Source organism: Abrus precatorius, unplaced genomic scaffold (assembly GCF_003935025.1).
Source record: "Abrus precatorius isolate BTA unplaced genomic scaffold, Abrus_2018 Scaffold8, whole genome shotgun sequence".
Lineage (NCBI taxonomy): Eukaryota > Viridiplantae > Streptophyta > Magnoliopsida > Fabales > Fabaceae > Abrus > Abrus precatorius.
Window position 1 is genome coordinate 28,597,426 of NW_020874428.1, and position 118,703 is coordinate 28,716,128.

At 32.1% G+C, this 118,703-nt stretch overlaps 17 protein-coding genes and 1 non-coding gene across 29 annotated transcripts; 6 read left to right on the forward strand and 12 right to left on the reverse strand.

The window, feature by feature from the left end:
• Positions 1–5,955: 5,955 nt before the first annotated feature.
• LOC113848340 (C2 and GRAM domain-containing protein At1g03370-like) lies at positions 5,956–11,633 on the reverse strand. The gene is made up of 9 exons (XM_027477804.1): positions 11,288–11,633; positions 9,756–11,018; positions 8,371–8,553; positions 7,949–8,232; positions 7,729–7,875; positions 7,384–7,646; positions 6,619–6,825; positions 6,284–6,548; positions 5,956–6,147 (listed from the first exon to the last, which is right to left on the reverse strand). Exons 1-9 carry the CDS (start codon positions 11,631–11,633, stop codon positions 5,956–5,958), a joined length of 3,150 nt encoding a protein of 1,049 aa, XP_027333605.1.
• A 2,323-nt stretch (positions 11,634–13,956) lies between these two features.
• On the reverse strand, positions 13,957–17,726 carry LOC113846074 (DEAD-box ATP-dependent RNA helicase 21). 2 transcript variants are annotated; one of them, XM_027473929.1, is made up of 2 exons: positions 16,151–17,696; positions 15,202–16,099 (listed from the first exon to the last, which is right to left on the reverse strand). In XM_027473929.1, exons 1-2 carry the CDS (start codon positions 17,576–17,578, stop codon positions 15,407–15,409), a joined length of 2,121 nt encoding a protein of 706 aa, XP_027329730.1. In that variant the 5' UTR covers positions 17,579–17,696; the 3' UTR covers positions 15,202–15,406. The 2 variants fall into 2 exon arrangements, with proteins under 2 accessions (XP_027329729.1, XP_027329730.1); XM_027473928.1 differs by having other exon boundaries at positions 13,957–17,726.
• A 4,165-nt stretch (positions 17,727–21,891) lies between these two features.
• On the forward strand, positions 21,892–26,314 carry LOC113845830 (serine/threonine-protein kinase D6PKL2-like). Of its 3 annotated transcripts, none has more exons than XM_027473458.1 (3): positions 21,892–22,118; positions 23,024–24,060; positions 24,995–26,314. In XM_027473458.1, the coding sequence occupies exons 2-3, from the start codon at positions 23,108–23,110 to the stop codon at positions 25,872–25,874; spliced, it is 1,833 nt and encodes a 610-aa protein (XP_027329259.1). In that variant the 5' UTR covers positions 21,892–22,118; positions 23,024–23,107; the 3' UTR covers positions 25,875–26,314. The 3 variants fall into 3 exon arrangements, with proteins under 3 accessions (XP_027329259.1, XP_027329260.1, XP_027329258.1); XM_027473459.1 differs by having other exon boundaries at positions 21,931–22,321; XM_027473457.1 differs by having other exon boundaries at positions 21,931–22,118; positions 22,980–24,060.
• Positions 26,315–27,144: 830 nt separating this feature from the next.
• Positions 27,145–28,618, reverse strand: LOC113874624 (U-box domain-containing protein 35-like). The gene is made up of 4 exons (XM_027512840.1): positions 28,177–28,618; positions 27,653–27,771; positions 27,451–27,554; positions 27,145–27,367 (listed from the first exon to the last, which is right to left on the reverse strand). Exons 1-4 carry the CDS (start codon positions 28,616–28,618, stop codon positions 27,145–27,147), a joined length of 888 nt encoding a protein of 295 aa, XP_027368641.1.
• Positions 28,619–31,254: 2,636 nt separating this feature from the next.
• LOC113848361 (U-box domain-containing protein 35-like) lies at positions 31,255–32,436 on the reverse strand. Its single transcript, XM_027477835.1, has 4 exons — positions 32,291–32,436; positions 31,767–31,891; positions 31,557–31,672; positions 31,255–31,480 (listed from the first exon to the last, which is right to left on the reverse strand). The coding sequence occupies exons 1-4, from the start codon at positions 32,388–32,390 to the stop codon at positions 31,255–31,257; spliced, it is 567 nt and encodes a 188-aa protein (XP_027333636.1). The 5' UTR covers positions 32,391–32,436.
• Positions 32,437–36,952: 4,516 nt separating this feature from the next.
• Positions 36,953–41,646, forward strand: LOC113846801 (phosphatidylinositol/phosphatidylcholine transfer protein SFH9-like). Its single transcript, XM_027475447.1, has 11 exons — positions 36,953–37,082; positions 37,175–37,203; positions 37,828–37,911; positions 37,995–38,048; positions 38,290–38,367; positions 38,603–38,656; positions 38,781–38,840; positions 38,918–39,013; positions 39,383–39,484; positions 39,627–39,707; positions 41,171–41,646. The coding sequence occupies exons 1-11, from the start codon at positions 37,028–37,030 to the stop codon at positions 41,450–41,452; spliced, it is 975 nt and encodes a 324-aa protein (XP_027331248.1). The 5' UTR covers positions 36,953–37,027; the 3' UTR covers positions 41,453–41,646.
• A 762-nt stretch (positions 41,647–42,408) lies between these two features.
• On the reverse strand, positions 42,409–44,421 carry LOC113874625 (WEB family protein At1g12150-like). The gene is made up of 2 exons (XM_027512841.1): positions 44,269–44,421; positions 42,409–44,085 (listed from the first exon to the last, which is right to left on the reverse strand). Exons 1-2 carry the CDS (start codon positions 44,419–44,421, stop codon positions 42,409–42,411), a joined length of 1,830 nt encoding a protein of 609 aa, XP_027368642.1.
• A 2,942-nt stretch (positions 44,422–47,363) lies between these two features.
• On the reverse strand, positions 47,364–52,069 carry LOC113845984 (acetyl-CoA acetyltransferase, cytosolic 1-like). Its single transcript, XM_027473755.1, has 14 exons — positions 51,911–52,069; positions 51,433–51,531; positions 51,118–51,291; positions 50,908–51,013; positions 50,487–50,625; positions 50,035–50,112; positions 49,878–49,943; positions 49,263–49,348; positions 48,931–49,030; positions 48,741–48,851; positions 48,627–48,668; positions 48,387–48,473; positions 48,128–48,213; positions 47,364–47,626 (listed from the first exon to the last, which is right to left on the reverse strand). The coding sequence occupies exons 1-14, from the start codon at positions 51,942–51,944 to the stop codon at positions 47,596–47,598; spliced, it is 1,239 nt and encodes a 412-aa protein (XP_027329556.1). The 5' UTR covers positions 51,945–52,069; the 3' UTR covers positions 47,364–47,595.
• A 1,676-nt stretch (positions 52,070–53,745) lies between these two features.
• On the reverse strand, positions 53,746–54,988 carry LOC113848065 (protein C2-DOMAIN ABA-RELATED 11-like). Its single transcript, XM_027477441.1, has 3 exons — positions 54,727–54,988; positions 54,524–54,619; positions 53,746–54,222 (listed from the first exon to the last, which is right to left on the reverse strand). Exons 1-3 carry the CDS (start codon positions 54,835–54,837, stop codon positions 53,950–53,952), a joined length of 480 nt encoding a protein of 159 aa, XP_027333242.1. The 5' UTR covers positions 54,838–54,988; the 3' UTR covers positions 53,746–53,949.
• Positions 54,989–56,474: 1,486 nt separating this feature from the next.
• Positions 56,475–72,247, reverse strand: LOC113848088 (sister chromatid cohesion protein PDS5 homolog B-like). 4 transcript variants are annotated; one of them, XM_027477469.1, is made up of 33 exons: positions 71,954–72,247; positions 70,837–71,040; positions 70,514–70,695; positions 69,971–70,097; positions 69,643–69,861; positions 68,838–69,054; positions 68,594–68,739; positions 68,353–68,495; positions 67,548–67,697; positions 67,390–67,438; positions 67,115–67,306; positions 66,151–66,333; positions 64,636–64,790; positions 64,433–64,559; positions 63,251–63,400; positions 63,099–63,155; positions 62,799–62,935; positions 62,592–62,709; positions 62,289–62,423; positions 61,996–62,192; positions 60,929–61,085; positions 60,688–60,834; positions 60,011–60,082; positions 59,307–59,927; positions 59,108–59,209; positions 58,829–58,908; positions 58,556–58,607; positions 58,351–58,437; positions 58,199–58,224; positions 57,897–57,950; positions 57,659–57,810; positions 57,067–57,458; positions 56,475–56,986 (listed from the first exon to the last, which is right to left on the reverse strand). In XM_027477469.1, exons 1-33 carry the CDS (start codon positions 72,044–72,046, stop codon positions 56,942–56,944), a joined length of 4,968 nt encoding a protein of 1,655 aa, XP_027333270.1. In that variant the 5' UTR covers positions 72,047–72,247; the 3' UTR covers positions 56,475–56,941. The 4 variants fall into 4 exon arrangements, with proteins under 4 accessions (XP_027333270.1, XP_027333272.1, XP_027333273.1 ...); XM_027477471.1 differs by having other exon boundaries at positions 56,481–56,986; positions 57,067–57,455; XM_027477472.1 differs by lacking the exons at positions 56,475–56,986; positions 57,067–57,458; positions 58,199–58,224 and having other exon boundaries at positions 57,670–57,810.
• A 2,316-nt stretch (positions 72,248–74,563) lies between these two features.
• TRNAT-CGU lies at positions 74,564–74,635 on the forward strand. Its single transcript has one exon. It is a non-coding gene; the product is annotated as a tRNA-Thr (tRNA).
• Positions 74,636–75,058: 423 nt separating this feature from the next.
• LOC113874978 (nuclear transcription factor Y subunit B-6) lies at positions 75,059–77,023 on the reverse strand. The gene is made up of 2 exons (XM_027513342.1): positions 76,972–77,023; positions 75,059–75,648 (listed from the first exon to the last, which is right to left on the reverse strand). The coding sequence occupies exons 1-2, from the start codon at positions 77,021–77,023 to the stop codon at positions 75,059–75,061; spliced, it is 642 nt and encodes a 213-aa protein (XP_027369143.1).
• A 9,250-nt stretch (positions 77,024–86,273) lies between these two features.
• LOC113874977 (nudix hydrolase 2-like) lies at positions 86,274–90,459 on the forward strand. Its single transcript, XM_027513341.1, has 9 exons — positions 86,274–86,411; positions 86,772–86,983; positions 87,982–88,047; positions 88,187–88,324; positions 88,820–88,897; positions 88,979–89,029; positions 89,146–89,180; positions 89,638–89,746; positions 90,017–90,459. Exons 2-9 carry the CDS (start codon positions 86,810–86,812, stop codon positions 90,215–90,217), a joined length of 852 nt encoding a protein of 283 aa, XP_027369142.1. The 5' UTR covers positions 86,274–86,411; positions 86,772–86,809; the 3' UTR covers positions 90,218–90,459.
• A 2,681-nt stretch (positions 90,460–93,140) lies between these two features.
• Positions 93,141–93,527, reverse strand: LOC113874626 (nuclear transcription factor Y subunit B-3-like). The gene has a single exon (XM_027512842.1). The coding sequence runs from the start codon at positions 93,525–93,527 to the stop codon at positions 93,141–93,143; it is 387 nt and encodes a 128-aa protein (XP_027368643.1).
• Positions 93,528–95,303: 1,776 nt separating this feature from the next.
• LOC113846869 lies at positions 95,304–97,819 on the forward strand. Its single transcript, XM_027475576.1, has 2 exons — positions 95,304–95,598; positions 97,327–97,819. The coding sequence occupies exons 1-2, from the start codon at positions 95,373–95,375 to the stop codon at positions 97,668–97,670; spliced, it is 570 nt and encodes a 189-aa protein (XP_027331377.1). The 5' UTR covers positions 95,304–95,372; the 3' UTR covers positions 97,671–97,819.
• A 141-nt stretch (positions 97,820–97,960) lies between these two features.
• Positions 97,961–100,330, reverse strand: LOC113846870 (acyl carrier protein 3, mitochondrial-like). 6 transcript variants are annotated; one of them, XM_027475581.1, is made up of 4 exons: positions 100,153–100,330; positions 99,762–99,855; positions 98,642–98,847; positions 97,970–98,399 (listed from the first exon to the last, which is right to left on the reverse strand). In XM_027475581.1, exons 3-4 carry the CDS (start codon positions 98,834–98,836, stop codon positions 98,211–98,213), a joined length of 384 nt encoding a protein of 127 aa, XP_027331382.1. In that variant the 5' UTR covers positions 98,837–98,847; positions 99,762–99,855; positions 100,153–100,330; the 3' UTR covers positions 97,970–98,210. The 6 variants fall into 6 exon arrangements, with proteins under 6 accessions (XP_027331378.1, XP_027331382.1, XP_027331381.1 ...); XM_027475580.1 differs by lacking the exon at positions 100,153–100,330 and adding an exon at positions 99,947–100,046; XM_027475577.1 differs by lacking the exons at positions 99,762–99,855; positions 100,153–100,330 and adding an exon at positions 99,947–100,138 and having other exon boundaries at positions 97,961–98,399.
• Positions 100,331–102,057: 1,727 nt separating this feature from the next.
• On the forward strand, positions 102,058–106,135 carry LOC113847235 (SNF1-related protein kinase regulatory subunit beta-2-like). Its single transcript, XM_027476211.1, has 4 exons — positions 102,058–102,371; positions 102,963–103,141; positions 103,226–103,388; positions 105,465–106,135. Exons 1-4 carry the CDS (start codon positions 102,225–102,227, stop codon positions 105,789–105,791), a joined length of 816 nt encoding a protein of 271 aa, XP_027332012.1. The 5' UTR covers positions 102,058–102,224; the 3' UTR covers positions 105,792–106,135.
• Positions 106,136–107,895: 1,760 nt separating this feature from the next.
• LOC113845996 (oligopeptide transporter 3) lies at positions 107,896–112,401 on the reverse strand. The gene is made up of 6 exons (XM_027473787.1): positions 111,769–112,401; positions 111,095–111,192; positions 109,677–110,246; positions 109,157–109,412; positions 108,892–109,074; positions 107,896–108,798 (listed from the first exon to the last, which is right to left on the reverse strand). Exons 1-6 carry the CDS (start codon positions 112,264–112,266, stop codon positions 108,181–108,183), a joined length of 2,223 nt encoding a protein of 740 aa, XP_027329588.1. The 5' UTR covers positions 112,267–112,401; the 3' UTR covers positions 107,896–108,180.
• Between the last annotated feature and the right edge of the window lie 6,302 nt (positions 112,402–118,703).

The following is a 118,703-nucleotide window of genomic DNA, read 5'->3' on the forward strand; positions in this document are numbered from 1 at the left end:
TACAATCTAAGTAAAATAAATTCTAAATTTTAAAATATCATTTTTAAATACAAATATTTTTTTGAATCTTAATCATTTCAAAATCAATTTTTTCTACGTTAATTCTTCCAAAATTAATTGTATCAAAATCTAAAACGGTCACACTATAATCTAAATACTATTTTCTTTTTATTGAAAAGACTATAAATTCTATGAATGGAATTTATTTTTAAAATTAAACCTTTTAGTATTAAACTAACATTGTGTAACAAAAAGCCGTTATGGTAGGATTCAATTTAATTTGGCCCAACCCAATTTAAGGATATATTTAAATATTTGCCAATTTAAATATTTAATTAATAAAATTTTTAAATAATAATTAAGATCACAAGTTTATAATAAAATTCATTGAGATAAGATAAAAATAACTTATTTTAATAAATTACATCAATAATTAAAGTAAATTAAAAATAACAAATAACAGTGATTAGTTATTTTTTATTAGCTGTTTCAAGGTTTCTTATATAGCCCTGATTCGATAGTGAAAATGGTTATGACATTAACCTCAGCTAGATCGGAGAGTTTCTGGTTGGGGAAACTCCTTCTTTATGAAAGTTTGCACAATGATGGGATTTTATTGGATCATGCAGGTTTCTGCTGAGGAAGAAAACACAACTTGGGGAACCAGTGGGCATATACCTCATCCAACTATGGAATGTTTTTCTAAGTTTCCCTGAACTCGTAGTGAGTAGAAATGTTTTTATTTGTTAATGATTTGCTTTTACCGTTGTCTTTTAAGATAATAATAAGCTATACGTGCAATGCATAACTACGAGATTGAAATTAATTAAAGAATCTTGAGAAACAAAATAAAATGACAGCAATATAATTTTACTAAAAGAAAGAGTATAAAAATCTTTTTATAACGATGAAGATAAAAACAAAAGAAATTTTTTTTTGAAAAAAAATAAGATAAACAATAAATTAATAACATAAAATTAATAACTTAACCCTTATTTAGATAAAATATAAATAAATTAAAATCAATAAATGAATTAAAGGTTAATACAAAATTAAAATTAAGATCATTAGTTTCAATAATAAAAAATAAAGTAAAATTTAAGTAATTCACTTAACAATAGTATCTCGGATAAAATAATATTTTATGCTAAAGTGTTTGATATTGTTGTGATAACAATTCGTCTTAGTCAAATGAATACCACTCGGACTATTATAAAACATAACAAGAGAATATTGTGCTAGACCAATTTCCTTGACTAAACCTCAAAGCCAAATAGCTTCTTTCACATACTTTGTTGCAACAACATATTTTGCTACAATCATAGATAATGTAGCAATAGACTGAAGCATTATTTTTCAATTAATAACACTATTACAGAGAGTGAAGATATAATCAAAAAGAGATATTCTTCGATCAAGATCACTAGTCTAAATCAACAAAACTTACAACATCATTCATTTTAGTTTTACTTTTATCAAATATCAAGCCAATATCAAAATTACCTCTTAGATACTGAAAAATCCATTTCACAGCAGTCCAATCATCCTTACATAGATTATACATATATTAATTGATCATGCTAATAATATATGCTAAACTTGTCTAGTGCACATTATTGCATACATAAGGCTACCAATTGCACTAACATAAGGAATGTGTGACATATGCTCCTTCTCCTTATTTGTTTGAGGGCAAAGATACAAGATAATTTGAAATATGCAGCAAGTGGAGTAGAAATAGATTTACAATTGCTCAAATTAAACTTTTTAAGTATTCTTTCAATATATTTCTTTTTGTGATAAGAATAATTTGTTTGCTTGACAATTCCTGTGAATCTCTATACTAAAAAATTTATTAGTCACACCTAATTTCTTCATATCAAACTCAATACTAAGTTGAATTTCTAATTTCATGATCAAGAACTTATCATGTGATGCAATCAAAATATCAACATAAAGTAACAAGTATAAAAGATTTATTTGTAAATTTTCTAAAATAGGCACATCAAACTGACTTCTAGAATAACCTTGCATATTTATAAAGGAATCAAATCTTTTATACCACTATTGAAGATCTTATTTAAGATCATATAAAGATTTCTTTAATTGATAAACTAAATGCTCCTTATATAGAACAACAAATCCTTTAAAATGCTTCATATAGATTTTTTCTTCTAGCTTTCCATGTAGAAAAATTGTCTTAACATCAAATTGCTCCAATTTTAAGTCAAATAAAACAATAAAAGTAAGCAAAATGTAGATAGAGGTGTAACAAATAACTGGTGAAAAAATATAATTAAAGTCAATACCTTCATTCTAGGTAAAGCCCTTCACAACTAATTGTGTTTTGCATCTCAAATCTTCAATCCCGATAATGTCTTCTTTTCTCTTACAGACTAGTTTTCATCTCAATGACCGCTTGTCTTCATGAAGCTCTAACAAAAATCAAGTATCATTCTTATGAAGATTTAATTTCTTCACTCATAGCTATCAGTCATTTCAAAGAATCAACATAAGAAATAGCTTTAATATAGCTAGTTAGTTCAACAACATCATTTACGTCATGTGTGACAGACAATACATAAATAGTTAAATTATTATCAGTATATCTAACTAGTCTTTTAATATATCTTATCGATCTATCTCGAGAAATAGTAAACTCTTCTTCCTACAGTTGAATAGGAGAATTGATAACGAACATCAATGCTAGACTTATTAGTAAAAGAAAATGAAACATTGATATTAGGAACTACAAACTTAAATTCCAACTCTACCTTGTCACTATTACATTGCAAATTACTTATACTAGCAGGAGAAGTCAATAATGCATCTTTATCAAAAGTCAAATCTATACTAAGGATTAATTTTTGTTAGGATCAGAACATCATAAATGATATCCTTTAGATCCATATGCATAACCAAGAATTACGCACTTAATAGTTTTCAAAATTAATATATCATCATTGACATATGTATATGCAAAACATCCAAAGTCAATAGGATTATTCGACCAAATTTCATTTGGAACTTTGAAATTAAGTAATGTGTGTAGAGAACGATTGACAAAATAACAAGCAATAGATACTACCTCAACCCAAAATTCATGCTGATGTCATAACATAGGATTTAAGAGCATACGAGTCCTTTCAAGTAGAGTCATGTTCATGTGTTCAATAATACCATTTTGTTGGGTTTTACCTAAAATTATTTTACGTCTAACAATACCATGTTCTATACTTAACTCATTAAAGTTACTTTCATAAAGTTCCAAGTCATTGTCTATTCTATGTTTCTTAACCTTTTTACCTATTTGAACTTCAACAAGAGTTTTTCACTCCTTAAAAGTGGAGAATGCCTCATTTTTGTAACTTAGAAAGTAAACCCAAATTGTAAGAAAAAAATCATTAATAATAGTCATCATATAGTGACATACTTCATGAGAGGGAGCTTTAGAAGGATCTCAAATATTAGAATGAATATAATCAAGAACGTCTTTTGTACTATGAGTTAAAATAGAGAAACTAGTTCTTTTATGCTTCCCAAAAATGTAATGCTCACAAAACTCCAACTTACTAATTCTATGTTTACCAAGGCAACCTTTCTTACTTAGTAAATGCATGTCTTTTTCACTTATATGACCTAAGCGCATGTGCTATAATTCGGTAACGTCAAAATTAGACAATGAAGAAGATATTGATGTTAAACTTATCACAATAAAACCTTGCAAGACATACAAGCTACCAATGTGGTTAGCTTTCATCAAAATAAGGGCACATTTTGATACCTTTACAACTTTACCTTCAGTTTAGTACTTGCACTTAAAAGACTTGGGTTCTAAGAGAAATTAAGTTACACTTTCAAGTCAAGAACATAATGAATTTTAGTCAAAGTCTGTATAATATCATCATAAGACTTTATTGGAATTATACCAATTCTAGCAACCTTGCATTGGGCATCATTACCCATCAAGACAACTCCATTATCAACAAGTTCAACAGTGATAAATAAGTCCTTATAAGGATACATTTGAAAAGTACATCCAGAATTAAGAATCCATTTAGTTTTACTCATTTTTCTCAAAATTAATAACATATAATACATTATCATCAGATTCAATCCCAATAGTAATAGCATTGACAGTTTGGTAGGTTTTTTTTTTCTTGCTTTTTTCTTTAAGATAAAACAATAAAAATATCATGCCTCAATTTCTTGCAATAGCAATAAGTTTTGTTGTTATTGTATCCTCTAGATTTGGATGTAGACTTTTTGAAATTGATACTCTTTTTTTCTAGAGTTGTGCTTCTCACAATTAAACATTCACCTTTTTCTTTTAAAATAAACTTTAAGATTAAATTTTTCTTTGATTTTCCATTTAAAATTTTCTTTAAATTTTGAGTAAGAACGACTCTCATTTAAACTCACTAGATAATAAAGTTAATTTTACCATTGAATTTCTCAATGTTGAACTTGCTAATAATCAACATGATAAAATTTTAATTGAATAAGTTCTCTTGATATCTCATGTTAAGGTATATGCGTTGTGCGAAAGTAAGAGATCAAAATCAATTGAAGAATTATAAGTAAAATAAAATGATAACAATATAATTTTACTAAGAAGAGAACATACACAAATCTTCAAAATTATGTGTTCTGAACATTTAAATTTTTGAGAGATTAAAAAAATTATTATTAGTCATTAACTTTTTAAAAAACTATTCATTTTAGTCGTTTACTATTTTAATTTTCTTAATGTCATTTTATATTAAAATAATAATAAAATAAATATTATTTTGCAAAGTTAGAAACTAATAAAAAAATTTAATGTCATAAAGACTAAAATACTTTATCATACAATCTTGCAAACTAATTTAAAGATTCACTTGGTTAAGATGATGCAAAATTAAACAAAACAGAGAGCTAAATCTTGACACTGCTACATGTGCACATAAATAAATCTCCATATATTTACCTTTACCTGTGAAAGAATTAAAAAAAACATCAATACTAATACAATAAATAATATTACCTAAAGAAATAGCTATTAACTATTACGAATTATTTTATTATTAATTTAGTTCAACATATTAATTTTTTAAAATAATTTACCTTTTAATGTGACCCCTCACCCCGAAACAAAAATAAAAATTAGCAACTTCGTCATCCATAAGTTTAATTATCTGTACTCGTTTTTATCTTCTTAAATTAAAATATATCAAATAAACATACATACTCTAAAGTGCTCTTTGATTTTTATAGGACTTACCAGGGCACGACCCATTTGCTATAAATAAGAGAGACATGCCCATGCTGATGCCTTTGGTCCATCGAAGAGTCTACAAGGAAACGTGGGATATAGTTCATGAAATACAAGACCCCCAAAAGTTGTTTATAACAAGCAAAACTTCACCATCAATTACTGAGTTAACATTTGGTCACCTATACTTTGCAAGTAAAGACAACAGTAGCTACGCACTCAATAGAGGATCCTCATTAAAAAGATACCAACTTATCATATTATATATATAAACCCAAAATTTGGACTGTTAGTAATTGCTGATGCAATCTGAGTATCTTCCAGAGTCTAATCAGAAATTTACAACAGAACAATATCTCCAATTAGTAATCTGGTTTGAAGAATAAATTTTGGTAGCAAATCAGCATCGTTGTAGCTGAACAAGTTTCAGGATCATTTTCAGCTGTGATTTTATCGCTGTTGAAATAAAAGATGCAAATATCTACAATGGATCCAAGTTCTCTCATAGATTACACCACTAGCAGGCTTGATCCACTGATTTTCAGCACAATCACATGGACCTTAGTCTGAAGCCATCATATCATATATTCCAGTCCAAGCTGAAGAATGGAGATAACATTTGTTCTGAAAGAAGTGTGTAATGGTGCTGGGAGAATATCAGTTACCTTTCCTAATTGCACAACAGTATTATGATTCATTCGTTATTTAGCCAAAAACTCCTTCTCAACAAGACCGAATGTTAGCTTCAATCGTTCTTGCATATTTTTCACGATGTTCTTTGCAATTCTTTTCTGATGTTTTGAACTTTTTTGCCATTCAATTCCAACCGATACCTGAACCTTACAAGTATTTGCTTTTTGGGGTACGTCATCAATTTGATAGCGAAGGTGCATCTGTAGAACATTATTAGAAGATACAAGTCAATGGTACAGAAGACGAAAATTAACAGGAAGATGAAAATAAGAGGTAACCCTATATAACAAATAGGCCATAGAAAGTCTAGGAGCCAGCTAAATTTGGCTTGCTTACATTGAAATAATCGCCAAGAGGAACTCCATGGAAGTTCATAACCTCTTCCAAAAGCCAACCCTTTCCGTCCAAAAGTGATTTTTGTTGGGTACTTGTTACTTCAACTTTATAATGTGAAATACGCTTCTCATACTTGTAATATACTGCCCTCTCATAAACATCCCTGTTCTCAGATACCCAAGGGGTATAAGAATAATTAACACAACCAGATTTTTCCATGATCCTACGATCCACCTCACCCCCATTGAATAGCTCCATCAAGAAACTGGCCTAAATTAATTAAAAGAAAAGAAACTACAATCAAACTCAAACATTGGTGAAGTTGAATAAAAAACCTGAAGGAACCAATAATTTCCAAAGAGAGAGAGATTACAGGAACTGCAAGAGCACAAGAATAAACTTCAGACAGGCTAACATCACCGACACCAAGGAATGACCCACCCTCTTCACTGGTAAGGCCTTTGGTCTCAGAGTCTTCTTCAACTAACTGGACCTTCTGTTCGGGAGTCAAGGATCTGGCCTTCCATAGAGCCATAATAGTCCTAGATCAGCACCAGAATAGTTTTAGACTTAGTAAAATAGGACATGGTTTTCCTTCCTCGGCCATCAATATATTTTATGACTGGTAATGGAAGAAATGTAAACAACACATAAGCGCAATAAGCAAATTACTTTCTCACTTTATTTTTCTAGCTCCAAGAAATTACAATTGGAAGATATAAATTTAGTTACCAACTAATTACAAATGATAAAAACTTCTGTATGCTTCCAGTATATTACAATCTACAAAAATGGAAGATATAACTCAAAGTTAATCATTTTCATTAGAATATCACGATACAAATCAATAAAAAAAGTTCTGATTGTGAATTGTCAATGCTGACATCCTTAACATAGAGTCACAATAGAAATGCCCTCATGGATTAATCCAAAATGATACAGTTGTTATAGACCCCAAAATACCAGAGTACCAAAACATAAATTAAAAGAACAGAAAATACTTTAGTAAAAGTTGCAGTCTTCCAGACATGCAGAAATGTAAATAGGAGAAACAAGCTTGTACAACATAAGATATAAAATGCTCCTACTCCCTAATCTACCTGTTTGCAACATTGAAAGACACAAAGGACTGGAAATGGAATTTCAGTCTGCCTTTGTCATCTTGTGTTTTTGCACCATGCCTTGCATCCATACCTCTTCCCTGCCGAAGAGTTATGACAATTATTGGACTGCCCATTGATGAAAATGTTGGAGGAATGACCTGAATATCTTCGATATCGTCCCAAAGCAAAAAGAATTTTGTCTTGTGTCCAAACATATTTGCATGAAATCCAATTATTCTAGCTGAAACAAACAGGCGGCCCTACAAACAACCATTGACCACTTGATGAGATAATACAAAAGAAACATGTGTCACTCCAAACCAAAATAGATGTTAAAATGACTTTCAACACCACGTAACAAATCAATCGCACCTGCAGGGGCATCTTTCTTTTCAAATGACAGGTGAAGTCATTGATGAGAAATTCCTCAGGTGGAAGCCCAAAGAGTTTCTGAAAGGCTGAATTTGCTTGAGGAGACCGCACATTAATCTATAATTTTGTAAATAGGTGTTAAGTGTGGAAACAATAAAAAACAAATGCCTGGCAATGGGAGGATCCTTACCTTCTTCCCCACCTCTTTCTCCATTTTACTTATGTAGTGTTTTACAACATTCCCACCTATAGTGTTGTCCAAGAAAATTCTTAAGTGCAACTTAGACTGACATGCTTGAGCCAACTTTCCATCAAGAGAAACCCATATATCAGCAAGATCTGAAATATTTGTTTTAAGGAAGTTGATTTCAGCACGTCCTAGAGATGCAGCCTCATCAAAGGGTCCATCAAAATCATAAACTTCCACATCTAGCACAGAAGGAGGGTCATCCATCGCATCGAATTCAAATATTTCTGCAAAGATACACAATTATCTTGACAAAGAATGATATATCATACAATAATTTAGATCACATGCAATGAAAAACTAGATTTGTGTCAGATCACAGGAGTTAAGATTAATGTAAAATATCATATTTCAAATATATTCACCATTCCATAAAGGATCAGATTTCTTGAACTTGATTGAGCTTGTTCTTGTTCTTCCATTGCAAGTGAATACCACATACGGATCACTGAACCTGCTAGAATCAACCGCAGATAAATTGCTTCCTTCAATTAAGGCCACAGTTAGCATCCATCCATCTCCCTGTGCCTTAATTCCATGATCACTACCTAAATATTACAGAACCAAAAAAAAAAAAAAACAAAACAAAAACACATATAAAATAAGGGAGAACAAATCCATGGTCACCCCCATAAAAAAAAGAAGAAGACGACGACGACATAGATCAGAAGATAAAGAAAAGTCAAATCAATTAAATCAAACAGGTAGTAACTAAATGAAAATTTTCATGTCTCTAGACTACCTACCTTAACACTTATCAGGCTTATATTACTTCCACCATTCAAATAAAAGGATTTAACAATCACAAACGGGAATTCCATTCACTCACACTCACATACCCTGTTACTGTTCTCGTATATATTTTGATAACAGTTCTTTTGGGAAGGTAATGATTCCACAAGACGATTAGGCTTTCATTAAGTCTTCCATACTCAGTAGGTTTGGCATTTCTTTTCTTAGCACATAAGCTGCATCAAGCTTTATTCCTAATGTTTGTGTGATGTATTGCTCAAGACTAATTGTCCTTCTTAAGGTATAACCTGGACATTTTGGAAGGAACCATTTTGTATTTTTTATGAAAAGAAAGACGTTCCAAATTCTTTGGAGCATTTTAGATATATAGGGTTGTTTCCGTCCGTCTTCATTGTTTCAGTTTTGTTGTACAGCTGTGAAAGCTTGTAAGAGACAAGCCTTACTCAATAAATCCACAGCACTGGGTCCGAAGAAAACATGAACTCAGAAGAGACCTCTTTGGGTGTTTATCTCTTTCTTTTAAGAAAGAGAACTCTTTCTTAAATAAGAAATATAAGGCTTTATGGAATTCCTTTCTGTATGCTATAATTATTTATTAGGATAAAGTGCAAACTTGGCAATTTAACCACTGATTTATTGCTTTACATATTTTATGGGAAAAAGTGAAGTTTTCATAATGTGTTTTAGCTCATGGTTTTTTTCAAAAAGCAAGCCTTGACAGACTCGCACACACGATATATAAATTTCTTCTATGCTAAATATACTTTATACTTTCCTCCAATTTGACTTCCCTTTTTTTTCCTGTTTTTCTTAGGAGGATTTGTTGTTCCCCAACTGTGTTTCTTTTCTCTCTTTAGACATTATTCTTTGTCCAATAGAAAAAGAAAAAAGAATTTTCATTTGCTCTGAGTGTTTAAAATCAGATGAGTATTTAAAGTCAAGTGAATTCTCAAATTAAAATATAATTAAAAAAAAATAAAGTCAGTTAAGGGATTACCCTTTCGTGCTCTGGCCTGCATGAAGCACGAGATTAAACCTAGTACTCGTTCACCTTGAAGAACCAAGATAGCACAGACAACAAATTCACCAATTGAATCTGGCAAGTCTAGCCCAACAAACTCAAGCCCTTGAACTGAGCCAGGTACAGCCAAATAAATATGGACAAACACGTACAATGCCATTAAAAATGTTGAGACAAAGGTGAAGTTTGCAAAATACTGCGCTATCAGCTTCCAGTCTGACTGGGGCTCTGCCTGTAATGATGCCAAAGCTTGTTCCTTGCTAGAACCAAGGTCCTTTGAGTCAACAGGCTTCACAGTCTGAGATAACAATATGGCATACTGATCAAAGCTATCCTTCATACCTTGTCGAGCACCATTTTCTATCATTCCTTTCATCATGGTGCTCTGTATAAAATTCATTCGCCATGATATCACCAGACGTGAACACTGTTCTCCTGATGATAATTCTGGTCCTGATGTGATCAGATAAAGTACTTCTACCCTAAAGGTGCTACCATACATAACATCTGGGGTGCTGACACTGGCCAGAACAGCAAAATTCTTCGCATCAGCTTTTAAATATGTCTGGTCCTCGTAGCCTTTGACAGCCTTAATTAATTTAGTGGCAGCTTTGATGTAAGTAAGTGATCTTTTCATGGTCTCCCCGCCATTCTCTAACTTCCAAGGACCACATTGCACGTCTGTAGTACCCTGTACATCTGCCAATGACTTAGGAAAATCAGAAGTGGGTGAAAATAGTAATACATTCAAGTCTTCTGGTGCAATTATATACAATTGATCAATAAGCACCCCTCCCGGTAAATTGCTAGGAACTTCACTTCCTTGATCTGCGGACTGAATTTTTTTCAGAGCTTCTTCAAAAGTTTCATTAGAGGACTGATCCTCATTCTTGATCTCATCAACTTCAACTCTGTTTGTTTCAGATTGGTCCGAGTCAGCGCTTCTATTGGATTGCATTGAAATTGAAGACAAATCATAACCTTTATTAAAAATTTGAGCAATTCGGCCCGCAAATGTTTTTTGTGTACACAATTTATCCTCCTTAGAATTGGAAGATGTAACTTCTTCCCTTACATCCCTTATGGGAGAACATGAGTTTGAACGGCCAGTGGAAGATCTTGAAGGGGAAATAGTAATTGCATCAACATATTTTCTTGAACGTGATAACTGATCACTAATGCCATTTGACTCCACAGATGCATTGTTTTGGGACAGGAATATACTCAAATGAATCTCACCTGTCCACAAAAGGGCAGCAATTGTCACAATTTAAGTTCAATAGCATGATTCATATATGAGCAGAATATTTTCTACAAGGACTTGATCCAAATGGCCCTTCAAACAAGACATAATACAGTTTACACTCTGCGATCAATCGTCTATATTAGTATGAAAGCAATATAAATAGCATGAATTTCACATGAAAAAACAATGGCATACAAACGCTAGGCTATCAGTAAACTATTGGATGAGGTTGAGGAGAGTTTAGTTGAGCAGTACAATATACCACAATCCTTGATCTTGGACTTCTTGTTTTTGGGTTTCAAAGAATACCATGCAGTGCCAAGGGATTTAATTTCCTCATCAAAAACAAGAGAGATAGGCACTTTAAGCCGTGCTACATAGTCATGATTAAAGAATCTGTCTTCATCCATGACAGTGACAACAAGCGATTCTTTAAGGTCATCAACCCAAAAAGTAAACTCTTCATCCCACTTTGGTTTGAAACTCGTCACCACCTTTGTCTTGTACCTTTGCTTTCCCAACTGTACCCGTACGTACAGGTCCCCAAAATCATCGGAATCCGGGGCGGCCAAGTTTTTTGCCTCAATCACACGAACCACAAGCTTCATTATTATATGATTGTAAACACAATCTTGAGACAAAAATGTCTAGTTTTTCTTTATCGCAGCCCCACCCAGGAATATCTTTCTAAAGGGCAATGCAGTGCATGCAGAATGATAAAAATATTTTTATCAAACAATAAAAAAAGAAGAAACAAGTGGATTTGCAAAACCCAGAACCAAATTGATCAAACGGTCGATCAGAAGAAGAAAAACCAACCCAGAAATCTGACAGAAGCATGAATAAATAATATTAATTCTGCCAGAAAATTAAGAAGAAAAGATAATTCAAACTTTAATCATTGTTACAAATGCATAGTTGATGGATTAGGAAAATGGAGAAAAGTGCAGAGAATTTGGGCCATCCCTCATCAGCATGACGAGAAAAAAAATGAGTGAAAGAGAAAACACGGAGTTTAAAGAGCGGACAACGGGAGACACAAACTCTAAAAAGACAGAAAGCAATTGGAGGGTTGAAAATAAAATAAAAAAAAGAATATTCATTAATGGAAAATTTGAATATCAAAATTGGAAAGGGAGGGAGAAGCGAAGTTGTGGGTTCGAGCAATACAACACACACCCACGCTGTCTCTCTCTCTCTCCCTTTCTTGTGTTTTTCTTTCTTTCGAATCTTTGCCATTTTTTGTAGAAGTCACCGCGCTGTTTGACCTTGCAATCATCAAATATACTATGTTATGCTATGCTACGCGCCAACGTTTGATTTTTCTACCTTACTTGAGACTCTTGCGTTTCTTTTGCGGGGGACAGACTTTTAAAGATTCTAGGTTGCTTTAAAAACTACGGGTATTATTAATTATGATATTAATTAAAAAATTAATAAATAGAAAATATGTTAATATATATATTAAAATTATGATCAAATACGTTAATGATATTTTTTATTTTTTAATTCTTAATTAGTGTTCTGAAGATACAAAAAATTCACAATTAACTAGAACAATCCAAAGAATTATATAGACCTTTATGTTATATGCATGATTATGAAAACGAAGCAGTTTCATTTTACGCATGGCTTTGCCATCTTTCTAGTGTGCTCGTGGGGTCCCACTCCCACTCACAAAGGAATCCAACTTTTATGTTCGGACAAAGTTTCCAATTACTCTGTTTAGTACGTTTGGATTTTCATATTAGATTTTTGTTTATTCTAAATTATGATTATCATTTTTTTGTTTTTTAGTAAAAAAAAATTATTTACTTTGCTACGAGCATGAACAAATTTATCCAAGTTGAAATTTGTAAAGTTATGATTTATGATATGTTTAAATAAGTCTAAAAAAGTTTTCATGATATCACCTTTTTTAAAAAAAATACTAACTACTTTTTATTCTTTAAAAATAAAATTATTATATATAAATTTTTAACATATTCTGGATTTAAATTTTTTTTTCTTAGAAAATGCACAAATAAACGTGCCTCATATTTAGGCGAAAGGAATTGAAATACTTGCATAAGGAAGGACCAAAAAATTCATCAAAATTTAACACACGTCCTTTGGGAGACTATCAACAGGTGGAGGATGATTGAATCATAACTTTCAAATTATTATTCGATGTATTTCTAACTAAAAGTTTGCACGTGCAGTATTTTTATTTTCCATTAATAAAGACAAATATCAAAGAAAAATGTGGAGAAAAAAAACTTGAAATATGCAAACAGTGATTACTAAAATCATCCTAATATTTATTTTAGTTTTTAAAATTACAAGTATCGATTATTTTAATTCTTAACATTACAAAATTTCCGCTTAAATTCCTAATTTTATAATACATCATTCGTTTTTGTTTTTTTTTTTTTTACGGTTCAAAACAACAAAAAACAAAGTAAAAAGAAACTTAAATGAATGACTTTTCATAAAATTACAAATTAAAGGTAAACTTTTGAATAGTAAGAAACTAATTTGACACATACAATTTCAAAGATCAAAATAAAAGTTTATTTAATTAACCTGAGTTATGTAGCTTATCTGAAAAATAAATAAATAAATAAATAAAACAGTTAGGTAGCCCTTGATTTAGTACTCCAATATTCTTTGTTTGAACAATGTAAGTTTCATATCATCTGATAACTATATAATTTCTATATAACCATATATCATCGCCAATCTGTAAATTTAATTGGTGCCTAATAGTCCTACACGTTTCGGAAAGAGAGCTTCAGTTGCTTAAGGCAAAAAGATGAAGGATAAAATTGAAAAACGGAAGAAGTTATAAACTATTCACGAGCTGAAAGGTTCAAAAAATCAGGACACATATAAATGAGTGAAATAAAAAAAGGAGTTCGACAAAAACCAAATTGAACAAATTTAATCAACAACAGATAACACTGTATTATGCACCGTCAATGTCAGAAAACTTGTATCTGGAACTGAGCCAACAGAAACGGAATTGAAATCTCAACACAAGCATTAAAATCATTAATTAACAAGGGCACCCATGAAAAACTTCAACAGAATGACAACAAAATACAATCATGACGAAACCGGACCAGAGCATTGCCGTCAAAGGCACCTTAAGGTGTGCCTGAGGAATTGAGGTAAGGCACCAAAAAAGGGTCAGCACATCTTGGCACCTTAGGAGAACCTATCTGGTTGAAGTGAGGCACAACTTTAGCACCGTACTAATTAGTTGTTGGTCTTTGAAACTGCAAATTTTAATATTTAGTGGTTCATCAATGCAATATAGTAAAATGTTTTATTAGTTTCATCTTTTCATGTTAACGTCTTCCTTTAGAAAGGCATCAGCTACTACAAGTAATTAAAACCCCTTGGCCTTGGCACCTTTCTACCTAGTATACACCGTGCTTTTAGCAAATACTGCACGCCAGATTACTGTTGTGCAATTTAGCTTAATAAACTAATTTCAAGGATTTTATACGTCATGATTCTACAACTAATAAGACATCCAATCGTGGTATCCCAATTCCTTATCTAATAATTTAAGATTGCATCTGCAGCTATCAATTTACTATCACGGTGCACATAAAGTTTCAAATTAGGCAATATAGCATTCAACTTATTACAACTTATTTGTATCTATCATTTCCTCATCAGCTTCATATTTCAGACATGTCACCAAAGATATGTCTGTTGTCTACGTATATGCCCAATTGATCGAGAGGCAAAAGGTGCTGATAGCTAAAGTGGGCTGAAAATTATAAAGCATTTTACATGTTAATGAATTAAAAATTTTGTGTATGCGTTACTACATACATGGCGTGGCAGTACTGGGATAATGGCACCGAAAATATAACTGAAATTAATCCAAACTGAAGCAACATTTGACACAAATAAGTTACCACAACATATTCATCGTTTGATTTGACATCGGCTAAATGCTAGAAACTAGTTTTAACTTTAAAGACTTGAGCAAAAACGCAAAACATTATCAAACAGGTGTGAACAAGTTAGCACAGCCTGGATAATGCAAGAAAGATAATAAAAAAGACAACCACTGTAACATAAGATGACAAATACCAAAGCCAAATGACAAAATTAATCAAATATCCTCATCTAAAACTATCAATTCCTGTTAGAAATAATAAGCAGAATAATAGCTCTAGTTATAGCAGAATACAAGCAAGGACAATGATACCAGAACAGAAGGAATGCCGTAATTAAATTTTATACAAGATCATATAACAGCAAAGAGCCGATTATGCAGCTGCTAAGAGCATCACAGGCAAAATGTTCATTACTCCAGAAAACTTCATATTACCAGAAAAGTAGATGCCTTTCAAAGAAGTGGCTACCGCCAAAAAGTTCTCTAATGCGCAAAAACAGTGTCATTTCGTCTAGGTGGTCTGTCAGGAATAGTTCCTGGCTTGAATTTTGAAGCTTCATGCCTTGCCAGCTCCGGTGGAACAGGGCTATTACTTTGAATGAGCATCTGTTTGAGGTCATAAAAGACATCAGTGTCCTGAAGAGTCAGGAATGTCGTGGCCACACCGGTCTTTCCTGCACGACCAGTACGCCCAATACGGTGCGTGTACATTTCAATATTCCCAGGCATATCGTAGTTGATGACATGAGCCACATCAGGTATGTCAATCCCACGTCCAGCAACATCAGTGGCAACAAGAACATTATATCTCTTGGTCCTAAACCCTTCAAGACTAATTTCCCTCTGCTCCTGTGACTTCCCTCCGTGCAAAGTAGTCACGCGATAGCCCTCCTTGTCCAAATTCTTGGCAACCATATCTGCATTCTTCTTAGTGTTAACAAACACAATCGCCGTCTTGTCATTAAGTTCATCAAGCAATCTCTGAAGCTTGTGAAATTTCTCGGATTCCTTCATCATGATCACATGCTGGCTGATCAGGTCAGTTGCCTTTCCAGCAGTTCCTATAGTCACCACAACAGGGTTCCTTAAATATTTCCTAGCAAGCCTCTCCACAGCCGGAGGCATGGTGGCGCTGAACATATAAGTGGTCCGGTAAATCTTCTTCTCATCGAGCTCCTCGTCTTCATTCTCAGGTTTGAGATTGCTGGAAGGCATGGCATCCAGCACGCCCATCACCTGGGGCTCAAACCCCATATCAATCATCCGATCAGCCTCATCAAGAACAACATAATTGCACTGATTAAGAACAGCATAGCGCCGCTCCAAGCAATCAATCAAACGACCAGGAGTGGCAATCACAATCTCACATCCCTGCCTAATCTTAAACCCTTGCTCCTCAATGGACTGTCCACCAACAATGGAAACCACTTTGATGCCCAGATACTGAGCAAACTTAACAGTCTCATCCTCAATCTGCTGCGCGAGCTCGCGAGTGGGGGCCATAACAACCGCATAGGGACCCTCAGCCTCGTTGTCCTCACTCATGGGAGGAAGCCTGGTGATATAACTCAACATTGGAAGAACAAAAGCAGCGGTTTTCCCAGAACCGGTTTCAGCAATGCCAATGACATCACGCTGCTGCAAGCCAAGGGGAATAGCGGCCATCTGAATAGGAGAAGGGGTTTTGTAGCCAGCTTTCTCCACGGCCTTCAACAGCTCGTGACTCAGCTTGCTCTCATTCCAGCTCCGCATGGGTCGAGGGATCTTCGAACCCTTGTAGGAGATGTTGTAGTCCTCTCTGAATATACGCCAATCCCTCTCCGTCATCTCATCAAGCTTCTTCTCGCTCCAATGCCGGTCCACCCTCATGTCAAACGTGTCGTAGAGATCGGCGGCAGCCTCCTTCCGCCGTTGTGCGTCAGCCTCCTCAGGTTTCTCTTCGACGCCGTCCTTCTTACGGATTTGCTCGCGCATCTCCTTCTCGTTTTTGGCGGCGAGCTTCTTCTGCTCGCGGCGGTCCATGCCGGCGCGGAAGCCGCGGCCGAAGAGGAGCTGAGCCTCGTGAGGGTTCTGGTAGAGGGCGTTCATGTCGCGGGATGTGTCCTCGGTGTTCTCCCAATCGAAGGAGAAGCGGAACTTCTCGCTGGGCTTGATGACGCGCTTCTTAGGCTTCTTGGAACCAAGGTACTGCTCCTTTATCGAGTCCAGCTCCTTCTCGCGCTCCCGCTCCGCCAATTTCTCCAACCGAGCACGTTCCCGAGCTCTGCTCTCCTCTTCGCGCTCTCTCTCTCTGTTCCGCCGTTCGGCTTCGCGGTCACGATCGCGTGCCCTGTCACGCTCGCGCTCTCGCTCTCTGTCTCTGTCTCTGTCCCTGTCTCTATCCCTATCTCTGTCTCTGTCTCTATCTCTATCCCTATCCCTATCCCTATCCCTATCCCTATCCCTATCCCTATCTCTGTCTCGGTCGCGGTCGGAGGAGGGTTTGGGATCGGTGGCGGGATCGGAGGGGCGGTAACGGGAAAGGAGCTGTTCCTGGCGGCGCTTCTGCTCGGCGATTTCTTCCTGGCGGCGTTGAAGGGCGAGCTGCTCCCGCTGGGCTTTGGTTAGGAAGACTGGCTTCCCGGTTGGGGCTACGTCGTCGTTTGTGCGTTTCATGGCACCGAATACGAACTAACTGATTAACTAACAAACTAACGTAGTGAGAGAGAGAGAGAGAGAGAGATCGCTTGGCTAATTGCAGGAGGGGAGAAGGAGAAGGGACTCAGATTCCACACACTTCTATCGCTTCCCTGCTCCTCCTCCTTCTATTTCCTTTCCTAACTTCACAACCATTTTTTTTAAGTGTTTGGGAAAGGCCCAATTTCCATAAAAAATAAGAAGGGCCCATAGTTTGGGTCTAATGATTTTATTTTTAAGGGTATTGGGTTCTCTCAATCAAATCGCTGGTAAAAAAATAAGGCGTTTTATCTTCTTTTTTTAATTACAATTCAACTCTGCGTCAATTAATCCAATGCTTAGTTATTATCACTTGTTTCACTTTACTCGTAAATTCATAATTTTTTTCATTTTTCACTATATATTCTCTCCGATAATGTAGATATGGTTTACATGGTATATAGAAAAACATTGACTTACATCAAAATAACCTGCACTTACAAAATATCTACCGCGTATTCAAACATATTCTTACACTTTCTATGGTGGTAATAAGTTTCTCAAGCTCATCAAAGACTCGGAATCTTAAAAGAAAACATTTCCTCCTATTAATACAACAAAAATAAATCAAAACATTTGCAAAGTTAGAAATTAAGAAGTTAAAAAGAGAGACACGGGCTTCATAAGTAAAGCATATTGAAAATCTAAAGACTCACATGACCAAAAAAACTCAAGACCCACGTGACCAAAAAGATAGCTGAAGACTCACATGTATGTCACGTGTAAAATGGTATTGTACTGATGTTCCTATTGGTTGCAGTGCATAAGTTATATTTAATTAGTAACGATGATACTAATGAGTCTTAAAATGAGAGATGGTGAAAGGACCATTGCATGAAGCGGTGCATGTGGGTAGGGTAAGCTACTCGTACCTTTATTCATGCATGGAACTGTGGATATTTTTCTCTTGTACTTTGATTTGCTTTTAGTATTATTCACACATTTGTTCAGCACACACCAATATCTTTCAATGTTTTTCATTGAAGAAGTAAAATGTAAATTAACCACCATCACAAATAGCATATATGTCCTGTAAAGTCCATGAAAGAGCCTCACGACGTAATTAATTAGCTTGTTTAATATTAACAGCAAATTTAGCATACAATGTACTAAAACTTTAAATTTTGTGTTGGTTTCTACAATTGTAGTCAATTTCCTTACGTTTGCTGGATGATTGTTACTTTATTGGACATATAATTAACTTATCCAAGATGTTTGTTAATTTATTTTAGGTTTCAGATTCAAAAAAATCTACTTTATAACGTGATATGAGTTCTCTTCATTAGACGTCATTAAAAGTTCTTTTTTTTTATTTGAATATAGTAATTTTGGATGTAGATGACTAGTAGAATTCACTTATAAATTTGTCTAATATCCACCAAAATTATATTTCGTCGACTCTTCTTATAAATAAATATAGAAACCGAGTAAAAAGGCATATAAAATCTGACTATCACCATCATTGAAACTGTCAAGCAATTTCACATAATGAATAAAACACATTAAAGGATAAAAAAAAAATTGCCCCAAATAAAGGTTTGTTTAATTTGACTAATAATTTAAGTTTTGTTTGACTGGGTGGATAGGGGAGAAGATGAAAGCAACTGTGAAAATGAAGTGTTTGTGTGGGATAGAAGAGCACCAAAGAAGCGTGAAGTCCCTGCTATGCTTTTAATTAGATTGGGACCAAAGTTGGGTTTAATATTATAAAGACAATTCAAAACATATTAATCCTGTTTTTAATCCATATAGTTGAAGGTCACAAACTCCCCTTCATTACCCATGTATGGTTCAATTGACTCTTGACAACGGCATTGGCAATCAAACAAAGCATTGGTAAAATCAAGTCATACTCTAAAATTTATTAATTACTACCATTTTTGGGACGCCTGAATTTCTCAGCTGTTCACATGATATAACTATATATCTTAATATTCTATTATTTTTAATAAAAAATATTATAATATAAATATTTTTATTGTGATTTAAAGACACTCATTAAAAATTTGATAAAATAATGATTATAAAGATATCCTTAAAAACATTTCATTGATGTTTGACGGGGACATGCTTGGTCATATCTTGAAAATAATATTGAATACAGGGGCAAGTATTATGTGCTGTTGAATGATGTTAAATTTGCAGTGGAGAATACAGCAAAGAATTATTGCAACAGCTCTAAATAATTCTATAGTATTCTTCAAATTCATAATTTGATATTTAGGTCAAAAGATTAGTTGTTTTGTACTTGGACTAAAGAATATACGTTTGTTTGCTTGTGATCTTTTTATGTTTGGGAATATGTCACTAAATTAATGTAAAATAATTCAAACTAAATAGCATTGCTGAAGAAAAGAAACCAAACCCAAAGAACCTATTAGCATGTTTCAGCCAAACTCTTGGGATAAAAAGGTCTCTCAGTAATGCATGCAGCACATAAGGTGTGTCATTCTCAGTCTCACATGTAGATAGATATAGGTTTTGAGTGATCCTTGTGTGATTCCTTGTCCCATCAGAGCTAGCATTTACAGGTTGGGCCCTGCTTGGCTTCTATTGCAAAGACAATCAGAATAATCGACTTAATTGCTATGATAATTAATCAATATTACCAAAATTTTGAAGAAAACGAAGGCATTTTCTATCCACAACACATCACATGAACATAATTCCTACATTACAATTAAATTAAGGCCCCTTCTTTTTGCTACATACACAATCAAAGGCAGCATAATGCTCATTGCTATGTGTGCGCTATATGGACCACCTGAACTTAATTATAGCCAGGATGATTCATTAATACACCTCTGTTTTTCATTGGATAATCCAAACATTCTTATCAACCATTGCCTCGGTGCATAGTGTTTTTTTTGTTGTTGTTGTAAATAACACTTTTTTAGTGATTTTACTGTCTGCAAGTAAAAGCAGGCTCCATTTTGGGTAACAAAAATCTTGATGTCGGCTTAAGTCATGGGGAATTTGTGTTTCCATCATATGAGTTAATGCAAACATAATCATAATAACAGCTATTTTCTATGGGAGAACCATTTCACCCTTCCATAAATTTGTTTTTTGTTCTTCAAAAGAGAGAATTAAGACTGCACTATATCTTTTAAGAGCATATATAATCATGTATTTAAAAAAAAAAAGATTGCATTGAGGGAGCTAGTTGAACTAGAAATTCGATAAATTAGGCATCAATAATCACATTCAACCCAAATAATGGATTGATTCCAAAAGTTGTGAATATAAAAATTGAAAACAAAAATAGTGATGATTAACTTCTTTAACTAATTGACTTTATTTTTATTTTATATTTTAATTAAATAGAAGGTCCAATGTCCAACTCTTAAAGTTTCACGTACAAATTGTTATTTAGTATGATAATTTTTATAAAAGTTAATTTCTAATTATTTTTTGCCTTAATTATAAAGAATAAAAAATATCTTTATATGCATTAATTGTTATTTTTTGTTATACTTATTTGTTATGAGACTAATATATTAAATTATTTACCTATTATTTATATAATTAAATATATTTCTTAATTTAATATATAAATTATCAATTTAATTCTCTTTTAAACTACGAATATTTCTAAAGTACAACAAAAATTTATGATATTTAAATATTTTTTATTGATCTTGATAAATTAATTTTTTTAATAAAAAATAACAAATATTATTTTATCTAACATTATTATTAGTCTTTTTTCTATAGTACTTATAATTTAATCATTGTACATTAATTGAAACTTTTACTTAACTTAATTCTTTTCAATTTTATTTTAATATATTACTTATTATAGTATATGCAATTAAAAATATAAATTTAATTATTGTAATTTATTTAATTTAAAATTTATATAATAAACTAATATTTTATCTGCTTATTGATAGGTTCTATTTTTAAAGTACTGTATACATTTTTTAATATTATTTAATGAATTAAATTTTTGAACTGTTCAGAATAAAAAATGAAATAATTTAAATAAATAAAATAAAATAAATGAACGAACGATTGTTTTAACATGTATTTAAAAATCCACAATAACAAAATAATAAATAATATTTCTTAAAAATTTTAATAATTAATATAATTAATACATTAATTTTTAATAAAATTTTATTATATACAAATTGTTATTACATCTGTTCATTAAAAAAAGGATGGAAGAATTATTTGGACAAAGGCATGACAGACAGGTGCAAGAGCTTGAGAACCCTATGAGTGATTTGGACCAAAAGGCAAAAACCAATGAAATAATTGGAACACAAAATTTAAGCTTTACCTTTGACCCCTCTCTCTCTCTCTCTCTCTCTCTCTCTCTGCCTAATAGTCCACAACAGATTGAGTCTCACTCCAATCTATGACTTTCTCTCTCTAACCCAGAAGGCGGGGTAGAAGCTCTTTCTGCACTGTTTTTCTCTCCCTTTTCCCCATTGCTAAAGCAACGTCGCTGAGTTCTCATCCTTCAAATTAGGTACTCTTTTCCCCTCAACAAACTTTCCCTTTTAATCTCTTTGCATTTGGGGTGTGTCCCTTTGCCTTCAAGTTTTACTTTTTCTACCTGGGTCTCTATCCCGTTTCGGATCTGCTTCAGATTTGACTCCAAACCATGCTTCTTTGATCAAGATCCACTTTTCATTCAATTATCCCTTCATCACTTTCATTTAGCTGCTTATGGTAATTTTTCCCATCCAAATAGCCTTACATGTGTTCAAAAATTGCATTATCGAATTTTGTGATACCTTTCTTTTTTTTTGGACCTTCCTCTCCAACCCTCTGTATTCGTTCTGAGATTTTTTTTAATATTTATTTTGGGGGAGGGGTGTTGTGGGAGTTTGGTTTCCTCTTCACTGCCTCTAATCTTTAGGGTAGCGTGTGTTGTGGGGTTTGGGAATTGGGAAGTTATTGCATGTTTTGCTTGTTTACGCATCACTGTTGAGCTTTACTAATATATCTGATCATGGTATGCATGAAGCTCCACAGCTCAAGTGTTGTTCTTTTTAATATACAAGTCACTTGTTTACTAATTGGGTCATAGGTTGTCACTATTCGTTCATGAATAATAGCATATCTGCCCACTCAACAGGAGTTTAGGGCCTCATATGGCTAATTTTATTGTTTTTCACTACAGCTATGTCTGGGTGTATATATTTTTATATATCACTAAGTAGTGTTGTTTTGTAGATTATCGAATTATTTGTCTCGTGTTAAATGTGAATTAGTTGTATGGTGATTGTGTCAACGTTTGTCTTACTTCTTTGTTAATAGACCGGTAGATTGATATCTGTTTGCATATTATTGTTAAACCGAACATGGTTTCCACATCATACTGCAGTTAAATGGCTGACAACTTCTTGATGGTATTGATACCCTTGATAGGTTGTTTCTTATTATTGAAGAACTAAATGGATGATCAGCCGTGGATTTGGTATGTATGATCTAAATTGAAACTGTTTGTCATCTATGATGGACTCGGGAACTAGCGCTATACTTCCCCCAAAACATCATCAGAAGGTGACTGGGATCCAAACTGTAGAAACAAAAAACATTAAGCCTTCAGCACTGCAGGCTCAGAAGACAGATAAACCTGAACTTGTTGGTCCTAAAAGTTCATTGAAGTCTGTGCAAAACACACTGAAGCAAAAAACTGGGGACACTTTTGAAAACAAGTTGGGAATATCGAACCAAAAGGGATCTGCTGATTCGTTGAATGATAAATGTGATTCTGGATCCTCTGGTGCTTCCTTACCTGTTATTGACCAAACATCTGGAGAAGTTCACTCTGATGTTAATGAGAGCAGAAATCAAGAAAAAAAGACTTCAGAATATGGAAGTGTGAAGAGCAGTTTTGTTTCTGCTAAAGTTAGTGACGGGGCTGGCAGTCTTGCAAAGACCAGTGGAAGTGCCAAGATGAGTGACCGGGCTGATTTTGTTGAGAGTGGTAAGAGCAGTATTTGCAGAGGAAGTACAAGCAGTGATTTGAGTGATGAAAGTAGTTGTAGCAGTTTTAGTAGCGCTGTTAACAAGCCCCACAAGGCAAATGATTTGAGATGGGAAGCTATTCAAGCTGTTCGAGCTAGAGATGGGGTATTGGGTTTAGGTCATTTTAGACTACTGAAGAGGTTGGGTTGTGGGGATATTGGCAGTGTGTATCTTTCTGAATTGAGTGGAACTAAATGCTATTTTGCAATGAAGGTAATGGATAAAGGGTCCCTTGCTAGTCGCAAAAAACTACTCCGTGCCCAGACAGAGAGAGAAATACTGCAGTCATTGGACCACCCTTTTCTCCCAACTTTGTATACACATTTTGAGACAGAGAAGTTCTCGTGTTTGGTAATGGAATTCTGCCCTGGTGGAGACTTGCATACTCTTAGGCAGAGGCAGCCAGGGAAGCATTTTCCTGAGCAGGCAGTAAAGTATGTTGAACTTACAATACTTGATTTTGTTTCATTCTTGCTGTTTGTGATATAAGTCACTATTCTTGTGAAAATTGGACCTGATCTGAGCTATAATTCTAGGTGTCTTATTGCTATAGTATAGGTAAAAAACTAGGTTTGAGTCTTAATTACAGTAGGGCATCATACCCTATTTCAGGAGATTGTAATTAAAATCACCTTAATTTTCTTTTTCTATCTCTTTGCAAAATTCCCCTGGGAAGTTGTTTGAATTTCAAATTAGATACTTGGATGGTAGTCATGAGTGAATCTTATTTGTGAATCCTTATAGCTGTGTTGCTCTACTGCATTTCATTAAAACAACTGCTGAATTCTAATGCTCAGATTTTCACCGATGGGTGCACATGTGCATGTTTAACTTGTCATCTGTATCGATTAGAAAAGAAAAGCTTGTCATTTGTTAATCTTCCTCTGGTGCTCTCTATTTTAGTTGCATATGAAGTCAAATAATTTATTACAGACAATGTCAGACTCTGATAACAAGTTTATTTTGCCTGTGATGGAACCTTTATCTCTTCTGAAATGTCCAAACAAAGTAAGTAACATCAACAAGAGCAAAAGACAACCTTTGACACTTTTGATGAATTGAAGTAATTGTGGGAAGTGAATTGCATATCTTCAAGCCGTGAAGCTGGGGTTTAAACCTGAATGCAGTTGTAGAAGCTTGCTTGTGGGAAGATAAATTTAGTGTAAATCTTGATTGTCATTATAATAAAAGAACTGAATCTAACTAATGCTCTGTTTTGTTTCCTGGTCAGGAATAATGTCCGATACTCCTTAGGCACATTGTCATGATTCTTTTCTGGTTTTATCTTTTTAGGGGATTTTACCTGATACAGTCATGATAATGATTTAATTTGATGGTAGCAACTGTTAATTTCGTCTCAACTTGCAGATTTTATGTGGCGGAGGTCCTACTGGCTTTGGAGTACCTTCACATGCTTGGGGTTGTTTACCGTGATCTCAAGCCAGAAAATGTCCTTGTCAGGGAGGATGGACATATTATGCTCTCTGACTTTGATCTTTCCCTACGTTGTGCTGTTAGTCCAACCCTTGTCAAAACCTCATTCACAGATTCTGATCCTTTAAGAAAGAATCCTGTTTACTGTGCCCAGCCTGCATGTATTGAGCCACCTTCCTGCATCCAGCCATCATGTGTTGCTCCTACTACTTGCTTTTCACCTCGGCTCTTTTCTAGCAAATCAAAGAAGGAACGGAAACCCAAAACCGAAATTGGCAACCAAGTGAGTCCATTACCCGAGCTCATTGCTGAGCCTACTGATGCTCGGTCTATGTCATTTGTTGGAACGCATGAATACTTGGCGCCTGAGATCATCAAGGGTGAAGGTCATGGGAGTGCAGTTGATTGGTGGACTTTTGGAATCTTTCTATATGAGCTGTTGTTTGGAAAAACGCCATTCAAGGGATCTGGAAACCGAGCTACATTGTTTAATGTTGTAGGTCAGCCTCTGCGGTTTCCTGAAGCACCTGTTGTGAGTTTTGCTGCAAGGGATCTTATAAGGGGGTTGCTTGTAAAGGAACCTCAGCACAGATTGGCATATAAAAGAGGGGCTACTGAGATTAAACAACATCCCTTTTTTGAGGGTGTGAATTGGGCATTGATCCGGTGTGCTACCCCGCCAGAGATCCCAAAGCCAGTAGAGTTTGAGAAGATACCTTCTCCAGCTTCAGCAGCCAGTGAAAAGGCTGTCCATCATATGACAATACCAAATCAGAAAGGTTCTGATAATTACCTTGAGTTTGATTTCTTCTAGGGACAGACAACATTGATTCCAAAAGGTTTCTGTTAGGGGAGGAACTGTTTTTTTCGATGTCTAAGGAACAGATGATGAGGAATTGTATGTTTGTTTTTATTTTCTGTTGCAGTTTTATATTTGTATGGCATGATTAATGCATGGCTTCTCTGTCATGTCCAAGGTTTAAAAGAAAATTTCCCTACTAACTCACAAATATGCCTTAGGAAACCAGTAGGAAAATGTGGAAAGGCAGAAAGCACTACTCTATAGACTTGAAAATCATTTAGAATGTAAAATGCTTTAGATGATTTATTTTCTGCTTAGCATTGGGCACTTATGCTTTGCAACACCTCCATTCGAGTAGTAACCCTCACCTTGCATGCGATGGGTAATTGCGATCCTGTGTATTCTGCACCAGCTACTGTGTTTATATTTTATGCACATTTGGATCCTCTCCTCACACTTGTCTCATTTTTTGCTTACTTTCAGATTAACGATCTCTTAAACATTTAATTAACATTAGTATATCCTTCCAATATTTGCATTATTAAATAAATTTTGAAGATTAAAAACGATGTTTTTCTATTTTCCATGTTTAAAGATTATTATTATTATTATTTTATGTAAATAACAACAATTTGTATGTTTCCTTTTAAACGTTTTTTTGAAATATTATAATATTATTTTACTTCCTTTTCTAATATCTCTGTATTATTATTATTATTTATTATTTTAATTTTATATTAATAAATTAATTTCATTTAAACAAAGAGTATATTAAAACAAGCCTAACTATACTAAATGCATTAACGATATATTGTTTTTTTATGATATATGAACTTTTTTTATTGGGAGCATTTGATAAGAAGATTTTTTAAAGTTTTTAAAAAAGTACAAGTTAAGAATGTTAAGTTATCGAATTTGATGAGTATTTTCAAGAACCTATCATTTTAAGAATAATTTTTAATTTTGAAAATTATTTGTGTCCAAAAGTTAGAAATATAATATTCTTGTAAAGATATAAAAATATAATTGTATCTTCCAACGTGTCTAAATTTAAGCATAATTTATGCTATATCTCTATTTAGTTAGTTGTTACCAAATACGCAATTTCTATCATTAACTGGTTATCATAATAAAATTTATAACTCTCACCGATCATGTGCATAACTTAGCTTACAGTGTAACTTTATATCATATTATTATATAATTTATCTATGAAATATATATTTCATAAAAAATATAACTATGAAAGAAACATAATTTCTAAGAGTTTAAAAAATGATGGTTAAAAAAATCTGGACCTAAATAACCATAACGAACTCAGTATTAAACGCTTCAGTGGGACCAATCCACGGGCTTCAATTTTCTTTTCCTGTGAAACACTGCCATTGTCTCTGTAACCAATCATCACTTCTCTTCCTTCGCCTATGATTTTGATATCACACTTTTCCTTTGCATCTTTTAGTACCTTGTCCCCTATGCAATTTTGCCTTCTAGACCCATATTTTCTGTTCATCCAAATAATTAAACAATTACAAAACGCTGTTCTTATTATTATTTTAGTGTCACATATGGATCGCTGACTCGTTACCTTGATTTTCCAATCACCAATTTCCTTATATCAAGATTATCGACAAGGTCCACGATGGCTTTAGCAACGTTGTCACCCTCAACAAGCATCATCTCCACCTTAACCTGTATGTTGGTATTAGTGTTACTATCATTTATTAAAATATATATCCCTAAAGAACTCTGCCAGATTACGTTTCCCAAATTAACAAGGATTTCTTTACCTTCGAAACAACGCATAGGTCAACGAACTTTCGAAGGAGCATTTTCCTCTTCCCTCTCTCCTGCGTTAAGTGGATGTTAATATACTCTGCATTTACATGACTCCTCGGAATTCTTCCCACTGTTATCAAACGTTCAAAACATTATTAATACACAGTAAAATGCCAGCAAGATGATAAGAAGTAATTGACATCTCTTTCCTTACATTAAACAACTAAGTTTGAAAGAAATTTAGACCAATAAATTCCCCTTCGATTGAAAAATAAGGAAATTATTTTTAATCTTTGAATATAATTAAGATGTATATTCAAATAAATTAAAATAATATATATATTTTCATTCAACGTGTGTTTTTATTAAAAAATACAAGTATTAAATTTTGGAATAAAAAACAAAACTTGTTTTCATTTTAGAGAAGACAAGTAACCCTATAAGGAGAAAGGGACTTATTTGACTATGCACGTCTACCACTAAGATCACAAGCGGAGGAGAAGACAAAATGGTAGAAATGAACGAAAAGACTTACAGGGACTTGGAATGAGCTTGACTTTAGGGAAAACGTGTAGGAGACAAACGGTGGTAGAGGGTGTCACTGCCTGTTTCAGGGCCCATGAAAGTGCTTCCATGCTCGATTCTCCATCGCTTCCCACTGCCACATGAACAACGTTATCTTCATATTTGGCGTTGTGGATATCAAGATCAAGAGAGAACACAGTGCTCTCGCACTCTTCTCGTATTGTATCCAAAGACAGAGAATCCTTCATCAGATTGATTTCAAACAGCTCCTCTGAATCTTCTCCGTCTCCTATCTCGCTGTTGTTGCTGTTGCTGCGGCTAGGGCTGTAATCTATCACCTGGTTTCTCTTCAACCCCATAAAACTACAATTGCAAATAGTGGACCTTTCGTCATCGGAATCGTAGTGCATGCACTCGTCATCGTGCTCAGTTTCCAATGACCTTGTTGTCATGACGATGTTCGCTTTCTCTTCAACTTGGTTTCTTTTATGGGTTGTGATCGATGGCTATAGTTAATTTGGACAAAAGTATAGAAGGTAGAGAAACAAGAATGAAAGGATCGAGTAGAGTGCAAATTTTTATTTGATATATTAGAATGTATGTTCGTTAATTAATGGTTATGTTGTATATACCATGATTCACTCAACAGTCTAAGTTGACTGGAATATATACACAACTCCTAATGCAAGATATTTAATGCTCCAAATTATTTATAAAAAAGAGTGATTAATTTTGACTTTTCCCTTGTTCCTGCCCAAGAGATACGACATTATCGCTATATAAAAAATCTCTTTTAATTTTCTTGGATTGGAAGAGAAGTGATAGATAGGAATTAAAAAAAGATAGAAAGGAATAAATATAATGTGATATAAACTGTTTTTCTACACCCTAATAGGATGTGTGTATACCTCACAGATAGAGAAAGAAAAGGAAATAAGATGGTAACTAATAAAAATTAAAGAATAGATAAAAAATTAACATATTTAAGACAGAATAGATAATTTTTTATTAAAAATTATAAAATGTTATGTAATTCAATGTATATGTTTATATATTTTTATTAAGAGTATTTATACAATTTATATATGTTTATTATTTAAATTTTTATTGTTAATTTTAATGTTTCAATATTTATAATATTATTATTTTTATATTAAGTTATTTAACATATTATATAATATTAAATATATATAAAACTACTAATAGTTTTAATCTTAATTAAACTAATGAATTATAAATCAATATCTTTACTAACTAGTTTGATGATCAAACTGATTTTAAAAATACTCGTTTTCTTAACAAGTAATGATATTTTATCCAATATCACCACTAAATTAAGTTGTTTATACTTGTTATTATAAATAAAAGCTAGTTGAATAGCAAAAAAAAAAAAAAAAGCTAGTTGCCTATCTAAGTATTTATTTTTAAATAAAATGGATCATATACTGAAATAAAAGTTTTGAAAAAGTGTAAAGTGTCATAAAGATGTCAAATAATTTGTAAGGTTAATTATATGAATTTTTAAAATTACACCGTTAAAAAAGCAAAATTACTCAAATTATTAAAAAAAAACGACAGATCATTATAAAATTATAAAACAAAGAATTAAGCAAATTCATATTTGCAAAAATTAAAGTACCAAAAGCATAGGATTACTATATATATATATATTCTTCATACCGGGCATTTGCCTTTTTCCTGTGACATAATTAGAATATTTAATGCCCTAACAACACCATTTGACCAGTTGATAACCAATTTATAACGAATGTACGTGTGTTTCAACAATAGGTTCACACGTTAGGGCAAATTTAGTACAAATTTACTTTCATTGACTATGAGAAATAATCTTTTTATTTTATTTTTTCTTAAAATAATAGTTATTTTATAATTATAAGGTAGAATTATTTTTTCTTTCAATGTTATCCTTAAAATAGTTATTATCTCAAAATTTATTCTTTATTTTCTCACTCTACTCATTTATTACATAAATAAACTTCAAAATAAGTATAATAGAAAATTTTATAATACTTAAAATCATTAATATGTATATTTTAAATCTTGTAGTGATGATAGAATATATACTATATTAACAAATAATTTTACTATATTATAAACATTAATATGTAATATTCATACTTCATATGCTATAATATGATGTTTTATATTATTAGTATAAATTTATTTTTTTCTCTTTCTCTACCCATTTTAGAGGTGAAAAGAGATGTTATTGTTCCTTTAAATCGTATATCCATGAGTATTTTAAATTTTGTATATTGACAAATTAAGCGAGAATCAAACGAATATGCCTTTTGTGATGAGGTATAACTAGGGCCATACACTTCCGTTGATGTCAAATTACATGCTTAGTTTAATACGAACAATATTTTATGATCGATGCGTTAAGGAGTGATTGCGTACCTCAAAAGATAATTTTACACTAAATTTATTGTTTTTGAGGTAAACGATCCTCTTACATCCTCATTTGGAGGTATGATATAAAAAAGAGGTAAAAAAGAGTATATGTAAGGGATCAAACGTAAACAATGTTCTTAAGGAAATATCATATCTATGCAGATAAAATTCATATTTAACTGGGAAAAAAAGATGCAACCGTTAAGGAAAGCAAAATTGAACAAAACAGTGTTGCCAGCATTTCTCTTGTAATAGAGTCCCATGTTTCTCTTCTTTTGAGTTACGTTTTTGGAGTGAGTTATATTAAGACCACTACATTTTTAATACCTAATGTATGTGGAGATTCTGGAGAATAGCCATTGAAGAGAGATACAAGAAAAAAAAGGAGAACCAAGGTTATACATTAAAAGTTCCACCATTAAGAAATTAAACCTTCCTATTACTTAAGTAATATTGTCCACTTCTGGAGTGTTAATTACGCAGACTAAACACAGCAACATAACGTTGTAATCTTTAGAAGTGAAAAAGTTCCTCTGTTTTCATTAATAAGGAACCTCACTTTGCACTTTATATTACAATAATATTCAACTCTCAATTCTGCCATTCGTTAAACTAAGAAATTAAAAACATTACCAGACTGTATTCTCCATAATGTTGTATGAAAATATAGTAATCATTTAAACTTGGGTTTGAAGCAAATACATGAAATCGAATCTTGTTGATGACCACCTTTTATGGTTATGGAAGTGTCATTAGCAGTGGTAGCCGCCTGTGGAGGGGGTGACATCATCTGCTCATTTACTTCCTTCCCTTCACATATAATTTTCACCTTGCAACTTTGTGGTGCATTCTGCAGTATCTGATTGGCTACGCCATTCCCTTTTCTTGATTTTGATTTTCTGTTCATCCAAATTAAATGTGAGTGCTCAAATATGAAATGCTTATAATATAATGATATTGGCAAGAGTAGTGTACCTTAGATGGAATTTGTTGGCGCCAATCACTAAATTTCTTATTTGAAGAACGGGGATCAGATCGAGGATAGCCTTTGAAACCAAGTCACTCTCAATCAAGATGGTGTCTACCTTTACCTGTAAATATTTTTGTTACTTTTTTTTTATTTCTTGGTTTCTATGGAATTGAATAAGAGCTTGGTTTTTTCCATTGGATTCATAGAATTAGAACCTTGGAAGTAGAACATGATTGGAGGAATTTCTGTAAGAGCTCTCTCCTCTTGCCTCTTTCTTGGGCAATATAACTCTCCACCTGCTCAGCACTCACTTGATTCCTTGGAATCATTCCTATTCCCACTGTCAAAAAAAAGTTGCAAGACACGTTCACATCTTTAGATCCATGAGGAGAGGCTGATCAACAACAAATTACATTTGAATATTTTGTTGGTAAAAAAAACCGGGGCAAATTTTGAAGTAAAGAAACCAAAATGCCAAAGGAAAAGTAAAATGTTGTGAATCAAACTATTCCCCTTTGACGTTTTTGCCACCTTAAATGGCATATCAACCTCTTTTTCCAACTTTTCATCCACTTTCCCTCAAATTCAACCTGATAGGTAGGCCCACCCTATGGCGTTTGACCAACTTGCACCCATCTACCATTGAGATATGAGATAAAGAGAAAGAAAGAAAGAAACGGTGATGGGAGAATTGTTACTATTATTAAAAAAAAGGGATGGCGAAAATGATGTAAATTACATGGATTTGGAATGTGCTTGATCTCAGGGAACACGTGTATGAGATAAATTATAGTAGAGTGTGTAACCAAGTTCTTGAGTGTCCAAGACAAAGCATCCATGCTTGTTTCGCTCTTGCCCACTGCTACATATACACAGTCTTCTTCTTCTTCTTTTTCTTCAATAATGGTGGCTATAGGCTCATCATGGTTGTCCTCTTCCTCTATCTCACTGACGCCCGTGCTTCTGTAGCCGTAGTTGAACATCTGGTTGTTGGGGGAGTATTCCATGTCCATGTACACACCTTCATCAAGAAGGTGCAATTAATGTTGTCTCATTTAACCATGCCCACATATATTAATTAATTAATAATTGAAGGACGCATTAGCTAGTTTTGTTGGTTTAATTAGACTTTAGAGAAGAGAAGGGAAGAGAGGAACATAGTGAATGACATATATATGTATATACATATATATATATACGTGATAAATAATGGAGAGAGAAAGTTTTCTACCTTGTTTAGCTTAGAAACTCAAAAGTGGAAAGACACACACTCCCTTTCTCTCGTGAGCTTCTATAGCTTCTACCTTCTTTTTCTCTTCTGAGACAGAATCGTAGAAGCTTGATCAGTCTCAAACGCCGGTTTGTTTCGGAGGCTCCTAGGAATTAGCCCTTTGAAGGAAGCCTTTGTTTTCCTCCGCCAAAAGAACGATGCCATTTTACCCACACAAACATACGTTCGGTTATTTCTAACTGGAAACTTTCACTTTTGCTTTTCTTTACCGTGCAAAAATATAGTATTTTTAATATATATATATATATATATATATATATATATATATATATATATATATATAATTCTTGTATTTTAAAAAAAATATTAGCTCAATGTGATTATACAAAAATAAATAAATTATAAGTGACACAAAAATTATATACAATAACAACTGAATTAAAACTAATATTTTTTGTCATCACTTTTCTTTATATGAAAGTTTAATATTTCTAAGTGCTTACAGTTAGTCTTCAAGGTTTATATTTTAATTTTAATAAATCGTGATTTAATCTAATGATTAATATATTTTTTTCACTAACGTTTACAACTATTCTTACTTAATAAGTTGTGTATTATTTGGACTAATTATTATGTCATTAACATTTTAATCAAAATTTTTAAAGAAAACTATTTGTTGACACTAACTTTTTTTAGTGTAAAGTAGATCGAGAAAAGATAAAAATGAAAAAAAGAGAGAAAAAATTGCATAATATAAACAAAAAAGAAAGATAGAAAGAAAGTAAAAAATAAAATATTAATATAAAAATATAAAAAAATTGTTAAATGAAATTTATTTTATTTATTATTTTATTGAACAAGCATCTTTAATATATAAAAGTTAGCTGCTTATATATATATATATATATATATATATATATATATGTATATGTATATAAGAATAAGATGATAAAAAATAAATAAAAGTAAATATAATTTTTTTTAAAAAGCACATATATTTTTTTTATCGAAACCAATAATATTTGAGTGAAATTATTGTGAGAGAAAAGTTTTTTCTCTAATTATTTATTAACACAGTTGCATTCTTTAAAATTTATACTTTCTACGTGAATAAAAACTCAATTTTGTTGAAGATCCATCTTTAATATATAAAATTCAGTTGCTCAATTATTTAAATTATTATATTTTAATTAAATGTTTAAAAAATAAGATAAAATAATCATATTTTAAGCAGATTCAAAAGAATATTCTTTTATTCTTTTTGTGACATTAGTCGGTAGGATAAGAAGAATTTCAGTACAACGATCTTAAACATATTTTTAATATACTTTTTATGATCAATTAAATTCTAAAAAATTAAAATAGTTTTTAAAAAATAATTTACATGGCACATGTTTTAATTTTTTAAAATAAACCAATTATATTATAAAAAAGAGTGTACAATTGCATCAAAATTGTGGGCATTCCACGTCAAATAATGAAAAGTCAAAACGTAACACGAGAATGGTTGCATATATTTATGGCCCCATTATTGATTCAAAACTCCCAACCACGCCAATGACGTCTTAGTATCACTCATTTTAATATCAACATGTCACGTTGTTATTTAATCCAAAGTTGGTTACTTTGTCGCAATGCTTTTTCTTGTTTCTGATTTCTCAAATGGATATGCGTCAAAATCCTCTGTTATGTCACTTGGTTTTTCTCTGACGCAGTCGTGATTCCCCGTCGTGGTATCAGCAGGCACTTCTGATATAAAGGTTAGTAGTAACGTGTTTTTCTTCATATAAAAGATTGTTCATTTTTGTCTATTTTTTCAATAATTTGAAAAAATCACAAATACAAAACTAAATGATTCCAAATATGAAGTTTGTAATAATTCCATAAACTTACAATAACATACACTAAAACTACCATAATCTATAAATAAATTTGTAGCAATTACTATCAAGTTCCAAGTATTTTTAATCAACGTGTCACCCAAAATAAGTAATTTTTTTTCAACATCAATTCACGTTGAAAGTAAGCTTTTCATTTGTTTGAACAACTAATAAACTTTTCAATTTTTGGAAGCTTGACCATGACCCAGAAAATTCTCCTCCATTTCGGCTTTTAACCTGCTAATAAGCTTAGAAAAATTGTGCAGAACATCACCAGGAAATGTCATATCTTATAAAATCCTTAATATGCAAAATTTGATAATAAGAAGAACACGACCATGAGTTGGTAGACACACAGCAGTAGTAATCTACACGTACATCGGTGTGTGGGGCAAGAGAAGACACCTAATGTTAGGGAAATGATGGAAATCTATGAGAAGGGGACACGTTAAAAGTTTGCAGTGCTATAAAGTAAATGAATGAAGATATATAATAGTTCACTGATTCACTTCATACAAAAATCCGCGATTGAAATTGATTGTTCCGTGTGAGGTTTTACACGAATGGATGTTTAAATTATGTGTATGTTTTTCTCTATTTTCATATAAAAACTATAAAGTATTCACATAAAGAACTCATTCTCTTTCGCGACAAAAAGAAAGTTTTCCATAAAAATAAAGGCAGTGTTAGATGGTGTAGAGTTATCTTGTAACGTGCTTTTAGTTAAGCTTTTTCTTTTTAGGTGCATGCGTACTATAACCCTTTTCTTTCGGTTTTATTTTGCCCACTTTTTTTTGCGTTTGGTTAATTTGATAATAGAGTGTGATTCTAACTAGTCACTTAATTGTTGGGTGGGGCATGACCATACAATCACTTGATCTTTACTAGCCAACTCATGCCATTGTTGGATGACAAGCAAGCTTCCAATTTGCACACAGTATATTAGAAGACATATAGGAAAACACCTTTTTACTTGTTACATTTCACTTCCCTTTTCCTTTTATCCCATGAAAATGACGTTTCAAGTCAATTTTTTTCTTAACTATAAAGGATAACGTGAGTTACACCTTTTTTTTCCCAATTAAATAAATTTTAAAATATAATTGTAAGAAGAATATTTAAAACAGAGGAGTTATAAAATGCACAATTAATTTTAAAGATTTTAACTAATTAGAGTTTTAAAGTATTAAAAAAAAATTACAAATTACAAGAATGAGAAAATAATAGAATGTTATACCATTCCTAAAATGAGGGTTCTACTTTATTTTATTCTAGAATAGTATGAGCAATCATCAATATCAGAAATAATACTTTCATTAAAAAAAAGTGAATAATAATAAGTCCATAACTAACATTGAAGATTTAGCATTTTATTTTCAGAGTTGAGTTGTTTGACTTATGTTTTATTCAAAAGCTAACAACTCGGAGCTGGCAAAAGTTCACAACATAAAATTAAATTATAAAATAAAAAGAACTGTTGTCCTAAAATGGCAAAGGATGACTAAAAAAATCAGAAATGTTGTTTTTAGTTTTTCTTTTTTTTTTGGGTCAACTTTTGACAACAGTTTTCAGCCACAGATATGATGTGATCCATAAAAAGAAAAGTAAAATAATATGAATATGCAATATAAATGCTAAAAAGTGCTTCAAAATAAGAATAAAAAATGATAAATTGAAGAGAGAATTACAATTATTTACAAAAGCCGAAAGATGCATATTATATTGGGCCCCAACAGAGAGACCATGAGGTCGTTCGTAAGCGCATGAGGATCATTCAAATTTTTATTTCGGAGTCATCTCCGGTAAATATTATTTGAACGCGTGTTAAAAGTTTTTAAATTCAAATTTAAAGATCTAAATATGATTTTAAATTTGTTTAATTTATAATATGATTATTTTTTGCTTTTAAACATTTATTTGAATTAATATAACAAACTATAGTTTTTGAGTTTAAGTTGAAAATTTTATATTAAATTTTGTTACAAACTTATATTTAAGAAAAATAATTTAAACATTAATTACATCACTTTAAATTTAATTCTAAATAAAAAAATAATTTGAATTATGGCATAATAAATTGGACAGGGAAGGCGAAAACAGATGGAGAAGAAAAGTAAAAAAGGAAGAAAATGCAATGAAGATTGATAGTAAATAGTAATAATTAAGAGAAAAAGAATTTAAAAAGAGAGTGGAATTTGTAGGTGGGAAGAACTTGGTCGTAGGCCCGCCTTTGTTGAATCTTCACTTCTCTTTCTTTGTCTGCTTCTACTTATGCAATTCTGCACTTTCTCATTCTCTCTCTCTCATTTGCACTAACTGTGAAAACGAAGCTAAGCAAATTGCACAAACAGTTGAAGACCAACAAATGGGGCTGGGTTCCCAGGATGCCATCAACCAGTTGCAGACATTCATCGACCAGGGTAACCCTCTCTCTTTCTCCTCTATCTTTCATTCCTTTCTTCTTTTTCTCACTTCTTTTCCCTTTCTTCTTTTCAATTTTCAACAATGCTAGTTGAGGAGCCTCTGCGTTCAACGTTTCAGGTTAGCATTTTGCATTTTTGTTTATCTGATTCCATTCTAACGCTACTCAATTTTCTTCAACTCTCTTTCTCTCTCTGTACTCGCCTTTTTGGGGGAACTGCTCTGTACTCCCTTGATCTGTTTCAATTATCGTCTATTGGTTTCGTGTATGGCTTCTGGGATGCCTATGGAACCTTGAAATTCTCTTTTTTTTTTTTTTTTTTTTTTTTGTGTCTGAATGTTTCACTTGTCTTGTTTGACTCGTCGGTTTTTACTTTTTATAGACCTCGGATATCTAAGTTCTAATGTTTCGGGATTTCAATTCTCTATGTTAAACTGTTTGCTGTAATCTTTCTTATGTTTCACGCGTTCGCCTAATTTATAAAGCGATACTAATATTTCTTTCTGTTTCTGGGAATGCTACTAAAGTAAAGATAATTACTCAACTATTTATATGAGGTTTGTTGAAAACTGGGAATCTTCAGTGATCGATTAACAAATACTTAAGTAGAAAAGCTAACAACTCTTCCTGCCCTAAATTTTAAATACCTTGCTTATTTGGATTCCTATTACCTTTTGACATTCTGAATCTATATAACACTTCTCTCTTTCTCTTCTTTGGGATTTATTCACTTTAATCGACAGAATGTTCATCAAGGAAATGTCACTGAAACTTTAATGCGGTTTCTTAAAGCAAGGGAGTGGGATCCTTCCAAGGCCCACAAAATGGTATGTTTCCTTTTGTTGAATGTTTTGCTTGCAAATATTTCTTCACTGTCTGCAACATAATGTATGTCTTTTTTATGTTTCAGTTGGTTGATTGTTTAAAGTGGAGAGTACAAAATGAAATTGACAATATATTATCGGTAAGTTTTTATTTGTATTGCCTTTACATGATTTCCTTAATAGTGTATGGATTTGTCAATCCATACATTTTTTTAAAGTTCAGTTCTTGTCGGTAATTGGGAGACTTGCTCCGTTATAGTCTTGTTGTTTGCTATTTTGAAAGTAATGGCAACAAAATGTGTCTTAATAGTACATTAATGGTAAATTTTGAAGTTGGTAATTTATTACATCAAGTATGTCTTTGTGGTGATTTATTTTCAGAAACCAATTGTTCCTGCTGATTTATACAGAGGTGTGCGTGATTCACAACTCATAGGATTGTCAGGCTACTCAAGAGAGGTGTTCATTCTCAAACATAATATGTTTTCCATTCCATTTCATCTTATTCATGCTTGAAGTGAACATGTTTGTTTTTCAAAAAAACACAACTTCGGCTTTATGGCCATGCACTTTTTTAATTGATATTGAATATTGATTAACATGATATGGCTTAGTTGATCTTTTTTATTTATTTTTTTTCGCTTTTAGTTGTTCCTTTTTTAATTTTAAGCTTCTTGTTCTGCCTTCGTTCCAGGGCCTGCCTGTCTTTGCAATTGGTGTTGGGCTTAGCACATTTGACAAAGCTTCTGTAAGTTTAATTGTTAGAAAAAAGAAAAGGGGGTGTTGCATTTTTGGAGCACAATCTGTTGTCTAAATCTATTCATTTTAAATTCTATTATCTTGTGTCATTTTTTGTGTTTGCATGACTGTAGGTCCATTACTATGTGCAGTCTCACATTCAAATTAATGAATATCGTGACCGTGTTATCTTGGTGAGTATTAATCTTTGGACTCTTTATTAACTAGGTGAACTTTTTGTTCCTTTGTTTTGACCCGTTCATGGCTGCAGCCTTCTACATCAAAGAAGCATGGGCGACCTATAACAACTTGTATAAAGGTTTTAGACATGACTGGTCTGAAGCTATCAGCCCTGAATCAGATTAAGGTACTTTTTAGTTCATACTGCTACTTGATCCCACTGCATTGGCATACCCAGGGATTATTTGTAAATTGAATGTATGGATAGTCCACACTTTAAAGTAAATTTTGAATGGTAAATAGTATTGCTGTATAGGATTGGTATAGTGAACAAGTGCGAGACTGTAGAAATTATCATTAACAGATTGGGATCAGTAACTGTAGCATATCTGAAAGTGGTATTAGACATCCACACAATTGTACTCCCAATATTCCGAGTTTAGGTCGAACTTTTACTGTTATTGGTTCATGAAGACAACCTTAAAGCAGAAAATGGTCAATTCTTCCCCACTGTTTTTGTATATACTATATCATTGACTTGTTCATGCTGATGCAGTTGTTAACTATTATATCATCCATTGATGATCTGAACTACCCTGAGAAGACAAATACTTATTACATTGTAAATGCTCCATACATATTTTCAGCTTGTTGGAAGGTGAGAAATTATTTTTACCAAAAGAAGAATATTAATATTCCATATGACTTGGTTTCCAGTATGATAATTTTATTTAATATAGCAGTTTAAGTTGAGTTAATATTGAGACCTCAGCATGATCTTAAACACTCAACATTAACAGGTCGTGAAGCCACTTTTACAAGAGAGGACAAGAAGAAAAGTGCAGGTGTTGCCAGGTTGTGGACGAGATGAGCTGTTGAATGTAAGTTTTTTGTTCTTTTTTTTTACACCCTCGTTTCTTTGAACAAGACTCAATAGTGCATGCGATGCAACAGGAAATTATGCTATGATGAAGAAAAAAAACTTTTTGCCACTTATCATTATCTCAGTCGTGCAGAACCTATAATCCAGTAGCACCTAATAATTTCACAATGGGAAAGATAATTGTGAAAGTAGTGAATATGTTTTCCTTTAAATGGTAACAATAAATAATGCAATACAAACAGAATAAAAAACACATCAGGAAAGCAAAATTATGCAATCCTACTGCATACCAGATAAGAGAGCCATCTACCAAAGCCATTAGCAGACTGCAAAACAGCAATAAGATGTCATGTGGGCAATTTTTGCCCTAGATAAGAAACAGTGGTTTCATACACTTGCCCTCCTGACACAGTTACACTTCACTGTGCCTTTGAATCTTGATGGAAATTTTTTCAATCTTCCTAGACACTGCTATCAATCACTGGAGACACCAACAGTAGTTGGAAAGTGTAGAAATAAAATAATAAAATATGTTTTGTAGTCCCTTTTAATATGGTTAAATTGTGATTTAAAAATTATCTGTATTAATACTTAATAATAACGTGTCGTATTATATGCTGCCTCAAAATGGTTGTTGCCATGGTGTGTAGATGCATGTCATGTAATCACTAATGGTGACATTTTAAAAAAATTTAAAAATTACAAGAATCAAAACTAACCAAAAAAAAAAAAATGGAGGACAAAAGATGTAATTATATTTACAAAGGACTAAAAACATATTTAAGCCAAATGAAACTACTGCAAATTCCAAAATTGGAATGCATAAGAGAAAATTAGGAAAGAGTGCTTTATTTGTCTGTGGATCTGTAGCACAAGTTTACTGTTATTAATTTGCAACAATTTGTTATAAAACAAAATCAATCTCATTCTAATAAATAATTTTTTATAGGATGATTTTTTCACAAATCTAGTGTTGGAGAGTATTCCGTGCATATTATTCATGCATTATTTTTTTAAAAAAAATTATCCCTATCAAAATATCTTAATGTAGAAAATGTTTTTAAATGAAAATATCAGCCACTTAATAATGAATTTATTCTTGATTAAGTTTCCTAAAATTTGACATGTAATATCTACGTAAATATTAGTTGTGCTTCAATTGATGGATATAATCAAAATCATTTCTTTAATAACAACAATGAAATTGTGTCAGCTCATCACACATATGAATAGAAATACCTTTTGTGGTATAATGGTCCGTGTAGTTTGTCTATAAAAAGTAGTAGAAGTCATTGCTGAAAGTGCATGTATTGATTCTGAAAACAACTTTACTTTTTATTTTATATTCCTTTTATTATGCATATGGTAGTTCTCTTGAAAAATTGAAGGCATATTCTATTGTACCTACCATCTATGTTTACGTTGTCTGAATGAATTTAACAAATTAAATTTGGTGTGCAGATCATGGATTACTCGTCTCTGCCACATTTCTGTAAAAAAGAAGGCTCTGGATCATCCAGACATTCAGAGAGTGGAAGTGAAAATTGCTATTCCTTGGATCATCACTTCCATCAACAGCTCTACAACTACATCAAAGAGCAAGCCAGACTCCGTGAAGCTGTTGAACCCATCAAGCAGGGATCGTTTCATGTAGATTTTCCAGAACCTCCAGATGAGGAAGTAGAAATTGCCAAGACCATAGAGTCAGAGTTACACAAGTTTGAGAACGGCAATTGTGACTAATACTTTTATTTAGGATCTCCAGTTGAGACCTCAAAATATGTAGAGGGGCTCCACATCAGAATTACTTTTATCAGGATTCAGCAAAATTAGTTAGCGTTGGTTATGTATGTTAAGAGAAACTTGGGTAATGAGCTTAATGCGAAACCCAGCTTTTCATCGTGTCACAATGCAAGAGAGAAATGTCAAATATAATATTTTACATCTCGAAGTATGATCTTTTGCATTTTTGGTCTAAATTTTTCTGAATTTTCTTTCTTGATTCAAATATAAGACATTAATCTGTTAATGTTAAAAGCATTGTACTTGAAAATAAGGAGTACGAATTTAATTGTATTATTTGTGGCAAAAAAAGTAATGTCATTTACTTTGTATTTAAATAATATTAATCTCAGTTAATCCAACTCTCTTAATTTCAATGCTAATATTATTTTATTTTCTATTTCTAATACTTGTATACATTTCAAATTATTTTGAAGTAAGGAGATTAAAAAAAATAGTATATTTTTTGTCCAGTAACTGTAATTCAGTGACAATTACTTGAATGCCTGAACCTTGAATCATGTTACTTTCGACTAATGATTATGGTTTTGATTACTACGTGAGCGAGCTAAACACGATATGTTTGCGATATAAGCAGAAGCTGATCATATGCATGTTGAACGGCATAAGGAAAAAACACTTTATTTCTTGTACTTCCAACCTCAAGCTTTGCGTGATTGTGCATAAAGAATAGCTACATATTATGTTTTCCCTGGAATATACAAGAGTCAGAAACTGTCTGTTGAGTTGAGGGTCCTAGGAATAAGAAAAGAATAAGAATGTTGACATTGAGAAGTTGTTTCTTTTCATATTTGTTTTTGAACGATGGAAAAAATGAACAGTTTCCAAGCCTACTGGTAGAGTTCATGGTACATAAGCGATCGTCCGGTGCAAGGAGTCTTCCAAATAAAAGGCTTCTAAATGGTCAATGGTATTAGTCTTGAAGAATTATCTGAGTGCTCCAATGTGCTGGAACAAGCATCAGCAACCACCTCTTGTTCTTGTTTTTGCAACCTCATCAGTTCACTCTCAATTGCCATTATTGCAGAATCTGCCATCTCTGCATTCCATAAAGCCACTTCAGTTGCAGCCCTTGTTTCCTCAATTGCTTTCAGATTAGTTTCCACCTTTCTGTCTATTTCATTTGTTCTTGTGTAGATTTCTTGCAGTTCTGCCACTGCTTCTGCCTCTTTCTTTTGAACCAAATCTTCACACTCTTTCACTTTTCCTCTCAGTGACTCAAACTCTTCATTTGACATTTTGATCTTACCATTGAATCTTGAAGTTGAGACCTTACCAACTTCAGACAAAATCTTCATCTCCTTAATGGCTCTTAGGTTCGCTGCTTTTGCTTCTTTAGCATCCATCAAAACAAGCTCAAGTCTTTTCTCTGCTTCTTCAGCTGCGGCCCGGGATTTTTCAGCTTCTTGCTTCAGTTCTTGAGCCTTGATTTTCATCTCTTCTGCTTCTCTTCTTGCATCTTCTGTCTCCAATTGTAGCTTCTTGATTTTCACACTCTGGTCGTAAAAGATATTAGCTTCGAAATCCTCCACAGTACCTGGCTCAGGTCTTGCCTGTCCCATGCTCTCTTGAATTTCACCAGTGAGGTTAGCACCAAGAACTTTTGCTGCCTGTTCCTTCTCATTCATTTCATCGTGCTCTTTCTTCACTTGCTTCAATTCTGTCCTAAGAGAGAACACCAGTTTTGTAAGGGAATTTTTCTCTTCACCAACTTGCTGCAGTGTCTTTGTGGCTTCTTTAAGCTCTGAAGTTAAAAGCCTCACTGAATCCATCTTAGAAGCATGCACCTTTTTAATCTGCTCTTGAAGAGCTTCAATCTCTGCACCTGTTTCAGCTAGTTTGGCATGTAGGCTTTGAATTAGTGCAGGATCATATTCATTCTTTAAGGACTCCAAATTTTCGAGTGCTTTTTCCTTGGCCGTTTTGTAAAAGCCAAGATGGGTTTCATCTTGTCCCATATCTTGTGCATGTTCTTCTTGGGATTGTTCAGAAGCCAGCTTTAGCTGTTCAACTGATGCTTTCATGGTTGCAATTTCATTTGAGAGTTCACTGATTCTTTCAGAGTTCAATTTTGCTGAACGCTGAGCTTCTCCTACTGCTTGCAATGCAGATAGCTTTGCCTCCAAAACTGCATCAAAATCTTGCCTTATTTTGGTGACTTCTTGTTTGGAAGAATCTAGTTCAGTTATAGTGGTCGTGTACTCTTTTCTTGCATGTTCTAGTTCTTGTTTCCAAGCTTCATATCCTACTGCTTTTATAGACAGTGCCTTTTCAAATCTTTTGGTCTCATTCCTCACCGCTTCAGCTGCTTCCATTGCCGATTGCTTAGATTCTCTCACGTTGGCAAGTTTGGTTGTCAAATTATGAAGGGTCATCTTGGCACTCTCAAGGTCAGAAAGTGCTTTAGCTTTCGTGGCCTCAGCAATATCCATCTGTCTCTTTATCTTGCTTAATTCCTTTTGGGCCAGGATAAGTTGTGTCTCCTTTTCAAATACATTCTGCAAATTTTGGAAAACATGAGAGTCTTTTGACACCACAAACATGAAAACATCCACGAAAAATATGCGTGCCATCTGCCATGCAGATATGCAATCCTAATGACAACTTTATTTTCCCATGACCAGAGAACTCTTTTATGTAATGTAATTGTGTGCCAAATTGCCTAGCAATAGCATCAAGGTTTGTTTCCCAATCCCAGGATTTTTTATTTTTTATTTTTTGAAAAAAAAATTGGAAAAGTTATATTTGAAGCATACCTCTGATGATCTTCTCTTGACAGCAAATCTGTCCCTAGAAACGGCTACTTCACCAAATAAACTAACAGCAGCTTTGACAGATTGGAAAGGTGCTCTTGTATCAATCTCTCCTACCTCTCCCCTCGGAGAATTTGTCTTTCTGATTGTATTCATTTTCCTTTGCTCTAAATTGGAAATATTATCTGCATGATAAATTGCAACGAGAATTCCATGAATTAAACTTATGCAACTCTTGATACGGGTAAACGAAACCGCAGAATATTTAATATTTCAAATGTTACCAGCTCTTTTACATTAACATGTACAACATTATACATTTTCTAAAAACCAAAATCTTAAAAACCAATTTTTCATTCTTCAGAAATTTTGGATTGCACCACATGTGATTGGCACCAACAAAGGGCACATGTCAAACTCAATGAAAATGATCACAAAGCAGCTACCGTATGTTTAATATTTTTTTTGTCACATGCACAGCAAGCAATGTTCTTACGTGAAAAGATGTTGATCAGATAAAGTGATACGATGAATTTCTAATGCAAAGGGGTTGGAACTCAAAAGAACGCTGATGAAACACAGGTTCTTTGAGTCCGACTTTTCTTTACATCAGAAATCTCTGATCCCTTCGAAAAGAACATCACAATTATTATTGGTTAAATCTGCTGGGACGTAGAATTAGTTATGCTATTTTAGCCCAAGGGACAGAGAGATTTGTGGTGGGGCTGACAGTGTATACCAACCAAACAGGGCGGTCATACAAAAAATGACATTTTCTTGTGTGTAATTGAGAATCTCTTAAGCCATATATGCGGAAAAGAAGGAACATTTAGGTATGCCACGCTGGACATGCCATGCTACGCGTAATTTGAAAATATCAACTTATTATCCACCATGTTTGCATGTTGGCTAAATGCTGGCTCTTCTTGTTACATTGTACAATAAGGATCGCCAGATCTAGTTTCGATCGTATCTGTGTTATTAAGACATCATAAGCATAGTTAATATGGTTTGTTCCCTCCAATGTATTAATTAATCCTATGCTGTTATAACCTAACAATTACTGTCAAGGTATATCCAATTAAGAAGAGAATCTCAAGATTGGGTTTAGGTTTTCTTGGATACGAAGATATTCTCTTGTTATACTTTCTTTCTCTTTCTGGCATGTAACCTCACTTTCAAAATATTTTTTAATTTCCTTTCACGTTAGTTTTTAATCTTGGAACCTCCTTTTACTTTAAACTCATAATTCTCATATTTTAACTTTGAATGTTCTTTAATTTTTATATCAATTCTTTTGTCTCAAATCTTAATTACTTATAGTTATTTATTTTTTATTTGAACTTCTTAATAGAAAATATTACATTTTTTCTACTTATATTTTTTTAAAAAATACTTGTATAATACATAAGATGCTAATTAATAAACTTTTAATGTCAACCTATTATATTTTCTACGAGTTAAATATGTTAATTTATTTAAGATTAATAAAAGATAGATTGACAGATTAGCTCACTTAAAATTAAAAAATTAAAAAACTTAAATATTATATTTATAATTTAACCTAATTAACTTAGCGTAAAATTGAACAAAAGCAATAGATTAAGGAGTCAATTCTTATATTAACCTGCTTACCTATTACTGTTTTATTAGAAAGTAACCTAATTGATCAACTTATTTTTTGGTGACGTAAATTCATGCGAAATTAGTTCCTTTAGAAAAATGGGCTGTAAAATATAATTCAACTTATTAATTTTTAGGGAAATATTTCATGAACATTAAAATAAGACAACAAAATGTCGTCTCCTTTAATTTTAGAATGTATTTTTATGTGTAAATATCAAAAAGATAAAAAGAATTATATATAAAAATATTTGTATTTAATATTATACAGTGTTAATGATTTTATATTCAAATAATAAAACTCTATTTTTACTGGTTAAACACCAAACATATTGACTATGTTTGATCCATTTTATCATTTTTCTTTGAGATCCTTTAACTTTTGCATTTATACCACAATTCAATAATCTTTCACCCACAGGAGTGGCATATGCATGTTATCTTGGCCAGTTGATCATAGGACCTTGAAGATTTTGAAGGGATTGCTTAAGGTAACGCTTAAAGCAACGAAGAGTAATAATATGAAATCATGGCTATTGAAACAACACTAGTATTTGCACAATATTGCAATCCATCCTATTCACATCCATGCACACTCACTAATAAGTATCTTATACATTATACATATATTTGTAAATCATAAGTAGTTTGAAACCGTAAATTTCATTATACTTAATATTGATAGAATGAATCTGAGAATTAATCGAAAATTTTAAAATATGATTTGGTTTAATAATCAATTAAAAATTAATAAATTTATAAGACATGTATCTCAAAATGATGACGACATAAAACCTCTATGGGAAGGAGAGTTTTTATGCAGTTTATTCTATTTTCAAGAATGGCTCATATTTATGACAAGATATATATGTTAGTTTTATTTTATATCAATAGCATAACAATTTTGTAAATATCATTATTAATTTAGAATACTCCAGCAACTCTATCGTACTAGATAAGTTCAATATCCTCAGATTGCTTACGAGTTTGTAAACAGCAGTTGTGTTGTCTTCATCATATGTGTATTGATGTGACAAAAACAAATTTAACAATATGTTGAATTGAACACTTGTTAGACGAGCATGTACCTCTAGGATAAAAATTCTAGCTGTTGGTTAAGGTACAACCCTTTCCATGTATATCAAAAAGTACCATAGTTTGGCTTTAAATTATATTTAAGACCCAGTGGCACACCACCTAGTTTGGCTTTAAAACTTCAGGCTCTATTTTAAATTAATCCTTCCCCATTTTCGGTTGTTTTTCTTTTCCGCTGAGTTTTCATCATTTTAACCTTCCATAATATACATAAAATTATCTATAGCAAAAATGAAGATTTACAATCAATTATAAACCCCAAGACATATGCTCACAAAAATCCATATCCTAAACGATTATGGAAGAAATTGGATGGTATGGCACTCCGAATTAATTGGAGAGAATTAAAAAGATATAAGTATTCACTAGTGCCCTTAAGGAATAAAAATTGAAATTTTTTTATTGAAAATTGTGTTATGATACACTGCACTTCATAACCAGCGCCCTTAAAAGTTAAAACACTGGTTAGTATTTGCCAAAGACATAACTGCAAATAGTTGTAAAGCAGTACTAAAGCCACTTCTTCCTTTAACCAAACTTATTATGTATTGTCCTTCAAAAAACAAAAATTGTACAAGTGTTGCAAGGCAGTATGATGTGAGGATATCATTGTCATAATAAAGAACGTCCCACCCTGGTTGGCCTGCAAAACACCAAAATCTTAATGATAATGAAAAAAAAAAATAAAGAGGATATAGCTCCCCCCTCTCACGTGAGTTTGATTTTAGGTGTCTAATTGACAGTTTCTATACTAAAGTTTGCAAACAACGAGCGTAAAAAAATCCAAAGAAAGTATAAACTAAGGTAAATAAAGAATACTTCATATCATATTGATCATATTCCCATTCTAACCATTATTTTTCAAGATATATAGCTAAAGCCTACATGGCTTATTTTCAACATTAAAAGAAGACTGGGACAACCAATATCAACTATAGGGGGTACATGATGTCTAGTTACATTTATTGAGCATTAACTTCAAGGTCCCCCCAATTAGTTCATCAACAACAATAACATTTTAAGCTTCAAAAAAATAAGGTAAACATCCTCAAAATAAGGACCTGATCTCACTTAGTTCAAAGATGATTAGCTATGTTGCAAAGCATTTGAATTGAGCTATGGCTTAACAAATTGAAAAGCTTACATGAGCTCAAGGACAAGAGCAGATGCTCCTCCTCCCCCATTGCAGATGGCACCAACACCATACTTCCCTCTCTTATGTCTCAATACCTGAAATACAACTTGGCTAAGATATCCATAGATCACAAAAATCTGGAAAATAGACTGATATGTAATGACTAACAGCCTCATGGCATACAGGCATACTAACTGGAGAAGTCTAAGAATTTGAGTGCCAAGGGTGAAAGGAAATGATATATAAAGTAACCAAGGTCACAAGTTACCCCTAATAATGTAACTAAGATGCGAGCTCCACTGCAACCCAATGGATGCCCCAATGATACAGCTCCACCATGTACGTTAAGTTTTTCCTGCATTTGATAGGAAGTACATGAATTATCTATTTTTAAGCCATTATACTTGAGCAGAATGGAGGAACAAAACAGCAGAAGCAGCCAGAACAACTGAAAAATGACATGTTATTATGAACAAAAAGAAAGGATTGGAGTCACATGAACACTCACTGGATTAATACCAAGAAGCTTCTGATTTGCAAGAGCCACAACCTGCACAAAAGAAATTAGTAACATGATTAGCATATAAACTTGAATGAGTAAAATACATGCTATATTCCTTACTGAAAAAGCTTCATTTATTTCATAAAAATCAATTTGTGAAGCCTCAAGGCTAGCATTTGATATTGCTTTTGGTATTGCAAGGGCAGGAGCAGTCGTAAATAATTCAGGTGCCTGCAAAAACACTCTTGCTTTAGCTCTAAATGCTCATTAATCAAGATTAAAACAAATTAACATTAATTTGTTATAGCACCTTAGCTGCATCTGCATATCCTTTTATCTTTGCAATTACATGCAATCCAAGCTCCCGTGCCTTCTCTTCACTCACTAGTACCAATGCAGCAGCTCCATCACTAGTCAATTCAACAAAAAAATCCATTATCAACATGAGCATGCAGTTTAGATCCTATGATTATCATACTCTGAATTGCATGGCATAGGTATTAATTTATTAGCAAACTTCTTGCAACAACATACGGGATGCCCACAAAATTCACATGGGCATCAAAGAATACATGTGTTAGTAGTGCACATATACCATGTATGCAAAAACACACATATGAGGAGAGACAGAGAAGGAGTGACCTTATACTAGAAGCATTGCCTGCAGTAACAGAACCCCCAACCTCTTTAAAACTTGGTCTAAGTTTCTTTAATTTTGCAGCATCGAACTGGCAACATGAACACAAAATATATTAAACAAAATGTAGGAGTTTCCACAATATTCCAAATGAAGCAAGTAAATTTCATTTAAGATTTCAGTTCAAGGATTCTACAGTTATGAACTTACACAATGACAAAAGTATATCATACACAACTATTAGCAGTTATTTGAAATATTAGGTCAGTTGGCTTTTGTATTCAACACAAACATGAACCTTGGCAGCCATAGAATGCTAAATGCAGTGGTTGACACTAAACACAATAATAAATGTTAACAACAAAGCACCAAAAAGAAATACAAAAACTTGTGCATATAGAACTGGCTTCAATTTGGTAAAAAATTCTGTAGTTCTATAAGTGAGGCAAAAGCTAAAAAAATGTGTTTAATCCTTGAAAAACTTCTATTTCTTTGGTAATTCCAAACAGTATATTATTTATACACAAACAGACACACACACACACACAATAACAATGTAAACCTAAAATTGATTAGTAAGCACTACACAAGTGAAGGTCCATTTAGATTAATCTATTTACCTTCCCCAAACCTTCATCTTTATCGACAAGTGTGGAAGGCTTCCCGCTTCCATTGGAAACTTCAACCTGCAAGTGCAAAAAGTGTTAATATAAAATCAAATCAACATCAATGTATAAATTATCAACAGTTTAATATAGGCAGGAATCATAACCAAACCGGAACTATCTCCCAAGCAAGATGACCAGCATTTTGTGCAGATATTCCTCTCTCAAAGCTTTGAATGGCATAGGAGTCCTGGAAACAATATTTCAAATCCCAAATTCAACTAAGGATTGAAAGGAGTAAAAAGAAAACATTCTCTGGGCTTTGGTTCCATTGTATTGCCCAAGAAGATGTTCAAGGGGAAGGAGCAATGTCATGTGACAAGCAGGTAAAATTGTAAAATCAAGATTAGGAAATATATCAACACAGAAAGAATCTTGTGTCCAAGAACAATTAAAAAGGAAGGGTAGAGATGGGAAGGAACATGGTCCCTCCCTCACATTGAAAGGCTGCTGGATGCTGATATTGAATTAAGGTAATTGAAGCAGTTACAGGGCAGTCAAGCAATTTACAAGAATAAAGTTCACATTAAAGTTTCAACAGGTCATTTCACCAAGGAACACTACCTGCTCATCTCTTGTTATGAGATGTTGATCTGCACAGAGTTCTGCACAAACCCCCATGCCAAAGTCATTATAGACATCCCAAAGGCCATCTTTGAGCATACCATCAATGATAGTATCATGTCCTAACCGAGATCCCTTCCTGTATAACATATACAGAATATGGTGGCAATCAATATCAATAACTACCCAAACAAAATGCGTTGCACGTCAGATTGTGTTCAATGCTTAAGCACTTATAAACTTCAACTAAGTGGCTATGACATAAACTGTATACTGAAACACCACAAGAAACATGTTTTCAACAAGGCAGCTAAAATAAAGTCCTCCCATTATCCTCAGCAGGATTCGGCAGATCTCAAAAGCATTATCTTTTATTGGAAAGCAAAAGAATTATCAACGATTCACCAAAAGAAAAGCAAACCTTGCTTCTGCAATGTACTTAGGTGCATTTGACATGCTTTCCATACCACCAGCCACAACAACATCATTGAAACCAAATTGTATGGTCTGTGCTGCAAGCATGGTAGCTGAAAAAAAAAAAATGAGGCCATGATTTCACCACACCCCCACTAAAAATGCCACATATTTAAGTGGGAATCCTTCCAATCCAAATAAACAAAACTGATCATACCTTTCATCCCTGATGCACACACCTTGTTAATAGTAGTGCAGATCACAGATGTAGGTATTCCTGCACCTAATGCAGCCTGTCTGGCAGGAGCCTGCCCTAAATTTGCACTAAGAACATTCCCAAAAAACACCTCTTGCACAAGCGATGGATCAACATTTGCTCTCTTGAGAGCAGCTGCAAATTCACAAATCAAGTTAAAACATAAGAGGATCAAGAATTTGCATAAATATTCGTTGACTTATCCTTTTAATTGAAGATGATGAAGGCAATGACCAAGAAAGAAAAATGAGTAAAGGAAAATAGCTTATGATTTACCCTTAATAGCAATTGATCCTAACCCTGTCGCTGAAAGAGATGATAGGGCACCAAGGAAACCACCCATTGGCGTCCGTGCAACACCAACAATACAAACATCTGCAGCCAAAAAATACACATATGAGCTGAGTTATGAGCAGAGAGATTAACAATGCATTGAAAACAGCTTAATTAAGCATACATTCAATATGCTCTTTGTATAGTTTATCATATAAATTTGACCATAAAACAACTTAGAATAAGCTGAAAAGAGTTTATTTTTACGAGCTAAATTGATAAGTTTATCGAAATATGAAGTAAAAGATTATAAACTATTTCCACACATAAGTAACTCAAAAGACTTGACGTGGTTATGCATTATTTTTCCATGAAAGGTGGTTCATTTTGAATTTGTGAAAGCATAAGGAAGCATCAAGATATGATCTGAAAAGAACACGAGAAATAGTAAAAATGAATAAATGATGATTCAAAAGAAGACCTCGGGGTTTTGCAGAAGCAGAGGTGGAAGACATGGAAGATGATGCAGTTACGTAACCAACAGAGTTAGAAGAGGGAGAGATCGAAAACCCAACACCCAGCAACAGACGTGTTTAGCAGCTAACAATAAAGACGAGGTTTTGGGACCCACTTCCCCATCAACTGTTGTCTTCCGTAAGCGCTTTCCTAATCACCTCGGGAAGCGTTTTTCTTTTTGATAAAGATTAATCATTTTTTAATATGAAATTAAAGATATACCATCAAAAATTAATAAATAATATTTTATATTATTGATATATTAAATTTTAAAAATTTATTTTAATAAAAACTACTATGTTTAAATTTTTACTTTTTAAAAATAAATTAAAAATTATCAAAGATTAATTACATGCTCATGAAGGCGTGTCTCCTTAAAATAAAAGAGAGAATAATTTTTACTTTAAGAATATAAAAAATATAAATTGAGTTTTATTATATTATATATATTTTAATATTATTTTATAAAATTTATATTAAATTGACAATGTTATAATATTGGTTCTTTGACAATTTTGAGTAATTTAATTTTTTTTATTGATACAATTATGTTTTTTATCACTTTTTTTTCTAAAACTCTCCAATTTTCATTATTTTTATATAAAGTTTTGATAAATTGAATCCATTAAAATATTTTAAGCTTTCCTTCACTCAAAATTTATAACTAAAATAAATGGATACTTGTATGCAATAAATTGATTAACAAATATTGGCAAGTCACAAGAACTCATGTACTGTTGTTTACAACCTAACATATAAGCAAATTATTTTTTATATGTTATTTGTGCAACTTACAAACTTATTTGAAGTTATATTACTAAGTTTCATCTTAAAAATTTAAAAATGATTAGTGTATAAAGCTAAATTTGATTTTGTGAAAATGTCAAGGCTTCATGATAATAATTTTTTTGGCGTTTATAGCTATTTACAAGGATAATTTAACAGTTTAAGACTTTAAGAATTATAAGGCGATATATATTTTTTATTGTTTTCATATTATTCATCTCATTGAGAATTATGCTTCTAAGTTCTTTGATTATGTATTGATGATAGCTAATGTTTGTACCTTGATGAATTAAAATTAAGAGATCTCTCTTAAACACATTGAGAGAGGGGATTATTATGTAGAGTATCTTGTAAAGAGAAGAGCTAATAAGAAGAATAATGCTTTTGTCGTCTTCCAAGTGATGCCTACTAGGATAAAAGACTTGTTATTTTCTAATCTTTCTTGTACTTTACACACTAGTGTGTAACTTTTTCATTTTTTTCATCTTACCAAAAAAGAACAACTTGATAACGTATATAGCTTAATCGGGTAATGGGAAATAATCAATTTTATTAGAATAAAATAAAAATCAGTACCACCTTAATACTTTGTAAATCATGCAATTTTTATGTTAATTATTAATTTATTTAAAAATAATTTTATTTGTTAAAACTCCAAAACAAATAAGGACATGGTTGATCTCATATAATGAAATAAGAAGTTTATTGTTCCTATTATTATTGCAGGGTGTCATACCATTAATGAAACTTCTCACTCAACATGGTATGTTTCGTGAATGTAAACCGAATTTGTGGCAAAAGTCACGGGAGAGATTAATATATTAGTAGCCGAATATTGCCCCAAAAGATGCAACTTTACTGTAAGAAGGTAAATTTCATTCCACCAAAACACAAATCACCAAAATCTGAAATCTCCAATTAGTGCTCGTTAGAAGGCTAATTTCTTCTAGTTTATTTAAGATATAATACAAGGGAAGACCATCACAACACAACCTATGGACTGAATAAGCCATGAATTCAGAACATTTTCATTTGAAAATGCAGCTTAAGTGGCTTTGAGATCAAGCATCACCAACTAGCTACTAAATCACCATGAAATATGCATCTACGAGGAGTAAATCAATAGAAATATAAAAAAAGTAAAATCGAAGATCTACCCTAAGGAGTAAGGACAATTGCAATTTATGTACCATAATGAGGAATTAGCAGGAAAATTGATCAACTCAACTTGATGATCAATTCTAGTTCCCCAGATTCAACTCCAAGAAGCCTTAACCAAACATTTTGTACCACTTCACCATTAACACAATTGATACTGCTTTCACGGACAAGACAGTTTTCAGTATCAGGTATGACTTTCCTCAATGTTGTCTCACCAGAGGAGACCCTTAAAATATCTCTTAATCTAGCTGCAGATAATAGTGGTTGAAGGTTCAGGAAAGCATTTCCCATCTTGTCATCAGCCTTCAAAAGATCTTTATCAAATACCTCCTATCCAAAAATCAACTAAATTACACAATGTGAAAAAATATGATAATAAAATACACGTAATTGAGTTCCATTGAAGCATAAAATTTTATATAAATTAACTGGTAAAGGCTGAAGAAAATAATGCATAGACCACAAAGAAGCCCATAAGAATCTACGGCAAGATGAAGAAAGTTTTAAGCATAATCGCAGGGAACCAAATTCCCATATATTAAAGTTTACGGTAGCGAAATTCCCGTAGTCTTTAGATTGTTTCAGTCTTATTAAGGGATTTGTGATTTAAGCATAATGACAGGAAACTCACCAAACTCAGAACTCCCAAAGGTTCTGTCAGAGTAAAACTAAGCTCTTCATTCCAAACAGGATTCAAGCAGCAATTAATGACCCTGGTCTTTACTGTCTGATACAATTTAATGAATCATTTCAACATTCTGATGATGAAAAAAAGGGTACATAATGTTGATATGAGAATAGATAAGGCAAAGTTGAAATGTAAATCCAAGCTACCTGATTCCCCAGCTTGAGCACAACATATGGATCACTGCTCTTGAAATCCCTTATCACTAGTTTTTTCCCTTGTACAACAATCACTTTTAGTACCCTCAATTGTTCACCCATTATACTCTTAAAAAAACGTTACTATTATACCAAAAACCAAATAAACAAAGGAAATGAATGGCAGGACTTAGGAGCAAGCGCCAAGTGAAGTGAGATCTTGAAAAATAGAAAGGGGAGAGACCAAAGAAGAAAGCATAAACAACATCAAATCAATTGCTAGCGACACAGAAACGGTGTTGCTGCTGATGTTTAATGTTCATCTGACTCAGCTATCCACATCCTCAAATTTAATGCCAATGGAATATCCTCGTCCACCGACACTTGCAATTAACAATACATAGCCATTTAGTTTGTTTCAGTTGGTGCAACCGACAGTTGGAGGTCATTTCTTACGTTGGACTTTGTTCGCCGTAGGATTGACCGTTGACTAGATCCGGTCTTTCCAACGTGTGCTTCTTCTTGTGCGCGTCTGTCACACCTTACAGCTGACTCTGACAACGCTCATTCTAACATTTTCGAACTTTCAAATCACGTGACAAATCCCATTTCTTATTGCTTTTTTATTATTCAGATATCAGAGTAAGAAAAATTCAACAACGTTGAAGAAAGTTCATAACTAATTGTATTTTATTTTGGGTCCTGTATTCGTAATTTCATACACTGAAGGGCTTGCTTCAAAGTGGTTAATTATCAGACGTGCTCTATTGAATCAAGCCAACAAAAACGTGATTTTTCTACAAACTGCAGATTTTTAAAGTTGCTTAAGGCATTTTAATTCTTATCTTTGTCCTTAAGCAGGTCAATTGAATAATTGGATTTTTTTTATAACTTGTATATTTTGCTCCATTGACTTTAACAGTTAAAGCGCACGCGAAGGAAAAGTGACGTTCAAAAATATTAAATTAGAGAATACATTGCTTAATCTTATCCATTAAATATTATTTTTTTATTAAGGGAGTGAAATTTGTTTTCATTTCCTATAGAGTTTGTTAGTCTTCCTTACTTTTATCCATTAAGTATTATTTTTTATTTACTTTTTTATCCTCTTAAATATCATAATTTTCTTATTTTATCTTTCATGAAAATTTCATTTTTCATTTGTCAAGACATATACACTTAACAACATTGAAACGATTATTTTAAGAACTAAAAATCATTTTAAAGATAAAAGATCAAATTTAAAAAATTGTGATATGCTTAAAAAATTATATCACAATTACCCTTTGTTATTCTAGTAGAAACTGTCAACCATGCATTTAACGGTGGCAAAAATGGAGTGATTATATTACGCACTGTTCTTAAATTGGTGTATTCATATCCCTAATTTTTCCTTGGGGTGTAAAATGACTGTTTACACCAAATCAATAATTATGAACTAAAGGTGCTTTAACCAAAAAAGAACTGAAGGTGCATATGCACCCTCCCTTTTGGCATGCATGACAGAAAGTGGGTAGACAAACATATATATGCTCATAAAAGGTGAACAAAAACTCCAAAAATAGGACTTTGTAAAGTTAAAAAGAATGAACAATTCATCCTCCTTAAAACTTTTAAGTGTTAATATCATCATGTATTTTAAATTAAATTAATAATAAATAATACTGTATTTCCTCATTCTATAAATAAACTCACCATAAAAGAACCTTATCCTATAATAGAACCTACGTAAGAAAATTATTTTTGAGTGATTGAATATAAATTAAGGAGAGGATGATAAGGTTATCTTTCTCAATTTTATATGGTAAAGTACAAATATGCAGTAGTCCTAAAGATACAAAATGCAATTATCCCCACGTATAGCTGTACACATCGTCTATGGCCCTCGTCAATTATATCAACTGCGTTGGAAGGATGATGAACGACACCTACATGAATCATATGCTAAAACCTATCCACTGAACTAAAAGGTCATTTAGAAGTAACGTAGTCCTAAAGAACACACAAGTTTCTGCATTTTTTGCTTTTCCTTCTAAACGTGGGAATGACTACTGTTATTTTACACTCTACAAGGCATGCTAAGCACATTTATTAGTGTGTTAATAACTAAAGATCTCCAATTTGGCAGTCATCTTCTGCATTCATGCTGGCACCTGTACTTGTACCACAGCACCAACTCTGCTACAATCTTGGGAGACATAAGTTACAACAGCTAAACTGCACATCATTATTTCCCAGAGCTTTTCTTCCCCGTCCTGCGCTTCCATTTACTCTGCATCAATCAATACCATATGATGAGCTAAGAACAAGTACTAAAAAGAACGTGAGTGCTGCAAAGGATGAATTATTTACCAGAGGCACATCATCAGAAATCTCAGTAATTGTGTGATCATCATCAGGACTTGATGGCTCTACATGTGATTTCTCCATTTCTCTAGGACTACTCCCCACCTCACTGTTATCTTGATGCCCTTCAGAATCTGATTCTTCTTCTCCATTAACATTTTCCCTCAAAGCTTCACTTGATTCGTCCACTTCCCTCCCTTCTGAACTACTTTGTCGGATACTCTCCCTATCTTCAGAGAGCCTCTCACCATAATCTTGCTTCTCTTCATCCGATTCTTCTGTATAACGAAGACTCTTCTCTTTCTTTAGCCTCTTTCCTTTGGAAACTGATTTTACTTTCTTGCTAGATTTCTTCTTCTCTGTTGTGATGTCATTGGACCCTCCAGCCAGTTCCTCTTCTGAATCACCATGAAAATAAAATTCATTAACAAGAGAGAAAGAAGGATACAAAAATGAAGCACAAGTGTTAACAGAAAAATGAGGAAGTGGCCGCTGCAATTAATTATAGTTGAAGCTACTTTAGGTATAATATTCATTTTCTTAAAGCATATTAGCAAATTTAACATGCAACCCTATCATATCATTTAAGATACATTACCTGAGTACACATCATCAGCTTTAGAGGTCGTGGTCTCTTCAGGACTTGTTACCTCTGAAATCTCTTTGGCATCCTCTTGATGGAAACTACTTTTTGATGCACGTTTTTGTCCACGTTTTATAGACTTGCCGGGAGATTGTTTACCATTAACTCTGTAAGGCAAATTTATACAAATTATAATTATTAGAGCATAAAGCAAAACCACATATGTGCATAATAATCTGAGTCTTCCACTCACATTTTTGTCTTTTTACTTGGTGAGCCACTTGACTCTTTTTGTTTTTTCCCAGAACTACAAAATATGAAAGTAATCAAGAAAATCAGCACAGAAAAGGAGACCACACACTAAATGGGAAACAAGACCATGTTAATAAGCCAGCATAAAGACAATTCAACAATCCCGCTAAAGCACATGACATGTATTCAACTTTTTCATATTATAAATGTTACGACTATTTCATGTTATATATAAAATAAAATATATAATTCAATTAGATAAAAGTAAAAAAAAAAAAAAAACCACGTGAACAGGAAACTTACGCTCCAATTGAAGAGAGTTTTATCTTCTGAAAAAATTTAAAAGAAAATTCATCAGATATTCAGATTTTAATGATAACTGATATCTTCTATTGGAAATAGAAACTGCAGTAATACTTAAGAGAAAGGAAGATCACCAAACAAAAATCAGAGACCTTAGTAAATTTGCGACCCTTATCAATAAGCTCCCAGCGCTCCTTTTCCAAACGAAGTATTTCTACATCTCCATCATCATATAACATCTTCCACATGACGTGACAGAGAAACATTGTATCAGAATTGCAATTAATAGCTACTAGATAGCAGGAAGAAAAACTTTGAACCAAATTCCGATGACAAGTTCAGCATCATTCAGCTTACCACATGCTTTCCTTTCAAAGAGTCATAAGACTTAATAGTGCCTCCATAAAATCTACAGAACAACAAAACACCAACACGAGAACTTAAACTATAAATTCTGTAAAGAGAATAAAAAAAAAAAAGTCATTTTCAAAAACATGCTCAAAATGCTTCCATCACTAGAAAAACTAAATATTTTTCTTGTTCCTCCCTTTGAATAACCAAAATTATTGACATCAATAATTTATTTTGCTTCAGTAACTGATCACCATAGAATTTATCATTTGTACTTACTTCTTATCCATAGGCCACCAAACTTTAATTCTGCATCCAATTAGATCTTCAGTATCAATTTCACCTTCCTTCGTTGAGCACTGTACATGATCAATCAAATCAAATAATATGATACAGTGATTTGCATTGCAGAACATAAATTATCCCAAAGAGAACGCAGGAAGCAAAAGGGGGTCAGGGAGGAGGTGAGCATAAAAGATCCACACATGGCATAGAGATTCTACAAACATAGTAAGATGAAAGCAACTACTACATGGATTACAAAAGCTTGTAAGATACCTTAGCTAACCCTGTAATACTTTTCCTTTTTCCCTTTTTGGTAGACCCTGTGGAGGACTTGTAATTGTTACTCTTATCACTTAGTTTTATACTATCTGGACTCTGCAACAGAAGCAAAATAGAAAAATAAGCATAAGTTTACAGCATTTATCAATTAGATCCTACATTTGTATTGATCAACCTGACAGTAAGATTGTACCTTCATGCCATACTCATCAGGTTTATTCGACTCATTGTCATGATAACTGTCAGAGCCCTTAACTTTTTGTTTTAACGATGATATTAATAAATCTTTCTCACTGCCTTTCACCTTTTTTCTTTGCATGGTTTTGCTATTTGTATCAAGGTTAACTTCAGCATCCAACAGTAATTTGGCTTGAGGGGAGTCTCCACCTTTGTCTGAAACTCTTCGAGATGCCTTTGATATACTAGTTGATAATCTCAATTTTCCATGAGTAGAGGAAGACCGCCTACGTTTAGGCACTGGATAAGGTGTTGTTTCTCTGGCTTTTCTCTTTTTACCTGTTGCATGCTCTGGGTCCTTCAGCACCTTCTTACTCAAAGAATGTTCATGACCATTACTTGGTTCAACATTAGTTGACATCCCCAAGTTGTCCAAGTTAATTTGTCTGACCATATTTAGGATTTCAAAATCATTGTCAGCCTTTTTTGTTTCAGCTGGCACAGACTTACTCTTTTTCACCTTTTTGCCACCAGTTCCCTGAAATTTTATGTTCTTTAACATATTTCGCAGAGGTATTTCATTTCCATCTTTCTCGTCAACCTTTGAAGCTTCATCCTCTGCTGATTGGGATGGAACCTGATATAAAAGAGCAATCACAGAGTTCAGGATTTAAAAACAATGAAGATTTCCATGTGACTTTGTGATTGCATTGAACATACCATTTCCAGTTCAAGAGATTCAAAGTGAGTCAAGACACTTTCATCAACCAACCAGCTTTTCACATCACTTTCCTGCCAGATATTGCAGAGGCACTAATAAGCACTGCTTCTAATTAAAAGTAATCCTAGATCTAATAAATGTTAAAAAATAATAATACTGTTCAGCTGATTCAAGGAAAAGAAGACTTCATTAACTGAGATTTAATTTTGGGTTACTAAGAGTAGACTAGTGTGACACAATTTTACTTGTAGGGACACAGTATCTCTAAACTGTGACAATAATCAAGAATAAACCCAACATCATGGCCTGCTCAGGAAAGGGCCTACACAAAACCACCCCAACACATCCATCAAGCAATAGAAAGATGCTTAATTGGAAGGAAACGTTTTTCCTATAACAATGTAACCAAGTGTAAATGGCAGAGCTCAAGCATCATGCAAATTTAATCAATCAAAAGTTAAAATAGCATACGTCAAGTCAAAGTAATGAGTCTATAACTTAAGGTACATATTTAAAATGATTTAATAAAATTCAAATTTAGTATAATAAAGTAGTATAATGTAAGCAACTCAACTGCAATGAAACAGTCTCAGTTGGAAAGCATTTTGTACATTTGAACAAGAATAGTTAGATACTGGAAGGAACTAAAAATGTTGACCCAAAAAAATGAGCATACCACAGTGTCATCCCTTTCCTTCTTCTCTGATGCTTTGTATAGCATTGGAGGAAGAGAAACCAAATGGGCCAATCCTTGTAAATCAACATCCTTCTGCACTAAGCGTTTGATTATTGCCAACCCGAGGTCACATATTGCATGAGAATTCTGGACATATATGGATCACAGATGTAAGATTACGGTCTATTACACTTTGACTTTTGTAATTTTTAAAATATTACCAAAAAGCATTATTCTCAACCTTTGACTTTGATGCGTCAACCATATCTTCAGAATGTTTGATATTCTGAAAGATAGAAGTAATAGCAGATATAATTTCTTTCTCTTTGTCAGTAGTTACTTCTGACTTGGCATCTTCATCTCTTTGCAGTAGCATTGACAGTAGTAAATGCAACTGGCTGAAAATTCAAAACAAAACTTAAACTCAGTAAGAATGAGCATTCCCAACCTTCTATATTTTGAGGTTTGACAACATGTAAATTTGTAGGTATTGGCACAGTTGCATTCCTAATTCTATTTCCATTCAACATCATGTATACATGTATTTGAGAAGTACAACAAATCAGTAAAACAGACACGTAGGCATCAAATCCAAGAAATGAAAAAAGTGTGTGGACAGGGTATATCTACCACACCTTACCCCTAAAAGCCTTTACAGCATATACAAGCACATGTGCAGAATTTAAAACTAAGATTCTAGTGAGTTTTCCATTTTATGTGAAATGACACTGTGCAGCATGGTATATGCATAAAGGCAAACTTTTTTGAAGGCCTCAATTTAATAAGCAAGTGGCATTCTTCATATCTTTCAAATTCAAACTGCAGAGATTCAAATATTAGCATCTCATACATTATGTAATATGTCAAAAAATCATTAAATGTGACAATAACACTTACGAATAACCAAAAAATCATTAAATGCTCCCCTACTTCCCTTTCCCATGTCTCTCTTTTGAATCTTCTCACACCTTTATTTACAAGGAATTTATGAATAATAGAGGAGAAAGATACAGATGTAAGAGGATATGAAATCCTCAAGACTAAAAGACATCGCAGAGGAAAAAAACAAAGATCAAGAAATATGTGCAACACAGAATTGCAATCTCTCAGTAGGTTTATCAAAGACACTTCTCTAGAAAGAATTTTACCTAAACACTGAGAAAAGGCTAGAAAAATTACTCAATCCCAAATGAACTCAAAACAGGACTACTATCCTGATAAGATTATAGCATTCCGTTGCATGCGCTTTTAAAAGAGTATGTAAATATGCATCAAGCATACAGATGTTGTATGAGAATAAAATGGTACCGGTATATATTGTCATATGCTCCAACATCCTTGCACTCAGCAACATTGGGACATGAATTGTGAGCAAGTGCATGAACTAGGTGTGGAAGAATGTATTCAGGATAAGTGGTCAAGGAATTTGTATCTGATTGCACAGAAAGTTGTCGTGCCTTCAACTGGTGGTGCATTTGAATAATGTCAGCTAGGTTCTGTTTATCCTGCATCAACAGACAGGGGTCACCACAAAAACACAAAATTGAAGTTAAAGCAAAGTAAAAATACAATTGCAAAAAGACAATGAGTAAACAACTTACCTCTGCAAACTCTTCAGGCTTGGACCCAAATATGTTGAATAAAAAGGCACATGCATATTTGGCATCCAAAAGGCGGTCTTTAATATATTGATGAATTTTACTCAAGAAAATTTTCTTAGCTTGAGGGAAGCTAATCTACAAAACTCAAAAGAAGACCATGAGAAGCAGTTATTCCCACATTGAAATGAAAATTTTAACAAATTTCTCCCTTTACATATGAAGAGAAGTAATCTTTTGTCTTGAGAATAATGCAATGGAAAAACTATAAATGCTCAAGAATAAAGTAAACAGAAGACAGCCCACCTCGGATGCCCTTAAAGTTAAGTGGAAAAGATCAATGGTTATCTTATGATCCCAAAGCCTTGACAAACGAAGAACTGCCTTTGCAGAAGCAAGCTTCAAATGAGCCTTATCAACTGAACTGCAAGAAAACATAAACAAGTGCAAGTATTTAAACCCACAATCCAATTTTAAATTAATCAAAAAATATAAACTCTGAAGCTGATATACTTTGACTTTAGGTCCTCTGATATTTCACCACAAGATAAAATATTCCTAAGGATATTCAGAAGACTGTCAATATCTGGACGAACATGAGCATCTTTGACTGGCAAGTAGCTCTTTACTAATGTTTTAATGCCATATATCTGCAGCAAAGAAAAAGAACAGGGGACATAGAGGAATAGAGAGAATAAAAGGTCAAAAAAATAAAATAAAATTTACAAGCATTTTCTATTGTATCAAACTCAGAACAAAAAGTGCAACCTAAAGTATCTTAAACAAACAGTAGAGACTATTCTTCCTACCGACCTTCAACATGCAAAGATCGCTTCTATCATCCCAAGATGTTCTTGTGTGATCGTCTTTCTGAAACACCAAAGCAAATATTAAGATGAAAATCAATTACTCCCATACTTACTTCATAAACAAGCACACCATTCAGAGGGATTTGAAAGGTTTACACTATCACTTTTCAGAATCTTGTTTATTATAAATTCTTCAATTTCACTCTCTCTAGTTTCAAAGACAGGCATTGCAGTCTGCGCAATACACCCCAGAGACTGAAGTACCGCAGGCAGATGTGTTTTCTCTTCGAGCATATCCACAAGTTTCTGCAAATAAGGTGACAAGAATCAAAATGAAGGAAAACCTAATGCACAAGGCTACGACCTAGTCGGAACTGGGAAGGGTAGATATATGCAGCCTTACCCTCCCGCAAGTGGAGAGGCTGTTTCCATAATCTGAACCCGTGACCTCCAGGTCACAAGGCAGCAACATTAACGTTGGGCCAAGCAAGGTAGTTAAAATTGGGATTTTACTTCAAATCGTAAAAGGGAATAAGAATTGTAAATTGTAAAATCGTAAATCAAATCATAAAATTTTACAAAATTCATATATACTAATATACATTCATAAATGCATATAAAATAGCATAAATTAGAATTAAAAAACCTTTAAATCACTAAAAACACTTAAATAAACTTGCATTGATAGATCATAATCCATATTCCATAACAAAGCAATGGTGCTAACAGCTCCAATGCTGCTGGCTCTTCAAGTGTGCCTTCTAATAAGATGAGCAAAACAAAGCTAGATGAGAACAGAAGCAAAGAGCAGAACAGAGCAAGATTGGAACAGAAGAAAATACCAAAAGATCGTGCAGGAGATCACATAGAAGACACGTTCACATTTGGACATGAAGCAGTTGCACCCTACTGACTCAGGTGCAAACCAGGTTGCACACAGTGGGACTGCTTGAGATGGCCAATGTTGACATGGGTTCAAACAAGGAAAAAAAGGAGGCAGCACAACTTGGTTAGGACTTGGGGTTTGAACAATTTAAACTGGGTCAAAATTGGGCCACATCCATCAGGTTAGTATCCAACTGGACCAAGATTCAGATCCCAAAATTGGGATTTCATGAAATCATTTCAAAAACTCGATTTTATAAATTAACTCCCGATTTCACTACGATTTTGCCTGGGAACAATTTGCTGCAATTTGAATTGTTCAGCCCTCCCTAATCGTAAAATCTCACTATTTACAGTTCAACTCCCAATTTTAACTACCATAGCCTAAGGCTTGCCCTCTGACAAGAATCAGAATGATAACAACTAAATCAGTGTGTTTAAAATAAATGAAACCTTGTATAGAACGGAGAGAGACTTGAGGCCATCATCCTTTGTTATTGCAGCCAGTGCATGGACAGCATACTTTGCCTGCCTCCGACTCCCTTCTAAACATAATCTCTCCAATATAAGGTCTACAGAACTGCAAGAAACAAGGAGATACTAAGAAACTATACAAGGAAATGGATTTAAAAGGTTAACAATTGCAACAGTAGCACCTTGATGTGACTGCAAGCTGTTCACGAATAGTACCACCAGCTTTTGCTAAAACATTCAAAACACCCTCTTTAATTGTATCATTATTATCTTTCAGTAAATTCACCAGCTCCTCCTCACTGCCACTAAGAAGCAATGGACTGAAGCGAGCAATCATCTGCAATGCATCCCAAGTTAACCAGAAAGTTAGAAAATGTTATTCTTGCATCTTTATTTTCATGTCCAATACGACTAAACCCATGCCATTGCTTCATAGCAGAATTAAATAACATTAAATCATTGGAGAAGGATACTAAAAAAATGAAACATACAAACTCAATGACACTTAATAAAAACCATCCTTGGGCCTTCTCCCAATAGCATAAACAAGTAGGATTAATTGATTCTATGGCATTGTATCAAAACCTCTCTGATGAAGTGGTCAAGAATTCAATCCTTGTCACCTCCATTTTCAATTAAATTAAATTTCAACCCTCTGTAGCAGTGGGCCCATACTTTGAGAGCTTGAAGGGCGTTCACAATTCCTAGGAATTCTAAAAATTTCAGCTTTGGAATGAGTTGGCACATGACAGACACAATCGCTCAAAGCCCATAAATACCAATTAATCAGCATCATGCAAAGACATAAAAATGTCTTGCTTTGAAATAATTACAAGCAAGGTAGTCAAAATTGAGATCTAACCCATGATTACAAAGGGGAAGAAAAACATGCAAATCTTGTAATCATAACATGGACAGTAAGATCTTACTTACTGTCCATAGAAATTTAAAATATCTAGAGTAAAAAATTATTCTCAAATAAAAAATATAAAACTTAAATTACTGTAATAATTATATAAAATTATTAGGTAATTATATTGGAAAATACAATTTTAGATAACCAAAAAGGAAAATATAAGATTTACGTGAACTTGGCTTGTCCCCTTGTCTTTTCTGGGTTTTGTCCTTTTCTGCTCTATCCTACCAGATATTTCCAGCACTATCAATTCAAAAGATGTATACACTAACACCCTCTCTCCACTTTCTTCAAAACCAACTCCAAGGCTGCCATTGATGCTCTTCTTGGACCTCAAAACCAAGGTTGTGGCTATCTTCTAAGCTGATCCAAAACCTTTGCAGCCTCTCATTTACTTTCCACCTCAGAACCCTGATCGAAAAGCTTGACAAGTACCAGGGAAGAGTCAAAATGAAGGAAATAAGGTTCAAGAGTTTTTTGCAGGTAGGTGTTTCCTTCTTCTTTTTTTTCTTTTAAAATCGTAGTAGCATGGACGGGTCCGATGCCACAATTCTACTCTTAAGATAGTGCAATCCAATCAATCATATCAAAACAAGTTTTTCAGGGAGGTTAGGGTCACTGGGAGGATAAAAATCGTGCACTTACAAGGACGATTGTGAATTTGTGATTTTGACTACCATGACTACAAGCAAAAGCTGTGAACCATTTATTTATAATTCTTAGACAAATGTTAAATAACTAAGTGCAAAAATCAAAGACAGCTACAGTGACATGTCCTTACCACCAATATATTAAGGCAAGATTGTGCATGCTGATCATTTTGTGCAGATTTTTGAGCTACTATTTCTAAAAGAATTGCCTTTACATGCTCCTTGTTGAAAAGCAAATAGGAGCACTTCACAGAGAAGATATTCAGAAATTCAAAAAGACGATGTTTTTCGCCAAGTATTTTAAGCAAATCATCCTGCAAAAAAAAAAAAAAAAAAAAAAAAAGACAAATAAATAGGTAAAATCAGTGTGTAAAAAAATACAAGCTACATTTTCTTTCTTTCCCTACTGGAAAATAAAAAATAACACAATGTTTGTCTGAATCATAACAATGAGACTATAATTTAAATGATTAATGTTGAAACTTGTAATATTGTTCCCTATTATGGACCCCTAAAAGTAAAAATTTGTTTGGAATTATGGTACTAATCTATGCAGTTCATCTGATGACACCAATAAGAAATATTCATAACAGCTTCAGGAAAGAAGATAGAGAGACAGACATATTGACATCAAATTTTGAAGCTCATTACATTAAACTGCTGCTGTTAATTTTAGCTTAGCTAAGTGCTTATGTTGATCATGGCATCATTTAAAGGAGAAGATTATATTAAAATGAAAATATAATGCAGGTTAGAGTTAGATTATTATGTCTACTCAATGGCAGAGTGAATGAATAATTAATCAGATTCATAACCAAAAAAACACATGAAAGGCAGTCTATTGGCAGTACCATCTATGGTAGCCATTAATGATAGTGATGGAAAAGGAATGACATCAGACATATTCATAGGAGATAATAGGCACCCAAATGCATGGAGAGTTAGCAAGTGATACATGTCACAGGAATTGAACATCAAGTTAAAAATTTAATTCTCATATCTTCACTTCAAAAAGTGATGCCCATACAGTTTGTAACCATGACTTCCCAAATAAGTCCGCAATAATATATCTATCAGCTGTGGATTATATTTTACCCGGGAGGCACGAGCTTGATGGAGGCCAGTACTTGGATCTACAAGATTTGTCAAAATCTTCCAGATATTGGCATCTTTTAATTGATCAAGAATCTGGAAACTCTCTTCAGCCTTTATGGGGTCAGCAAATGAACGGGACATTATTCTGAAACAGAAAAGAATCTTTTTCTGGACCTCGGGAATGTCTTTACCCTGCATTTAAATGAGAATCAATTCCTTTTCCTGATCAAATTTCCTTTGAGAAGTTCATCTTTCCAACTTCCAAAGTCAAATACCTGACTCATCTGCCTGAGAGATAGATACCTCTGCATCTCTTGCTGTAACCTGCTACCAAAGAGATACAGTTAAAAGTGAAACTTTTATTCCTCACTGATGTTGAGACACCAGAGTTGTATAAAGCCATCAGCCCATCACAGAAACCAACTAAGCTTACCTTTGTTTCTGCTCCAGTATCTTTTCAAGAGCCTTCACCTCCACTTTATCAAATCCAGAGAAAATCCCAGCCCAATGTTTAACAATAGCACCAATTGAAAAATCTACTGGAAATAGGGACCCACATAGAACAGATTCAATAATATCAGATCTGCAAAAAAGAAATGAACAATAGAAATGCCAATGATCAGAACGCCTTCAACCCTAAAATAAACAGAAAAAGCAACCTAAAAGGACAAGAGACAAACTCTTGACCAAAAAAAATATACTTTTGTTAAAGCAATATTCACCAAAACATCCAACTCCTCTAATTTTGTACTTGAAAAGTATGCAAACTATGCTATTGACAAAAAAAACAAGTCAAAGCAACAAACTACATGATGGAAATCATGTCAACTTTACATAACACTAAAATAGAACAGTTGCACCCTAGTGCAGCAAGAATTTTCAAAACCACAAGATCTTTTTTCAAGGCACCATTTTTTAATGAATTATACCAAAAAACTTCATTATGGAAATCACAATATGAATATACAGAATATATACTAAAGATTTCATTTTAATATATAGAACATAACCTTAGTTGGATTGACAGAATATTCTATTTCTTTTAATAAAAATGATTCATCTCTTTTGGTAATTAGTTAAAATCAGTTTAAACAAGTGTTACCACTTGTAGACTACTAAAATCAGGTTTCAGAAAAAATGGTCAGTTCTACTTTATTGTCAATACAAAAACAATTTAAAAAAAGAAAATTATGATCATGATGCAAATTAGGGCAAACATGATACAGCACGTGTTTCACCTGAAATCTTTGTCATAAAAACATCTAAGGAACTTCCCAGGAATCCAGTTATATTCATTGGGATTGACACTGTCACAGCTCTTCTCACAAACAACTCTATACACTTCAGCCAATCTCTCCATTGTATACTTTTTAACACGTAGCTGCAAATGCAAAGCAAAATGATGAATTGAGACACTAGTTGAAATCATCAAACATTTAATTAAAAAGATATAGAACAAAAATTTATAGTTGTACATACAGATTTATCACGAAGCCGTTCTGCAACAAGTTTCACAGTTTCAAGTGGAACTGCATTTAGCGCATGACGTGCCACATCACAGATAACAGCCACAACTTGCTTTCGAACATTTTCATCGAAATCCAGCAGTCGTTCACAAAGGGCAGCTAAGTTTGACTCAAATAAAATCAGCATATAAAGGACAAAAAAAAAAAACAAATAAAACTTTAGACTGACAGAGTGAATATGTGTTTAAAATACTCACATATCATTTGAGGAGCTTCAGCTCCAAAAGGATTTAACAGCAGGCAGTTCTTTACATGCTCAAGGACAGACATGCGAACCTCAATAACTCTATCAGTCAACCTCTTTAAAAATTCTGAAAATATAGGCTGAAATGCTTCAGGAATAGAAGATCCAGGAAGAGAAATTATATCACCAACCAAGTTCACTGCTTTCAAACGGATTTCCAGCTGGTCAGTCTACAAATGTCCAAATTACAAGTGAGAACCCAGCTGTTAATTTTTGCCAAAATCGTGAACAAGATAAATGAGGAATAAAAATGCCAAAGCGACTTTGATATTGCAACTTCATACAGTCCAAAACTCAGAACCTCCACAGAGCATAACATACAAATTACACCCCAAAGAAAAATCTAACAATAATGTTATTATAATGGAAATACATGATACATCTAAAAAAACATCAGGCATCAATGTCAGTATCCAACCCCCAATTAGGAAAGTCCACAACAGGAGAAATAGGATGAGCGCCACTAGTTTGGCTACTCAATTAAAAGTAGGAATTGTAAACTGCTAGAGTTGTTAATTAGTTAGGATGGTATATATAGAGACAGAGAAGGTAGAGGGAGGCAGTTAGTTGGTTATTGTATCATGGGGACTTGGGAGAGACCAGGCTCTAAAAATCCCTAGAATCTTCTATCATAAGCTTCCTACTCCAGAGAAGGAGGATTCTCATTCTGTTCAATAAAATTATTTTCTTTCTTCTGTTAATTCCAATTCTCTGAACCAATATTTATCAGTCAGGAAAGCCAATAAATAACTAATTACCAGTAGCTCTCCAGTCACATAAGGGAGAACTCCAGATAGGATCTGAGGAGCACAGCAATACAGATCATAGATAACTCCATGATATTCAACTTGACTGTTTACTGGCTTGCAATCTCCAGACATTAACGATAGCAAAAATTGTTTAATGCTGGGTTCAAGTTTTCCTACACATTGCTGTATAACATTCATGGCAAGCCTCCTTGCAGCCATATTAACACCCTGGAATTAAAAGTTCACACTATCATGTTTCTTGGATAATATTAGAGCAGCAAGAGCATCAGCTAATCAGCCTTCAACAGGAAAAAGAATTTATGAAAGAAGTACTTACTTTTTTTTCTCGGCCTAATTTAGACAGTAGAATAGATAAAAGATCCTCACGAACATCCTCACTCTCTTCTAAAAGAACCACCATTATAGTTTGCATGGATGACAGAACACTTTCTGGATGATCATCTCTAGGTATGAAACAAAATGTAAAGGCACCACTCATTAATACAAAGAAAATAAACAAGAAATAATCATAGAAAATTTGACATACAAGAAAGTGAATAACACATAACTTCTTAGTTTTCACTTCAGTGTTAACAGTTTAAAGTTTCGACAACTACAACAACCAACCCTTATCTAACTAGGCGAAGACTGCTTATATAGCAATACAGCACTTCCTTCTTAAGACATCACAGTCTAAAAAGACAAAGATGTATAGTTTATTTAATTATCTTTAATCCTTTCTCATTATTTATACAGAAAATTATTAAGTTTGCAATGTTCGAAGTGAATATAAGAAACTGCCAGGAGGTACCCCATATTTGTTACTCTTAAAATTAGCACAGGCATCACAATTCATTAAAAGATTTTATGATAAACTAACCTGACAACCGCAAAGAAAGTGCTGAACATTTCATTCACCAGATCATCACATTCAAGATCCAACATCACAACACACGATCTATATTTTGCAAGAGTCTCCAATATAACAACTCTTCGGCCAAAGGATGGACCATTGGTATCGCTTAGACCACTAAAAGTTCCCACAATCAACTGAAAAGTATCCTGCAACGAGATCTAACACAAATCAGGACAAACTACAAAGAATACTTGTAAATTATGTTCCCAACTGTTCTTTTGGATGAAACAGAATGAGTAAATAAGATGACAAACTATAACTAGATGGTCTTAGTAAACAAAAGAGACCTTTAGAATTTCATCACTATAAGGAGCTTCAGGTGCAGTAATTCGAGTTATCTCACAAACACATGTTGCAACTAGAAGCTTGACATCCCTATCTTGGTGCTTCAGCAAGTCTGGCTTAACAATTGCATTAAAAAAAGGCTTCATTGACTCCAATGTTGAAGCTGAAGGTGACTGATCCAGCTCAGCAAGGCATGTGGTTGCTTGCTGCATGTGGAAATAATATTTCAAGGTGTGAGGGGGCATAGCAGTTTCCAAAACCAAAAATCAGTAGCTTTATGACAAACTAATTTTTTAAGACCATATCCGCATGAACAATTTTACATTAGTAGTTGAACCCATATCCAATCCCTCGTTCACAAATCAAGTCCCCTATATATCTTCACTCCTCATCTTTCTTCTTTTATAATATATAACTTTCTAGTTTATCTAATAATACAAATCAGGTGAACTATCCTTTAAATCTCAAGTGCATTTGAAAAGGAACCCTAATTCTTACTTTGTATTTCAAATTCTTTCCATCCACTATCAATCACAGACATGAAAGTTGCAATTTTCAGTACCCTCATCTGTTCCCGCTCAGTTTTCTTAGATTTCGAAATATAGACACAAGACGGATTCCTATTAAACTACAGCACAAAATAATTACAACGCCCAGTTTAACAGTTTATCCTGTGTTAGCACACAAAGTTAAAGCACCTTCGAAAAATTAACCTAACTCGAACGATTATTATCAAGCTTGCTCCAAATCAACATAAGCCTCCCTCACCTCAAGCATAGTAAACCTACTAATTGTTCTTACCAACACATGAAGAAGTAAATTTGGGGAAGCAAAGCTCACCAAATTGAAGGCATTTGAGCCAAATTCTAATTTCAAAAAATACAAATCAGATTAAAAGAGGAATTGATCACTTTATTTTGCTTTTATTACCCTTGCACCTCCTTAGCTACCCAACAGCCAAACAGAAAGTAACGGACATAACCAACTAACACAAAAGAAAAAGAAAGTTTTGAATTGGAAAAGACAAAAAAGGCACGAGATTTTTCAAACCAGACGAACATGGAGAATTGGGGAATGGAGCAATGAGGAATTAAAAAATTTGAAAAGAAAAATGCGAACCTTCAAGAGCTTGATGAGAGCGTCTTTGGAGGAGGGAAGGGTATCGAGCTTGGATCCCAGCTCCTTGAGTTGCAGGTGAGGCTTTTGAGCCATAATTCCTCTCTTGATAAGACGGTGTCGTTTCAGACGTCTTTCATGGACTTTAACGAAGACAAAGCAGAGAGTTGAGAGTTGAGAGTTGAGAGTCGAGCGTTGAGAAGAGGAGAAAGAGGGTTTTGTTTTTGTTTCTGCCTACGATGTTCTGTTCTGTCCACTCCACTCGCCTTCTGATTTTCGAACACCGAACCGAAATTTACTCCAAAATCCCCATGTTTGGAGTATTTATTTTTTAAAAATAATCATAAGTAATTTTTTCTGCACTAAATCACAGAAAATTTCCACTTAAACTGAAAATATTTATAATATAATAAAAAAACCAGCTCTTTCAGAAACCAAAAGAAAAAGTGTTTAACAAATAGATAAATGCTAAAATCTTAATTAAAAATTAACAAATTGTTAAAATATATTATTAATGAAAGCAAAAAAATATATATCTTATTATAAATGATTTTTTTAACGTATGTCTTTGACCGCATGATAATATTTTTGTATTAAAAACATAATATATTAAAATATTAATAATATTAAATAATATAATTTTAAAAAAATATTATTTATTATTTTTATATATTCTTATATACAAATTAAAAAATATTTAATACATTTTAACATAGTTTTAATAAAAAGAATGTTTTAAAAATATTAAATAGTATATATTATAAAAAAATCCTATATATATCATTGATCCAACTATATAAGTAATTATATTAAATTAATTAATTTAACACGCATACCGCATACGTGATGTTTTCTTTAAATAAATCCGTATATTAATGTCAGTATTTTTTAAAGATATTTTGGGATCTTTCCTTTTGATAAAACGTTTGCACTTGCAGCCGTCGATTTGGCCAGCTCGCATCGGTTATTTTCATCGGTTGACTATGTTCTTTGGGATGCATTTCACAAGAAATTTAAGCACAAAATTTATTTAATGAAGCTAACTATTATTTAAATTCCATTGCATTAGTGAAACCATTAGAATTAGGTATGCCCTAGATTTCTTACACTTCTTATATTATATTCCTTAAATTGTATCTACTATGTTAGTGTTGAAATTTGATGAGTTATATATATACTGACCAAACTTCTCACGCTAAGCAATTATTCATCTCTGTATATTATATATAAACTGTCAAAATCTTAAACAGTATTATTCTGCTCATCCAATATTCTATTTAATAATATACAGGCATAGTAAAAATTGAATCTAAAATTTCATGTGGAGTATTTTTCATTTTTTAAAATTTTAAATTAGTTTTAATTTATGATTGTTAAATTTTGATATCATATTTTAAATTCAAAATATACAAATCAGTGGCTTTAACTATTAAATGTGTGGTTCATCTTAAATTTTTAAATATCATATTTTAAATGTCAAACTAATCATTTATAATTGAGATATTATTAGTTTATTAAATTTTTATGTGCAGTTTCTCCTATGTAAGTCCACATAAGTTACAAATAGGGCATACAAATGCGATAATTATCCCTGGAAATTTAATAGCCACCTTTGTTCTATATTTGTCTGACTTTTACATAATTAACAGTGCCTTCTGTTAGGGGAAAAAACATTTCCAAATTTTATTTATGAAAAAATAAATTAAGAAATGAACCTATTGTACGTTTTATATTTGTATACAGTAGAATAAAGTTCAAATATTGATAAAAAAATAATTTGTAGTCCCTTCAATAAATTCAATTACAATGAGGGTATAACGATGCACTTGATAATACAAGTGCGTTAAGGGAAGATTTATCAGTAATTTTACTTTACTCAAATATTGTAAAATACAAGATCCTTCCTGCTGTGTGAAAAATGTGGCAATATCTTATTTACACAGTTTTATAGTAAATAGATAATATATTAAAATAGTTATTCTTTGTTGTAATTAAAATAAAACAAGAACGCAGAATTGTATAAAAAGAATACTAGGAAGTATATGGATGTGCAGATGGAAGAAACATTTGCTCTTGAGACAGAGTGGAAGATCAGTAACATTAAATTGCAGGTTGCCTCCCACCACTTACATTAAATATCACTACTTCACAAAAGAAGAGAGTCCAACGAATTTCAAGGACTTCATTTCCTAGTCAACTCACTGGTCAATCTAATCATCCACCTGACACCATACCAATATTGCTAGATTTTCCGTGGGTGAATCACCTGACACATTTTAACTGCTTGCTTTAATGCAAATTTATATACTAAGTATTTTCCTGCTTCTGTTTTTATATATGTATAATGTAACAATTTAAGAGAATTTGTTTATGAATACTTTTTAATATGTTTACTACAAATTTATGATATTTAATTTATTAATATACTCAATTTTGTGATATTTAATGATTGAATTTATACTTTTTTTTTTAAATTAATTTAAAATTATTACCAAATTATTTTATTCTATCACCCTCCAAGTACATAACAAAAAGACATTCTTAGAATAGTTTCGCATGTAGGGGACGCAACAATTGATGTTTTCTCGTGTTGTTTAAAGGACTTCGAACTCAGCTTCCATAGCATAGTGGTAGTGCGTTCGCTTCGTAAGCGAAAGGTCGCGAGTTCGATCCTCGCTGGGAGCTCTACGTCTTTTATCCTCTCGTTTTGATTTTTCTTTGGTTACATTCCCATTCGTTTGTTTTAATGGAATTGCTAAGTGTTAACAGCGTTTCTTTTTAATATTGTTTTAGACTTTAGTGGGGTGAAATTATGGGCGATTTACTGAATGATAATTTTGACGAATAGTTAATTTAGGATTTATGGGGACAAAACATGCAGGTTTCAGTGGAAGATTATTAAATAATTAATAACCAACATTAGATATCATAAAGTGGAGTCCATATCATAATCAAGTTAAAACAAGAACCAAAGTTATTCCATAAGACATAGTTAGGATTAGGATTCTAACTCCCTCCTCCTTAATTCTAAGACCATATATCCTCAACAGTCCAACAATGACTCATAATCAAGGCTAATGATCTTCTTCCCTTCTCTACAAGGGATCATCATTTGTACTGAACATTACTATTGGGTTCAGCATTTGAGAGTGAAGACTGAGACGAGCCAGCATTAGGTGTATCCCTCAAGTAAGTCCCCATGGCAGCACCAAAGTAGCCATTTGGGTGTCCAATGTGAAAGGGAGGAACAAATGCAGTAGCAACACCAAGAGTCCCATATTCCACTGTCCTTTTCCCCAATGGTTCACCCCTCATAGAGGTGCGATCACCCTCAAGCTCACGGTAACGGTGAAGGTATATGGTGAGAGGTTCGATGTAGTCATCGAAGCCAAGCTTGCTCATAGCCCAAAGCACGTCTTCAGCAGTGATTGTCTTGCGTTGCTCCCTCTGGCAACGCTCGTTTGCCTCCCCAGTTATGAAGCTGATGTATTCAGACACGCATTCTTGGATCGTTTCTTTGGCGTCATCGGAAATCTTCGCGTGTGGTGGAAGGATCTTACGCATGATCCTTATCACGTTTGCAATTGGCATGAAACGGTCTTGCTCCCTCACCGTGCATTCGTTCTCCTCTGCTGTTGAGTGGTTGTTCTCGGTAGCTACCTGCCTCATGCTCATCTCCGACACTGATAGCTTCAACCCTGTGATCAGGTTCAACTTTTTTCATTAATTTATGAAGATACAGATATATCAATGTAAATGAATCGGTGATGGATGGATAAAGTTGGAAAATACACGTCAGGTTTAATATATTAAGGTGTGAAACTGATGATGATATGATCGAAGTTAATTGGGAGTAAAAGCTTTAAGAGCTTGGAGTTGTATATGGTTTGTAGAGGAGAGATGAGAGGAATCTGAAGGAAAAGGACAAAAAAACAGCTTTCAAGTCATGCTATTAATTAAAGGGGACAAACGATTCAAAAGGGTCCTCTTTTTCATGGCTTTAATTTGTTTTCATGCATTGGTCAGTCTGAACGCATTTCAAAGAGGGGTTGAACGGTTGTGTGCTTGTGCATGTAACGCCCCAAGATGGTCCACACAAACTCATTTTTGGTTTGAAATTTTGGTATACTCGAGGAGAGAGAACTCATGAAAGAATTTTGGTCCAGACTTGATATAAATTCTGGCCTTAGCTACGGAATTCAGTATTTATTCTTGGTACTGCATTTTAAGGTTGTGGTTGCGAATTCTTGGAAAACCTGTGTGTCCCTCCAACGCACCAGTCTCTTGGCTTGGCTGGGAAGGAAGGGTAGAAGAAGACAGGCGGATGAAAAGGTTTATAGTGGAGACAGATCCTTGTATTCTGATATGATGTTGGAGAATGCATGGATGCCACTTGTAACTATCAAGTCAGTGACTGCATGCATGCATGCGTGCCACTTGTTCCCTTCTAAAATATAAAAGCCACAACCCATTATTGTCATCATCTTCACCACAATATTGCTTTACTGAAACCACGGCCTTTGTGGGTTGGAAGAAGCAAACCAAGAAATAAATCAATTCCGGAAAAAGAGCTTGCTAGCGTTACAAGTTCAAATTACAAGTTCAAAGCAATATAATATCAAACTTTGCGTTATAATAATGCAAATGAAAGAGATCATCAAATTAAATGCTAGAAATTAATGAAAGATGTCACAGCCCAGTGGATTTGACTGTGTGAATGCATGTTTACTAGGCGAAAATGAAAACTCGTGAAGTGATAAACAGGTTGCATGCATGTGGGAGAATCATTGGAAGAGGCATCATGTACTCTGTATATATACGTATATATTAAAATATATATTTCAGAAGTACTAGTATATTACTAATGTATATCCTGCATGAATCAGAATCATGAAGTTAAAATATTACAAGAAAAAATGATGAAGAGATGAAAAGAACCTACAAATTAATGTAAGTGAGAGAGAAAGAGAGAGAATCAGATATATTTGTAGTGTTTATTTAATGGTATTATATAGTTTTACCAGAGGAGGTGTTGGGGAGCTTGCGGTAGCCATGAAAGCCTCCACTATCCATAGCTGTGGCAGTGATTATAAGATGAGAGATGAGAGAGTAGGCTATTGGAGTACTTGGCAAGTGTCGAGATTTATAGTGCTTAAATTTTGGGAACAACGTGTCCAAGGGGGGCGATGTAAACGAGGAACGCGGCAATAGGCAATAGCCGGTCATAGACACACACACATCCCTCCACTCCGATTCGGGGACAGTGAAAAGACCGACAGGCGTAGGTTGCTTCTTTTATCCATCATCAGAAATTTTGGTGAATAATGCTATTCATGTAGTAACTTTAAAAAAATAAAAAAATAAAAAAAAAATAGAAATATTATTATATAAATTATCTAGAAACTTTTAGACAAAAATATCGTGAAAATTAGTTATTTAATTATTTAATTATATAGTGAACAAATTAGAGAAGCTTTTACATAAAAGTGTAAAATAAAATATATTTAGATTGAAAAAGTATATTTTATTATTTTTTAAATTAAACATAAAAACTATTATATTTTTTCTCTTAACCAAATAAATGATAAACATTATTTAATAAATGCTACATTTATTATTTTTTATGTATCAATTTAGTCAAATAATATACAAATTGATAAATATAGTCATATTTGATTTATATTGTAATTATTTTAAACTTTTAATATAACTTCCCCTATTATTTTTACATATTTAATACCCTTCACTATTGAAATTATTTTATAATTATTTTTGCATATTTTCATTCTATTTTTACCACCTTATTGCATAAGTTGTCATATTTTTAATTAATTTAAAAAATATTATTAATTTTAAAACTAAATCTTAAAACAAAAAGTGATAATATTTATTAAAAAAATTCAACATGATTGATGTTTCTTAAACAAAATTTTTAAATTAAAATTTTTAAAGCATTAAAATTCTAGTTTGAAAAAGGCTATAATAATTTGATTATTAAACAAAATTTAATACAATAAATACTCTTTAATAATTACGAGAGCATGACAATAGGTGAATATTGCGACGTCAGTACAAATGATGCACAACCACAGTACGAGGGCAAGGTTGGGTATATGTATACAAACTACAATAATTTCGTGTAAGAAGAATGCTATTAATATATATATATATATATATATATATATATATATATATAAAGAAAAAAATAGAATATGTTTTATTTTAATTATAAAAAATATATAATAAATTTAACATATATTAATTATTAAAAAATTATATTTTTATTAGTGTTATTAAATATATATGTTATTAATTATGTCATTTAATATCATTAATATTTTTAAAATAATATATATTTATAAAAAAAATATAGCTGATTTAATTACTTTTCTTAATTATAGTAATTTAGTTTTTTTGTTTTTTATACAAGGTTTAGAGGGAGTATTTTATATTATTAATTAAAATATAAAAATATAAATTTATAAATGAGAAAGAAAAAAATTCATATAAATTTTATATTTTTTTAATAAATTTTAGTTAATAATAAAATATATACATTACTAACATTTATTTTAAAAATGTATGAACGACATCAATGTAAAAGAAAGATGATAAATAGCTTAAAAGTTTTAGGCCTTTTATAGATACTGTAATTTTGTTAGTTGATATAATTTTTAATTATATTAATAAAATTATTAGATTTTCAAAAGTTTTAATTTGTTATTTTTATTTTTAAAATAATTATGAATTTTCATCTCTCTTTTTTTTATCTTTAACACCATGCCCATATATTTACTATTTATTAATAATTTATTTCTATTTTTTCCTTCCTCACAAAATATTAATACTTTAAAAGATATGAAATTTTTTTAAAAAAAATTATTTATAATTAATTTTTTTACAAAATTCACTGATGGATAGTTTATATAATAATTTATACTTAAATAAATTAATAATATATCTACCCTGAACTAAAATGAATACAAGTCACATAAAAATATTAATATTATTCTAATAATATATACAACAAATATATTTTTATATAGTTTTAGCAACACTTTTGAAAAAATATATATTAAATAAAATAATAAATATATATATGCATATATGATATATATTTAAATTTAATATTTTTAAGTAATTGATATAATTATTTACAACAATATAGTATTTATAAGTTTTTTTTTCATTTTATTCTTATAAATTAGGAATAAAAAAACTTATAATTTATTACTTTACTTACTATTAGATATAAGTTAAATACACACGCATAATAATTTATCTAATGTTTGAAGATTTTAACTAATATATATATATATATATATATATATATATATATATAATTTTATCTAATAGTTGAGAATTTTAAATATAGAGTATTTTTTTCTATTTTCTTAATTTGTATATAACATATTTTTATTTATTTAGAAAGTTAAAAAAATACTAATAATAAACACATAATATTTTATCTAATGTTTGAGAATTTTAACTAATATATATATATATATATATAATATTTTATTTAATGTTTGAGGATTTTGATTATAGAGTGTTTTTTTTCATTTTTTTAATTTGTATATAGCATATTTTTATTTATTTAGAAAGTTAAAAAAATACTAATTTTTATTATTTTAATATTTTAATTTATTTTAAACACTATAAAAAATGTATAAATAAAAAAATTATATTAAAAAGTTAATAAAATTACAATATAAATAAATATTATTGATTAAATTCCTCAATTTCCATGCTATTTTCCAAGTAGACAAATAAAAATGGACGGAGCAGTTAGATAAATTATATGAAATACTTTTATTTATTATTTTTACAAGATAACTATTAAATGAATTAATATTATTTAAATGCTAATAAGTACGGTTGAAGAAGAAAACTAATCTAATAAACATTATATCTGGGATTATACTTGTAATTTTTTTAATTTGAATTACATGTGATTTTAATATTAAATAAATTGTTTAGCCAATTAATTTTTTTCTTATATAAAACTTCAAAAACAGGACATAAAATTACTTTAAAAGTGAAAAATATAATAAAAAATTAACAAAATTTTGAAAAATATTTTTGAAGATTAAAAAATGAAAATAAAATAATAATATTAAAATATCAATAAATGTAATTATTTTAAATACTCAAAAGAACAAAATATATTAGTTAATAAAACTATTTTTAATATGATACAATGAAATATTATTTATTTATTTGAATACATCGTTCACAAAATTTGAAGAATAAAACAGTGAAGAAATATTCATGCATTTATTTATTTATTATCATTATTATTATGATACATGCATTTAAATAATTAAATGTACGCCTCGATAGTTACAATTTATGATTAAAATACTATAATAAATTAATACCAATTCTTAATGAGGGATTTATTTTTTTTCATTAATTTATTGTATATTTTTCATGACACAAGTTATTAGGTCTGAGTACTTTCTAGGATAAATATCGAGGTTTAGAGTTTAAATATATTTTAGTATGAATATTTTATATATTTTGGATAAAAGTTATTTTTAATTAAATATACGAGCGCAATGTACGTAACTCTTTTATGATGCTTAGCATTTAAAAAAATATATAGTCAATACTTTAAAAAGCATTTACTGTTAATATATATAATACATTTATTATAGATATAGTTATAAAAGAGAAAAAAATATATTTTAAATAAAAATTTCTTAAAAAATAGTCATAATAAATACATGGATGTAATTTATATGTTTGGTGTAAGTTAATGTTTTTTAAACTGTTTTTGTTTAATTTTTAATGGAAAAAATTATTAAATCAAAAATATTTCTTATTTAAATTTTACATTTATTTAAAGAAGGAACGTTATCTTTTATATTTTTGTTGCTGCTTTAAATCAAGTTAAACGTTATTTAGCATGGTTGAGATGTATAACGAATGAATTTTGGTATTTTTAATTTTTTAATAATTAAATTGTAAGATAATAAATTACATAATTACATTCTTCTTAATTATTATATAATTATTAAAATACATTATTTATTTCAAATTTAATTTGTTGATTTTACATTTTGTATCAATAGGTATGATCCATAACATATTGCCTAAAAAGTTAAGCTATGAAGTTTTTATTGAAAAGAAATTATAGAAAATGTAGAAGTCATTGAAAAGTTAATTTTTAAATAATAAAAAATTCATAAATTTTTGTATTCTTTATTTAAATAAATATATATATATATAGAAGAGAATAAAATGTAATATAAAAATGTCTATTTTTATTAAATAAAATAAACTATAAAAAAAGAAAAGTAAAAACAAGTTATTTCTACTCATTTATTTTAATCAATTTTTTTATTCTCTCTCTTTTTTTACTAAATAAAACATTGAGACATTAATTAAAAAATATTATATAAAAAAATACTGTAAATATTATTTTAATCAATTTTTTTTACAGTTTTTACTTATTTATTTATTTTAAATAAAAGATACTCGTTTAATATATTACTTTAAATATTTAATGAAGTATATTGAATAAATTCACACAATGTAAAAAAAAAATAGTCATGATTATATTGTTAACTTTATCAATTGATTGATATATAAATAATATTAAAATATAATTTTATGACATAGTTAATTAAACATTAACATTTTATTATTAAAGATAAATTAAAAGTACAAGTTACTTAGAAAAATTATACTTATTTAATAAAATTAAATATTTTATTAGTATTTAACATGTTATTGAAGAAAATATTATTTTATTAAAACTAAATTACAAATACTACAGTAAATTATACAATTATAATTTTTTCTATTTTTTTTATATTAAATTCTACGTATATTCAGTAATATTTCAAGTAAATTTTAGATAAACATAATTTGACATAAAACTATTCAAATATTATGTATCACATTCTCGTAAAGATAATATAATACAAAAAAAATATGACATAATTAATTAATTAATATATATTTTATATTTTTATTTTTATAATAAAGATTTCTAAAGATGTTTTAGTGTTTAATATAAATTTTGTTTATAAAATTCAAGAAACGTTTATTTTTTTTAACATATTTACTTTTTATTATTTAATATGTTTAACTTGCTAACAGTTCATATAATAATAGAAATTAACAGTAAACTTAAAACACTGCAATTAATTTTTAAAATTTATTATATTAACTATTTTTTTCTTAAATCTATATAAATTAGTCAAAAGTTGACGTGAAAAGGATCAAATGAAATATATATTAATAATATTTTTGGTTATACATTTTGTTAATTGGTATTTTAAAGGTATTAATTAAAAAATTAAAATAAAGTTTTTCAAAATAATATTAAAAATACATTGAAATATTTTATTAGAATATATTGACAATGAAAAAAATATATTTACTTTAATATGTGTCATGGTTATTTATTAAGCTAAACACCTATTTTTATAAATAATAGTTTTAACTAAAACATTGCTTTAACATTATACACTATAAGTGTTCAATTTGTTTACAATTATACATATATAATTATAAAAAATAATATTATATAATTGCATAAGTAGAATAATAAAATTTGATGCTTATTAAAAATTATTAAACAGAATAAGTAACTAATAGTAAGTAAATTTTGTTTATTAATAATATTTTTAATTAAAATTTACCTTGAATATGTGAATTGATTGCTTAAGATTGTATATGTGCTATAATGTGCAATTCTTTATTTATTTAATTGTTTGCACACATTTTTTATTCAGTAATATTGAATTTTAAAACCACAAATTAAACTAAAATAAATTAGTGTCCGTTTATTTTACATGTTCGATGATTATTTATGACTTAGTTGATAAGATCAAAATATTTGAAAAAGAAAATAAAATAATAAATAATTGGGTTAAAAACTGACCTGGTGCCTGGATGCCTGGATGCAATTTATGTAAATTAAAGGCTCTTTTACTAGAAAAGTACGTTGCATTTTAAACAATGCCAGTTTCAAAATGTGTAAAAAATATATTTTTTTGCTAATTTTGTGCTTAAATTCCTTAATTAAACCCAATTATAATTTAATTTCCTTAGATAATGATGTCTAATTGTCTATAAATTGGACCACAGAGATTGCACAGAATCATCCAAGACAGAACAACCTTGAACTCTTTCATCTGAAAAAATGAGGACTTGGAACTGTGCTGACAGCAGAAATGTTGCAATTGTGTTGATGGTTGTACTTGTAGCATTCTCCATTGTCATATTCCCTTACTATATGACTCCAAATCCTCCAATTCTTTTACTCCTGTGGTTTTGCTCTATCCCTCTTTTTATTATCCTTTATTCGCTTTACCTTGCATTTTTTGTTTGGTGAAATCGCGGAACAGGAAGACACTCATCATGAGCCTCTGCAACAACTAGCTCCTGATTTTCTAATAAATAAAATCTGAATAATGTATTTGGCTAATAATATAGTCAATATTTTAGTTCTTTCTTTGTTCCGCGCCATCAAAATCACTGTTAAAGAAAATATAATGTAGTCTCGTGACTTTTAAGTCCCCTAAGAAATGGTGGAATCTTTTATGGAGATGACTCTCTATTTAAATCCAAATTTTTAGTTGATCTTATGTTTTAGGGTTATTTCATTCATTTTCTTTGAGATTTACTGTATATATGAGTTTACACAAAGTTAAATAAAGTGAAGTAACTCAAATATCAAAATAAGTATTTTTGTTAACTTCAATTCTCGTTGAGTTTAAGTATTTACAAAAAAAAAATTATAAAAAAAATATATAATTTTTTATTAAAATTATAAAAATATAATAAATATTTTTAATTAAAATTTACTATTATTAACTATTTATTTTTAATTTTAAGCACAAAATTTTAAAAAAATTAATCACATTTTGTTATATTGACCCAATCAAAATTAAGATAAATTTATAAGAGATTTATTATTATTTAATGAAAAATATTTAGTAGAGAGTAACGGTTTAAAACCAAATACTTTGAGAACCGAAAAAAATATGTTTGACCGCTAGAATAATAAACTTATTTCTAAATAATATAAATTTTAATAATTTAATTAAAAAATTTACAAATACAAAAAATTGTTGGAATATGTGTAAATAATTAATGAATCTACCATAATTTTAAACTCATCATAAATATGACTTTGAAATATCATTCAATTGAAATTTTATTTTAGCTTATCAATTCAATTTTTAATTGTAATAAATATAAATATGTTAAATATTTAAAAATAAAATTTTAATTTTTATAATATTTTTATCTTCTCCAAACATAATGGCATCTAATAAAAAAATGGTCTAAAAAATATTTATTTTATTTTATACTTAATATATATTAAAATAATAAAATAATTGCATTATATTATCTTATTTTATCTATTTATATCTCAAACTCTTGTAAAAGCAAAATTTATATGATAATTTTGTGGTATTTTCTTAAATGATAAAAATAGAATAAGATAGGACAAAAGATATTACTTTATTTTATTTTTTATCTTTATACTAAATGAGTTCATAAGAAAGTAGTTATAAAAATATTTTTTTTAATAAAGTAACAATTTATTATTTATTTAATTTAAATATATTATCAGTGTAATACTTTTTTTTAATTATTTATTGCTATAGTAGTAAAAGTTATAAATTTTTTAATAATTAATATAAAATATTATTTATAATATACTCTAATTGATTCATATCATAAAATTTTTTACTTTAAAAGTCGCTAACATTAAATTCACTTATAATTACATATCAAAATAAAATTTTTACATTGTTAAGATATTTTAACTATTTTTTAATTTAATCTTAAAATTTAGTAAAATAAAAAGTTAATTTTAATTGTTTCAATTCTTTTTTTATATCTCATTTACATATAATTTTTATTTTTCATATCACATTTTGCTTTCACATATGCTTCTCCTATATCTTATTTGCATTAATTTGTTCTTTTTTATTACCTTCTTAAATAACTTTTTACACAGTTTTCTTTTTTTTATTATTATCTATTCTTAAATCCATTATTCAGAAAGAAAAAACAGTGTAAATGTGTAATTGAGACAAATTAAAATTCTATTATATTTTGGCATAAATTGGATAGTTAAGTCAAGTAAAGTTTTTTACTTTCGCTTAAACAAAAAAATTTTGCTAAAAATGAAGTATAAAATATATTTACTGGACAATAACAAGAAATAATTCTGATCCAACTAGGACTAGAAATTAGTAACAAACAAATTTATCTTGATGTTTACCCCACCCATTTATTCTCCTCTGTCCTCTTGGTGAATTAAGTGGTGCGTTTTAGTTTCATCTTAATCACATCTCATTACTTAAAAATTCAACATCAGATTCATAATTTGGTTAGGTTCAACTATCAATAATAATGTGACATTGTTTATAGGGATGTAAATAGGTTAAATTAAGCTTTCTATAAATAAATATAATCAGTCTATTAATTTTGAAGTCTAAGCCTAACTATTACTTTTCATAAATTTTTTTATTAAACTTTACATGACTTATTTAAAAATTTGATTTGGTCTATTAACTTTTTAATAACCTATTTCGTATCAAAACATTTAATAGGTTATTAAACTTTTTTATAAATAGATTATTAAACTATCTAAATAAGTATATTTTTTAAAAGTTACAAAACTTATATCTAAATAAACTATTAAAAAATAATATAATATAAATAAGTGCACAAGATTGTAAAAAGATATATTTTTTAATGGCCTACTTCATATCGAAACATTCAATAGGTCATTAAATTTTTTTATAAATAGACTATTAAGTTATCTAAATAGGTATATTTTTTAAAAATTACAAAGCTTATATCTAAATAAACTATTAAAAAATAACATAATATAAACAAGTATACAAAATTGTAAGAATATATATATGAAATGAGATGAATTAATGATAGAAGAAATCGAAACAAAGTAATGTAAATTAGTATTATGTGTATAAAATATACAAAAAATTCTCACAAATGAGACTGTTTTTTGAAGAGTATGTAGTAGAGACATTTTTCAACTCTAACAAAAAAAAAAGGATTAAAATTTTTAATTTAAGATTTTATTATTTTAAATTTTAATTAATTTAATATATTATTATATTATAATTTTTATATAAATTTATTTAATATATTATTATAAATTTTAAATAAATTATTCTAATAAACTTAATAAACTTTTAAAAAATTTAAATTAAATTTATTAATTAAAAAAGTTAGGCTTAACTAGAATTTAAATAGAGTCGCGTCATGATCTATTTCCATCCATAATTGTTGGACATCGTTGTCGACAGGAAGTAAAGAAAATAATAACAATAATAATAAAATTTACAAATAATATATAGTGGGATTCGATTCAGACGCATTATAAGATGGTATTGGTGACTTCCGTGGCAAATCAAGGGAAGGTTAGGCATCGTTTCTCAACTCCAATACCATTCAAAAGGTACTGAATCACTTGATGGTTGATGTTCCATCAACACCCTGTCATGTCAGTGACAACAACAAATGGATATTCTGTGTTTTTCCTTTTATTTTTTTAAGTCTTTTCTTAGATTTAGTTTAACCGAGTGATTCATGCTTCTATGTGAATGCTGATAGTACTAGTACTACTCAAATTTCTTTTCTCTCTCTTTTCCAATCAATCAGCAAAAATGGGCTGTGCTTGTAAAGTGGTGTTTCCCTAGGGAATGGATGCCTAATATTTCTGTTCAGCTTTGTCTTGCATTACTGAACATGAACTAGTGTTTTGTTTTGTATAGAGTCTAATGGACTATTGTTAATTTTGCTCATACTTCCTTGGCAGTTAAGATTAGAGTGACAACCCTTGTTCCTATTCCATCCATGTCAGCCTCAACAAATTCATCCCTTACTGAAGAACATCGAGTGCAACAGATTGAACTACTAACGTCCACTAACGATGAGCATGGCGGTGTTATTGTCGAAATGGATGAGCCTATGGATTCTGCAACCTTTGTTTCCCTTCTTAGAGCTTCAATTTCGCATTGGAAACAGCTGGTACTCTCTCATATTGGTTGTTTATCGTAGTTCATTTCATACCCTTTGATTTTGTTCATTTGAAGGACGCATACTGGTACGTTGTAGACCAGGCACAAGGCTTTTTCCATTTTAAATCATGCATGTATAGATAGGTATTATATGTGCTCCAAATAATGGCTGCAAAAGGTAACAGAACAAGCACAAAAATTGGGTTTCTAGGTGATTGTACTGTATAAATACTGGTTATAATATCTTTCGTTTGCTCATCTTGTGTTGTAGTCAATCTTGTCTCCCTTAATTTATCACTTTGATGGATAACTCTGGTGAAACTTTGGATTTGACTTATGGTAATTGGCATATCCATGTTAAGTTTATTCAATTAGTTAGTTATGGTTTTTGCTGCATGTTATGGCTGTTGGAGACAGAATCAGGAAACTAATCTGATTTGGGCCACTTTCATGTCAGTCTTAATGGCTATCCTTTTTTTCCCACCTTTTCATGGTAACACTGTTCCTTCGTCAATTGTGTATACGCACATAAAAGTAGTATTTAATGACATAGGTTTCTTCTTTGCCATTAACCTGCCATTTATTGTACACACCTTTCTTTTATGTGTTCATTTTGTTTTGCTAAAGATTTGAATTTGTCCCACATTATTTTTGTCGACTAGTTTTGATTTCAAATTTACACCAAGCTTTCTGATTTAACTCTATCTGTAGACAACCAAGTTTCCTTACTTTGTAATTTCCTAAAACCGATTGTGTGATCTACCGGAAAAATTTCATTTTAATTTTACACCAAGCTTCCTCATTTAGCTCTATCTACGAGCAACCAACTTTTGTAAGTTCTAAAACTAATTGTATTTGAGATGGACTTCAATTATTCAAAATAATAAAATATAGTCACAATAGGGATAGTTCACAGTATGGAAGCTATTGATGATTTATTCTTCTGGCATGTTGCTTATCTTCACTACCTTTGTTTATTTGAGTTATTGAATCAACATTTTCTTGTAGGGCAAGAAGGGCGTTTGGATAAAATTGCCTATTCATCTAGTCAGTCTCGTTGAAGCTCTAGTTAAGGTGGCTTTATTTCTAACTGTATTGATTATAACCTCTTCAGAAGTTCGGTTAATGATTGATGAAAAAATGAATTTAGTGTGTATCGTTGTGCGCTAACTTTTTGTATTGATCAATATTTCTGTGGCACACTTCTGTGCAGGAAGGATTTTGGTATCACCATGCAGAACCAAAATATTTGATGCTTGTATATTGGATTCCAGACACCACAAATACTATTCCAGCAAATGCCACGCACCGAGTGGGTGTTGGTGCTCTTATCGTGAATGAAAAACGAGAGGTATTTCCCTAATCACAATGTAGTACAATCACATGATTAGGCTTCCAAGTCAACTGGAAGCACTCCCGTGTTGTTAGAGAGGTGTTACCAATATCTTTATATTTACCATTCCTTTATCATGATAAAGTGATAATGTTTTAAACTTTTGGATGGAATAGAAGATGGAATAGAAGTGACATATTTCACACTTAATTCCGGAGAAGAATTCTGTATGTCCATCACTCAAAAGAGTGAAAAGGAAGAGCACCTAGCGTTTCATTTGTTCATAGAAATAACATTGATGAATGGACTCAATCTTCACAGTTTTCTCTATTTCTATGCTCCTTGTATTGTATGAGAGTGGCTGTAGATCCATCTGTAGCCCTGTGTGAATCATTATCATTATTTTAGTGGAAGATGAGTAATGTGTCTCATTATTGCAAATAATTCTTCAGATTTCAAGTCTATTGACATTTGGTGTTAATGTCTCATTTCCTAGTTATTAAATGATCTTAGGTCCTGGTGGTTCAAGAAAAGAGTGGACATTTCCAAGGATCTGGAGCCTGGAAATTCCCTACTGGAGTTGTTGATCAGGTAATGGTGCTGAATATCTTTTGCACTATAGTTTAAGAAGTTATTTTGTGTGCATATAATCTACTCATTCAACCTATACAGGGAGAAGATATTTGTGTAGCTGCAGTGAGAGAGGTCAAAGAAGAAACAGGTGTAAGTAATCATTCTGTGGTGTGGGATAATCATGAAATTGGATATTTGATCAACCGTATAGGGAGTTTACCATTGTGATTCCAAGCCTAATCGTTTTGCTATCTAACAATTTTCAGGTTGACTCAGAATTTGTGGAAGTATTAGCATTCAGGTAGCATGTTTACATATAAATGTTTTATTGTGTATATGAAAAGAATGTTCCTATGGTTGAATATGGAGACTTTAAATTAGGATTACAAGGTTCAAAACTCATTTACATTGGGGGGAAGGAGTAGGAAACAGGGACTAATGAAAGGAAAATGGCACATCAACATCCTATTGTCCTAAATCCTTCAAGGCAAGAGAGAATCCTTGACCATTTAGACATAGACTTGGGCTCCATTCTTGCTCTTACTAGGTCATGTGAAAGTATTAAACTTGCTAATGTTGCAATATGCATTCATAGTGATATCATGGTGTATGGGCGAAAATATGTGTTGATATATTGCCCATTTTATTGTTAGTTGTTGGAAAAAGTTAGGAACTTATTTTTATTTATTTATTATTTACTATACAATTTAGATAACTTGGAGTTCCTTTCTTCTTTCATCTGAATATCTGATCAACAGACAAAGTCACATGTCATTCTTTGAGAAGTCAGATCTATTCTTTGTGTGCTTGATGCGCCCTCTTTCTTCTGACATACAAATACAGGAACTAGAGATAGAGGCTGCACAGGTACGTAGAATTTTATTGAAACTGACAGTAATTATTGTGTGTTTTCGTTTGTCGTTTAAATATTCAATGCTTATGGATCATTAAAATACCATAATTTTTCTTATGCCTTTCATTACTGCACAATTGGAGCTTTCTTTTTCTGAAATTGTCTTACTTTAATTGATCCGAGTTTGCTATTAAATTGTATTTCTTACGAAAAGACCCTGAGGAAATGCAAATTCATTACAACCAAAGGCACATGTTAATTCTTGATATTATTCTCTGCTGCAGTGGATGCCATTTGATGAATATGCAGCCCAGCCATTTATGGAGAAGTATGAGCTTTTGAAGTGCGTCAATGATATCTACTTGGCAAAGATTGATGGACGATATTCTGGATTTACTCCTGTATCAACAACATCAAAATTCTCTGAGAGAAAGAACTATCTTTACTTGAATGCTGAGAGCCTGAAGAGGCGTAAGTCTTTATAAAGCATAAATAAAGATTTACACAATTAGAAAGGATTCGATTTTAGCAACATAGTGTTATTTAATTCATTATGTAAACAATGCAGATCTCTACATTAGGTAAGTTGACGTAATTTACAATAGTTAAAGCAGTATTTTCATTGAATTTCACGAATTTGACAGGCAACATGAATGCTCGCATAAGAATATTTCTAGTTAGCAAAATATGGGACAATAATATCGGTTGACCTTATGAGCACTACAAATTGGCATAAAAATTTATATCCCTTGTGGCCACTCGTGGAAGTTATTCTTAGACAGTGAAACCAAATGCATAATGTTGATGTACCCTTCCATCTGCTTTGGCAAAGCAGAAAGAAAACACTAGCCAAAAAATATTGGACTATACTGAGGAATCTGATGACGATGAAGGAAAAATTCTCCTCTCCTTCACTTTCATTCTAGCAATGGTCAAAGCTAATCTTTCATTGCTTCGACAAAATTCTACAAATCAATAACCTGCTGAGATGGTGCTGCATGCTCCATCCAAGCTAACCTGAATTTCTGTGTAGAAGCTACGAATTTTTCAAAGTTTTAAGATGTATTTATATTAATTTATTTCTGAAAAAAGGTTCTTGCTAAAGTTTTATTAATAATTTCATCCAACCTTGCACTTTAGCCATGCACAGAAGAAGAAAAAATTAAACTAAGCCACAACGAGAAGAAGGTTTCTAACGTTTTGCTTTATTTTTATCATATTTATTATCGATTCAATCAATAATTTAGCCTGTATGACCCTTGCCCAAAACCCTCTGGAGCCATTCATTCCCTCAACGAAGGACGAGTCACTGATGTGATCTGCAAGACAAGATGGTTCATATTCGAAGTTCAAACTAGAATTTTAATTCATAACGTCGCTGTCTATTCTTCTCTCTCCTCTGTATATCTATACACCTGCACATATACAGATGAAGAATATGCACATACGTGGAAGCAACAGAACATAGTTTAATAATTCAGTTGTCACAAGCAAATACTAAACTCCAGATAACACGAAACTACTTATCCCGTCTCTTCTTTCTGTCTGTAGTTTGGCAACAAAGCATCATCCTATCCAATTTAAGTGACTCTAGATGGTACACGTATGTAACATTAATATGTAAAATATTTATAATAGCGTGCAATATGAGCTTATCAAATCCAATTTGCTTTTTTCAATAACTTTTGATAACAATAAACTGTTCAGCTTAAGTTATTGACTTATTGTTAATTATTCTAAAGTTTGCCAAGACATCTTGCGAAATGCTTCAACGGCGGGCCATATATATAAATCATAAAGTTATATTGTCCATATCATATTTTTCTATAACATTATTTTTAAAATGTTTGTATGAATATGTTCTATAACTAGCATTTCTTGTAAATTATTAAGAATGATTGAGTCATAGCCAAAGTCTTCCAACGTTTTTTGACTACCTAGCCAAAGTTGTGACTTCCTTATGGCAAAACGGATTATAAAAAGTGTTAAAATAATAGCATTATTTGTGATAATGAAAATTGATTCAAATGGTGGGATCGAACAATAATATGACGACGAAGTCTTAAATCATTAGTTCGAATGCTGCAACCCGACGACAACTGAAGTGGGCGATCTTTATCTATCTAAATAGTTTTGTCCAAAGAATTGCTGTTTGTGCAAACTTCAATTCCAATTTTATTTTTCAGTAAACAATCAAATTATTAAAGACATAACGTCAATTATATTAAATCTATAAATGACAAATTACACTTAAGGTACCTGAATGTACATTCTTTTTGTCAAATTAGTCTTCACATCACAAATTTTACGAATTAATTTGATCGATAAAAAACTTGTCAAGGAATAACTTGACAACTAAATGCATATTCAGAAATTACAAATGTAATTTTCATAATTTGTGAATTGATATAACTTGAATTGTACATTTCAGGGATTAATTTAATTATTTAATCTTTCTTCTTTATTTTGGTTGATTTTTTTGTTCCTTTGCATCTCGAACCAAACAATTATGATAGGTCCGTAATTTCTATTTAATTAATTTGTTAAATCAGCTGAAAAAGATAGCTCATCCATAAATTAATCTCCTCCACTGCTGATCAGTTATCTTCATCTTGGAGCCGAGGTTGATATGGAGAGAGAGCGTTTCAAGTGCTCTTCAATCTCTCCGTTTATTAAGAACGATGAACTTCATGGATTGGCATATCTTGTTGTTTGTTATTATTAATAAGCACTTCTATCGGTATTATTGCAAAGACTAAAAACCCTTCAGACATTGATACGACTAAAAGCCCTCCCAATAATTACCTTAATTAATCTTAAGGAAAACTTTGATCCCCTCACTCCAAATTTAGTCTACCTCCATATTGATAAAGATTGACATGCATAAAAATAGTAGGATACCATGTCTATTTGTTAAAGAATATAAAAGTTTCTTTCTTTTTTGGCGTGGGTGGGGGGAGGATAAACTTTAATGCAAAATTTTTGCATCTTTTAAGGTTGTAATTGTTTGAAGACCATTTTTTCCCCTTGTGCGAACAAAAGCTCCACAACTACGATATCTTGGGAATAAGAGTGCCCATAAAACCAATGCCCAACACCCTCTAGCTGCATGCAATTGCTTTTTCGAAGCAAAAGCTCACCACAGTAAACGAAGACAAGCAAAATTTATTTGGGTTATCTTATGGTCTATATATATATATGCAACAATTACCAGTTACAACGAAGACAAGCTAGCTTCAAACTAACTAAATAAGATGAAAAATTGTAATAACAACAAAAAATAGAAACAACAAAACAACTGGTGTATTATAAAATCAACTATATATGCATATATGACCCATGAAAACCATTCATGATGCCTTCAGGACATTACCAAATCCATACACTTGTCCTTTTATGTGATGATCATCATAGAAGATGGGTAGCAGCATGAGCACAGTGCTGCCTCCCAATGATGGTAGTATTTTCCCTGTACTTGTGAAGGTAAGCCTCGAGGGTCTCCGCGTACCCTTCGAAGCCCAGTGAGGTGATGGCCCAAAGAAGATCATCACCGTTGATTGTCTTCCTCTTCTCTTTCTGACACTTATCAGACGCCTCTCCTGTTATGATACTGATGAACTCTGATACACACTCTTGCATCGTCTCTTTTGCTTCCTTTGAAATCTTGGCGTTCGCTGGTAACACCTTCTTCATGATCCTGCTCACGTTCGCTATGGGAAGGAGCCTCTCTTGTTCTCTGCACTCTGTGAGTGAGAACCTTCGTTTACCTCCTGACTCGTTGTCATATTCACCCATAATGTCCTCACTATGCACCCCAACAAACACTAACTTATTATATATATATTTTCATATATAGACATCATGCGTGTATTTATATCTTTGCTACGTACTATCAAATATTGACTCTAGTTAACTAACTAGTAACTAGGGACCAGAAAAGTGGTAGGGTATTTGTATAATCGTAGTATGTGTAATAGAATGATTAATATTAGGTGGTGAGTTTCAAAAAGTTTACTTTTTTTAGAGGCAATTAAGTTTATTAGGGAGTGACATTAATTAATGATGAAGTTAAAGGGAGAAAAATTAATAAGGTTGGTTGGTGCGGACTTATATACAATACTATATCACTATATATGTTGGATAAGAGTATTGGGTTAAATAAGAAGGCATGCTTCTTGGGGTTTCATTTTTGTTGTGACCTATACTCTGCTTGCGTGACATGTGAAAGGTTTAAGTTCTTGACCCATAAGCCTAAGATAATATTTAGTACACATAACGTTATCGAAAATAATAGTTGTGTGCTCAACAAAAAAAAAAAAGGTTTTGTTTTTCATACTATATATATATAATCTTCATTATTTGAGCTAAATAACATCTAACTAATTGAATTTGAGATTATAGCTTTCATGTGGGTATAACCACAATGCCTAATTAAGGTCTTCAAAATGATGCCATTAAAAATAAAATGATTTGACGATATTTGCTTGGGGTTGGGGTTGGGGACTGACTTTGGAATTGTTGCTACGATGAAGAGATGGTTGGGACAGGCTTGAAAAAAAGGATAAAGTAAAGAGAAATGCATATAAAAGAGAAAGAATTGAATACGTAGGCTATAAGATTAAGGGTAGGCTACCAACTTAATACCTTAACTTCCAACTTCTTTCTTCCGTTACTTGCATTCTTTTTTTCCACTGCCCACTTTGCCCTCCCCTTCCCATCTTTATACCCATTTTGCCCTTTAATTTCAAGCATTAATGAATTTCATTAGCTATTACTTTGGTGCAGAGCACCCAACATTACTCAAAATGCTATGTGTTATTTTCTCTTGTTTTTAAAATTTTAAAAAACTTTTAATTTATTGCTTTATTTATATTTACTAGCGTTTCATTTATTTCATCCTTATCTTCCTTAACTTTTTTGTAATCCAAACTTTTTAGTTTTTCTCTTATTATTAGATATTTTTTATAATTTAATATTTCTTTTTTGAAGTAAGTTAATACTCTTTATTAAATATATGCTTAGCATGCATAAATAAATAAAAAATTAAATACTATTAATAATATAATACAACCGATTAATAGTGTAAATGATTAAAAAAACTTTACTAGAATTGTCACGTGATATTTCTCTTATTTTTTTAGAATTATTTTAATATATTAATTTTATTTTTATTATTATTTTAGTTATTTCATCTATATATTTCTTATTATTAAATATTTTAATAATGTAATATAACGAATTAATAATATAAAAATAAAAATATTAAGTATATTATAAATCCATACATCGTAAGGATATAAAAATCTTGTTATAATTAATAACTAGTGTTGTTGAAAAGTTTGGGTTTTATTGATTATAAAAAAGCCTAGACTAGCACATCTGGCGGGCAAATTTGTTATTTCATCCCTGGATATAAACTTGATTAAGCAATAGGATAGATTAATTAAACACCAATGTCAAACCCATTAAGGACAAAACGGTAGTTTATGAAATTTGAGAGGGCAATGGAAGGATGGATTGGCTTATATAAATGGGAAGGAGGTAGCACCTCATTATTTGATATCTATTATATGGTGTTTCAATATATCTTACGTAAAGCCAAAGTTGATAAACAAACACAAACACAAAGAAAGTGCAAAGATGATGAGCTACTTTCGTGGCTACCACGCCCTTGTTTTTCTGCTTCTTGTCTTTGTTCTAATTGCATCTCCTGCAGAAGGAGAAGACAACCCTTTGTTGGAGTTATCAAGCAGAGATGAAGTGGTGAAAATTGCTGGCTATGGAGAGGAAAAACTATCCACAGTTCTTATTACAGGATCAGTTAATTGTGAGGCCCGAGATCAACCTCATTCATGGCCTATACAAGGTATCTCGAATTCTAGACTAATAATTTTTAATCTAAAGTTTAGTAATGCAACATATATATAACTTCAAATAATTGTATAAGGTTGCACTAGGACATAGAGAGCATATATACATTACCCAAATCTCCATATATTTATTTCATTAAGTAGCAAGCTAATTGCTACTTATGAACTTGCCTGTTGCATTGAGTAAATCAAATTAAGAAGATGCGTACAGAATTCAATTGGCTATATTATGGTTCTTCCAGCCAAAACAATAAAAAAAGTTGTTTGCTGAAAAATACATGCCAATAATGTTGCACAACTGAAGATCTGCTGCAGTTGGTGTTGCATTGTTTGGTGGGAACTAAGAACTTGCTTTCGAGTTTTGGTAAAATATCTACTTCGAAAACAATAAAATGTTTTGTTTCAAATTTACTAAATTCCATTGGATATTGTAGATCAGCTGTCTGTGATTGATTGTAACATAAATGAAACAACAAATTAAGATGGTATAGAGATAAAATGTAATGACAATGATTCCCAACCCTCCTGCCAAATGGAAAGGGAAGGGAAAATTCTTTTGCATCTCACGTTATGTAATAATAGTAATGATACAACAAGAGAAAATAAAAACTTGTGATTTGTATGGGAACTAAAATATATATGATGATTATAATTGCAATTATTTATTTTCTAATTTTATTAGAATATATATAGTGTAATGGTGCGTGCGACAGAATTTGCATTGAACTCTCGTGGTTTTGCATAAACCTTTTTTTTTTTCAATGATTTTTTATTTAGTGATCTGGAGATTTTTATTTTTATTTTGTCAACGTGGAGAATCTTTAGTCAGAAGTTAAAAGCAGAAGATTTGGATCTCTAAATAAACAAGCGAGTTCTTTTTTTAAAGACTGTCTCATATCTTAAAAAGGGCTTCCTGAGCGATATGTTAAAAACAATATACATTTAACCCAAAAATATATACACAAAACCAGTACATATTTCCAAGAAAGCCAACACACTAAAAAAAATTTCATTTTATTAAAAAATTAGGATTGTGTTAGCCTCCATCAGTATTATAACATTTGTTCAACTAAAATTAAATTTTTAATATAAATATTACTAAAAAACAATTTTATTAGTATATAATATTATATACACTATTAATATATCAAATCAAATGTTAGTATAATATATTATACCATTAGTGTAAACCCTTAAAATCTTTATTATCTATTTAATTTTCTTTAGATAAAGGCTATATTAATTAACATAATCCTGACATTTAACAAATTTTATCTTTTAATAAATGTCATTTTTTAAGGGTCACGTTGCAACATTTTATTCTTGTTAATATCATGGACGTTATCACATAGCTAATAACATATATACATTATCATGCCTAAGAAAAGGGATTTCAAAATCAAGTTATTGCAAGACGGTATGGCATTTAAGATGACACTTGACAACAATGCCAAGTGCCCTACAAGTTTTCTATACACTACGAACCACCATATGCGTGTGGTTCACTAATCCTGTACAGAATTATTTCTCTTTCTTTCGCATCATATTACACTGCCATCAGTGCCATGTAAATAGAAAATTAGATAATTCAAATCCATCTGTATTTTCAGTTCCTAAATACTTTTTTTTTGTTATCAGTATATGCGTTGAATGTTTTCATTTTCCAAAAGAAAATACGAAATTTCATTTGCCTGCAAGTTTGGTTAATTTATAATTTCATGCAGGAGCTTCGGTTGCTGTTTACTGCCACAGCTATGGCAGCAAGTGGAAGGGAAAGTCAATAGTAGCACGAGGTGTAACTGACGAATTTGGAGATTTTATGGTCGATCTCCCTTCGTACCTTCACGCTATTCCTAACTTGGAAAAAATATGTACAGTGAAAGTTCATCGGATTCCCCAGGAATCACTTTGTCGGCCAACTCATGTCAAGAAACGCAAGGGGCTTATGCTCTCTTCCTTTGGGAATGGCATCCGAACCTACAATGCCGGAGACATAAGGATCCAGCATGCAACGCATGAGCCACTGCACGCAGCACGCAGAGATGGGAGAAATGAATACAAGAAGTGATTCGAAACCAAGTACATAAAGTTGATTTGGGCATCGACAACTGTTAGTGAGAGCACCATGGCTCACTTGGATGGCGCTTTAGTCACAGTATTGGGTTGCATGGGTTTTAGACATCTCTCACAGTACATACTTCATTTTCTGTATACCCAACATTCATCAGTTTGTAAAATATACGTGGCTGAAATATTTGAGAGTTGCGTGAGATGGTTAGATATGAGTTGTGTGAGGACCACTAGTATTTGGTCATTCAAAAAAATTGATATAAGAATGATCCTAAAATGTTCAGATATCATACAAATGAATATCCTATATAGATTTTGGTATTGACCAATTGGTTACGTTCTTCAAACCGATCATTTCTACGTACAATATCCACCAGGGAGACCTAGGGAGCTTTTGTCTATTCTACCAATAATTACCTCAATGTAGCTCAACTAACATTCATATTTGCAAACAATCTGAGTTAGCAGAGACGCACATAGCTCAACCACAATAAATCTTGTATGCCACAAACTAACAATTGCATAAATTATTGAGAAGTTAGGGCTTGCCCATAATTTTCTGGTCGGTAGAGGCTATGTACTTTGCAACATCAGCACAGCAAGTAAGCTTATCTGCTTTCTCATCAGGGACTTCGATGGAAAATTCTTCTTCAAGAGCCATAATAAGCTCCACTCTGTCCAAGCTGTCCAGGCTCAAGTCTTTCTGAAAATCAGCTGTTTCAGTAACCTACAAAAAAAAAGTCAAGATTCCCATAATGTGTCCTTCGGTATAAAATATACTATAGCAATATTTAGTCTTTGGATTTGGCTATTCTAATGTGAGTTCTCAAAAGGAAAAAATCCTCATATTAGAGCAGTCAAATCCTTAGCCTTCATGTTTGAAGAGTAAAAACAACGATTTCGACAGTGCAGCAGTAAAAGTTGGCCATATAAAATTGTAAAATTGCGTTTTGACCATTACTTAAATACCTTTGCAGAGTCAATTTTATCATACTTCTTCACCAATCTAATTACTCGGTCCAGTATCAGATCAGAGCTGGCACCTGTCGAAGAGCACCAACATCTTAAATGCACAAGTGCATTATCATCCCTGGAAAAGAAGCATCTTTCAGTTGAGCTTCTCAAATTCACACGACTCAATATAGATTTCTTTATGCTTTGCATATTCGAGAAGTCTGCAAGAAAAATCCAAGCATTATTTCACAGTGGTGCCAGCCGGTTAGTTTGAAGCGATACTAGGCATGATCAAAGAGCAAAAGTGAGAATAACACAGTATCTTTCCTGTTTTCCCTCTTTCAAAACAGTGCGTAGATACTTTTAAAATAATTGAAACCAAGGAAACAGTATATGCGTATAAGCTTTGCGTAGAAAAAAAAAAAAAAACTTTAGTGCCCTTCAAAATCATTAAGTGCACATTTAACTATAAATTAATTTTAGGAAATGTTTTCTTTTCAAAAGTTTTCTTAAAAAATACCAAAAAAAAAATAGAGGTTATTTCCTTAAAATAGTTAATCCAAACACGCACTCAAAATGAAAATACAAGGGAAAATAAAAATTGTAGGAACAGAACTTTACTTTTAAAATTATACATACAAGCTATAGTCTCGGTCATGAACAGTAAAGATTCCAGCTCAAAACATGACCGGACAAAATTGAGACTAGAAAGGTCTCAAATGCCTCCACTACTTTATCTCTTGTCAAACAACTATCACTATTAATAACCTATATTGTAATTTTGTCTTCTAGTAATTTAGTCAAATCATGGAGCTTGATCCTTGGCATCAGGAATTGTGTTACATTCGATTGGGGAAAATAGGAATAGGACTCTTGCAACAAAATCCTTAATCATTACAAAGGTAACTGCAAAGCAAGCAGCGCATCAATATCTGACCAGTTTCTATATTGCTTATTCGAGTCCTGCTAAGTATACAACTCCAAACGCACCACAAATAAGTCAGACCCCTCTCTATAGTATTAGATCTGCACCGTATTTAAATATTCAAATAGTGTCAGAAAACAAGTTTCTATACAAAACCACACACAATTCAAAAGATGTAATCTCTGGTTATGGTTTTTCTGTACTGTATACCTATGAGTTGTTTATTCTGCAACTGCAACAATTTTTTTCCATTTATCTCCCAAAAGTAGAAACAAATTTCATCAATGCCTATGTCTCTAAAAAACTATAGATAAACAGCTCTTAGGTTAGGTAAATCAAAAAGCAAAAAGGCTCTGCACCACACAACCAACATGTTCCAAAGTGAATGAATTCACCGATTAAAATGAATGAATGGTAGACATTAACGTAGAATGCGATGTTAAATACTGGGAAAACCAGGAATCGAAAACTAACGTGGCAGAAGTCAGAACCAATTGGCAAGTAAAATGGTATTGGGAAAAAGCACAAGAGAGAGTGAAAGCACGAAATAGTAATAGTAGAAAACATAAAGGAGGAGGCAAAGAAAGAAATGGGCACTCACGAAGTGACCGAGATTTATTGAGATATGCCGACAAGTGGGTTTGGTCGGCTACGTGTTCGATGTTTTGCCTCACAGAGTCGAATGCTTCTTCCACGTTGCAAGTTGAAACACCCTTCTCTCTGTCCCTTAGTTCTCAAATTATCATTCTCCTTCGTCCTATGTTGAAAAGGACGGTTATGCTTATGCATATAGCCCAATATAGCACCAATCATCGTGCTAGGATCCAGTGGGCTGGGCCCATTGATCGTGGATCCAGCATGGCCCTTCTATTGGTATGTACCCATCAATCTTGTCTTGGCTAACAGGTCAAAAAGCAATTCTAGTGTTACTGAAAGACTAGATTGATTAATGAGTTTTTCAGACCTTTCTGCTCCCTAGTTTTTGTTTCTTTCTTTTTTATAGCTTAGCTTTTCCAATCCTTATTCGATGGCAATTCATCTAATATCCCTCTGTTGTCTATTTCCAAAATACGTGATTTGTGCTTAGCAACTTTATACATTTCCTTCTCAAGCAAAAAGTAAAACGTGTGGTTTTAGTCTCATAATCATTGATATCATATGCATATAAAATATCTCTAATTAATATTATTTGGTATTAGAGGATTAATTTAACTTTGTGAAGTTCGAGAATCCTTCAATACTATATAAACAAATATGAAACAGCACCGTCGTGTTATATCTAAACATTGTTTTATATTAATCTAAGACTTATTATATTTGCATCATAATTACTTTTCAGAAATTTATTTATTTATTTCTATTGATTTATTATTTATATATGTTAAAATTCTTAGAGTTAAAATAGCAATGGGTATATAAAGCAAGTACCATAGAACATGGAAGACAAATTGTAGAGGGTGTGACCTTATTGGGGGTTCCAGTTGTTTGAGTGCACAAGAGTTTCATATTGCAAGCATTGAAAGCTAAGCCCATGAATTTTCAATTTAAAAAGTTTTAATCATACATACAGACACATAAACAGTCCTTACATAAAAAAAAATTACGAAACCACCATTAGCATTCGCTGAAGTTATAAAGATGTTAGGTTAAATAAAAAAATTGATGCTTATACCTTCACTTTGCTTTTTGTTTGATCTTGGCAACAATAGGAATGATAATCAATATGTTTTATAGAACATTACAGCATTTTTCTTTGGCTGTTTTTGATGCAGCTCCATACTCTTTGTTGCCCCACTTAAAAAGTGGACTCTTTTGGGATTAGTTGTGTTAGGTTTTTGGCTAATCTTTGTTTTCTTGGAATTTTAAGCCATATTAAGTAGTAATAATAAAAATAACGTATATATGGAATGAGTTAGGTAATATGATATTCATGTTTCTCTTATATATATATATAGCCAATATCAATCGAGTCAAAGTTTAATCATTATATCAATACATAAACTGAAAATTTATATTTTATTTTATTCCTTACATAACAAAATAAGTTAACAAAAATTAATATCATTATAATTTAAATAAACAACAAGAATTATTTGGTATTTTTTTTTATATAAAGATTGAAATATAACAGTTTTTTAGTATGAGGATTAATAAAAAATGCATGTGTAAGGATAAAATTATTAATGAAAATTTTATAATTTTTGCTCAACCACAAACTATGGTTTGGCAATGGAAAACGAAACATGAACTGAATGGATCTGTGGGAAATTGTATTCGAGTGACATCGGAAATCACTTTGCAGGGAAGACGTTGAAGGTGTTGCTGATTGAGAGATAGTAGGACAGCTGTTGCAGAATGCATGCCACCTCAACAAGTTCGATGTTTGCACATGAATCCAGTCAAATAATTATCATTTTTAAAACAAATTATGCTAATTTTATTTTTATCTTAAGGATATTCTAAAATAATGATATCATTAATATTTTATTTTGTAATTTAATATCGTAAAGAAGGGAACAGGAAGCAGTTAGGTGTGCAGAAGAAAAGAGGTAGTGGTGATGGGCATTTGGGCATGCCATGCTCATCCCTCCTCCAAACTCGTCGGAGAAAAGCAATAATAATAATAATAAAGTTGCAGTTTTTCCCCTTTGATTGTGAGTTTTGTTATTGGGGATGGGGAATGTGAATGACACTCCTTCAGAAGAAGAAGGTTCAGGGACAGTGCCTCCAAATGAGGATGAAGATGGGAACGCAGCGATGCCTCATTCTCCCCCCACCAGTCCCACGGCTACGCGTTCCCCATTCATCTTCGCTCCTCAAGTAACTTCCTTTTTCAATCTCTTCCAATTTCACTCAATTCAGTTACCTACGCACACTACCTGTTTGATGCATATCCCCAACCTGAATTATCAATCTTGCTTATTTTCTTTGTGTGTGTGTTCTTTTTTTTTTTTTTTTTTTTTCTTTTATTTCCCCATCCATGCTTTCACCATTTGATTTTGGTAATTGGATCATTAAAACGACAGAGTGGATGCATGGCATGCTGACCAGCATGATCATATGCTGTGACCTGTGAGTGGGAACCAAGTTGCTTATGGAATTGCATTAAAAGAAATACCTTCACAGCTTTCTACTTTCTAGTTACTTGTTCAAATCAAGATTCAAGAATCAACTATCATGCCCCTTCCTTCCCTAGTTGATTTTGGACAGTACTGAATTGGACTTTGGACATTTGACTGTCTAATTTAGATGTGTTATTTCACAATTTGATATCCACTGTGCTAGGTTATTGATTCTGGTTTTTTAATTATGAATCATTGGACGGGTCCTTTTGGTAGCTGTTTCATATACTGCTCTTGTGCGGACTCTCTGTTTGCATCCATTGTCAATCATTCCCTTTCCTTTCTATAGGTCCCAGTGGTTCCGCTACAAAGACCTGATGAGATGCATGTTCCGAGTCATTCCTGGATGCATACTACTTCAGGGTATGAAGATATGTACACTGAACAAGGAATTCCAACAATGATTACGTGGAGTTATGGCGGAAAAGAAGTATGTGTGGAGGGATCGTGGGATAATTGGAAAATAAGGTTTGGAAACTTTAGAATCTTCTTTACTTGTCTTCAATGGCTGTTTTATCTGATTTTTAGATTCTAATATTCCTTGTTCATTAGAATGCCATTACAGAGGTCAGGGAAAGACTTCACAATAATGAAGGTACTGCCGTCTGGTGTTTACCAGTACAGATTTATTGTGGATGGACGACGGAGGTACACACCAGAATCACCTTGGGCCTTAGATGATGCTGGAAATGCTTATAACATCTTGGACTTACAGGTACTATTCTATATATATTGACATATTTAAAATGCAAAGAAAATTGATATGGGATGGTCATTATTTATATGCATACATGATGAATTCTGTTTCATGTTTGAGAAAAGAATGATGTTTTTGATATCAAACTTATGTTAAGAATAATTAATTTAGCAACATGATAAGGAGCTTGTGCCAAAAAAAAAAAAAAGAACTTTGTGTATTTAAATTCTAAGGGCAAGCCTTGTTATTTTTCAGTAACTTGGGTTTGAATGCACTTTTATCTCCTTTGGAAGTATGAAATATTTGTTCATTTTTACCTTTTTATGGTAGCTGGTGCTCTTTTTTATCATCTAAAATACCCCTATAGTTGAATTATCTCCCCTGGATGTCTTCTTATCTTTTGCCTTTTCACACTGTTTGACTGAATATCCTTTATCTTGGAAGAATTTCGATTCAGATGCATATGATTACACACTTATTTTGGGGACATACTTTTTCAATGTGTCCTGAGACATACAACCAATGCCTTGCAATAACTGTAGTCACATTAAAATTTTTCATTTGTTTTGCATTGTGAAGGGAAGTTTCAGCTGGGCTGGTGAGATGATAACTTGTGTTCTGTTATTTCTTCTGAATGCTAACACTGCTTGATGATGCTTCTCCATACTATTAGATCAAATTCTTGTTACTTTATGTCTTTTATGTGTCTGTTCTTGTGTAAATGGCACAAAGCTTTGATTTCCTTTTCTAGCAAACACAGGTAGACTACTGGAGTCATTATTGTTCAAATATTTTGGAAAGAAGTGCTAAACTGAAATTGCAAGCTTTATATTCAGTATGCTTGTTTATTTTTTCATTCATGCATAACAATCACTAGATTGACGTTGAATCCATCTCAAACTGGACTTCTTATCTTTCTTGGTTCAAGTGCTGTAGAGTGTGACTTGGTCATAGTTTTCTGGGTGATAACAAAATTCAACTTTGAAAGGGGTGGGGGTGGGGGGTAAAGGAAGATAAAAGGTAAATGCTGAACTTTTGAGTTATTCTCTAGCTAGGATAAAAGTAGAATTAGTTAATTGTCCAATAAGTATGCTTGGATCCATCGGTGTGAGTTATGGTGATGCAAACCAAAAAACAGAATATAATATATGTACTGAATGAAACAGGGAACCTTGATTGAATTGAGAAAGATAACAAAAACAAAGAAAAACAGATGGGAATGGGTACCCAATCTGCCCAGAGCCAAGCTCCTTAGAGTCACCTCACAAGAAAGGTCTCCTTTACCAAAATGATAAAAAAAAAACAGAATGATCCTCCTTTCTCTCTCCAATCTGATACTAAATAGCCGTAAAAATAAAAAAGACAAAATATCTCACTCCACACCCCAAAATTTCCCTTAACTAACAATCATGACCCAATCACCCTTCTAATGCCTTTTCCTCACGTAAACACGACCCCATCTTCCATGGTTGCCTTCATGCACTAAAGGCTCACTTGATTCACCTCCAATGGCTGTATCATATGGTAATTCAAAGGCAAAAGGCACCAGGGATTTTTAACAATTTGAAGCAACAGGGACCAAAAAACACACTCCGTTGTGAAGGAAGGCATTCATATTAGAAGAAGAAATAATCAACTATTTGACCATTTTGCATTTATTTTCCACATAAATTAACCACTCAAATAATGACATTTGTAGTAAAGACTAAAGATAGAAGATTGGGATTTTCAATTTACAAAGTCCTGTGTGTCTGTTGTAAGTGTCCCCAAGTGACAACTAGTTAGATGGGTGGTATTACTGATCCCTTCTACTTCTAGTGTCTTCTTGGTACTTTTGCTTCACTTTGTAGCTACTAGCTGTGAAAATCTCCTTTGGTTGTATAGCTAGTAGGATAAGGCTTAGTTGTTGTTGTTGTTATATATATTATTTAAATATTCTCATGGCACTCTAGTAACTTAGTAACTCAAATCATGGACAATAATTAATCCTATTGTACATCCTCTATGATTAGAATCACCTGTCCACAGTCTTTTATTGTTAGAAGACATTGACCTCTAAATTGAGAGTAATGATTTTGTTGAATATGTATGCAGGATTATGTTCCTGAAGATATTGAAAGCATTTCTAGTTTTGAGGCTCCTCAATCACCAGACTCTAGTTATAATAACTTACAACTTAGTTCTGAAGATTATGCAAAGGAGCCACCGTTAGTCCCTCCACACTTGCAAATGACACTGCTAAATGTGCGTGCAACAAATATGGAAATACAACCTCCAATGTCAAGACCTCAACATGGAGTGCTCAATCATCTTTACATGCAGAAAGGAAAGGGTAGTCCTTCAGTGGTTGCCCTCGGTACAACTCATCGGTTTCTGGCCAAATATGTCACTGTGGTGCTGTACAAGTCGTTGCAAAGGTAAACTAAAAACATAAATGACTTGGACCACAGTCTTGACGCCTTCTATTAGTTTATAAACTTTCGCGTAGTATAGTTATAAGAGAGAAATGGGAAGCTACGTAAGGATCACAACATGAAAGTCAAGAGTGTATCACATATAATGCTATTGCTTGATGGCCAATCACATGACACTTCAGTTCCAATTCTTACATATTTGGTGATACTTTCTCTAGGAATTTTGGTTGAATGATTCAAAGGATAAAAATAATTTATATAAAATGTTCTTATCACATATAGTTGGAAAAGTAATTTGTTGGTTTAGGATATCCGCCACACACATCTTCTGTTTTAGCGTCTCTCTTAGATTGCTTTTGTTTTTCCGTTCCCTAAATTTATTTATTTTCTAATTTTCTTGCGTGCCCCCTGGTGGTTGGGCTTGGTGCTCTGTTCCGTCACTTCCGTGTTTAAGCATGTATTAAGAGATACTTGCGATTCGTTTCCTTTGAATTGACCTTTGGTGGTATAAGGGAGCTATTTTATCTCGCTGGAAGAAATTTTTTTAAAAATATATTGGCTCCGTAGTTTTACATGTGCATTCATGTTCGTCTGTATTGTATTAACTGGTGTTTAATATGGATAAAACTTGATGTATAGTTAAAACTTTATATAGAGATAGATGCACGAATTGTTCCGAGATTCAAAAATCCAGTGAAGCTCAATTCTTGTGTCTCTGTACAGACCTCCTCAGGTATTAAGAATCCTCATTTGTAGTTTCCACCATGTCTACTTTCTGCAGTATTTCATGCAAGTTATTAAACTTTTTCCTTTCGACCTTTATATTTGGGTTTTGAGATATTATTAAGGACTGGCAAAGTTAATGATGGTCAACGAGATCTTGATTAGAATTAATTTAGCACTTTCAAGTCTTGCCTTTGGTGGGAGTGCTAAGGAATTTTCCACTGATAAAAAAAAAATGGAAAAACTAAGGTCTTTTCACCTGCGTATGGTGTAATTAAGCTTCATAATCCTTAGCATTGAATAATTTATTTTCTAAAATGATGCAAGTTTGGAGAAGCCAAGGATTTGCCTACTAAATAAAAAAGTTTTATAAAAAAATAAGTTGAGGTACATTGAAAATTACAGTAAACATTATCAACACATTTTAATAATAACTTAATATATTTTTTCTTCAGTGTCTATTGATTAGTAGTTGCCTTTCAAAGGTTACCTATAATATTTTTACTTTGTTAATATTTTTTTTAAACATAAATATTTTAGTAAAAACAAATTTAGAGTATAAGAAGTATTTTAATCTGTAACATTTAAAGGGTCTACTTTGTTAATATTTATGTCACGCAGTGAGAAACTTAGTCAAATAACCCCCCCTAAGTAGTATTTTTTTGTTCTAAAAGAACCCTTAGTAAGACTCCTCGATTTTGGAGTGGGGCCTGAGGGATCCCCTCTCGTAAAATCTGCGGTGTTGCACCGCCGGCACGCCATCTTATTCGAGATTCCAAGCATCCTGTGTTCCTTTTTGGCATTAGATTCCACGCCACTACTTTGCATGGCTCCCTCTCTACAAAGCCCATAAAATTGCTCTAGTTCAATATTAATTATTATTTTTAGTTAATATTGACGTTTCATTAAGTTGACTTTTAATGTCATCCTTTATCACACTAGTTACTAAGATGAATCATCGATTTTAATTAAAAAAATACTTAAAGTATTACATTAATGTCTTGTCCTATTTTTAAAGAAAATCATTATAAAATAAATTTTTAATATATTCTTAAGCCTAGTTATATCCTAAAATAAAAAGTTTATTGCAAGTAAATAGATTAGCCTTATATTTTATATTTGAAAAATAATCAGACTAATCCCATTTTAAAATTTAGTGTAACCTAACCTATTTTCATTCTTAATCTTGAGTGGTGAAAAAAGAAGAGTGCAGCTAAATTTTGAAGTCGTGAAATATATCACAACTCATGTTTCGGCTCATTTAGAGTGAGAAGTATACTTTAAAAGATTAAAGTATTCTAATAACCGTTGATTTGGTTGTGATTTTAATTAACTTTAGAATTTGTTATACACATAGTTTATCAAGTTACTCAACTATTAATTTTTCAGTCAACGATTATCAATATACCTGGGTCTTTTAACATTCACTCCCTTACTTTAATAGGGTGAAATCCAGTCATGTCATATTTTGCTCCATTACACCATTGAACTGCATATCAGTTATAAGGCGCATGAGTAAGTCAAAAAAAGGAAAACCCTCCATCATAACAAGCAAGCATGTACAGAATTGCAAAGCAAAGCAATTTGTTATTCCATTCACCTTATACCCAAAGCCTAACCCGGTCCCCACCCCAGAAAGAAAAAAAAAGCTAAACCCGCTATGCTTTGATCTTCTACTTGAATACCGGACAGCCATCAACCTGAATTCCCGGTGCAGTTGGGCAAGTAGCCAACGGGCAATGGTCCAATTGAGTCCCCCACCATTTGAGATTATGGCCCGCATTTTGAAGGGCAAAGAAAATTAGTACACCCATAAAAGCTGTTCCCGCATCCAGTGCTGCGGACAGAACATAATTGTACTTCTGCCACCAACGTTTGTTGTAACGAAACACAAAGTAATTGAAGATCATTCCAGTCACTAGCCAGCTTGCAATATTGGCAGGAGTGGCAGGTGGCATTCCAGCAAAGCCATAAGATATAACTGGTATGTTTATCAAAGGTATCCATTTCTTGTCTGGGAACATTTTGCTCATTACCCAAACAGGAACTGGCAACACAGCTCCAATCAGGAATAACCAAACAAGGTTCCTGTACAGCCCACCAGGCCCAAATAGCCTCTTTGGTCCAATCAGACCCCATATCACAGATGCATCAAATGTCACTCTGTATTTGGGGCAAGTCCAAGGACTGTCATGGTGAAGGTTATCATCCATGCATATGTCCTTAATGCTATCCAACATCCACCAAGCCACTGCAAGGTTCACTACTCCAGCAACTAGAGTTCCCACCAGCTATTTGAACATTAATAAAATAAAATAAGGAAAAAGAAACAACTAAACAAGTGACTATTACTTTAAATTAAGAGATTTGAAGATGTTATAGACCTGAGCGGTATACATGCATCGTGGAGGAATTTTCATGTAGTGACCAAGTTTGAGATCTGACAAGAAAGAGAGAGCATGAATAGTGCTGATTCTCCCATAAATTTTGAAGAGCAAGTTTGCAATTGGTTTTCCTGGAAGGATATACCCAATCATGAACTGTGCTATAATGTCATATCCAGGTTGCTGCAAGGTACAAGGACAAAAACGTGGGTTATAATCCAGGTCAACGATAGACTAGAGACCATAGGAATACTGTTGTCAGTACCTGATTGGTAGTTGCTTGGATGACACCAATCGGGAGGGTTACAATAAAAGCTAAACCAAAAGCAAAGAGCATACCCCACCATGGCAGTTGAACATCCGTTTTCCACACAAAAGCCATTACTAGGGATAGTGCCATGCTCCCAAACAATAAAACGAGGAACCACCATTCAGGTACTTGCTTATAAGCATTCATGAGTCTACCATGGACATCCAATTTCGCATTATTCATTGCTAACCTGCTCTGTCTCAATATGTCTCTGGTAAAAGCAAACTATTTCAGTCCCATCACATTGTAGAGCAATTTATTTACAGGAAACTGTATCAAGCACATGCAGTGAATTTTTCTTTTCTTTTTCTGCATCTATGTAACTTCTAGGTGAGATATATGGATGAAAAAGCTTAGTACTATAGTCGAAATCTTCTTATACATACATATATAAGTGATTTCATACAACGTATAAGGTTGGTCAAGATAATTACTGATCACATAAAAAAGTTATATGCATTTCTTTTTATCCTACCTGCCGTGAAACAGTGCTACATGAGTGAGGGTTGCCGTAAACCTTGCAAAACCTGATCCAATAGATAATGCAAACAAAGGACTAAGGTAAAGCTTGCCGTATTTGTTGTATGCATCAATATTAAGATCATACTCTGGGGTTAAAATCTTGGTGGTGTCGTATTTATGTCCACTTGACGTGAACAATTGGTTAGAAAATATAGGAAACTTCCGGGCATCAAAAGTGTTAAACTTCCAGTAACACACAGGTACAATTATGTAGATGAACATGATAAATCCAATTCCCACATTAACAATGGAAGACCATGGTGCAACAAGGGGACTCCCATGATAAGCTGAAATCCCTGCCCAATCAATTGTGAAGGCACCAATCCCAAGTCCATGATAACCTGATCCAATTTGCTGTGCTGTGATACTATGTGGCCATGCCCAGCAGACCCATGAAAAGAATGTTAAGATGGTGAACAAATAGCCAGGGAGTGCATAGTACAAGAAGCTTAGACCCATGGCAATGAGGAAAAACTGCATCCTCGTTAATCCTTTTGATTTGGGCTCCTTTTCATGGAGTGCCCTGTAGCACAAGGTGAGTGATGTAATCAAAATAACATTACAGATATAATAAACAAGCAAATAGAAGAACCTTTAATAAAAAATTGGTTTTTGCTGTTGCGTAAGCTCTTTTGAACAAGATACTAAATCTTTGCCTGTATGTCAATTCTACAGTAGCCAATGAAACATTGACAGAATAGTATTCATACATCTTCCACTTGACCTTTTCCCTTTCATTGCCAAGAGAATATTACAAAAATCGGACAAGACCACTCATGATATGATTCTTTCAGCGGTATAAAAAGGTAAAGTGGCATGCTTGCACCATATTTACGACTGTCAAATTGGGTATATTGGTTGTGCTTATTGATGTTAAGAAGAGAAAAAAAAGGTGGTCTTGTGTTACCAAATACAGGCCAGGAATTACTAGTCAATGACAAACTTGATTCGCTTTATCTTTATTGATTTAACTTCGTATAAATTCTTCGGCAGTAACACCCTTATGATTATAGAATATGTATAGAAGTAAAGTTCTGCAACTATTATGCCTTTATTTACTTGAAGTGAACTTTAGTCAGAAAATATACGTACGTGTACAATAGTTCATGGGAAAGTTCTAATTGTTTGGTTAGCAAATGGCAGAAAGAAATATCAGTACATCACTTACATGAAGATGTCAAACTAAAAAGATTATCTTAGTTGTTTTCAAATCATTTCCTTTTAATGTACAATTGTTGTAGAGTTTTTCCTTGATTTTGCAAATAGGTGAGTGCGTATTGGTTAAAAACAGCAGTAACTACCCAAGGGCTTATGCATGATTCGGTTCCAGTTTAATAAAACAAGAAATTGAAGAAAGGAGCAAGAATGAACCTAAAGAGAGACACTTGAGCCAGGTTTGATGGCCACCACATTTCAACGGGATCAACCAGATACCTCCTAAGAAGCCCAGCCCATCCATATCCCAATATCTGCAAATCAATTTAGAATAATAAATTTTTAAAGTTAAATTGAACACACAACTATAGTGCAGATTGATCAGAATATTTGCTCCAAAGACACAAAGGAAGGAAAAGGAAAACATATTGCAAATTCCACTAATATTCCAAGCCTTTTTGTCGTTAAGAAAAAATATATATTTAAATAACAGATAGCAAAACAAAACAGACGAAACAGATTTTAATATTGAATAGAAAATACTGCAAGGAAGAACCTTCAAACTTTCACAGATCTCAAAGAGAGACTTCATTTTAATAATATATCTGCAAAATTATTTCCTAGCAATTCCTTCCCCCAAAAATCTCTGTCCAAACACAAATTAACCGTTTGGCAAACGCTTTTCTTTTTCCTAAGGCAAAAATATTTTTTGAAAAGTTCTGTCGAGAAATAAATAAATAAAAAATTACACTTTCCAAAAGCTTCTCTCCTTTTATTTTCAAGTAATAATTATAAAAGTTAAAAATGAATAAAGTGTAACGAAAATAGATAAAATGCGGAGCAAGACCCAAAATTTAAAGACGCAAAATTTCGAGGACGGTAACCGAAACCTGTGTAGTTAAGACGATGAAAAGGGCGCAGAGAAAGCTAAGGCTCTGTTTATAATAAGCTTTCATAACAGTAATGGCACCAATGGAGTAAGCATCACCCCCTCCGAAGGAAACGCCACAGTTAGCGAAGATGGTGATGATGACATGCTCCTTCATGTTGAAAGGCCCAGGATTCAAGCTGAAGCGCCATCCAAGAAGAGTGTACTCCTTGGTGGGAAGAGTTGCAGCCATGAACCTTCCAATGGGAAGAACAGCAATTTGCATGAGAATGGCGGAGATGGTGAGTGGCTGAGTCCTGTAGGTGAAGAAGGTGTTGAGAAAGATGAGGAGCACGCAAGAGATTATTCCCAGAAACCATGCTCGGAAAGTCATCACCGGCAGTGATGGGTCGTCGGTTTCCGGCACCACCAGAGCAACCTCCTCCACCGGACACCGATCCTCGTGAACTTCTCCGTTCGACGCCTTTTCGGCGTCTGTGGTGCTGTTCTTGGCCGCCATTGGAGAATCTTGGTCGAAGGAGTGAAGCTGAAGTGAAGGGTGTGGAAAAAGATAAGCAGAGAGAAACAGAGTACCCTGTTTTTCTCTGAGAGTGAGAGTTGCTCTGTTTTTGTCCTACTAAGCGACTATCACATTGAAGACATGTCCTCTCTCGGCGGTGCTTATAAAAAGAATATGAGATTTTAACTGTGATCCCCAAAATGTCCCCGCATATTAATGATTTTTATCGGAATTTAATTAATGTATTTTAATGCAAACGCATGGGCCAATGAAATATTAACATAAAACATCACTATATTACATATTTTAATTTTTAATAAATAATTTTTAACACATTAAACAAACTTGATTTAAGACACTAAAATTTAAATTTATTCAGGAGAATCTCTATAAATGCACTCTGTATTTTCGTTTTCTCTCTCTGTTTGACTTGTGAGCGCTGCAGGCTTTCTCGCCAGACAATAGAATGACATTTTTGTCCTCTCGTTAAGAAATGAAGATCACTGCTAAGTGCTAACTGGCAAGAGATGAGTATTGTTTATTTATTTATAAAAAATTGATCAAATGTAACAAATGTAAAAACTAAAATAATGAAATATATTAATTTCAATGATAAAGATGTTTAAATAGTACTTTTCTTAACTTGTAGTAAAAATCTCAAGCTATTATGTATTTTGTTGTTTAGGAATCGTAATCAATATCCAAAAATTACTATGAAAAGTGAGATACATAAACAATATGTAAAGTATGAGAAAAACATGAATATTAAAGACGACATTGATGCTATTAAATGTAGTACGGTGCTCAATTCCTTCTTTCTCTTCGTTGTACTTTCTTATTAGATGGTGATAAGTGACGGTTAAAAATATTAAATGTCTTGTTAAACATTTTAAGTAATATACAAGTAGTTAATTCAAGAGACTCGTGTCTAATTTGCATTGAGATCTCATGTTAAAGTTTTGTATAAAAATAAACCTTAGTCTTAATGCATATATTCTTAACCCAAACAAATTTTTCTTTAAAGATTAAATATCTCGTTTAATTATATTTTTACTTGAGATTTTAATTATATTATATGTAATTTTCCTAGCTGATTAAGGTTTCTGTATTAATAACTAATTAAATTTGTTCTGCACTTTAATTTTCTTCTACTTAAAATTTTTAATTTCTCATTTTGCAATTCAATTTATAACAAATATTCAAAATTTTTAGATTAAAAACTAATAACTTGATGTTTGATTAAAAGAAAACAAAAAAATGTTCATTTATGAAATAAAAAATTGTTATTAATAAATATTCATTTATTTTTATCATTAAGTACATTTATTCATTTTATCTATAACTTATTACTTTGACTATGCAACATTATAAATTTATTATGATACACGTTATATATTTATGATATAAATTTTTTAATTAATTTTAATAATTCATTTTAATAAGATTTAAAAAATCAAAGTATTTTAAAGTGAAATCTTAATTATATTAAATATTATAATTTTACAATATTTTGATTTTTTAATAAAAATATTCTTATAAAAATAAAAATTATTTCAATACATTAAATACTTGCTTCTAGTACTTGATTAAATATTAGTTTGCAAAACGTTTCTACTTAAATTGGAGGGGTGAAAAAAATGCACTAATTAAGCCTCAGTTTCATCGTCCTAGCCTGTTCCAGCGTGTGAAGGACACGTGCAGAGAAGAGTATTACACGCTTCCCTTCGGATCTCCGTCCTAAGGAAAAATACCACGTGAGGCGAATGGGGCCCACACGACCACGTTGGCGCCAGATAAGGCAACAGTTGCACGCCACGTCAACACAATAGCGCGAAGCTCGTTCCGAACTCGTGCTCTCCGCATGAAAGACCACGTTCAACGTTAGTGGAGTCCACGTTATATGAAACACAGTACTCTATTTTTGATGAGTCCACGTGTTGTTATGTAATCCCCTGCATTCAACTTTAATGGATATGATTTTGGTTTGCGACTTAAATTATGTAGTTTTATTTATCGTCACTTTCTTTCTTTTCTTTTTTACTGAAAATCAAAACTCAAAATACATGTTATATTAGTCCAATTAATGATAAGGACTTTGGAACAAAGCAATAACTTTTGCTAGTTCCTCGTTTCTAATAATTAGTATTAGATCATTGGAGGAAGCTTTCAAATCGGTGTTTCGATTCGCCTGAGCTAGCTCGTGACGATTTGGTGATGAAACATAAAGTTGATCACAATAATTCGTTATATATGTGCGCTACACTCAAATGTCTTAATTTAGTAAACACAGGGTTTGAATTTATTCATATCACTAGATTTAATTAAGTCAATTTTATTTATTCGTATCAATCTTTTTTTAATCATTAATAATAAAAAATGATTCTCTCACATTTTGGTGGAATATGAAATGTACGTAAAAAAAATTAAAAAATTAAAAAAATATCACAAAAAGTAAAATGAAAATCCACAAGGAATAAATATAAAATATAAAATAAAAATTTTAAAAATGTTTTAAATTGTAATTTCATCACCTATGGCCATTTTAGTTTCCAACGGCACTGGTCTTAATTAGCATGTCACAGGCAAGGGAAATTCAGAAAGTGGGGAAGGTAAATATGTTGACTGGTAAATTGTTTATGTATTATATACGAATATCTTTGATTATAAAAAAATATAAATTATTATGCATAATGATGAAATTGCATGTCTTAAAAATAAAAAAAATACAACAGAAAATAATCTCATCATTAATAACTAAAAAAAATAATATATTAAAATATATTTTTTCAAATCGTGATAAAATATATTGAAAACAGTTTTCTACAAAATTAAGACAATTATTGGCATTCTGTTAATAAATTTCTATAATCAAATCATACCAGTCAAATAATTATAATTGATTTGAAATATTTTTCATCTAGGACTAGGTGAAATCAACTCGTCTACGATGTAGCCATTGTTGCCAAAAGCTATTGTCAAGAAAAATAAATCATTGTTCCTGCTTCCAATAAGGGATATAAAATGGTGTGTGCTGTGTGCATCATACCAGGCATAATAAAAAAGGTAAATTGCAAACTTATTTTTAGAACATTGATTAAAGAAAAATATTTAATAAAACTAACATATTTATTATTTGAAAATATGAAAAATATGTTTTTATAAAATTACCATATATTAATATTCTGTATGTACTTATTAATGAGATTTTAAATGAAAGTTGGTCAAAAAAGTAATTTGGACGACCACCCAAAGCGTGTGAGTCTCACGTGCTTTAAAGCGTATGACACGCTAGGGAGAAAAGCTGGGGTGGTTTGGTAATACACGTCGGAAGAGGAATTCCCACTAGACTAACGGAGCACTAACGCCGTGTGGCCTTGTATGATTTATTTGCTTATTATATTTGATCAGATTTTATTTTTAACTATTGAAATATATATAATTGTGTTTAAATAAAATACACGTGTTACTAACGAATTTAATCTAAGTTGTGAATGGTTTGTACACGTCATTGCCACGTAGGTTAAAAGCTGGTGTGATGCGCGCAGATCTACAGAAAAGTGGATAGTTGATGGTGGAGTGATAATAAAATAGCAGTAATGTGGCGAGAGCGATAAAAGAGGAAAGGGAAGGAGCATTTAGACGAGGAAAGTGAAGGGGACTAGGGGCTGTGGTAGAACCGAACGTGAAGTGGAGGGTCCAAATTGATAATAGATGGATAGAGATAGAGATAGAGATGCAGAACAAGTTATCTCTATACATACATATATTTGCTACCCTCTCCAATCTCCACCATTTGATTCCCCTTCCACGTTTAAATTAAAGGTTTGAACAACATAAATACGGTCCCAATTCCAACAGTGATTATGAGATTGCGTTGACATATTCCCTGTATCTAGGCTCTACCTACGCCATCCAATGTGGGTACTGAACTGGGTAAGGTTGGTCGCGGTTCACCTTGTCCCTCCGTGTAAAGCAAAGCAAAGCAAAAAGCCTGCCCTGCTCTTTAACAATATTTGACAAAACGCGATTATACAAATCTGAATGTGATTTTAATATAAACCCTATATTTTTTTAGTTAATTTTGAACTCTTGTAACTTTGAAAGTGACTCTGGTCCAATAATTTTATATTATAGCCGTGTATAATAAATATAGGCGTTTTTCTTAAAGAGTTGACAAATATTGAAATCATACGTTCTTTAAATTGTTGCTTATAAGAAATAAAGTACAAAATTAAAGTCATTAATTACAAATTTAACAATTAAATTTATATAATTGCATAATTCGTTATACATAATAATTTTTTTTAATTTGTTAAAAATAGTTACTTTTTTAAAAAACATTATTAATAAATAAATTAAATGATTATGAAGGGAAAAAAAAGGGAGAACGCTATAAAGCTAGGTTGGGATGACCGTACGGAAGTAGAATCTTCTTGGCATGGTATTGCTCTTTTCAACTCAGATAATTATTGCTTAACGAGCAACGTTCACTAATCTATCAACAAAATAAACTACCTTAGAGCGCAACTGTACGAGTTAGTATTTTAGGAATCTGAATTATGACCCTTTGATGATTGTTTTGATACTCACTTTCTGGAATTTTCCCTAAACCATCAAAGAAATATAGTTCAAATATTTTCTATAAACCGGTTAATCGGTTCCAATTTAAATAAATTAATTAGTCAAATCAAGTAATTCAAAGAGATACAAGAAATGTATCTTATTATCAATAGTTTAAGAATATTCTTCATCTGTATAATATTATACGTGATAAGAAATTAAGAAATATATGCATATATATATATATATATATATATATTTATTTAAAGTTTAGTGACTCTAGTTGTCTAGGATTAATTTGAGTGATTTGGGTTATTCAATTGTTTTCAAGATTGACCCAGCTTATGACAAACCAACTCAATCGTAGTCAATATAATTTAGAAAATTTACTTTCTACGTGGGAAAAATAAAGGTCATGTTTGATTATTCGCTATACTCTTTTGTCACAATCAAAGTAAATCCTTATCAACATAATTAATAGCAAAGTGGGGTTAAAGAAAAACTTGTATTTTCTTTTATACACGTCAAAGATATGAGAAGTTTCAACCTGGGGGACCAATTGCTGTTGGACACCTCAATATATCTCCCAAAATTCAACAATTTGATTTGGGTATTCGGTTCGTGTGAATTTTATTTTTCTGTTAAGAACCCCTTTTCGCTATTAAATAATATTGTTTCACTTATTATAATACTAGCTAGTGTGGTGTTGCATGTAGTTGACTCAAAGCTCCCTGGAAGTTTGATTGTATCTCATATGGATATGGATGTGAGTTTAAGATTCTTAAACTCAATGATTGAAATAAAAAATTTCCCAGGTTTCACACCAATGGCCAAAAAATGTCCTAATCCCGAAGGCATATGACCTTGCACCAGCCATCCCAAATGACTGAACTTGTGGGCTCATTCACGGGGTCCCCTTTTAGATTTTTTCACTTCATTATTACAAGTAAGGTTGTCTATTGATGTGTGTTCATGATAGAAATGTGGAGCAAAAGCGTTAAATACATTATCTTAAATGTTTTTAATTATATTTTTTAACATCAAAGAACAATCTAATAATTTAAAAGTTACCTTAAACAAAGTTTGTTATCATTGTCTAACTAGCAAATTTTGGCATACATGGGTAGATATCATAGGAAAACTCGTCCCAGCAGAGTCACGTTATCGTTATGGATGTGGGTATCCACACTAACATGGGTACTGTTTTTTAAAATGAAGGGTGTGGCACTTTTGGTTCACCAAGAACAAATGGACAGAAGCACACACCCTACAAGACACAGTTGTTTACGCTAGCCGTTAGCATGGATCCTACTCCCCATAAGAGTTTAAATTCCTCAAGTTGGTGAAGAAAACAGTTGTTTACACTAGCTGTTCGTTTAGATCTTACTCCCCATATATGTTTAAATTCCTCAAGTTGGGGTTTTTATTCTTGAGGCATTTGATGAGAGATGACTGTAGTGTACAGGGGACGATGAATTATTCGGCAGGAACAAAAAGAACACATTAATTATTATGCATTTCCAGCAGAATATGTTATTGAAGTTGACGACTCAACTCCAGACCTATTAGGGCATCCTCACTTCGTCCCATTCTTGGTATACGATCCACACCTTTATCATCTTTTTTCTCCACATTTTTAATATTTTTGTATGTTTAATATAATAAATATTTTTTATATTTAAAGGTTAAAATAATTATCACTATTTTTTTAAAGTTTATGATTAAAATTAATTTTGTCATATATTTTAATTATATTAAGATTAATTCAAGCGATCCAACATTTGCTAGCGCATTTCAAATGATATTCCTACTGTTTCATTAAGTGTAGAAGGGTGGTTGATAACAATGGTTAGATGCATTAAGAATGAAGCTAAATA

Coding starts and splice junctions, on each gene's coding strand:
- LOC113846869 (XM_027475576.1), top strand. CDS start 95,373: ATGATGAGCTACTTTCGTGGCTACCACGCCCTTGTTTTTCTGCTTCTT. Junction 95,599..97,326: donor TCATTCATGGCCTATACAAG/GTATCTCGAATT, acceptor AATTTCATGCAG/GAGCTTCGGTTGCTGTTTAC.
- LOC113845996 (XM_027473787.1), bottom strand. CDS start 112,266: ATGGCGGCCAAGAACAGCACCACAGACGCCGAAAAGGCGTCGAACGGA. Junction 111,193..111,768: donor TCATCGTCTTAACTACACAG/GTTTCGGTTACC, acceptor ATTGATTTGCAG/ATATTGGGATATGGATGGGC. Junction 109,075..109,156: donor TCCAAGCAACTACCAATCAG/GTACTGACAACA, acceptor TGTACCTTGCAG/CAACCTGGATATGACATTAT.
- LOC113848361 (XM_027477835.1), bottom strand. CDS start 32,390: ATGGATGCTTTGTCTTGGACACTCAAGAACTTGGTTACACACTCTACT. Junction 31,673..31,766: donor AATCATGTTCTACTTCCAAG/GTTCTAATTCTA, acceptor AAATATTTACAG/GTAAAGGTAGACACCATCTT. Junction 31,481..31,556: donor GCCAACAAATTCCATCTAAG/GTACACTACTCT, acceptor TTGGATGAACAG/AAAATCAAAATCAAGAAAAG.
- LOC113846074 (XM_027473928.1), bottom strand. CDS start 17,578: ATGAAACGCACAAACGACGACGTAGCCCCAACCGGGAAGCCAGTCTTC.
- LOC113848065 (XM_027477441.1), bottom strand. CDS start 54,837: ATGGGTGAACAATTGAGGGTACTAAAAGTGATTGTTGTACAAGGGAAA. Junction 54,620..54,726: donor TGCTCAAGCTGGGGAATCAG/GTAGCTTGGATT, acceptor AAATTGTATCAG/ACAGTAAAGACCAGGGTCAT. Junction 54,223..54,523: donor CTTTGGGAGTTCTGAGTTTG/GTGAGTTTCCTG, acceptor ATTTTTGGATAG/GAGGTATTTGATAAAGATCT.
- LOC113846870 (XM_027475577.1), bottom strand. CDS start 100,118: ATGTTTTCTACTATTACTATTTCGTGCTTTCACTCTCTCTTGTGCTTT. Junction 98,848..99,946: donor CCATTCATTCATTTTAATCG/GTGAATTCATTC, acceptor TTTTTCTTGCAG/ACTTCTCGAATATGCAAAGC. Junction 98,400..98,641: donor ATAAAATTGACTCTGCAAAG/GTATTTAAGTAA, acceptor TTTTTTTTGTAG/GTTACTGAAACAGCTGATTT.
- LOC113874977 (XM_027513341.1), top strand. CDS start 86,810: ATGTCAGCCTCAACAAATTCATCCCTTACTGAAGAACATCGAGTGCAA. Junction 86,984..87,981: donor TTTCGCATTGGAAACAGCTG/GTACTCTCTCAT, acceptor ATTTTCTTGTAG/GGCAAGAAGGGCGTTTGGAT. Junction 89,030..89,145: donor AGGTCAAAGAAGAAACAGGT/GTAAGTAATCAT, acceptor AACAATTTTCAG/GTTGACTCAGAATTTGTGGA.
- LOC113874626 (XM_027512842.1), bottom strand. CDS start 93,527: ATGGGTGAATATGACAACGAGTCAGGAGGTAAACGAAGGTTCTCACTC.
- LOC113845984 (XM_027473755.1), bottom strand. CDS start 51,944: ATGTCTTCCACCTCTGCTTCTGCAAAACCCCGAG. Junction 51,532..51,910: donor TGCTTCTGCAAAACCCCGAG/GTCTTCTTTTGA, acceptor TTTTGGCTGCAG/ATGTTTGTATTGTTGGTGTT. Junction 48,214..48,386: donor TCTTAGTTACATTATTAGGG/GTAACTTGTGAC, acceptor GTTGTATTTCAG/GTATTGAGACATAAGAGAGG.
- LOC113845830 (XM_027473458.1), top strand. CDS start 23,108: ATGATGGACTCGGGAACTAGCGCTATACTTCCCCCAAAACATCATCAG. Junction 24,061..24,994: donor TTTCCTGAGCAGGCAGTAAA/GTATGTTGAACT, acceptor CTCAACTTGCAG/ATTTTATGTGGCGGAGGTCC.
- LOC113847235 (XM_027476211.1), top strand. CDS start 102,225: ATGGGGAATGTGAATGACACTCCTTCAGAAGAAGAAGGTTCAGGGACA. Junction 103,142..103,225: donor TGGGATAATTGGAAAATAAG/GTTTGGAAACTT, acceptor CTTGTTCATTAG/AATGCCATTACAGAGGTCAG. Junction 103,389..105,464: donor ATAACATCTTGGACTTACAG/GTACTATTCTAT, acceptor ATATGTATGCAG/GATTATGTTCCTGAAGATAT.
- LOC113848088 (XM_027477469.1), bottom strand. CDS start 72,046: ATGGCTCAAAAGCCTCACCTGCAACTCAAGGAGCTGGGATCCAAGCTC. Junction 70,098..70,513: donor ACTTTCTTTGCGGTTGTCAG/GTTAGTTTATCA, acceptor TTTCATACCTAG/AGATGATCATCCAGAAAGTG. Junction 61,086..61,995: donor GCATATGACAATATATACCG/GTACCATTTTAT, acceptor TTGAATTTTCAG/CCAGTTGCATTTACTACTGT.
- LOC113874978 (XM_027513342.1), bottom strand. CDS start 77,023: ATGGATAGTGGAGGCTTTCATGGCTACCGCAAGCTCCCCAACACCTCC. Junction 75,649..76,971: donor GCTCCCCAACACCTCCTCTG/GTAAAACTATAT, acceptor ACCTGATCACAG/GGTTGAAGCTATCAGTGTCG.
- LOC113846801 (XM_027475447.1), top strand. CDS start 37,028: ATGGGGCTGGGTTCCCAGGATGCCATCAACCAGTTGCAGACATTCATC. Junction 37,204..37,827: donor CTCTGCGTTCAACGTTTCAG/GTTAGCATTTTG, acceptor TTTAATCGACAG/AATGTTCATCAAGGAAATGT. Junction 39,708..41,170: donor GACGAGATGAGCTGTTGAAT/GTAAGTTTTTTG, acceptor TTTGGTGTGCAG/ATCATGGATTACTCGTCTCT.
- LOC113874624 (XM_027512840.1), bottom strand. CDS start 28,618: ATGACAACAAGGTCATTGGAAACTGAGCACGATGACGAGTGCATGCAC. Junction 27,772..28,176: donor CAAGCTCATTCCAAGTCCCT/GTAAGTCTTTTC, acceptor GTTTGATAACAG/TGGGAAGAATTCCGAGGAGT. Junction 27,368..27,450: donor TTGGTGATTGGAAAATCAAG/GTAACGAGTCAG, acceptor TTGGATGAACAG/AAAATATGGGTCTAGAAGGC.
- LOC113848340 (XM_027477804.1), bottom strand. CDS start 11,633: ATGAAGCTTGTGGTTCGTGTGATTGAGGCAAAAAACTTGGCCGCCCCG. Junction 8,233..8,370: donor ATCTGATCCTTTATGGAATG/GTGAATATATTT, acceptor GTATCTTTGCAG/AAATATTTGAATTCGATGCG. Junction 6,549..6,618: donor GAAATTATTGGTTCCTTCAG/GTTTTTTATTCA, acceptor AATTTAGGCCAG/TTTCTTGATGGAGCTATTCA.
- LOC113874625 (XM_027512841.1), bottom strand. CDS start 44,421: ATGAATACAATCAGAAAGACAAATTCTCCGAGGGGAGAGGTAGGAGAG. Junction 44,086..44,268: donor TCAAGAGAAGATCATCAGAG/GTATGCTTCAAA, acceptor TCTGCATGGCAG/ATGGCACGCATATTTTTCGT.